The 144,179-nt window shown below is 39.1% G+C and overlaps 1 protein-coding gene across 1 annotated transcript; it reads left to right on the top strand.

The window, feature by feature from the left end:
- Window positions 1-32,386: 32,386 nt before the first annotated feature.
- CFAP45 (cilia and flagella associated protein 45) lies at window positions 32,387-110,592 on the top strand. The gene is made up of 12 exons (XM_053704797.1): window positions 32,387-32,469; window positions 59,745-59,864; window positions 60,764-60,897; window positions 79,568-79,712; window positions 93,714-93,884; window positions 94,167-94,345; window positions 104,274-104,403; window positions 104,741-104,887; window positions 105,945-106,058; window positions 107,605-107,798; window positions 107,879-108,103; window positions 110,331-110,592. The coding sequence occupies exons 1-12, from the start codon at window positions 32,467-32,469 to the stop codon at window positions 110,404-110,406; spliced, it is 1,638 nt and encodes a 545-aa protein (XP_053560772.1). The 5' UTR covers window positions 32,387-32,466; the 3' UTR covers window positions 110,407-110,592.
- The last annotated feature ends 33,587 nt before the right edge of the window (window positions 110,593-144,179 follow it).

Below are 144,179 nucleotides of genomic sequence, written 5' to 3'. Positions count from 1 at the left end.
GGCATTCTTTTAGAATGCCTAGAATTTTACAGTTTCTTCAGGATGATTTGGATAAAGGTTTGTCTACAAGTACCTTGAAGGAACACATCTCTGCTCTTTCTGCTTTATTTCATAGAAAGATTGCTAAACTTGCTGATATTCACTGTTTTTTTGAGGCTTTGGTTTCAAGCCTGATGTTAAATCAGTTTCTCCTCCTTGGAGTCTTAATTTGGTTTTGAAGGCTTTGCAGGCTCATTCTTTTGAGCCTATGCATTCTTTGGATATTAAACTACTTTCTTGGAAAGTGTTGTTTCTTCTGGCTTTCTCTTCAGCTAGAAGAGTTTCTGAATTGTCTGCTCTCTCTTGTGAGTCTCCTTTTCTGATTTTTCATCAGGATAAGGCTGTTTTGCGGACTTCGTTTAATTTTCTTCCTAAGGTTGTGAATTCTAACAACATTAGTAGGGAAATTGTTGTTCCTTCCTTGTGTCCTAATCCCAAGAATACTCTTGAAAGATCTTTACATTCTTTGGATGTTGTAAGAGCTTTGAAATATTATGTTGAAGCTACTAAAGATTTCAGGAAGATAGCTAGTCTATTTGTTGTTTTTTCTGGTCCTAGGAAAGGTCAGAAAGCCTCTGCAATTTCTTTGGCATCTTGGTTAAAGCTTTTGATTCACAAGGCTTATTTAGAGGCAGGACAGTCTCCGCCTCAGAGAATTACAGCTCATTCTACTAGATCAGTCGCCACTTCATGGGCTTTTAAGAATGAAGCTTCGGTTGATCAGATTTGCAAAGCAGCAATATGGCTGCATGCCATATCTGAACCATGAAAGTTTAATTTGGACTTTACTGTCCCTTTAAGTATTTAACAAGATACTCATACTCCTCATTCCTCTCCCTCCAGTGTTAAGAAGAGAGATAGTAAAGGAGAAGATGAAAAGGAGAGAGACAAAATGGAAAGAGAAGAACAGAAAAACAGGAAGGGCCAATTTTCACATGCTGTCATCCAGAATGGGAAGAAAGAGAAGTAATGGTATGTGTAAAAATCACTTACTTTTGAGGTAACAGAACATGAAACAGGAGATTATCGTAGTCAGAAAGTTGCGAGAATCCATCAACCACCCTATCATCCTAAGGAATAGGATATATGCAAAATAAATAAATTAAGAAACCACAGACAAATTTACATCCTTACAAGGCAATATAGTAGAGGCAAAAATGTTTAAGTGATAAAGAATTCAAGGTATTGAAAGAGGGCCATGTGGCCAATTTGCACAACTGTTCAAGGGAGGCCCAGCACAACACAAATAGAGCAATAGTCTTGTGGTAAAGACACATAGCTTTTAGGAAATATTTTAGATCTCTAACAACATCTTCAGTGTGTAAGAAGGTTCTGGTGAAGAACCAGAAGGGAGTTGGAGGATAAAGAGACCAAGCTCATCATAGCATGTTTATAATAAGTATCTCCATTTTTTTAACTGAGCACTGCAGTGTCAGAAAGATGCAATACATAGGCTCATAAAGGAAGACTTCAAACAACCTTTCACATTAGTAGGTTGGAAAGACTAAAACAAAACTCTAACAGCTTTCTAACATTTTTTTGGCAGCCATTTCTTAGGCTAACGTTTGGCTAAGTTTTTGAAAACAATTAACATTAAACTTGACCTGTTTACTGCCACAAAGGTCCTGCACTAGAGTACCTTCAATAAATGCAGGGCTTCACGCATATATATCTTAATTGACTTCCCCACTGTATTATTCTCAGGAGTTGAAATGTGTGGCTCCAACAAACACTTTATCTGTGGTTTAAACGTCTCTGAGAGGGCTAAATACAGTTAGAAGTTAGAAACGAACACTAGTGTTAATTTTATTTCCCTACTAGAATGTCCCTTTAAATGGGTGTGGATATATAAACAAAACACCTGAAAAGCTTTATGGTGTGTTGCAATAAAGGGAGTTACCTGTAACATAGCTATCTTTATTTTTTTAAGATCTAGTGGTTTAAGATTTATAATGCATCTACAAATGTGAGGTCTGTAGCAGAATACTCAATATCTATTTTCCTACAGACTAGGACTATGCCAACATTTAGCTGAGAAGCTAAGAATATAAAAGGTAAACATAATATTGTGTCAATATGTTCTCTCTCTTATAATTACATCAGACTCATTTGCTGTGAGATTGCTGACAAAGGGCCCTCACTGGTGAACACCAGGCGCTGAGGCTCTGTGCCAGTACTGAGCTTACATACATGTTAACATCATTTTTGGCTCCACAATTTTAATCCTCAACTATGTTTGGCTCAAACATAAAAATAAATATTTGACAGAGCAATGTCTGGAGTACAGACATCGTGTGCCAATAACGTTTTCATCCACTAATCAGAAATATCTGCATTCACTTATAGAATCAAGATGTTCATCTATTATATTTACCATAAAAAAATAATCACACACTATAACCTAGACTGCTTTAGTATCACTGGAACATCTTGTAAGGGACATTATGGTGAAAAATGACATGATTTAATACATTAGTATATGCAGTTTATGTATTACTGATCCTAACTTATTATAGGCAGTAGTTTTGCAAGATTGTTATACATTAGCAAGAGCACTAGATGGCAGCAGTTTTATAATAATGTTATACATTAGCAAGAGCACTAGATGGCAGCAGTTTTATAATAATGTTATACATTAGCAAGAGCACTAGATGGCAGCAGTTTTATAATAATGTTATACATTAGCAAGAGCACTAGATGGCAGCACTATTTACTCCCATGGATTGTGTTGATGCCTACTTAGGTATCTCTTCAACACAGAATACCACAGACATCCCAACTCTCCTTGAAGTTCAGGGAGTCTCCCTGATTGTAATAGCGGCTCCCTGATGCCAGCAAATGGAATGCAATCTCCCTGAAATTCCAAGTACCATGATCCAATGTAGCCTAAATCCAGAAAAGTGTTTCTTTAAGGAATGCATTTAGTTGCTGGGACCCTCAAAAAACCAAAAAGCCCCCACTGATTTTAATAAGATAAAAACACAAATACTACCTTATTTACTGCACGTATTTAAAATTTGTATTCTAAAATATTTAAGCATTCAACAAGCGCACAATCACTGGAGAAAAGTTTGTTGTACAGTATGTGGTTGTGCAATAAAGCTACTTTTTTTAATGTGACTTTAGTGGGAAGCTACTTTAATGATAAGTCTCTATCTGGTTCAAGGTGTCTAATATATAACTGGGAGGGGGGGTAGCGGGCGGCGCAGTAGCGGGTGAAGCCACCTCCCTGAAATGAGTTTTTGCAGGTTGGGATGTCTGATACCATGGGAACAAATCAAATGTGATAATGGAAACTTTTTAAAAAAAAAATTGTATGCTCTGTCTGAATCACAAAAGAAAATCTTTGGGTTTTATATCCCTTTAAAAAGTTTATCTAGAAAAAATCCCCATTGAAATCAGAAGGGAGTTTTGTAGAATCATTTGATAAACTTTTCTACAGGATTGTGATTAGCCCCTATGTGTTTAACCCCCACAAAGAGGCTAAACACTAGGTATGTGCATTCACCATTTGTTTGTATGTACGAATGACGAATCTGGCTGTGGGTAGCAGCATTTGGCTCTCTTCAGGAATAGATTTATTCATTTGTAAGTGCAACACGCAAAGATCTGAACTTGCACAGATCTTTGTATGTTGCCCTTTCAAATGAATAAATCCTGAGCCAAAAAGAGCTAAATGACTCTAGCCGTGGCCAGATTCATCATTTGTTCATACAAACAAATGACAAACGCACATACCTATTAAACACTCAGGCGATGTCCTGCTCAAGAGGCATAATCATTGCAGCTCCTGAACACAACAGGGGTGGTGAGGAGGGCAGTCGCATGTAGCCACCAATCACCTCCTTGGGAGCTGCAATAATTGTGGCTCATGAGTGGTACTTTAACTATGTTTTTAATATCTATGCAGGTGTTTAGCATATGGTTAACTACGATCAGTACATGCTCCAAATAATTACAGCAAATAATTTTTTAATAACAGAATATCCCTTTAAGTGAGGAGTAAAGGCCTTGACATGGAGCGGCGCGCAACGTGTACATGCGGCTGTGCGCGCTCAGTGTCTCCTACCTTTTCAACTCTAAACATCTCTGCTGCGTCAGGTCGCGAAGCTGAGCGCTCAGAGATGAAACATCTGAACTTCAGAAGCGATGCAACGCGAAGTGAAGCAGCTGCGTCGCCTCGCTACGCATCGCTTGCAGTGTGTCACAGCCTTTACGATCTTTTCATTGATTTGAGTTTACAAGTAAAAACACAAAGAAAGGGTGTCAATCATTTCATTTTCTCATGCAGAGATATTTTTAACATCTTTAAAAGACCAACTATGTTTATCAGAATTTTCATTTAGTGTTTGGGCGTTTTGCTAAATGACAATTATAATATTGCACAAAATGATACTAAATTGCTAGCTAAATGTTTGTTTATATAAAAAACACATTAGGCAGCTATCACCTATATGACCAAAAAATGTGAATACCTGACCATTACACCTATATGAACTTGTTGAATATCCTATTCCAAATCATAAGTATTAATATGGAGTTGGATACCACTCTTCTACAGAAGGCTTATCACAAGATTTTGGAGTGAGACTGTGGGAACTTGTTCCCATTCAGCCATAAGAGCATTTGTGAGGACAGGCATTGATGTTCAATGAGAAAGTCTGGCTCAGAGTTAGCATTCCAATTCATCCCAAAGGCAGAGTCATCAAACCATTTCTTCATGGAACTCACCTTGTGCACAGGGTCACAGTCATGCTGGAACAGGAGAGGGCCTTCCCTAAACTGTTGTGACAAAGCTGGGAGCATCCAATTGTCTAAAATGTCTTTGGATCCTGTAGTATTAAAGGGACAGTCAAGTCCAAAAAAAAAAACTTTCATTTTTCAAATAGGGCATGTAATTTTAAACAACTTTCCAATTTACTTTTATCAACAATTTTGCTTTGTTCTCTTGGTATTCTAGTTGAAAGCAAACCTAGGAAGGCACATATGATAATTTCTAAGCCCTTGAAGGCCGCCTCTATTTTATTTACTTTTCACAGTAGGGGAGAGCAAGCTCATGTAGGCCATATAGATAGCATTGTGATCACGCCCGTGGCTAGTGGCAGACACTGCACTAATTGGCTAAAATGCAACTATATGCAAAATAACTAAAAGTCATGTGATTAGGGGCGGTCAGAAGATGCTTAGATACAAGTTAGTCACAGAAGTAAAAAGTGTATTAATATAACAGTGTTGGTTTTGCAAAACTGGGGAATGGGTAATAAAGGGATTATCTATCTTTTTAAACAACAAAAATTCTGGTGTTGACTGTCCCTTTAAAATACTAGAACTAAGGGGCATGACCCCAACCCTAAAAAAGCAGCTCCAGACCATTATACCGCCTCCACCAACGTTTACAGTAGGCACTATACATTGCAGAACATAGCATTTTCCTGACATCAGCCAGTTTCTTAAACATTTTATGTTTGGCAATTTCTAATTAAAAATATTTTTTTATATATATATATATTTTCACTTATATATGATCAACATTTAGTTAAAAAAACTTTGTACAACTATCTCAAAAGATTCGGGGTATTTACTGCAGATTCTAAAACTAGTTGAATGCCAGTATGATTTTTGTTGGGACACAGTTGATGTTGTTTCTGTATACTTATCCATACCCCATGATTTGGACATCAAAGCAGTTAACTACTTTTTGGCTAGCGATACTAGTTTTGGAGATATAATAAAAATGTTTTATTCACTTATAATTATTATGCCAAAGAACTGCAAGGGGATTACGTTTTGGTGGCCACTTCAGGTTCTCTATTGTGTGAGAAACACTCTTGCCAATAATATCATCGTATATATGGGGTATATTGCTGACTAGATTTTCATCTATAAAGAAGATCCTGGGGTTAATTGTTTTTACATTTTACTCTAATCTCTTAAAGGGACATAAAAAACAAAAAAAAGTATTTCTTGATTCAGATACAGAATACAATTTTAAAACACTTTCCAATTTACTTCTATTATCAATGTTTTCTTGTTATCCTTTGTTGAAAAGCAGGATGGTAAATTCAGGAGTGTGAACGTGTCTGCAGTACTATTTGGAGGCAGTTTTGCAACAATGTTATACTTTAGCAAGAGCACTAGATGGCAGCACTATTTCCCTTTCATGTAGTGCGCCAGACATGTGCACGCTACCTATCTAGATATCTCTTCAACAAAGAATAACATGAGAACAAAGCAAATTTGATAATGGAAAATACAATTTTAAAAATGTTTCCAATTTTCTTCTATCTGAAGAATAAAAGAAAAAAATTGGGGTTACATGTCCCTTTAATGAGAACTCTTTAGGTTTGAAATATTTGGGTGAATATAACCCACATGAAGTCAATGTTTTTGATTTGACATCGTGTGGTGATTTTATTTTTATAAACATTTTAACAAAAAATGTAAAAAAATAAAATAAAAACAAGGGCATGTAATACTATTTTACATGCCAGGTCATAGCCTCAACCCCCCCCGCCAAAAAAAACCCAACAACAAATCAACTAAAACAATGTGTGAGTGATGCTATATACTGGGCCCTGTGAATAAAAGATGTAGATTTGTAGCAAAACATCCAGTTACTTGCTTAGCCCAAGTTTAGTAAAGGGACAGTTTTGCATAACCAACACGATTATATTAAAAGGATTATAAACACCAAAAATGTTATTGTTTAAAAATATAGATAATCCCTTTATTTACCATTCTCCAGTTTTGCATAACGAACACTGTTATAGAAATATACTTTTTACTTCTGTGATTACCTTGTATCTAAGCTTCTGCAGACTGCCTCCTTATCTCAGATCTTTTGACAGACTTGCATTTCAGGCAATTAGTGCTGACTCTTAAATAACTTCACGTGCATGAGCCCAATGTTATCTAATATGAAACACATAAACTAACGCCCTCTAGCTGTGAAAAACTTTTAAATGCATTCAAATTAGAGGCGGCCTTCAAGGACTTAGAAATTAGCATATAAGCCTTACCTAGTATTAGCCTTCAACTAAGAATAACAAGAGTACAAAGCAAATTTGATGATAAAAGTAAATTAGAAAGTTGTTTAAAATGACATGTCCTATATAGGGTTGCCAGGGGTCCGGTATTTGACCGGACAGTCCGGTATTTCCGGTTACTGCCCGGTAATATGATTCTAAAAATACCGGACAAGCCTATAAGAGAGTCACACTGTCTGTTTTAAATTGTTTTTTTGAACTCTGTGTTCTAAGTTACAGCCGGCTATTACCCAACCTAACCAAGGCTACTAGGCCAGCCCGTGCCCCAACCAACAGTCCGGCACCCAATATAGCCTGCTATTTGCTCAGCTGGAGCCAGAATCTGCTCCGGACTATTGTGGGCACAGGCTATATATATATATATATACACACACACACACACACACACACATATACTAACACACTTTTGTTTTGCCCATTAACACCCCCCCCCCCCCCGTTATCTGTCCGGTATTTTTGGGGCAGACACCTGGCAACCCTAGTCCTATATGAATCGTGAAAGTTTAATTTGGACTTTACTATCCCTTTAATTAGCATATGAACCTACCTAGGTTTAGCTTTCAACAGAGAATACCAAGAAAACAAAGCAAATTTGATGATAAAAGTAACTTGGAAAGTTGTTTAAAATTACATGCCCTATCTGAAACCATGAAAGTTTAATTTTGACTAGATTGTCCCTTTAAGGAGAGGAAACAGTCATCAGCTGGCTGGTTGAAAGCAAAAGGCAATTATAAATGTGTGTATAGTACTTGCAAAACATAGGAAGTTTTAGCAGTTGGTGATTTGTTTGGCAGTTTTTATATGCCAACTGCTGAAATAGCTTGGGTTGTATATGTGTTGGAATGTGAACTTTGCCACCAGCAGTACATAGGTCAAATGTCAAAAGCAGAGTCTGAACATCTTAAAGGGATAGTCTAGTCAAAATTAAACTTTCATGATTCAGATAGACCATGCAATTTTAAAGGGACAGTCTACATCACAATTTTTGTTGTTTTAAAGGATAGATAATCCCTTAAATACCCATTTCCCAGTTTTGCACAACAAACACAGTTATAATACACGTTTTACCTCTGTAATTACCTTGTATCTAAGCCTCTGCATACTGCCCCTTAATTCAGTTCTTTTGACATACTTGCATTTTGGCCAATCAGTGCTCACTCTTCGGTAAATTACGTGCATAAGCTCAATGTTATCTATATGAAACACATGAACCAACGCCCTCTAGTGGTGAAAAATTGTCAAAACGCATTTAGATTAGAGGCGGCCTTCAAGGTCTAAGAAATTAGCATATGAACCTCCTAGGTTTAGCTTTCAACTAAGAATACCAAGAGAACAAAGCAAAATTGGTGATAAAAGTAATTTTTTTGGACTTAACTGTCCCTTTAAGCAACTTACTTATTTAAGCCTATTATATTTTTTTCTTAGTTCTCTTGCTATGTTTATTTGAATGTAAGCTTAGGAGCCGGCCCATTTTTGATTCAGCACCTGGGTAGCACTTGCTGATTGGTGCCTACATTTAGACACCATTTAGAAAGCGCTACCCAGGTGCGAAAGCAAAAATGGGACGGCTCCTATGGTTACTTTCCTGCTTTTTCAAATAAAGATACGAAGAGAATGAAGACAATTGATAATATGAGTAAATTAGAAAGTTGCTTAAAATTGCATGAGCTATCTGAATCATAAGTTTAATTTTGACTAGACTATTCCTATAATGATATGGACAGTTATAAAAATAAAAAAAACATAATTTATGCTTACCTGATAAATTCCTTTCTTCTGTAGTGTGATCAGTCCACGGGTCATCATTACTTCTGGGATATTAACTGCTCCCCTACAGGAAGTGCAAGAGGATTCACCCAGCAGAGCTGCATATAGCTCCTCCCCTCTACGTCACTCCCAGTCATTCGACCAAGGACCAACGAGAAAGGAAAAGCCAAGGGTGAAGTGGTGACTGGAGTATAAATTAAAAAATATTTACCTGCCTTAAAAACAGGGCGGGCCGTGGACTGATCACACTACAGAAGAAAGGAATTTATCAGGTAAGCATAAATTATGTTTTCTTCTGTTAAGTGTGATCAGTCCACGGGTCATCATTACTTCTGGGATACCAATACCAAAGCAAAAGTACACGGATGACGGGAGGGATAGGCAGACTCTTTATACAGAAGGAACCACTGCCTGAAGAACCTTTCTCCCAAAAATAGCCTCCGATGAAGCAAAGGTGTCAAATTTGTAAAATTTGGAAAAAGTATGAAGCGAAGACCAAGTTGCAGCCTTGCAAATCTGTTCAACAGAGGCCTCATTCTTGAAGGCCCAAGTGGAAGCCACAGCTCTAGTAGAATGAGCTGTAATTCTTTCAGGGGGCTGCTGTCCAGCAGTCTCATAAGCTAAACGAATTATGCTACGAAGCCAAAAAGAAAGAGAGGTAGCGGAAGCTTTTTGACCTCTCCTCTGCCCAGAGTAAATGACAAACAGAGAAGACGTTTGTCGGAATTCCTTAGTTGCCTGCAAGTAAAATTTTAGAGCCCGGACTACATCCAGGTTGTGCAGTAGACGTTCCTTCTTTGAAGAAGGATTTGGGCATAAAGAAGGAACAACAATCTCTTGATTGATATTCCTGTTAGTAACTACCTTAGGTAAGAGCCCAGGTTTAGTACGCAGGACTACCTTATCCGAATGAAAAATCAAATAAGGAGAATCACAATGTAAGGCTGATAATTCAGAGACTCTTCGAGCCGAGGAAATAGCCATTAAAAATAGAACTTTCCAAGATAACAACTTTATATCAATGGAATGAAGGGGTTCAAACGGAACGCCCTGTAAAACATTAAGAACAAGGTTTAGACTCCATGGTGGAGCAACAGTTTTAAACACAGGCTTAATCCTGGCCAAAGCCTGACAAAAAGCCTGGACGTCAGGAACTTCTGACAGACGTTTGTGTAACAGAATGGACAGAGCTGAGATCTGTCCCTTTAATGAACTAGCAGATAAACCCTTTTCTAAACCTTCTTGTAGAAAAGACAATATCCTAGGAATCCTAACCTTACTCCAAGAGTAACCTTTGGATTCACACCAATGTAGGTATTTACGCCATATCTTATGGTAAATCTTTCTGGTAACAGGTTTCCTAGTCTGTATTAAGGTACTAATAACTGACTCAGAAAACCCACGTCTTGATAAAATTAAGCGTTCAATTTCCAAGCAGTCAACTTCAGAGAAGTTAGATTTTGATGTTTGAAGGGACCCTGTATCAGAAGGTCCTGTTTCAGAGGTAGAGACCAAGGCGGACAGGATGACATGTCCACCAGGTCTGCATACCAAGTCCTGCGTGGCCATGCAGGTGCTATTAGAATCACTGATGCTCTCTCGTTTGATTCTGGCTATCAATCGAGGAAGCAACGGGAAGGGTGGAAACACGTAAGCCATCCTGAAGTCCCAAGGTGCTGTCAGAGCATCTATCAGGACTGCTCCTGGATCCCTGGATCTGGACCCGTAACGAGGAAGCTTGGCGTTCTGTCGAGACGCCATGAGATCTATCTCTGGTTTGCCCCAACGTCGAAGTATTTGGGCAAAGACCTCCGGATGAAGTTCCCACTCCCCCGGATGAAAAGCCTGACGACTTAAGAAATCCGCCTCCCAGTTCTCCACTCCCGGGATGTGGATTGCTGACAGGTGGCAAGAGTGAGACTCTGCCCAGCGAATTATCTTTGATACTTCCATCATAGCTAGGGAGCTTCTTGTCCCTCCCTGATGGTTGATGTAAGCTACAGTCGTGATGCTGTCCGACTGAAACCTGATGAACCCCCGAGTTGTCAACTGGGGCCAAGCCAGGAGGGCATTGAGAACTGCTCTCAATTCCAGAATGTTTATTGGCAGGAGACTCTCCTCCTGACTCCATAGTCCCTGAGCCTTCAGGGAATTCCAGACGGCACCCCAACCTAGAAGGCTGGCGTCTGTTGTTACAATTGTCCAGTCTGGTCTGCTGAATGGCATCCCCCTGGACAGGTGTGGCCGAGAAAGCCACCATAGAAGAGAATTTCTGGTCTCTTGATCCAGATTCAGAGAAGGGGATAAGTCTGAGTAATCCCCATTCCACTGACCTAGCATGCACAGTTGCAGTGGTCTGAGGTGTAAGCGTGCAAAGGGTACCATGTCCATTGCCGCTACCATTAAGCCGATTACCTCCATACATTGAGCCACTGACGGGTGTTGAATGGAATGAAGAGTGCGGCAAGCACTTTGAAGTCTTGATAGCCTGTCCTCTGTCAGGTAAATCTTCATTTCTACAGAATCTATAAGAGTCCCCAGGAAGGGAACTCTCGTGAGTGGAACGAGTGAACTTTTCTTTTCGTTCACCTTCCATCCATGTGACCTTAGAAATGCCAGCACTAACTCTGTATGAGATTTGGCAGTTTGAAAGCTTGAAGCTTGTATCAGAATGTCGTCTAGGTATGGAGCTACCGAGATTCCCCACGGTCTTAGTACCGCCAGAAGAGCACCCAGAACCTTTGTGAAGATTCTTGGCGCTGTAGCCAATCCGAATGGAAGAGCCACAAACTGGTAATGCTCGTCTAGGAAGGCAAACCTTAGGTACCGGTAATGATCTTTGTGAATCGGTATGTGCAGGTAAGCATCTTTTAAATCTACAGTGGTCATGTACTGACCCTCTTGGATCATAGGTAAAATTGTCCGAATAGTCTCCATCTTGAACGATGGAACTCTTAGGAATTTGTTTAGGATCTTTAAGTCCAGGATTGGTCTGAAAGTTCCCTCTTTTTTGGGAACCACAAACAGATTTGAGTAAAACCCCTGTCCCTGTTCCGATCGTGGAACTGGATGGATTACTCCCATTAACAAGAGCTCTTGTACGCAGCGTAGAAAAGCCTCTTTCTTTGTCTGGATTGTTGACAATCTTGACAGATGAAATCTCTCTCTTGGAGGAGAGTATTTGAAGTCCAGAAGGTATCCCTGAGATATTATCTCTAGCGCCCAGGGATCCTGAACATCTCTTGCCCAAGCCTGGGCGAAGAGAGAAAGTCTGCCCCCCACTAGATCCGATCCCGGATCGGGGGCCCTCAATTCATGCTGTTTTGGGGGCAGCAGCAGGTTTCCTAGTCTGCTTGCCCTTGTTCCAGGACTGGTTAGGTTTCCAGCCTTGTCTGTAGCGAGCAACAGCTCCTTCCTGTTTTGGTGCAGAGGAAGTTGATGCTGCTCCTGCTTTGAAATTACGAAAGGAACGAAAACTAGACTGTCTAGTCTTGGCTTTGGCTTTGTCCTGAGGCAGGGCATGGCCTTTACCTCCTGTAATGTCAGCGATAATCTCTTTCAACCCGGGCCCGAATAAGGTCTGCCCTTTGAAAGGTATATTAAGCAATTTAGACTTAGAAGTAACATCAGCTGACCAGGATTTTAGCCACAGCGCCCTGCGTGCCTGAATGGCGAATCCTGAATTCTTCGCCGTAAGTTTAGTAAGATGTACTACGGCCTCCGAAATGAATGAATTAGCTAGTTTTAGGACTCTAAGCCTGTCCGTAATGTCGTCCAGAGTAGCTGAACCAATGTTCTCTTCCAGAGACTCAATCCAGAATGCCGCTGCAGCCGTGATCGGCGCAATGCATGCAAGGGGTTGCAATATAAAACCTTGTTGAACAAACATTTTCTTAAGGTAACCCTCTAACTTTTTATCCATTGGATCTGAAAAAGCACAGCTATCCTCCACCGGGATAGTGGTACGCTTAGCTAAAGTAGAAACTGCTCCCTCCACCTTAGGGACCGTTTGCCATAAGTCCCTTGTGGTGGCGTCTATTGGAAACATTTTTCTAAATATCGGAGGGGGTGAGAACGGCACACCGGGTCTATCCCACTCCTTAGTAACAATTTCAGTAAGTCTCTTAGGTATAGGAAAAACCTCAGTACTCGTCGGTACCGCAAAATATTTATCCAACCTACACATTTTCTCTGGTATTGCAACTGTGTTACAATCATTCAGAGCCGCTAACACCTCCCCTAGTAATACACGGAGGTTTTCCAGTTTAAATTTAAAATTTGAAATATCTGAATCCAGTCTGTTTGGATCAGAACCGTCACCCACAGAATGAAGTTCTCCGTCCTCATGTTCTGCCACCTGTGACGCAGTGTCTGACATGGCCCTAATATTATCAGCGCACTCTGTTCTCACCCCAGAGTGATCACGCTTACCTTTTAGTTCTGGTAATTTAGCCAAAACTTCAGTCATAACAGTAGCCATATCCTGTAATGTGATTTGTAATGGCCGCCCAGCTGTACTCGGCGCTACAATATCACGCACCTCCCTCTGAGCGGGAGATGTAGGTACTGACACGTGAGGCGAGTTAGTCGGCATAACTCTCCCCTCGTTGTTTGGTGAAATTTGTTCAATTTGTACAGATTGATTTTTATTTAAAGTAGCATCAATACAGTTAGTACATAAATTTCTATTGGGCTCCACTTTGGCATTGCAACAAATGACACAGGTATCATCTTCTGAATCAGACATGTTTAACACACTAGCAAATAAACTTGCAACTTGGAAATACAATTCAAATAGAATAATATTAAAACGTACTGTGCCTTTAAGAAGCACAGAAGATCTATGACAGTTAAAAATTAATAAATTGAAACAGTTATAGCCTCAATCCTTGTAAACAACACAACTTTAGCAAAGGTTTAATCCCATTAGCAAAGATAACAATTTCTGAAAGCAGGAAACAAATTACAGAATAAAAGTTTTTATTTCAGTCAAACTATAATTCTCACAGCTCTGCTGAGAGAAATTACCTCCCTCAAAATAAGTTTTGAAGACCCCTGAGCTCTGTAGAGATGAACCAGATCATGCAGGGAATACAATGAGTTGCTGACTGAAATATTTGATGCATAGTAAAAGCGCCCCTCCCCCACACACACAGCAGTGAGGGAGAACAGAAACTGACAGAAAAAACAGATTTAAGCAACTGCCAAGTGGAAAAATGGTGCCCAAACATTTATTCACTCAGTACCTCAGCAAATGAAAACGATTTTACATTCCAGCAAAAACGTTAAACATAATCTCTAGTTATTAAACAGCTTTATGTCTTTCTTACAGTGTAATTCTAGTGAAGTACCATTCTCCCAGAATACTGAAGTGTAAAGTATACATACATGACATTATATCGGTATGGCAGGATTTTCTCATCAATTCCATTGTCAGAAAATAAAAACTGCTACATACCTCTATGCAGATTCATCTGCCCGCTGTCCCCTGATCTGAAGTTTACCTCACTCCTCAGATGGCCGAGAACAGCAATATGATCTTAACTACTCCGGCTAAAATCATAGCAAAACTCTGGTAGATTCTTCCTCAAACTCTGCCAGAGAGGTAATAACACACTCCGGTGCGATTTTAAAATAACAAACTTTTGATTGAAGATATAAAACTAAGTATAATCACCATAGTCCTCTCACACGACCTATCTAGTTGCTGGGTGCAAGAGAATGACTGGGAGTGACGTAGAGGGGAGGAGCTATATGCAGCTCTGCTGGGTGAATCCTCTTGCACTTCCTGTAGGGGAGCAGTTAATATCCCAGAAGTAATGATGACCCGTGGACTGATCACACTTAACAGAAGAAAGATTCTTTAGTAGCCATTTTAATATGGTGTTAAAAACAATGTAAATGTCAATTGTATATGGGCATGAAGCATATATTGTAAATTTTGATCATTAAAAATATAAAGTTTATGACTTAAGATTTTTGTAAAAGATCATCAAAAAACAAACGGAATGGAAAACTGTTAAATGATGACCACAAAGATGCAATTGCAGCTTGAAACCCTGTTTAAAACAACAAAATTAATTTAAATTAGAAAAATTCTAGTATAAAATAAAAACAAACATTTTAAGAAAGCAATTGCTAAATACCATTTCTAGATGCTGTAGTTGTGATTTTTTTTTTTCTTGCATTTCCTGCGGATCTTGTTAGCTGTATTCGATTTTACATATACAGTATGTCTATTAAATAGGAATGTATTTAACTTTCTATTCAGCCCACCACTGACAGATTACTGCACTGCAGAATCTGTTGGCGCTCTACAAATAACTGATAATAATAATCTAGACCACCTATTCCTATATTCATATACATTTGCATCTGTGGACATTTTACAGTACATGTGTACCTCAGAGATATTGCGGGTTCGGTTTCAAACCACAGCATTAAAGCGAATATAGCAATAGAGTCACATTATTATTTTTTTGTTTCCCAGTGCATATAAAAGTTACATTTAGACTACAGTCGATTAAAGGGACACTGAACCCAATTTTTTTCTTTTGTAATTCAGAAAGAGCATGCAATTTTAAGCAACTTTCTAATTTACTCCTATTATCAATTTTTCTTCGTTCTCTTGCTATCATTATTTGAAAAAGAAGGCATCTAAGCTTTTTTTGGTTTCAGTACTCTGGACAGCACTTTTTTATTGGTGGATGAATTTATCCACCAATCAGCAAGGACAACCCAGGTTGTTCACCAAAAATGGGCTGGCATCTAAACTTACATTCTTGCATTTCAAATAAAGATACCAAAAGAATGAAGAAAATTTGATAATAGGAGTAAATTAGAAAGTTGCTTAAAATTTAATGCTCTATCTGAATCACATAAGAACATTTTTGGGTACAGTGTCCCTTTAAGTGTGCAATAGTATTATGTCTAAAAAAAACAATGTACATACCTTAATTCAAAAATACTTTATTGCTAAAAAATGCTAATCATCATCTGAGCCTTCAGTCTATTGGGTACTTATAGAGCGCAAACTAATCACCCGTGAGGGTCTCAAGGCGCTAAGGGAAAGGGGATAGGAGAAGGGGGGAGAGGGGATGGGCATTCAGTTGAAGAGCCAGGTATTGAGGTCCTTTCTGAACTTTGTAAGGGTGGTGGATTGTCTGAGGTGCAGCGGGAGGGTGTTCCATGTCTTTGCTGCCATGTGGGAGAAGGATCTTCCGCCCGCTGTGGATTTGCTGATGCGGGGGATGACTGCGAGTGCTTGGTCGGCCGATCGGAGTTGTCTGGCGGGGGTGTAGAAATTTACGAGGTGGTTGAGGTATTTGGGTCCGATGTTGTGTAGGGCCTTGAACGCGTGGGTAAGGAGCTTGAAGGTGATTCTCTTGTTGATGGGGAGCCAGTGAAGGTTCCTTAGGTGTTCGGTGATGGGGCACTGGAGAGGGATGTCAAGGATGAGTCTGGCTGAGGCGTTCTGGATACGTTGGAATCTCTTTTGGAGTTTGATGGTGGAGCCGGTGTAGAGTGCGTTGCCGTAGTCTAACTGGCTGCTGACGAGGGCATGGGTGACTGTTTTCTTGGTTTCGTTAGGGATCCACTTGAAGATTTTTCGTAGCAGGTGGAGAATGTGGAAGTATGTTGAGGTGATGGCATTGATTTGTCGGACCACGGAGAGTGAGGAGTCCAGGATGAAGCCTAGATTTTGTGAATGGTCGGTTGGGGTTGGAGGGTGACCAAGGGCTGTGGGCCACCAGGAATCATCCCATGTAAATTTATTGGGTCCGAGGAGGAGGACTTCGGTTTTGTCTGTGTTCAGTTTGAGCCGATTGTCCTTCATCCAAGCAGCAACTGCTGTCAGGCCTTCGTGGATGTTCTTTTTGGAGGTGGTGGGATCTCGGGTGAGTGAGATGATTAACTGGGTGTCGTTGGCGTAGGAGACGATGTTGAGGTCATGTCGTCAGACGATGGTGGCAAGAGGGGCCATGTAGATGTTGAAGAGGGTGGGGCTCAGCGAAGAGCCTTGCGGTACACCACAGTTGACTGGTGTGGGTTCGGAGGAGAAAGGCGGCAGTCTGACTTTCTGGGTCCTGTCCGTGAGGAAGGAGGTGATCCATTCCAGGGCTTTGCTGCGGATGTCGGCGTCATGTAGGTGGGTGCGGAGGGTGGTGAAAGCTGCTGAGAGGTCTAGGAGGATGAGGGCAGCGATTTCTCCTCAGTAGAGCATGGCGCGGATGTCATCTGTGGCGGCGAGGAGGGCGGTCTCAGTGCTGTGGTTGTTTCTGAATCCAGATTGGGAGTGGTCCAGGGTGTGGTTGGCCTCAATGTGGTCAATAAGTTGCAAGTTGACGGACTTCTCTATGACTTCTCTATGGCCGGTAAGGGGAGTAGAGAGATGGGGCGGTAGTTATTCGGGTCCGTGGGGTCTGCCGACGGTTTCTTCAGCAGGGGTTTCAGTTCTGCGTGCTTCCAGATATACGGGAAGGTGCCGGTTTTGATGGAGCAGTTGATAGTACGGAGGAGTTCAGGGGCGATGGAGTTGCTTGCTTTGTTGAATATGTGATGGGGCATGGGTCCGAGGGTGCGCCGGAGTGGATGGATTTCATGATTCTGAGGGTGTCATCTGTGGTGACTGGGCTCCAGATAGTCTGTGTGTGGTGAGGGAGGCGAATTCGGGAGGGGTGTCATTGGGTGTAGGGGAATGGGTGGTGGAGGTTGAGTTATGAGGCATGAATGTGTCATAGATGTCGAGGATCTTGCGGTGGAAGTGTGCAGCGAGGGTATTGCAGAGGTCCTGGGAGGGTGGAATGTTGGTTGTGTCGCTGTTAGGTTTAGAGAATTCCTTGATGACTGAGAACTCCTTCTTACTGTTTTGTGCATTAGAGTTGATTCTGTCTTGGATGGCTGTTTTTATGGCGGTTTTTATGAGGTGGTGGTGGGTGTTGATTGCTTCCTTAAAGGCAGCTTTATCCAGAAGGGTCTTGCTGGATCTCCAGGTTCTTTCCAGTCGTCTGCAGTGGCGTTTGGAGTCCTGGAGAGCCGAGGTGAACCAGCTGGCTTTGTTGGTTTGGCAGCCAGATGTTTTTTTTTGAGGGGGGCGAGGGTGTTGGAGCAGTCTGTAATCCAGCAGTGGAAGTTGCGGGCGGAGGAGTTGGCGTCTGTGGAGGTAGGTGGGGAGGATTTCGTTAGGATGCTGTGTAGTTGATCTTGGGTGATGTTCCAGTTTCTGCGGGGTGGGTGGTACTGTCGGAGGTGGGTGGTGGGTTTGTTGAAGGAGAAGTGTATGCAGTGGTGGTCAGTCCAGAGGAGTTCGGTGATGTGATTGACTGAGATGTGGTTGCCTGAGGAGAAGATCGGGTCGAGGGTGTGGATGGCTGTGTGGGTTGGGTAGTTTACGAGTTGCTTCAGTCCAATAGTTCCGAGGTTTTCCAGGAGGATTTTCAGTGAGTGAGTCATAATCTTTTTGCTGGTGGTGTGTATAAATAGGTATGTATATATGTGTTTACATTTGTATGTATGTGTATTTATGTGTTGATATGAGTTTATATGTTGGAAAAATGGCGCAGATAGACTTGCTCAATACAGGGACATCACAAACCTACAATTTGTAACAAGAGCAATATCTGCAAAGTGCAATAAAATGAGGTATGTCTGTATACTGCAAATGCGTAACATAATAGAATTATTCCAAATTGTTCTGGAATTCTTGAAAACATGTTGAAAAGGAGAGTTTTGCACTTTATCAAGTCCCTTTAGGGGTTGAATTCGATAAGGTGACATTTCCAATATCCGGTATTTTTCCTATCCGGAGGTGGATTTTTTTGTTTAAACTGCGATTGTTCTGATGTAAAAAAACGTATCTGGGAGGCAAAAGACAGCCAATAAACAATATCATGCTAAGGCACTGTGGCTGAGCTCTGTAGCAACCCAAGGGTTGCAGGTTCGATCCCTGGCGAGGTCCACTCAGCCTTTCACCCTTCTGAGGTCGATAAAATGAGCAGCGCCTTGAGACCCTTACGGGTGATTAGCCGCGCTTTACAAGTACCCAATACATAAATACAATATATATCAATAAGATTGAAATTGATCCCTATAGGTTTAAGCCAGTTTACAGTTATACACAAGCAATAGTACAATAATAAATTAGAACATTTTCATTTTAGCACTTGTATGTCCATTTAAGGAGACAACACATTAAATAGCTAAATTAATATTCACATGTCCTATTTAAATGCAGAGACTGTGGGTAGCTCTCATAGATCAGACACAGGTGAGATGACTATCCACAAAGCCAAAGTTAATTAGTTAAACTGCTCAATATAACACAGCAATCTGTGTGGGTTAGTATAACCAATTTGTGGGCAAATGGAGACCCAGGGGCTGCATGGACCCTGTAATGGGTCTCCGAAGTGGCCTTCAACCACTGCTTTGAGGCAGGAAAAAGGTGCTATGTTTATCCTCACAAACCAATAAAAAAGTGTATACCATTACCTTCTATAACTACACAAAACATCTGCACCTACTCTTCACTGCCACATTTCCAGCTAAATCCACACTTGCCCATCAGTATGATGTAAACACTTTTGCTCTAGGTTTAAAATAAGGATGAAATTATAGTCCTTTTGAGAGATACTTCTTCAGTGGTGCAAGCACCATTGGATTACAGATACAAATAGTACCACCTGCTGGACAAACAAGATATTTGCAGATAGCACAGTGAAACTTTATTCTACATTTTTAATGTTTTGGGAAAGTTAAAAGGAATATGAAGCCCATTTTTTTTTTCTTTCATGATTCAGATAAAGCATGCAATTTTAAACAACTTTCTAATTTACTTTGATTATATAATTTGTTTTGTACTCCTGGTATCCCTTGTTGAAAAGCATACCTAGGTAGGTTCAGGAGCCGATGATTGGTGGCTGCAAATATAAGCCTTATGCTATTGGCTCACCCATGTGCATTGCTGTTTCTTCAACAAAGGATACCAAGAGGATGAAGAAAATTAGATAATAGAAGTAAAGTTGTTTAAAAATTGTGTTCTGTATCTGAATAACTGGAAAAAAAAATGGGGGATCGTTTCACTTTAATTGATACTAAATGTATTTGAAGTATCTAATAATGATTATCTTGTTTATTTACAATTTACCAAACAAAACTAAAAAAAAATTTTTTTTTTTTTTTTATATATACACATATATACACAAAAATATATATACATATATTTTTCAGCTAAGCTGATCAAGCACTTTTAGAAGAAAAAAAACTTCATTTTGCATAAATACCTAACTTCTGTGAGATTTGCTTTGACTTTATGATTAGTTACTGTCATAAGGATCTGCTTTAACTTCCCTTCTGCATACTGAAAATATGGCTTCTTGGGGTTTTAAAATTCCTGATTGAAAAAAGTGTAAAAATAATAATATGAATATAATTAATTATATATCATAGTTTTTCAATAAAAAATACCAGTTAAAATGAAATGCATATTTTGTCACGTTCTAGCATCATACAAATTATGGTAAAAATGATTACTTCTGATACATCTAGCCAAAAAGATATTGGACACTTGTTTCTACCCTAACCTAAATTCTGATTTCACAGGAAAGGAGACTTAAAGTGATGGTAAAGTTTAACGCTATTCAAATGCTAGGCTAAAGCTATAGCATAAATTAACTGGACCTTAATTCAATGATTTTGACATTTAACTGTTCTAAAGCAGACCTTTACTTTATCCAGTGTTCTATTAAAATACTCCTTCCGGCCGTCCAGTTCAAAACTACTTTTTTTTTTCCTGAGGTGACATTTCCACCTCTTAACCAATAGATGTGCTAGCCATATGGCACTCAATCATTTTAATAGAATGCTGCATAAAATAAAAGGTATGCTTTAGAGCAGATGAACGTCAAAATCATGAATTAAGGTCCTGTTAATTTATGTTAGAGATTCAGCCAATGCTATGAGGTATTTGCTATTGCTATGACAATCACCTGTCAGTCGGATGGACAAAAGACTACTCATTTGAATTCTGCGCTCTTTAATATTTAGGGCGCAACACGAGGAAGTAAACTTCTTCTTAATGCTGTACTGGGTAATGCAGAAGGATTCATATACAGAGGAGGAGAAATGTAATGCACTGTGAAAATGAACAGATGGGCAGGTGTGCAGCTCTGAGATTGCAGCCCTCAGCAAAGCTTGCAGTTTCAAAGTGAGCTTTCCATGCATTATTTGTCTATGTCAGGGGACACTTGAATTGGCAATAACTTATTTATAAAAACAAAAATCATTATGGGTTTAGAAATACAAAACATAAAGCTGCATCGCATTATATTTGAGTTTAGACAAATGCTGGTAAATGATGCTCAACAGCTGTAGAATTTCAGACAAAGGTCATATTGTCTGCCAGATAACCTTAAATGAACAATTGTGCAATACGATGCAATATGAAAGGAGTTTGGGAAAGTGGCCAGACAATTTAACATTACTGAGGTTTTGGGATACAAGAGAGCAATTTACAATACTGGATGTGAACTTCACCACACACATGAATACCTTTCTTTATATTGTGGGTGTGCAAGTAGGGAAACAATACTTTAAAGCACTGATGCCTAACTTTCTAACATATGGGGCCCACAAATATTTTGGAAGCTTTAAATTTTTATTTCATGATTCATATAGAGGATACAATTTTAAACAACTTTCCAGTTTACTTCTATTATTTAATTTCCTTTATTATCTTGGTATACTTTGTTGAAGAAACAGCAATGCACATAGGTGGACCAATAATATGAGGCATATATGTGCAGCCACCAATCAGCAGCTCCTGAGCCTACCTACCTAGATATGCTTTTTAACAAAGGATACTAAGAGAATGAAATAAATAAATGTTTGAAGTAAATTGGAAAGTTGTTTAAAATTGCATGCTCGCTCTGAACCATGAAAGAAAAACTAAATTGGGTTTCATGTCCCTTTAAGGACTGCATACACATTTATGGCTATGAAAAACACAAATAAAATATTTATTTCCCAACAATGTTCACATTTTTACTAAAAACAAAAAAGTAGTTAACACAATAAAATACAGTGAATGTGTGGTTCAAAAAACAAAGACAAAGAGCGAGATTACATATGCAACGCAACTGCTGAAACCCATGTCGCCCGTAAGTTCACCTCACACATCGGATGAATCACATAAACTGCGCCAACAGATGCTATACTAGCGTAAGTAGGAGAAACTGGCAAGGTTCAGAAATCTGCACAACTACACATTTCTGGCATCGCTAGTAACTTACGCCAGTATTTTGCATGTGTAAGTTGTAAATAAAGAGTAGTTTTATGTAAATTAGAAATTCACACGTAAAAATCGAAACTGAAAGAAATCAATAAACCGACATGTAAATTTAAATACGCCATTCAAAATCTCTTTATAAACCCATGGGTAACCGCCATATTTTGCATGTGTTTTGATTGTTCTTTGAGCTACAACTCATGGCCCAGGATTGAAAAAAGTTATTTAGATCGCATTGGATTTAGGATTATTTAGACACTTACACATATTTTGACATATGGCACACATTGCATACATACATATACACATACACCACACTTTTATTTTCAAATTATTAAATTATTATTTTATACAGTGTGATAGGCTGAGTGCTTGTTTGTGATTATGTGTGACTGGACCTGCGTGGTAGTGACTGGGAGTGTGTGGTATGTGAAAAGTGTTAGGATGGCAGGGAGAGCTAGGGAAGAGGGGAGGAGGGGAGAGGAGTGGCAGGGAGAGGAGGAGAGGACAGGAGGAGTAGTGGGCCCCCAACAGGAAGTAAGTGGAGTGGGGAGAGGGAGAGCCAGAAGGGAAGATGGGAGGAGAGATGCCAGAGACCAGGAACATCAAAGAGAGGGACAGAGGGTGCACATGGGGATAAAAGGGGGGAGGAAGGGGAGTATAAGCAAGAACACACACTGCCAGGGACATCTCAGGGAGGAAGCCAAATGGCCATGGATGAGTAGAGGCTGAGATGTCAAACTTCTCTTGCAAAGAAAACGTTGCCCTAGTCCAGGCCATCATGGACAACTATGCTGACCTATTCAGTGCCAGGAAAAGGAATAATGAATGCCCAGAGGTGGAGGATGCTGTAAACAGTGTGGCTCAGCGGAGGAGGACTGTCGATAGCATAAAAAAAGAGGTGGAATGACTGCAAGAGGCTGGTCAAGGAGAAGATGTGGCAGGAAGCAGTCCACCAGAGGGGAACAGGCAGTGGCCCAGCCACAGAAATCCCACACAACACATGGCAGGAGATGGCAACACTGCAGTCAGTGGCCTTTCAGGGGCTAATGACCCAGGGGTTGCAACCAGTGCACATCATGCTTGTAACATCACTACTCATTACTGCTACATAATACAATGCCAGTCATGATGTTATTTGGAACCTGTCTCAGAGTAACACAGGCCCCAATCCACATGGAGAGTAAGCCTTAAATGGACACTATAGGCATCCAAATAGCTTAGATTAATAAAGCAGTTTGGGTGCCTAGATCAAACTAAAGTAAATTTTGTGACTATAGTTTCCCTTAAAGTACCCATTAGTTCATTATTGACATGTTCACATAACAATTTTATGAAACACATCCCTGTATACTGATCCTATTCAAATCACTGTACTAATCCCTCTCATCCTTTAGCTCCTCCCCACAACCAACTCTTGAACCACCTGTGACAAGGATAAAAAAACAGCACCCTCTGTGCATCCATCAGGGCCTTCCGCCATGCCACCACCACCAACATTCTTCAGGCAACCACAGGAACAGTGGGCTCCCAGACAGGAGCATGGTTGGCTGGCTTCAATGCAGTCCTTGGGATTCATGCCACCAACATTGCCATATGACCCGTGGCAACATTCATGGGCAGAGGAATATCCTCCCTTTGGTTTTGAGGGCGAGCCAACACATCCATAAAGGGCCAGGTATATTCCCCCCCCCCCCAAATGGAATCACAGTAATACTCAGTCACAGTACTCAGTCACAGCAATTATCCAAGGACACTGTCACAGGACGTTCCTATTGAAAAGGCTGGGTGGTCGCACACTTGTCCACAGTGGGAATATGAAGCATCTGGGCAACCACCATCGGCATCATTTGTACGAGCTTCACCATCTGCTTCCTTAGGACAAGCTCCACCATCTGCCTCCTTAGGACGAGCTCCAACATATGCAGCTTCAGCATTAGAAATTACAGCAGCAGCTTCAGCAGAAACAACTACAGCAGTAGCTTCAGCAGAAACAACTGCAGCAGAAGCTTCAGCAGAAACAACTGCAGCAGAAGCAGTAGCTATTTCACCTCCAGCAGCATAAGCAGCAGGTATTCCACCTCCAGCAGCAGCAGCTATTTCACCTCTAGCAGCAGCAGCTATTCCACCTCCAGCAGCAGCAGCTATTCCACCTCCAGCAGCAGCTGCACGCCCATCAGCATCGCCTGTTCTCCAACATCCTGGCCCTCTAACAACTGCCAGCCCTGTTGCTCAACAGTCTGTGTATGCAATGGATTTTCCTCTGGATAAAGGATAAATTATGCTCCAGAGGAGTAGCATCAGAGGAACAGAGAGGTTCTAAAGACGGAGCCTAGAGCTGCAGAGAGACAGGGTAGCATCATTAAGTGCAACTGTGCAAAATCAGTCACAGATGATGAGAATGCAAGTTGATATGCAGATATGAGAATGCAAGTTGATATGCAGATATGAGAATGCAAGTTGATATGCAGATGCAGCTGGACAATAGATTCAGAGAACTTAATCAGCTTTTGGGTGTGTTGGAACACTTTACACACCAGCAAGACACAGCCTCAAGCGTATCATCTGCTACCAGCAGAAACACCAGCATCTGCAGGAACAAGGATGACAATGTTATCCACCAAAGGCTACTCAGCTCCCCCATCCAAAAAGCCACGTAAAAAAATAAAGAATTTTCTATTTCACCACAACCATTGTCCTTTGTTATTTACCATTTGAATGTCATACACACAATACAATACTGGCGAGCATTCTTAGAGAATCTCACCAGCCCAGAACCCTTTAGAGAATCAGGCCCTTGGAGTCCATACTGCAGTTTATGCTGAGATTTGCAATGTATATTTCAGGGCTATGGTGAGTCTCAGGTTTCACTATAGAGCATTAAAGTGATGGTAAATCCTAGTGTTTTTGAAACACTAGGATTTAGAGATAGTAGTAAGACCTAAAACGTTACACTGTTAACCCTACAAGAGCTATTGTTGATACTGGTCTCACGGCCAGAACACATAGAATAGATAGAAGAAAGGAAAAAACAAAAGCACTAAGAAGTACTAAAAAGCATATAAGGTTAATACCTTCAGGAAGTTAAATTATATGATTGATTATGTTTAAATCAATAAAAATAGGCATTCATAACCAAAGTATTATTTATTAAAAATTATCAATATGTGACAACACTTAAAATATAACACCTAAAAATACCTAAAAATAATGAAGATGTCTCCTCTTAAAAGACCAGTCAACACTGTAGATTTGCATAATCAACAAATGCAAGATAACAAGACAATGCAATAGCACTTAGTCTGAACTTCAAATGAGTAGTAGATTTTTGTTCCGACAATTTTAAAAGTTATGTCTTTTTCCACTCCCCCTGTACCATGTGACAGCGATGAGCCATTCACAAATGCATACACGTACCATGTGACAGCCATCAGCCATTCACAAATGCATACACACTTATTCTTGCACATGCTCAGTAGGAGCTGGTGACTCCAAAAGTTTAAATATAAAAAGACTGTGCACATTTTGTTAATAGAAGTACATTGGAAAGTTGTTTAAAATTGCATGCTCTATCTGAATAATGAAAGTTTAATTTTGATTAAGTGTCCCTTTAACGTGTTGTAGTAATTGCCAGTCTCTTGTTAAAAGTCCTTTAATACCACCTTATTATACAAGTCGGGTATATATTCACTTTTGTAGCACCATCTGCTTGTTTATAGTAACGGTTGTAATAAATGTTACCTTTGAGTATGCGCTAGTGATATTATACCAGTCCCTCTGACGTTGGTTCTGGTCAGCTCTAGAAACCTCCACCTCCGTCTGTGTCCCGCAGCCTACGGTTATAAACCAAATCTTGGTATATGCTGCATACAGTGGAATTCACTCCTCCACGTATCCGGTTTAAATGGATTGCTTGTTAAGTCTCTTGTGTGTTTCTATACGTCACTGTGTTTAGACAGATCCCATGTATTTGGCAGTAAGATAGGGCTACCGGCTTCTTATTAATCCTATTAGTGGATGTTCTTATTTGGCAGATTCTTATTTTAAGACAGGTCTCTTATACTCTGTGCAGAGTTTGTTGGTCTAATAATCCATAGACCCCTTAGATATCGTTGACGCGTTTTACTTGTAACTAGGCTTTTTCAAGACTGATATCTTAGGGGTTGAGGTCCAATTCAAATACCCTTACTTGCACTCTGATTGGATGGGTGCTCTCCAATCACATGTTCCAGAGGCTACCTGTATTTAAGGTGGCATTGATTCTTTCATTTCATTATTTACCTTTCTTTTTGTTTAAGGTGGTATTGACAAGGTATCTTTATAATTGAATTCTTACAATTATTTTTCAAGTTGCAATGTTACCGAATGGTATTAAAACGTTCTGTGTATGTATATATATATATATATATATATATATATATATATATATATATATATATATATATATACACATACACATAGAAAACATTCACATTTATTATTCATATATAGCACAATGCCTATGTGTTTAATCAAGTTTAAAGGGCCTTAGATCTAATTCTAAATTTAGACCCCTTGGGAAAAGGGTCCCCATATTGTATATTAATTCAACTTCTTTCTTTAATAGTAGTTTTTCAAAATTACCTCCCCTCCAGTTTAACTTTCTTGATACCCCAAATAGGACAGATCCTTGGTGTTATTTTTGTGTACTCTTTTAAAAAGTGTTCATACAAATGGGTATCTTGTTCAACTCTCTCTATATTCCATAGGTGTTCCCGGATGTGGGTGCGGAGACATCAATTCTCCCAAATATTGTAATTTACATGTACATTGTAGTATGTATAGAACACCTTGATCACTGCATCTTATAGTTTCAGTTATTTTATGTTTATAATCATTACTTACTGATTGGATCTCTTTGATTTTACTACGGTGCTATGATTGCAAGTATTACAGCCATAGCATGGATAGAAGCCTAAAATATGTTTCCCTTTCAAATTTACATCTTGTTTCTTACTTATCTGAGTCAATTCGCTTGAGGCCAGAATACTCTTTATATTTCTTGCCCTTTTATATATGAAGTTCAGTTTTTCTGTTATCTCCTAAAATTGGGCCGTCTTTAATCAAGTGCCAGTGTTTCTTTACAATTTTCTCAATTGCCTTGTAATCACTATTGAAATTGGTTATTAGTGGTTCCTTCAGATTCGTATTTTCTTCTATATCTCTAACGTTTTTTTGTCTACATTTTCCATTCATCTTTTTACCATATTCCATAGCCGTTTTGATCACCCCTGGGTCACCAGTACAGTGCATTGCTGTTGACTTTAACCCATTTGCAGGAGTTAAACACATAGGTATATCTATAAACAATAGTGCAATAATAAAATACCCTAACATTTTAGAACATTTTATTTTTGCACTTCTATGGCCCTTTTACAATATGCTTTTTAAATCTATTACAGCTGCAGTGTTTTATTTTTAGCATATAAAAGGCAGGTGATACGTATAGCTACACTTGAATGAAATGAATGAAAATGATGAAGGGGCATGACCCAGAAACGCGTAGTGAGTATATTGTTTGAGTAGTCTGGCCAGACCAGTAGGTTGCGACTTGCTGTTTACTAATTTTTATCGATATATATATATATATTTATTTTGTATGCACTTGTTTTTATTATTGTGTAACATTATAACAATATGAACAGTTCCTTTGTACTGTATTGATAGTAGATATCACTATACTGCCAGCAGGCATTGGTGTATTAAGATACAATTCACTTGTAAAACATTCTCAAGTGTTTAAATTGCTACTGAAACTGTGATTGTTCACTCTGTATAGAGGTTGCAACTAATTTTTAGTGTATATGGTATTGTCTTCCACAAATATATCTAAATCTAGAAATGTCACTTTATCTTTACTTCTTTCATAGGTGAATTGCAATCCATCGTTGTTGATATTCATATCTCTAAACATTGTAATTAGACTCTCCTCACCTCCTCTCCACACAATCAACACATCATCAATATAGTGTTTGAAAAGCACGAGGTTCACGCCTAGCTCATGGGACTCTATAAATAGTTTCTCCCAAAGGCCCATGAATAGATTTGCATAGCTAGGCACAAACCTCGTGCCCATTGCTGTGCCTTTAATTTGGATGTATAGTTTATTATTAAACGCAAATACATTGTTCGTGAGGATGAATTCGACCCCCTTCAGAATGAAGTCTGTTTTTGTAACATATTTGCATCTCTATTTAAGTAGAATCTAATAGCAATCTAGTCCTTTCTTGTGTATAATGCTTGTATAGAAATCTGTGACATCACAGATCGCTAATATGTTATTTTCATCCCAATCTATATTTTCTAATGTGTTTAGTACTTGTGTGGTATCTTTAAGATATGTCGGCAAATCCTTTACATATTGTTGTAATTGGATATCTATGTACTGTGATCAATTTGCTGTGATGGAACCTATCCCAGAAATAATAGGTCTCCCTGGGGGTTGTGTTATATTTTTATAGATTTTTGGTAAAAAGCAAAAAATTGCCATTCTTGAAGGAGGAAGTTTAATTCTTTAATGTTTAATATTTTTATTATCTTTAGCGTCTGTGATCAATGTTTTAAATGTTGCTACTATCCTATTTGTAGAGTTCATTTTGAGTTCCTTATAAGTTGTATGATCACTTGGTATTCTATTTGACTCTTTGAGGTAATATTCTGTGTCCATTACCACAACCCCACCTCCCTTATCAGCTGGTATCATAATGTTTCTATTATTCTTGAGGTTATCTAATAGTGATTTCTCATTCCTGCTGATATTATAATTGATTTATGATTTGTATGATTATACTTTGCTAGATCTCTTTGTAACATTTTCTCAAAGGTCTCTATGTGGCTACCTTTATCCTGAAGGGGGTAGAAAGTGGATCTGGGTTTAAGATTAGTATGTATGATATTTGGGATTATATTTGTATTTTGTGTTGTATTACTCATCTCCCTTTCTATTGGGTGTTTCAGGAAGTACTTCTTTAATGTCAATTTTCGAATTAATTAGTTTATATGTATGTGGGTTTCAAATGTATTCATTCTTTTGGTAGGTGCAAAAGTTAAACCCAATTTGAGTACCTTTTTTTCCTCTTGTGACAATCTTATCTTACTCAAATTAAAAAGATTCCTTTCTCATCTATCTCCATCTTTTAAGTTTTTTTTTTCGTTTTCCTCCTCTATATTTCTTTTTCTATTTATCCGAGGAGTTCTTGATAGTGGGCCTATGTCTAAAAAAAAAAAAATCAGTGGATGTACCTTCAAGGGGGAATTCTGGGATTTCTTATCTTTCATTTATTATATGACCATCCTCCCTTATTTCACCCCTTAATGGTGTATATTGGTTCTTTAGGGGAACTCTCCAATCTTTTTTGCCATTCATAGCATATTCTTCATGCCTGTCTTTAGAGGTAGGTCGTCTAAACCATCCTCTTGGTTCTGTATAATGTCTCTGTTCCCCTTTAGGACCGTTATCATACCTATTAAAATTAACTCTATTTCTGTAATCCCGATTGTAACTTATTTTGTTCTTATTCTGCCAAACATTATTTCTGAATGTATTGTTTTCCCTATTAATTTAATTATCCCATCGACAATTGCCTTGATTTTATTTTTTGGGTTTACATAGTGATTTTCTTTGTGATGTGAATATTTGTTGTTTGAAAATCAGTGGCTGTGTGCATTTTTATTTTATTTTTGTTTGTATTTTTCTTAAAAGTAACTAATTTCCACGTGTTTTCTGTGTTACTAGTGTTTTCTACTTGGGAGTTCTCATGATCTATGTTTTCGTGATCTGTATCTTTTATTATAATCATTTTGGTCTCTTGCCATTTTCTTGCTTTTATTGCAAAAATCCATTCCATTTTTTTTTTTTAGTTTTAAGCAATTCTATAATTTCTGTTTGTCTAGCTTTATAAAATCTATCTTTGTGATTTTCTAATGCATTTTTAATTTAATTAATTCTTGATTCAAAAGGTAATTAGCAAGATATTACAGGCTTTCTTAATATCTATAAGACTAAAATATGCTTTTTCTAATACCGCGTACCATTGTTTGTAATTCAGTATTCAATTTGAAAGTACATTCTTTCGCCAATCTTAAACCTCTAAGGATTATTTGTAAATTGACATACCTATCTAGGTATGCTAACTCAGTCCTGTTTGAGTTCCTTAATTAATATATTTTCTAATTCATGCATCCTTTCTTTTAAATTTGTATTTTCTCCAATTACAGGCGTATTATTGTTAGCTGAAATTATTGATAAGTTTTGGTGTACTTGAAATAGTTCCATATTAGCCTTACTAAAGTGTGAGCTGCTTCTAAGACAGTGTGAGAGAAATATGTTCCAGAGAAAGTAGTAAGACTTAAAGGGACATTAAACCCAAGATTTTTATTTCATGATTCAGATAAAGCATATAATTTTATACAACATTCCCATTTACTTCTATTATCTAATTTGCTTCATTATTTAGATAGCCTTTGTTGAAGAAATAGCAATGCACATGGGTGAGCCAATCACACGAGGCATTTATATGCAGCCACCAATCAGCAGCTATTGAGCCTATTTAGATATGATTTTCAGCAAAGGATATCAAGAGAACAAAGCAAATTAGAACATATAAGTAAATTAGAAAATTGCTTAAAATTACATGCTCTTTCTAAATCATAAAAGAAAAAAATTGGGTTTCATGTCCCTTTAAAGCACTACACAGTTAACCCTGCAGGAGCTATTGTTGATACTGGTCTCACAACCAGAACATTTAAAATAGATAGAAAAAAGGAAAAAACAAAAAGCGCTAAGAAGTACTAAAAAGCATATAGGGTTAATACCTTCAGGAAGTTAAACTATATGATCGATGTTTAAATTAATAAAAATATTAAAACTAGGCATTCATAACCAAAGTATTATTTATTAAAAATTATCAATATGTGACAACACTTAAAATATAACACCTAAAAATAATGAGGACGTCTAATCTTAACGTGTTGTAGTAATTGCCAGTCTCTTGTTAAAAGTCCTTTGATACCACCCTATTATCCACCAGGGAATTAGAAGTACTGGCGAGCATTCTTAGAGAATCTCACCAGCCCAAAACCCTTTAGAGAATCAGGCCCTTGAGTCCATACTGCAGTTATGCTGAGATTCGCAATGCATATTTCAGCGCTATGGTGAGTCTCAGATTTCACTATAGAGCATTAAAGTGATGGTAAAACCTATTGTTTTTGAAACACTAGGAGTTACCAGTGCTATAAAGTGAGCATTATTTGTACACAAAACAGATTTTGTAAAAACAATTTCAAAGCTGTTTTAGAACTATAAGTACTTGCCAGTACTCAGGTATGCAAGCATATATTAGGGGATATTGTATGAAAATACTCATGTACAAGAGGTACATTATTTGATAGATACATAAATGAGTACTGGCTGAAACTACTCTTTTAGAACACTGACAGGTAAAAATACTCATGTATGCAGACGCGTATCAAGGTAGTAATGGCTGCAAATATGAAAAAATCTGTTTCTCTCATCTACTTCTCACAAACTCATATCTTACACAGCGGTTGCCCAACACATATATCACCACCACACATTTAGTTTTTCCCTGGCCAATCTAACCACCACTCCTCTAGCTTTGTCCATTTGCAACACATTATTATACTTTCTGCCACACACTCATATCCACATTTTCAATAAAAGGTGATTCTGAAACGTCCATGTGGCTCTTTTCTGAAAATCTGGAATCAGCAACTCACTTATATCTACATATATCAATTTAAATGTTTTGGCTTGTGCATTCCATTAAACCTATTTACATAGCAGGGCTACATGTTTGTTCCCGATAATAATAAAAGCCCAGGACCGTAATTTACAAAAGCTGTATGAAACATTTTAAATCAAGCCAACTTGATCAAGCAATATGTTGGCACTATTGCTAATAAATAATTCGTTTTTAACCGTTTAAAAGAATATACTTTTTCGCCTCTGAGACACAATATATTTACAATTCTTTCTAAACAACAAAATACAAAAAAGGCGACGTACATAAGATTGAGGAACAGCAACTAAACACTGTCCTCTTTTCCAACTAGCTGGGTGGGTGATACAAGCACACGCATATGCGCGTTCATACCTGCACTACAGCATTAGTAATCACGTGATTTACACGTTCTATTTCAGCGACGTATCTCTATCACGCATGTCTTAGTTCTGTTGTCATGGAGAGTTTAGCTGCTCTGCAACGCGCCGTTGCTATGACACGAAGTCAAAACGAACCTCTCAGTGGCTAGAAGTTATCAGCCGGGGCAGACATGGTGAGATGCCATTGCTTCTGTTATATAATATGTTTGCTCTGTAATATAATGTTATTGTATGGTATAAATATTTATGTATTATATATAAATAGTAATCTACTGTAGTGTAATGTAAAGCCATGCTGATGTGTATGTTGGTAGCTTAAAAAAAAATATTTTTTATTTCTGTGTATGTCATAGCTTGTTTTAAAGGTAGAAAGGTCAAAATAGAATGTTCATTGGTGCAATTTTAATTTTAAATGAAGCATGTTTGCAATATATTTACATTAGCAAAAATGTTTATAGTAAAAGTTACTATTGTTTTTCATTGGCATACAGACATATGCTGTAAGGGCCTGTGCACCAGCATTCAAATACACCTTCTCAAAGAGACAGCAGTACTTGTATAAAACAAATTAAATGAAAGTCTAGTCAAAATTAAAGGGACACTGAACCCAAATTTTTTATTTTGTGATTCAGATAGAGCATGCAATTTTAAGCAACTTTCTAATTTACTCCTATTAGTACTTTTTCTTAGTTCTCTTGGTATCTTTATTTGAAAAAGCAAAAATGTAAGCATAGGCGCCAGCCCATTTTTGGTTCAGACCTGGGTAGCACTTTCTGATTGGTGTCTAAATGTAGCCTCCATCAAGTATAGGGAAACCAGCAATATCTTCAAGCAATGCAAATGCAGACAGGAGCTCACTGCTAGCTACAAAGTACATCCAATAACCAAAGGTGTCCACAGCATAAGCTTCCAAATCTTTTCTTTATTTAGGGAAGGATTCAAAGGTACAAAAATAGTAGTAACGTTTCAGGTTATACACCAATAAAGAAAAGATTTGGAAGCTTATGCTGTGGACACGTTTGTTCATTAAATGTAGCCTCCAATCAGCAAGCGCTACCCAGGTTTTGAACCAAAAATGGGCCGGCTTCTAAGCTTACATTCAAATAAAGATATAACTCAAAGACAACAAAAAAGATTACAAGAGTTGGATTAACTATTCAATCCAACTACAATTACTGGTTCACAAATAAATGAGGGAAGGATTAAACAATATACTATGCTAACTACATCAAACTCTGTTCAAACATTCAAAAAAATGGTGGAACTGGCATTGTTTCGAAAAATATGTATAAAAGGGCATCATACCAAGGGGGTCTAAGAATTAAAATGTTCCCTGCCTTTACACTACATAATGATGAACTAGTGAAACAATAGGAAAATATCTGAAGTGAGTGCTCTTTGAAACGTATTCAAATTCTAATTAAACATGATACATTGGAACTTAATAAATTAGATGCAGAAATAAAAGAATACAATGAGCAAATCAAACAATTTGAGGACAAATTTGATTTTAATACAAAATATAAACTGTACCAACAAGAGCTTGACAAACTAGAACAAGAGCTGATTCAAACAAAGAAACAAAAATTCCAAAGAGATTTAGATGATTATCTGGTGAGGGAAGACAATAGTGGCACAGAAAGTGAGCCAGACATATCAGATAATGAATGTCCCAACATAGATAGAAATAGTGCCACATATATTTTAACACCTCAAGCAACATATAATGAACCACAAGCCACAAATTCCAATGTACCAGTACCCACAGTACAGACCAGTATGTCGTCTTTTTTAGCGTCAGGCCCAAATGCACAACCATTAATAAGCCCCAGACCACATACAAATCTAACACAGAACCTAATACATCAAACTCACAATGCTACCAGGAGAGACAAGCGCAAAAATCAGGGGCCTTTCAGACAATCTGCCAGAAAGAGGAAAATGAGTCCATTCTCCAAAATCAGAACCAACAACTAAAAATGATAAATCTGTCTCAACATACTCTAACCTCAGAGCACTATAACATTCTCTCTAAAGGTTTAACATTTTGTCCAACAAACAAATTAAACAAATTTGATCTTATCAAAGATGTATACATTTTCTGTAGAAAACTATTTTTTTTTAAATTCTATGCTGAAAAAATGACCAAATTCGGAGTGATGAAGAATCATCATCCATACATGATCTAGAAGAATTGGCAAATGAAAATCTGCCAAACACAGATCAAATCTCTAACACTAACTCAATTATGTGTTGAGAAAGTATAAAACCCAAATCAAATTTTGTACCATCTCCAACAATTTCCCCAGAAGTTCAATCATTTTGCAAAATTGTATGTAACCAGATTGAAAAACTACCATCAATCAGAGGGTAAAGCAATATTTCCCAACCAGAAATAAAAGCACTTGAGGAAATCAAAACATGGTTAGATGCAGTGATAAAACCATCTGACAAGGGCGGAAATATTGTTCTATGGCCTAAAGACAAATATTTAGCAGAAGCACTAAAACAACTGAATCATACAAAATGTTATAAACAATTAATGTTCAATCCACATGAAACATGTATCGAACAATACAACAAAATGGAACTAAAAACTTGGAAAGAATATATTATTACTAAAACAGAGAAAAATTATCTGATGAAAACCAATCCAAAGATGGCCACAATCTACTTTATACCAAAAGTACATAAAAACTTATCTGAGCTATTAGGAAGGCCCATAGTATCAGGAATTGCAAACTTAACCAGACTAGCTAGTAAATACATAGATTTGAAACTAAGAGAATACCTAACTATGTTACCTTCTTACATTCGTGACACAATGGAAGTGTTACAAGTACTACAAGATCTCAAAGTAACAGACACAACCTGGCTAGTAACTATGGATGTTGAATCACTGTATACCAGCATTCGCCATAATGATGGTTTAAAAGCAATCAGTTATTTTTTATCCACCATTACCAATAACAACCAACAACATAATGCCTTTATTCTGCAAATGCTAAAATTTGTATTAACACACAACATTTAAGGATCGATATTATCTCCGAGTCCAAGGAACAGCCATGGGGACAGCATGTGCACCCACATATGCGAATCTGTTCCTTGGATTTTGGGAATCCTTTAATGTATTTACTGGGAAAATGGATCGATATACACAGCAAATACCCTTGTGGGTCAGATATATCGATGATGTGCTCTTCCTATGGGAAGGCACAAAAACAGAATTGGAAAAATTCATACAAATACTTAATATTAATGATAAAAACATCAAACTGACTTATCAAGCAGATTTAAGTACAGTGAATTTTTTAGATCTTACCATCAGAAAAAATGAAGATGTTGCACCTATAATAGGGCATAAAATAACCACAGCGTACAAAAGACCCAGAAATCTAAAAGATCAGTTGGTTCAAAGCCACTACATTCATATCCCAAAGAAAACACCAAAAGACCCAGGAATGTATCCATGTGGTTCATGTTCAGCATGTACACATGTAACTAAAATCAAACAAATCACTGACAAAACAGGCAAAATTAATAAATTAGAACAACACTGTACATGTCGGTCGACAGGAGTGATCTATTTTTTTTTTGTTCATGCAAGAAAGTTTATGTAGCCATGACAACCCGCGAAGCCAGGGTAAGAATTTTGGAGCATGCCAATAATATACAAAATGCCACAAAGGATGTATCCAAAGGTAAAACCATCACATCAGTGGCACAACATTTTCTAAAAATTCACAAAAGTGGAATCACTGACTTGAAATATGCTGTGATACAGAAGATCTCTCTAGGCATAAGAGAAGGAAGTCTGGAAGAAGCACTTCTAAAATCAGAATGTAGATGGATATATCTATTAGACTCCATACAACCAGAAGGACTCAATGAATATAACAATTACTTTGTATACCTATAATCATATATAGCACTGCGGAATCTGTTGGCGCTCTACAAATAACCGATAATAATAATAATAATAATAATTACATCACAATTAAATATATTTCATTCTGCACATTGACCACAGCTCATTACTACTTACTTAATAATGTTTCGTTAAGGACCTCATCCCTTTCCTAGGCACTTTTCACTTAGTCTCTAAATAATTATTTATGTTAATTACTTAAAACTTTACTATGTAAGTATGCACACTTAGTAAGCAATAATACACAATATTTAATAAGGTAAATCATTTGTGACACTCCATCACTGTTTTTTTTTATACACTTCACATCCACTTCACTTTATTATTACATTTTTATTTATGTGACCTACCTCTTCAACTATATGTGCACACAACCACTCTTTTAATATAACACATTTTTAAAGGACCAGTCAACACAGTAGATTTGCATATTCAACAAATGCAAGATAACAAGACAATGCAATAGCCCTTAGTCTGAACTTCAGATGAGTAGTAGATTTTTTTTCTAACAATTTTAAAAGTTATGTCTTTTTCCACTCCCCCTGTACCATGTGACAGCCATCAGCCATTCACAAATGCATACACGTACCATGTGACAGCCATCAGCCATTCACAAATGCATACACACTTATTGTTGCACATGCTCAGTAGGAGCTGGTGACTCAAAAAGTTTAAATATAAAAAGACTGTGCACATTTAGATAAAGGAAGTAAATTGGAAAGTTGTTTAAAATAGCATGCTCTATTTGAATCATGGAAGTTTAATTTTGATTGAGTGTCCCTTTAAGTAACAAATTCACAGAAACTGACTTTTCACATAATAGTTGGAAACATTTATTCCTGCACCGTTAAAATCTACACATACTAATGTGAACTAAATTAAACTACTATCTTCTTCAAAACAGCACTGGTATCTATTGCCCTAGAAATTTATAAACAACCCACTTAACCCTAGAGAAATACTAACTTTAATATACACCATACCCCTATGATACTCTATTAAAATATGTCAGAAATGGTATACACAGTGTTCTGCGTAATCTTGCTTCTGTCTTTAAAACATCTGTCATTATTGTCATGCTACTGATGTATTTAAAACAATATATCTGTGGTATAATACAAAATACACACAACAAGTGAAAGTATGTACAATAAGAAAATATAGAACTTATTCTTTAGCAGTAACATAAAGAACTTCCTGATAAAGTAACATATATCATCGTAACCCACATGCATAAGTTTGCAAAGTAACATATTATCGCAACCAACATGCATAAGTTTGCAACATGTAACAGAGTATAGCATAAGGCTTCAAATGAAAAATGTATCCCCATTGGATGCCTAAACATGATTGGTATGCAATCTTACCAATCAGAATCAAGATAATTCCTCATGATCATCCAATCCCTCACACAAGGTGGGACTTATGAACCAGTAAATAGATTTACCAAACAGCCGGCGTGTAACCCCTCTGAGGAAGCGTGAGCGAAACACGTGTCAGGGGTCTGGCTTCAAAGAGTTCATACTCATTTTTTTTAACCGCTTTCTATCTATGATAACTGTTGATTGCCAATAGCTTGTAAATGTGTGTTATATTCTGAGATCAGACGTTGTGCTATGTTAGTGAAACAAGTCAGTTAAACGTTAATCTAGCCCCCGCTATAGAAGAGGCTTAAGCAGACAGAATCGATTACACTGAATAGCTGTGCTAAAGTTAACTGTGCAAGCAAGGACTTTATAATTACAGATAGAGTATTAGCTAGATAGCTTTAATCTCGCAATCTGACATCCAACATATTAACAGGTCCTCTTGTTACAGCATTATTTCTGAATTTATTAATAGCCGGCTACAAAAGATAATGTTTGTATCTGACTGCTTGATATTATACAAACCAAGTACAATGTTTCACATATAGATACATGATTCTCAGGGGTATTATTCATACATCTATGCTATATATTGATATCTAGAGAGTTTAATTTTAAAGTAAACTTACCCGGTTTGCGATCCTCAGTAGCAGTCTTTGTGCCAAAATAATATGAGTTTCATTCATCGTTTTTTGAGTATTTATCTTTAACTCCTTAACGACGCATGTCGTACAGGGTACGTCGCACACAACCTGGTCTTTAAAGACCAGCGACGTACCCTGTACGACATCAGGGTTTAAAGCGGCTGGAAGCGTTCCTGATCGCTTCCAGCCGCTTTCAAGGTATTGCTGTGATGCCTCGACATTGAGGCATCACTGCAATACCTTTTTTTCCAAAACCGATGCAGAGAGAGCCACTCTGTGGCCCTCTCTGCACCGGTAGAGATGGGCCCGATCGTTGGTGGGTGGGAGCAGCTGCAGGGAGGCGGGTGGGCGGCCCATCGCTACCCGGCATCCGGTTCCTGAATGTGCAATGTGCACGCCGGGTGCCGGGAGCGTGCGGGGGCCTGCAGGGAGCGAGTGTGCGCGCGCATATGTGCGCGCGATCGTGTAACAGCCACTGCCACCAATGAATTGATGAATGGGAGAGAGGGAGAGGGAGGGGGGGAAATAATTTTCAAAAGGATCTGGGAGGGGGAGAGGGTATTAGGGGGGGCAGCTACACTACAGCCACTGCCACCAATGAATTGATGAATGGGAGAGAGGGAGAGGGAGGGGGGGAAATAATTTTCAAAAGGATCTGGGAGGGGGAGAGGGAGGAGGGTATTAGGGGGGGCAGCAACACTACAGCAAAAATGTAATTCCATACAAAAAAATAAAAAAAATTTTGGAGGCAAATTGGGTACTGGCAGACAGCTGCCAGTACCCAAGATGGCAGCAAATAGGATGTGGGCAAGCATTATAGAGCTGTTTGGGGGGATCAGAGAGGTTAGGGGCTAAGGGGGGGTCCATCACAGCTAAACAGATATTTAAAAAAAAAAAAAAATCATAAAAAAAAGCCTTTTATTTTAGTACTGGCAGAGTTTCTGCCAGTACTTAAGATGGCGGGGACAATTGTGGGGTGGGAGAGGGAAGAGAGATGTTTGGGAGGGATCAGGGGGTGGGATCTCTCAGGTGGGAGGCTGATCTCTACACTAAAGCTAAAATTAACCCTGCAAGCTCCCTACAAGCTATCTAATTAACCCCTGCACTGCTGGGCATAATACACGTGTGATGCACAGCAGCATTTTGCAGCCTTCTAATTACCAAAAAACAACACAAAAGCCATAAATGTCTGCTATTTCTGAACAAAGGGGATCCCAGAGAAGCATTTACAACCATTTATGCCATAATTGCACAAGTTGTTTGTAAATAATTTCAGTGAGAAACCTAAAATTGTAAAAAATTTAACATTTTTTTTTATTTGATCGCATTTCGCGGTGACATGGTGGCATGAAATATACCAAGATGGGCCTAGATCAATACTTGGGGTTGTCTACTACACTACACTAAAGCTAAAATTAACCCTAGAAGCTCCCTACATGCTCCCTCATTAACCCCTTCACTGCTGGGCGTAATACATGTGTGGTGCGCAGTGGCATTTAGCTGCCTTCTAATTACCAAAAAGCAACGCCAAAGCCATATATATCTGCTATTTATGAACAAAGGGGATCCCAGAGAAGCGTTTACAACCATTTATGCCATAATTGCACAAGTTGTTTGCAAATAATTTCAGTGAGAAACCTAAAGTTTGTGAAAAAAATTATGAAAAAGTGAATTTTTTCTTTATTTGATCTCATTTGGCGGTGAAATGGTGACATGAAATATACCAAAATGGGCCTAGATCATTACTTTGGGATGTCTTCTAAAAAAAAATATATACATGTCAAGGGATATTCAGGGATTCCTGACTGATATCAGGGTCCCAATGTAACTAGCGCTAATTTTGAAAAAAAGTGGTTTGGAAATAACAAAGTGCTACTTGTACTTATTGCCCTATAACTTGTAAATATTGGGTATTTCTAAACTCAGGACAAAATTTAGAAACTATTTAGCATGGGTGTTTTTTGGGGGTTGTAGATGTGTAACAGATTTTGGGGGTCAAAGTTAGAAAAAGTGTGGTTTTTTCCATTTTTTCCTCATATTTTATAATTTTTTTTATAGTAAATTATAAGATATGATGAAAATAATGGTATCTTTAGAAAGTCCATTTAATGGCGAGAAAAACGGTATTTAATATGTGTGGGTACAGTAAATGAGTAAGAGGAAAATTACAGCTAAACACAAACAGCGCAGAAATGTAAAAATAGCCCTGGTCCTTAAGGGAAAGAAATTGAAAAATGGCCTTGTCCTTAAGGGGTTAAACAAAGTTATCGCCAAAAATGATTGATTTCTTATACTATCTGTATTCAACCCGTTGTATTCCCTTGTTTTTTAATTACAAACTACGTTATCCTACCTTTTCTTCTTCTTCTTCGCTTGCACAAAACTTTTCTTCTGCATAATGAGTTTAGGAGCGTGCTCCCGTTTCGCGTATGCGCATTATATTTTGCACGGACCAATAACACGTCATCTGTTTTGACTTATATGTGAAAACGGGTCACTGTTAGTAAAAATGCGGCCGCTCTATTTGGCAAATAACATAGTACTGAATGAATACATTATTGTTATTCATTGAGTACTATTTTTCAAGCGATAGTAACGCATGCACATTTTATAGCGGTATCGCCGCGAAGCGCATGCGCAGTAGACTGTGAGAAGAGGCTTTGCGCATTAGAAAGGGACTTTGTGCACAAGCACGAGAGATACGTATAGAGTGGGTCGGACCGCTCTATACGTCACATTGCTAAAATAAGTAGAGGGTGGGAGGAGTTCGCTTAGTAACGGTAAGAAAAAATATATAATAAAAAAAGTTAGCGATCGTATTGCTGTCAGTATTCTGTAAGGATGGATGAATTCTGGAGCTATTAACTTTACTTTCACTTTAAGTATTTTTAAACATGTATGATTGAATAGTTAAACCAATAAAGATAAAGTATGAATGGTTAAAAATCGTTCCTGTATTATTCAGTAAGAATTTTTCCTAAATAATTGCAGAGGTAAAGCACTCTTTTTTTTTTTTTTTTTTGTTACGGACTTTGTAACTCATTTATCTATGATTCAAATAAAGATACCAAGAGAATGAAGAAAATTATAATAGGAGTAAATTGGAAATTTTCTTAAAATTACATGCTCTTTCAGAATGATGAAAGTTTAATTTTGATTAGACTATCCCTTTAAGTATTCACAGACACAATGCACACGACAGCCAGCTCTGAACTGGTAAGCATATGTGCACATGCCACTGAAGAACAATAGTAATTTTTACTATAATCCATTTTTGCTAATAGAAATATATTGCAAAAATGCTTCTATTTAAAGGGACATTAAACCCACATTTTTTCTTTTATGATTCAGATAGAGAATACAGTTTTTAAACAACATTTCAATTTACTTCTATTGCTTCATTCTTTAGATATCCTTTGTTAAACAAAAAGCAATGCACACGGGTGAGCCAATCACACAAGGCATTTATGTGCAGCCACCAATCAGCAGCTACTGAGCCTATCTAGATATGCTTTTCAGCAAAGGATATCAAGAGAATTAAGCTGATTAGATAATAGAAGTTAATTAGAAAGTTGTATTCTCTATCTGAATCATGAAAGAAAAAAATCTGAGTTTCATGTCCCTTTAAAATTGAAATGCACCCATGCATCCTTTCTATCCCTTTAATATGGCTCTAAGCATGGATGTCATTTATAATCTCTGCACCAAATTCCTGCTGTCAGTGCACAATATTTTAATAAATGTTACATTTATATTTGTTTGTTTTTTTATGGTAGTGAGGACCTCTATTCTGGCTTTTTTAAATATACAGTTTTTCTTTATAAGCCTCCCTATGTCAGTGCAAATATTTTGAGATTTATTTGTATATCAAGATGTGTGCAATTTATATACATCTCTAAAAAATGATCTAGCAGTAAAGAGTTTTTTTTTTTTTTTTACTCAAATATTTATAATATATGATAAAACAGTGCCAAGGGGATTTGAACTCATAACCTAATTAACATAAATCTAATTCTTCCTTTAAATAGAGGTTTTAGAAATCATAGTGCATACCAATATGAGATCTGATGGATGATTATTCAAATAGAGAGAATACTTTGTAAGGTCTATAGTAGGACCTACAATGCTGCACATAAAGTTATGCCCAGGGATTTTGTAAATGTTTCTGGCTTTTATCTTTTCGTTAGGAGTCTAGGCAAAAGATGAGTTTTTTTGATCTTGGAGTAATGTGCTCACTAAATAGGTTTTTTTTTTTTTTTTTTTTTTCTTTTTCTTTTTTTTTTCTTTTATTGTAAACATAAAAACATTAAATACATAAAGATTCCATAACAATCCTTAAGTGTTCTTACTATAACAATATGTCCTTTTAACGATAGATACTAGACAACATCAACCCCTACATACACAAAAAGAAAAAAAAAAAAAAAAAAAAAAAAAAAAAGAAAGAAAAGGGAATTCCCCCCCTCCGCCCCCCTGACCCCTCTCAATCCCGATACTTTTATATACCCGGTTAAGATGGAAGGGTCCTATATTTAAATTCTTCCCAATGGAAGCGGATTCTCTGAAAGACCTCTTCTCTATTAGTTTTTAGATAAGTATATTCTTCCAATATTAATAATTCATTAATTCTAGTAAGTAAGGTTTCTTTATCCGGGATATTTGGTTTTTTCCAATTTCTGGCCAATAAGGATTTCGTTCCATTTAATACAAATGTTACAAGTTTAGCTCTTATTTTACAAATATCTTTAATGGGTTTATTTAATAGGGCCGTAAAGATATCCAATTGAAAGTCCGCTATCCCAGTAATCTGCTGGATGCATTCCGAAGTTATTCCCCATACACTTTTCACCCTAGGGCAATCCCACCATATATGTTGCATATTCCCGATCCCCCCGCATCCTCTCCAACAAAGATTGGAAGCATTTGGGTATATACTATGTAATCTAGCCGGTGTAAGGTACCATCTAGTAAGTATCTTATAATTTAGCTCCTGGATATTAGACGAGGATGACGATCTAGCTACCTTATCACAGATGGACCGCCATTCCGACTCCTCCAGCTGAGTCCCTGTCTCTACTTCCCATTTTTGCATATAACTATGTTTTATAAATTCTGCTGGAGTGTTAAGGAGTTTATAGCTAAATGAAATTGTACTTCTAATTGGGATTTCGTTATGACAGGTTTTTTCAAATAATGTTAATTCCCTAGTCAAGTTTGCTTTGTCTGGATGTCGTGTAACAAAATTCTGTAACTGTAAATATTTTAGCCAGTTTCCATAAGTACCATCTGCCATTTTCCCCAGTTCTTGTTTGGATTTAAGCTTCCCCTTATCTATAAATTGGCATAACGGTAAAGATTGGTGTAAGTTTTGTTGGCCTAAGAAGCTAGGTGTGAACCCTCCCTGAAATTCCGAATTGTTTGTAATCGGGAGTAGAGGTGAGAGAGTTGTAGAGATAGAGGGGCATTCTTTTATGATTTTACTCCAATTCATAAAAATATGCTTAATCATTGGGAACTGCATGATTTTTAAAGGTCTTCCTTCTGGTGGCAACCATATTAATTTTTTCATTGGGAGGGATGTTATTAAATTATTCTCTAATTGTACCCACGCTTTGTTCTTGCTATTTAAATGCCAATCTAGTATCCTTTGAAGTATAACTGCTCTATGATAATTCCTAACATTTGGTACCCCTAGCCCCCCCTCTTTCCTTGCTCTATACAGAATAGAGGCCTTGATTCTCGGTTTAATTTGATTCCAGATGAAAGAATTGATGATTTTCTGAAGATTAGTGCAGAAAGTATGGGGGATATTAATGGGAATGGTCTGGAAAATATATAGGATACGTGGGAGCACATTCATTTTTACTAAGTGTATTCGCCCCAGCCAAGAAATCCTTTTCTGCCTCCAAGATCCAAGCTCCGCTTGGAGTTTAGACATTAAATTCACATAGTTATCTACGAACAGCTGTTCCTTTTCTGTTGATAATTGGACCCCCAGGTACTTTAAAGACGACTCTTTCCATACAAATGAGTTACCTGATTTGCATTCATAATAATCTCTTACTGGGAGTGCATACTTAAGAGCTTCTGATTTATTTTTATTGATGAGAAAGTTTGAATGTCTCCCAAATTCCTGTAATATCTCTTCCAAGTTTTTAATGGACCTTGCCGGATCCGTTAATGTTAATAGCACATCGTCGGCGTACAACGAGATCTTATATTCTTGCTCCCCTATTTTAATACCCTTAATGTTTGTCTCTGCCCGGATTCTAGTTGCTAAAATTTCCATGGAGAGAATAAACAGCAAGGGGGACAGGGGGCATCCTTGTCTTGTGCCATTTGTAATCGTAAGAGAGTCTGAGAGCACACCATTAATTTTTACTATAGCCGAAGGAAGGGTATATAAATGAAAAATACGTTGTATGATTTTCTCCCCAAAGCCAAATTTGTTAAGTGTTGTACGCAGGAAGGACCAGTCTAGCCGGTCAAAAGCCTTCTCTGCGTCCAGCGATAGCATGACCAGGGGTATCTTATGTATTTTTGCGTATTTTATTAAGTGTAATGCTTTAATGGTGTTGTCTCTTGCCTCTCTACATGGTACAAAGCCGACCTGATCTATATTAATGATTTCTGGTAAAATTTTATTTATTCTATTTGCTATGAGTTTAGCGTAAATTTTAACATCATTATTCAATAATGATATAGGCCTGTAGCTGGCTGGTAATTTAGGATCTTTTCCTGGTTTATGCAATACCACTATCTTAGCTTCGAGCATCTCTTTTGCTAACAGAGGTTCTGTGCTTATTGAGTTAAAATAAAGTAGAAGTTTTGGTGCCAGGGTCTCATTATATGTTTTATAATAGTTTGAGCTAAATCCATCTATTCCTGGGCTTTTCCCTAGGGCAAATTTTTTAATAGTCTGCATTATCTCTTGCAGGCTAAATGGTTCATCTAACATCTTTTTTTGAGACTCTGATATAGTAGGCACCTGGATTCCATTGATATAGTTATCTTTATCTATTTGAAAGTGTCTGGATTTATTTTGTGGGCCCAAGTTATATAATTGCTGGTAATAATCTTGAAAAACCTTGGCAATATCCTGGCTCCCTGTCTTACTGTTACCTGATCCGTCTATAATATTAGAAACGTAAGTTTGAAGAACTTTTTTTTTTACGGCTCGTGCTAATAGTCTCCCGGCTTTGTTACCCCCATTGAAGAACACCTTTTTAAGTTGAAGGGCTCTTCGTTGTACGCCTTTATTCAGGAAAACATTCAAACTCTCTCGCTCTGCTTTAAGGGATTCTGATAACTGTTTGTTATATGGATCCTTCTTATGTTTATCTTCTGCCCTGGAGAGAGAGTCTAGTAAATGTGTATAATGTTCTCTAGCTTGTCTATTAATTCTGGATTTGTGTTTTATAAATTCTCCCCTAATTACCGCCTTATGTGTGACCCACCATGTACTTGGTGCAGTATCATCTATAGAATTGGTCTCAAAATAGGTTTCGATAGATTTCAAAATAGATTGTCTTATCTGTACATCTTTCAGGAGATTATCGTCCAAGCGCCATTGATATGGGATTATTGGTTTTGAAGGCCAGTTTAGTTTCAGGGAAATAAGAGAATGGTCTGACCAGGTGATGTTATGTATTTTGGCCTCTTGAGCTAAAATATAGCTGTTTTGATCCATCCAGAAATAGTCAATGCGTGAGTAAGATTTTTGTGGGGGTGAGTAAAATGTATAATCTCTAGTAGCTGGATGGAGCGTCCTCCATACATCCAGCAGAGATAGGGAGAGAAGACTTGTCTTGACTGCTTTGATAATATGTTTAGATATATTACTTTTCTTTTTAGAACAATCTTCTACAGGCTCCATTGGTACATTAAAATCCCCCCCTATAATTAAAGTACCCTTTTGAACATCCAAAATCCTATTACATACTCTCTTAAAGAATGATTTCTGTCCTCTATTTGGTGCATATATATTCACCAGTGTAACTGGTCTATTATATAATAGACCTACCAAACAGATATACCTTCCCTCTTCGTCCCTATCCATTTGAATAAGTTGAAATGGAGAATCTTTGTGGAACAAGATACAGACCCCATTTTTCTTTACTCTATTGGAACTCTGAAAAATAGTTGGATAATAGTTGTTTGTGAACTTAGGTTCTTTATTTTTATTAAAATGAGACTCTTGAACAAAGATAATATCTCCCTTTTCTTTATGAAAACTATATAGGGCCTTATTTCTTTTCTGTGCATTATTAAGGCCCTTAGCATTTTGTGATAATAGGCAAATCTTTTTTTTATCTATTTTCATACTTTATTAAGAAGGAATTTCTGAGTGATAAGTGGCCCAGAAAATGAAAGGTTGGGGCCAGGCGGCAGGGGCCAGGGAAGGGGAGAAGGAGAGCGGGAAGAGAAAAAGAAAGAGAGAAAAAAAAAAAAAAAAAAAAAAAAAAAAGGGGGGACCACAAATCCCCGCATCCACACACAATACCCCCATGCATACCTTACAAATAACACAAATTCAGGGAAAATTAAACCGACAAATTGTTTCCCCCTAAATGGCAATAATATCTTAATTTACCAAAATTACAAGCATTATTATACTAAAAAAAAAAAAAAAAAGAAAAGTTCCATACTAGGTAGAGCCTTCGTGCTCCTTTCCTTCCTTATTGAGTTAACTAAATTCCTCCATACAAAACTAACTTCCTTAATGTGTAGCTAGTTCCTCAGCCCTAGTTTATTAATTAATTTAAAAAAAAAAAAACAAACAAAAAAAAAAAAAAACCCTATTCTTTTTTCTTTATTCCCGTGTTTTAGTGAAAAAAAAAAGCAAAAATTCCCCACCCCACATTGAATAGGTGGAGGGGGGTTATACTTAATTATTTCTCAAATCTCAATCTTTTCTCAACCTTAATGTGACCTTTAATTGAAGAAAAAAAAAAAAAAAAAAAAAAAAAAAAAAAACAACTTAATGTGACCTTTCTTTGTACCGGTGATCTTGTAAAAAACAAAACAAAAAAAAAAAAAATTCCCCACCCCACAATGAATAGGTGGAGGGGGGTTATACTTAATTATTTCTCAAATCTCAGTCTTTTCTCAACCTTAATGTGACCTTTAAGTGAAGAAAAAAAAAAAAAAAAAACACAACTTAATGTGACCTTTCTTTGTGCCGGTGATCTTGTGGAAAACGAAAAAAAATTCCCATGTCTCCATCTTTCTTAAAAACTTAATGTGACCTTCAAGTGAAAAAAAAAAAAATAAAAAAAAAATTCACATATCTACATTTTTTCTCGATGTGACCTTCAAGTGTTTAAGTGTGTAAAAAAAAAAAAAAAAAAAAAAACAACCTTTACCCCACACTCTCTTACTTATATAACCATAGAGCTTTTATACTAACAGTGACTCGTAAATTTTAACCATCTCTAAGAGAGAAAAATAATAATAATACAAAAAAAAAAAAAAAAAAAATTTTTCTTTTTTTTTTTCCTTCATAAAGAAAAAGAAAAAAAGCAGTTAGGAGTAATCTCTAGTCTTAACATACTAACTATCTATATGTTTTTTTAACACCTTAAGCCAGTGCTAAGAACATAGTCTCTCATCTTGAACCAACAGTCTTTAAGTATTAGAATTTGCTAATGTCTCTAAGCAAGTATTAGAAATTGACTCCGCATCATTGTTAGTCCTTTCCTGTTGCTTTCTCCTAGTCGGGACTCTTATCCATTGATGTCCCCTTCCTTCCTGAACAGATCTAGGGTTAGACAAATAGCTCTCCTTCCTTTTCTCTTGGTTATTTGATGTTTCCAATACTGGTGTATTAATACCTAGAGTAGTACAGAAAGAATTGAGGTCCTGCAACGAATGTAAAGTTGCATGCTTTCCATCCACTGTGGCCCTTAGGCCAAAGGGAAATCCCCATCTATATGGGATTTTCAGATTGCTGAGATGCAGAGTGAGGGACTTTAACTCTTTTCTTTTTTGTAAAGTCCTGGGACTAATATCGGAAAAGATTTGGATTTGCTGGCCTTCAAACACAATGTTTGGATGTAATCTAGCTGCCTGTGTGACAGCCTCTTTATCTTTGAAATGTGCAAATTTGATTATCGTGTCTCTAGGTGGGTCTCCTTTCCTTAACCTAGGTTTTAAGGCTCTGTGGCACCGTTCCAATGTCTTATCTGTGTAAGCCTCATCCCTTGTCAGGGTATTAAGAAAACGTAAAAGGTATTTTTCAAGGTCAGCTGGTATTATATCCTCTGATATCCCCCTTATTCTTAAGTTTGACCTCCTCTGCCTGTTCTCCATATCTTCTAACTGGTTTTGTAATAATATTATGTCCTCTCCCTGTTGGTGGATCTGTTGTGCCATGCTATCTGTGTGATTCACCCAAGCTTCTCTGTCCTCTTCCAGTAGGGCCACTCTGTTCCCAATCTCCCCAATATCCTTTTTAATGATAGAAAATTCATTTTTAATGCAACGTTTCACCTGACTTATTTCTTCCAAAAGAGTTTGGATGTCTGCTTTCGATGGTAGACCCTGTAAGTCTGCTTTAGTCAGCAGGGGTGTATTGGGTTCAGGAGTGTTAATGAGTTTATTAGGTGACATATACTCTGAAGAGTGATTCAATAGGGAGGTATCTGTGGCTTTAAAAAAGGAGTCTACTTTTGGAGCTTGCGATGTATGGGATTTACCCCCTTTATCCTGTTTAGCTGTTTTCTTAGTAGTCATTGTAAACCCTTTTTTTTTTTTTTCCTTTCTCCCCTTTTTCACGCTCCTAGGGCTTGGTGTGTAAAAACAGACTCTCTTTACCTTATACTAGAGAACTTCCCAGTCTGTTGAGATAGCTCCGCTATGATTAGGTTGTTAGGCTAATACACTGAATTATGTGTAGGGCCTATAGTTCATGCATGTGCTTGCTCTTTATATCTCAAGTTGTCGTGTTAACATCCCTTTAGTACCACATTGTTACAGAATTTCAACAAAGGGGAAAAACAGACAAACGTTTACCTTTCCTTCTCCTTTCTGCTCCCGTTCTGTTTAGGAGACTGGGCCTCTGATCCTCTGTTAATCCAGTGATAGCCGTCCCTTACACAGTGCACCGGCTCACCTTTGATGATCTTTGAAACTTCTGCCAAAAAGGTATGTGACCAGCTATTCCTAGGGCCCCAAAAAAAAAACAGCCTTTCAAATGGCTCTATAGCTGGCCGTCTGCATACTTAGCCGGGTATTAGGTACAGGCGCCGTGCAACGTTAGATCCAGTGTTCTGTCTCTGCTCCGGGCAGTGTCCCTGTACTCCGCCCTTGGTAATTTCCTCTGCTGCAGTCCCTGCTTCGAATTCTGCTGCCTTTACACCTCTCCGGACTATGCCGGTTGTAATCTTTAAGGCTCCGCAGGTAAACGCCCACACCTGTCCAGGTCCGACCCGGAGCTCGATCCCTCAGAGGCCCACAGTCCGGAGCTTCAGCCCCCTCTTGTGCAATACATCTACAGGGTAAACTTTTCCAAGCACCCGCTTCCTTTCCACACTCTCCCCAGGAGCTAAGGTACCGCTCGAGGCTTCCTCTGCTGTATGTGTACGCAGTACACCTCCGCCTGCTCTTTCGGCGTCTCTCCCGGTAAGGCGTGCAGGGGGATCTCACACAGACAGCGTAGCAATTAGTGTACAAATGTCCTTTTGGCTGTGCCTTTTCACCTAGCTTTGGCTCTCCTTCAGTCCGCTTACATTATTTGGCAGTTTTAGGATATTGAAAGCTTCTTTTTTGCCATTTAGGAGGACGGTTAAGCTGGAGCTCTACAGGTGTGCGGCCATTCTCTACCTTGGCCGGCTCCGCCCCCAATGAGTTTGTCACTAAATAGGTTTTATGCAAATTATCTGCACTGGAGATTTCTCTTATTTCATTAGCTCAATGTCAACTTCCTGGGGACCTCCTTCCACACCAGATCCTGGGGACCCCTGCACAGCAGTTTGGAAACACGATTGCAGTCTCCTTCCTCATAACCAGCTCTAGCTGGAACACCCGCTGATGTCATCATGGTTGTTCATGATGACATCACAGTGTACAAGGAAATTCCTGTAGCTTTACAGCTGAGGGTGGGCTTTAAAAGAAGAAACCCCTCATTTGAAAGAGGGGAATCTAACATTTCAGATGAGAGGTCTCATTCCCCTGTAAGATACGGGGGATTGCCATAAGCTTTGGAAAGGTCTCAAATAGAGCCCCTATTCCCCCTGTTTGTGCTAGAATACCCTCCTTCATTTGAATTAATTGTCCCCCTAGTACGTTGCTGATGGCTAATAAAAAGGTGACCACCTGCCTCACTAGACAATAGGAATGTTGTGTAATTTTAAAGTGGATCTAATATTTTTATGGTTAGGTATTTTTTACCTAATTTTTTGCATAAATAGCAGGAAAAGGAAAAACACAGAGGTGCCAAAATGGCCTAGTACCACCAAACCAAGGTATAATAAAGGTCAAACAAATGTGTACTCACAAACGTGATGCACCCAATGGTGCTAATGGGGCAGGCTGGAACTTTGCAGTAGTCCAGCTCACTGTATATAAACAAGCTATAGTCCAAAGCCGGAGGGTTCCAAGAGATTCGCCACTGGCACCTATGTAGGGATATAGAGCGAAACTACCATGGCCTAGTACAGTCTGGTAAGGCAGAGTGGTGAGATGTATTTGCACTTACAAGATAGAAAGCACTTCCAGGTGCAATACAGGTGAACTGGGACTTCTCAGCCGCCCAGCAGACTGAACTCCCCTGCAAACAGGATGCACTCCAAGTTCCAAGGTATAGGATGATATAAATCCCAACAGCAGCAAGTGTATAATAAAAACAACTCTTTATTTTAAGAGCAACGCATTTCTCAGCTTCTAAAGGGCTGTTTCCTCAGGCTATTGTATTTTTATTTTATTGTATTGTATTTGTCTACTGATTTGTATTTATTAATGTTTATTGAACAATGTAGGTATAAAATCCAACATTTTGGTGTTTTTGGGAAGGTAAACTAATGTTGAAATTGAAACCATAAAATGTGTGTTAGAAATATTTATGAAATGACTCCCATGTAGCACAGAGGTGTGAAATGCTCAGCACTTAAAGGGACATTCCAGCCAAAATTGGAATCCACATGGATGCATTTCAGTTTTGACTAAAAGCATTTGTGTAATATACATGCATTAGCAAAAATGCTTCCCATAAAAGCTATAGCTGTTTCAAAGGTGTATTTAGGTATGCATTGTGCACCAGCATTTTAGACAAAGCACTTGCTCAGAGCGACTAAGGTGCTAGTACCATCTTGTAATGACTCAATTTGTTAATTGATGACATCATATAAACCCCACAGGCGCTATGAGCAGATCTAGTATTTAAAATGCTGGTGCACTGAGAATATCTAGCTGCGCTTCACATGCACGTGCAGAGAAAAATGTTAACACTAAAACAGTGATAACTTTTACTAGAAGCATTTTTGCCAATGCATGTATACAGGGAGTGCAGAATTATTAGGCAAGTTGTATTTTTGAGGATTAACTTTATTATTGAACAACAACCATGTTCTCAATGAACCCAAAAATCTCATTAATATCAAAGCTGAATAGTTTTGGAAGTAGTTTTTAGTTTGTTTTTAGTTAAAGCTATTTTAGGGGGATATCTGTGTGTGCAGGTGACTATTACTGTGCATAATTATTAGGCAACCTAACAAAAAACAAATATATACCCATTTCAATTATTTATTTTTACCAGTGAAACCAATATAACATCTCAACATTCACAAATATACATTTCTGACATTCAAAAACAAAACAAAAACAAATCAGTGACCAATATAGCCACCTTTCTTTGCAAGGACACTCAATAGCCTGCCATCCATGGATTCTGTCAGTGTTTTGATCTGTTCACCATCAACATTGTGTGCAGCAGCAACCACAGCCTCCCAGACACTGTTCAGAGAGGTGTACTGTTTTCCCTCCTTGTAAATCTCACATTTGATGATGGACCACAGGTTCTCAATGGGGTTCAGATCAGGTGAACAAGGAGGCCATGTCATTAGATTTTCTTCTTTTATACCCTTTCTTGCCAGCCACGCTGTGGAGTACTTGGACGCGTGTGATAGAGCATTGTCCTGCATGAAAATCATGTTTTTCTTGAAGGATGCAGACTTCTTCCTGTACCACTGCTTGAAGAAGGTGTCTTCCAGAAACTGTCAGTAGGACTGGGAGTTGAGCTTGACTCCATCCTCAACCCGAAAAGGCCCCACAAGCTCATCTTTGATGATACCAGCCCAAACCAGTACTCCACCTCCAACTTGCTGGCGTCTGAGTCGGACTGGAGCTCTCCGCCCTTTACCAATCCAGCCACGGGCCCATCCATCTGGCCCATCAAGACTCACTCTCATTTCATCAGTCCATAAAACCTTAGAAAAATCAGTCTTGAGATATTTCTTGGCCCAGTCTTGACGTTTCAGCTTGTGTGTCTTGTTCAGTGGTGGTCGTCTTTCAGCCTTTCTTACCTTGGCCATGTCTCTGAGTATTGCACACCTTGTGCTTTTGGGCACTCCAGTGATGTTGCAGCTCTGAAATATGGCCAAACTGGTGGCAAGTGGCATCTTGGCAGCTGCACGCTTGACTTTTCTCAGTTCATGGGCAGTTATTTTGCGCCTTGGTTTCTTCTGTTATGTGTGATCAGTCCACGGGTCATCATTACTTCTGGGATATAACTCCTCCCCAACAGGAAATGCAAGAGGATTCACCCAGCAGAGCTGCACATAGCTCCTCCCCTCTACGTCAGTCCCAGTCATTCTCTTGCACCCAACGACTAGATAGGATGTGTGAGAGGACTATGGTGATTATACTTAGTTTTTATGACTTCAATCAAAAGTTTGTTATTTTACAATAGCACCGGAGCGTGTTATTACTTCTCTGGCAGAGTTTGAGGAAGAATCTACCAGAGTTTTTTACTATGATTTTAACCGGAGTAGTTAAGATCATATTGCTGTTCTCGGCCATCTGAGGGAGGTAAAAGCTTCAGATCAGGGGACAGCGGGCAGATGACTCTGCATTGAGGTATGTAGCAGTTTTTATTTTCTGAATGGAATTGATGAGAAAATCCTGCCATACCGTTATAATGACATGTATGTATACACTTCAGTATTCTGGGGATGGTATTTCACCGGAACTACTCTGTTAAAAGTCACTAATCCTTTTAATAAGTATTTATCATGTTAAACGTTTTTGCTGGAATGTAGAATCGTTTACATTTCTGAGGTACTGAGTGAATAAATATTTGGGCATTATTTTCCACTTGGCAGTTGTTTGGTTTTAATTGTGACAGTTTCGTTTCTCTTCACTGCTGTGTGTGAGGGGGAGGGGCCGTTTTTGGCGCTCTTTGCTACGCATCAAAAAATTCCAGTCAGTTACTCTTATATTTCCTGCATGATCCGGTTCATCTCTGACAGATCTCAGGGGTCTTCAAACTTCTTTGGAGGGAGGTAGATTCTCTCAGCAGAGCTGTGAGAATTTTATATTGACTGTGAATAAAAACGTTGCTCTGTAATTTTTATGTCAAATTTAATTATTGTTATTTTTCTAATGGGAACAAACCTTTGCTAAAAGTTGTGTTGTTTTAAAGTTTGATGCTATAACTGTTTTTCAGTTCATTATTTCAACTGTCATTTAATCGTTTAGTACCTCTTTGAGGCACAGTACGTTTTTTTGCTAAAAAAGATTATAACCAAGTTGCAAGTTTATTGCTAGTGTGTTAAACATGTCTGACTCAGAGGAAGATATCTGTGTCATTTGTTCCAATGCCAAGGTGGAGCCCAATAGAAATTTATGTACTAACTGTATTGATGCTACTTTAAATAAAAGTCAATCTGTACAATTTGAACAAATTTCACCAAACAGCGAGGGGAGAGTTATGCCGACTAACTCGCCTCACGCGGCAGTACCTGCATCTCCCGCCCGGGAGGTGCGTGATATTATGGCGCCTAGTACATCTGGGCGGCCATTACAGATAACATTACAAGATATGGCTACTGTTATGACTGAAGTTTTGTCTAAATTACCAGAACTAAGAGGCAAGCGTGATCACTCTGGGGTGAGAACAGAGTGCGCTGACAATACTAGGGCCATGTCTGATACTGCGTCACAGCTTGCAGAGCATGAGGACGGAGAGCTTCATTCTGTAGGTGACGGTTCTGATCCAAACAGATTGGATTCAGATATTTCAAATTTTAAATTTAAATTGGAGAACCTCCGTGTATTACTAGGGGAGGTCTTAGCAGCTCTCAATGATTGTAACACCGTTGCAATACCAGAGAAACTGTGTAGGTTGGATAAATACTTTGCGGTACCGGCGAGTACTGACGTTTTTCCTATACCTAAGAGACTAACTGAAATTGTTACTAAGGAGTGGGATAGACCCGGTGTGCCGTTCTCACCCCCTCCAATATTTAGAAAGATGTTTCCAATAGACACCACCACTCGGGACTTATGGCAAACGGTCCCTAAGGTGGAGGGAGCAGTTTCTACTTTAGCTAAGCGTACCACTATCCCGGTGGAGGATAGCTGTGCTTTTTCAGATCCAATGGATAAAAAATTAGAGGGTTACCTTAAGAAAATGTTTGTTCAACAAGGTTTTATATTGCAACCCCTTGCATGTATCGCGCCGATTACGGCTGCGGCAGCATTTTGGATTGAGTCTCTGGAAGAGAACCTTAGTTCATCTACGCTAGACGACATTACGGACAGGCTTAGAGTCCTTAAACTAGCTAATTCATTCATTTCGGAGGCCGTAGTACATTTAACCAAACTTACGGCTAAGAACTCAGGATTCGCCATACAGGCACGTAGGGCGCTGTGGCTAAAATCCTGGTCAGCTGATGTTACTTCTAAGTCCAAATTACTTAATATACCTTTCAAGGGGCAGTCTTTATTTGGGCCCGGTTTGAAAGAAATTATCGCTGACATTACAGGAGGTAAGGGCCACGCCCTACCTCAAGACAAAGCCAAAGCTAAGGCTAGACAGTCTAATTTTCGTCCCTTTCGGAATTTCAAAACAGGAGCAGCATCAACCTCCACTGCACCAAAACAGGAGGGAGCTGTTGCTCGTTACAGGCAAGGCTGGAAGCCTAACCAGTCCTGGAACAAGAGCAAGCAGGCCAGGAAACCTGCTGCTGCCCCAAAGACAGCATGAACCGAGAGCCCCCGATCCGGGACCGGATCTAGTGGGGGGCAGACTTTCTCTCTTCGCCCAGGCCTGGGCAAGAGATGTTCAGGATCCCTGGGCGCTAGAGATCATATCTCAGGGATACCTTCTAGACTTCAAATTATCTCCCCCAAGAGGGAGATTTCATCTGTCAAGGTTGTCAACAAACCAGATAAAGAAAGAAGCGTTTCTACGCTGTGTACAAGATCTGTTATTAATGGGAGTGATCCATCCGGTTCCGCGGTCGGAACAAGGACAAGGGTTCTACTCAAACCTGTTTGTGGTTCCCAAAAAAGAGGGAACTTTCAGGCCAATCTTAGATTTAAAGATTCTAAACAAATTCCTAAGAGTTCCATCGTTCAAAATGGAAACTATTCGGACAATCTTACCCATGATCCAAAAGGGTCAGTACATGACCACAGTGGATTTAAAAGATGCTTACCTTCACATACCGATTCACAAAGATCATCACCGGTATCTAAGGTTTGCCTTCTTAGACAGGCACTACCAGTTTGTAGCTCTTCCATTCGGATTGGCTACGGCTCCAAGAATCTTCACAAAGGTTCTGGGTGCCCTTCTGGCGGTACTAAGACCGCGAGGGATTTCGGTAGCTCCGTACCTAGACGACATTCTAATACAAGCTTCAAGCTTTCAAACTGCCAAGTCTCATACAGAGTTAGTTCTGGCATTTCTAAGGTCGCATGGATGGAAAGTGAACGAAAAGAAGAGTTCTCTTTTTCCTCTCACAAGAGTTCCATTCTTGGGGACTCTTATAGATTCTGTAGAAATGAAGATTTACCTGACAGAAGACAGGTTAACAAAGCTTCAAAATGCATGCCGTGTCCTTCATTCCATTCAACACCCGTCAGTAGCTCAATGCATGGAGGTGATCGGCTTAATGGTAGCGGCAATGGACATAGTACCTTTTGCACGCCTACACCTCAGACCGCTGCAATTGTGCATGCTAAGTCAGTGGAATGGGGATTACTCAGATTTGTCCCCTACTCTGAATCTGAATCAAGAGACCAGAAATTCTCTTCTATGGTGGCTTTATCGGCCACACCTGTCCAGGGGGATGCCATTCAGCAGGCCAGACTGGACAATTGTAACAACAGACGCCAGCCTACTAGGTTGGGGCGCTGTCTGGAATTCTCTGAAGGCTCAGGGACTATGGAATCAGGAGGAGAGTCTCCTTCCAATAAACATCCTGGAATTGAGAGCAGTTCTCAATGCCCTTCTGGCTTGGCCCCAATTAACAACTCGGGGGTTCATCAGGTTTCAGTCGGACAACATCACGACTGTAGCTTACATCAACCATCAGGGAGGGACAAGAAGCTCCCTAGCAATGATGGAAGTATCAAAGATAATTCGCTGGGCAGAGTCTCACTCTTGCCACCTGTCAGCAATCCACATCCCGGGAGTGGAGAACTGGGAGGCGGATTTCTTGAGTCGCCAGACTTTTCATCCGGGGGAGTGGGAACTTCATCCGGAGGTCTTTGCCCAAATACTTCGACGTTGGGGCAAACCAGAGATAGATCTCATGGCGTCTCGCCAGAACGCCAAACTTCCTCTCTACGGGTCCAGATCCAGGGATCCGGGAGCGGTTCTGATAGATGCTTTGACAGCACCTTGGAACTTCGGGATGGCTTATGTGTTTCCACCCTTCCCGCTGCTTCCTCGATTGATTGCCAAAATCAAACAGGAGAGAGCATCAGTGATTCTAATAGCGCCTGCATGGCCACGCAGGACTTGGTATGCAGATCTAGTGGACATGTCATCCTGTCCGCCTTGGTCTCTACCTCTAAGACAGGACCTTCTGATACAGGGTCCATTCAAACATCAAAATCTAACTTCTCTGAAGCTGACTGCTTGGAAATTGAACGCTTGATTTTATCAAAACGTGGTTTTTCTGAGTCGGTTATTGATACCCTGATACAGGCTAGGAAGCCTGTTACCAGAAGGATTTACCATAAAATATGGCGTAAATACCTATACTGGTGCGAATCCAAAGGTTACTCCTGGAGTAAGGTTAGGATCGCTAGGATATTGTCCTTTCTACAAGAAGGTTTAGAAAAGGGTTTATCAGCTAGTTCATTAAAGGGACAGATTTCAGCTCTGTCCATCTTGTTACACAGGCGTCTGTCAGAAAATCCAGACGTCCAGGCCTTTTGTCAGGCTTTAGCTAGGATCAAGCCTGTGTTTAAAGCTGTTGCTCCGCCATGGAGTTTAAACTTAGTTCTTAACGTTTTACAGGGTGTTCCGTTTGAACCCCTTCATTCCATTGATATAAAATTGTTATCTTGGAAAGTTCTGTTTTTAATGGCTATTTCCTCGGCTCGAAGAGTCTCTGAGTTATCAGCCTTACATTGTGATTCTCCTTATCTGATTTTTCACTCAGACAAGGTAGTTCTGCGTACTAAACCTGGGTTCTTACCTAAGGTAGTCACTAACAGGAATATCAATCAAGAGATTGTTGTTCCATCCTTGTGTCCAAATCCTTCTTCAAAGAAGGAACGTCTTCTACACAATCTGGATGTAGTTCGTGCCCTCAAGTTCTACTTGCAGGCAACTAAAGATTTTCGCCAAACTTCTTCCCTGTTTGTCGTTTATTCTGGACAGAGGAGAGGTCAAAAAGCTTCTGCTACCTCTCTCTCTTTTTGGCTTCGTAGCATAATACGTTTAGCCTATGAGACTGCTGGACAGCAGCCTCCTGAAAGAATTACAGCTCACTCCACTAGAGCTGTGGCTTCCACTTGGGCCTTTAAGAATGAGGCCTCTGTTGAACAGATTTGCAAGGCTGCAACTTGGTCTTCGCTTCATACTTTTTCCAAATTTTCCAAATTTGACACTTTTGCTTCTTCGGAGGCTATTTTTTTTGGGAGAAAGGTTCTTCAGGCAGTGGTTCCTTCTGTATAATGAGCCTGCCTATCCCTCCCGTCATCCGTGTACTTTTGCTTTGGTATTGGTATCCCAGAAGTAATGATGACCCGTGGACTGATCACACATAACAGAAGAAAAAATATTTTATGCTTACCTGATAAATTCCTTTCTTCTGTTGTGTGATCAGTCCACGGCCCGCCCTGTTTTAAGGCAGGTAAATATCTTTTAAATTATACTCCAGTCACCACTTCACCCTTGGTTACTCCTTTCTCGTTGATTCTTGGTCGAATGACTGGGACTGACGTAGAGGGGAGGAGCTATATGCAGCTCTGCTGGGTGAATCCTCTTGCATTTCCTGTTGGGGAGGAGTTATATCCCAGAAGTAATGATGACCCGTGGACTGATCACACAACAGAAGAAAGGAATTTATCAGGTAAGCATAAATTATGTTTTTTCCACACGCTTCTTTCGACCCTGTTGACTATTTTGAATGAAACGCTTGATTGTTCGATGATCACGCTTCAGAAGCTTTGCAATTTTAAGAGTGCTGCATCCCTCTGCAAGATATCTCACTATTTTTGACTTTTCTGAGCCTGTCAAGTCCTTCTTTTGACCCATTTTGCCAAAGGAAAGGAAGTTGCCTAATAATTATGCACACCTGATATAGGGTGTTGATGTCATTAGACCACACCCCTTCTCATTACAGAGATGCACATCACCTAATATGCTTAATTGGTAGTAGGCTTTTGAGCCTATACAGCTTGGAGTAAGACATCATGCATAAAGAGGATGATGTGGTCAAAATACTAATTTGCCTAATAATTCTGCACTCCCTGTATTGCAAATATGTTTCTATTAAAATATGTAATTCAACTATGTGTATTTAAATTTTGACCGTAATGTCCCTTTAAGGAAGTTTAAAGGGACATGAATCCCAAAATTTTATTTTCATGATTCAAATAGAGCATACCAATTTAAACAACCTTCCAATTTAATTAAATTATCAGTTTGCTTCATTCTCATGGTATCCTTTATTGAAGGTGCAGCAATGCACTACTGGGAGCTAACTGAACACATCAGTAAACCAATAACAAGAGGCATATATATGCAGGAACCAATCAGCAGCTAGCTCCCAGCTCATTGAGCCTATCTAGGTATCCTTTTCAACAAAAGATATAAAAAGAACAAAGGACATTAGCTATAAGAAGTACATTTGGAAGTTCTTTAAAATTGTATGCTGTAGCTTAATCATGAAATATTTTTTTGGGGGGGTTATGTCCCTTTAATGAAGGTCAACTACTGTAGGCCAGACACATTAAGTGTACTATTATTTTGTCTTTCATAAGCCTTTTATTACAAATTAAATGTTTCTTCGTTCATTAACTGATTTTGTTTTGGAACTTTTTTACAGACAGAAAGTGTTGAAGAATCTCTTATTTCAAGCTCAAATGGTTCACATAGGTCAAAATCATGGAGATACAGAACAAAAGCCTTGAATTCACAGGTGGATGAAAGCTTGTTTGGTGTAAAGGTGAGGGGTCACTTTTAGATTAAGAATTTATCACCACACTTTTGCCATCTGTCTTCCTTAAAAGTTTAAAGGCCAGATTAAAAGTGGAGTGCAAATTAACGCTTCTGCTTGAGCGTTAATTGCGCTAGAAGTAAGCTTTTTGCACTCGTATTACAAGTTGAAAGTAAACTGTTTTCGCTCTTGCTCTAACCCGACAAGAGCAAAACAAAATTAGTTAGAAAATCACATTCATGTATTCCCCCATAGAAGTCAATGAAGGAAAAAAGTGGTGAAAAAAACCCCACCCCACCCTCACGAAAACCTAACCCAACATGAAAATATTAATATTTCACATTCCAATGTTCTTCAAATAGCAGAATATGTTCTATTTATTCATAAATATATATTTTTACATATATCTGATGGTATTTTGGTACAATGTATATCTGTATAAATAAATAATTAATATATATATCTATAAAAATATCTATTTACAAATACATAGAACATATTCTGCTATATGCATAAGATTGGAATATGAAATATTTTCAGTAAATACACAGTATAACACTTTATTAAAAATTATTATTGCGTAAATATGGTTTTACATGTTTTCATCTACTTAACTGCAAAGGGCTCCAATGCACTTCTATCTATCTGTCTATCTATCTATCTATCTATCTATCTATCTATCTATCTATCTATCTGTATATATATATATATATATATATATATATATACATATGTATTTATATTTGTGTATATATGTCTGTAAATGCATATGTTAAATAACGCTCCACTTGTAATCTGGCCCTAAATGTTTATTAAAACAGTTTGGGAATATATACAATCATATTTATTTCATATTTTGCACCTCTGTAAATCTCCTCATATGTTTTATACCTTCATTTCCCTTTAAGAAAACAACAAAAAATGAAAGCCCAATAGTGCAGAAGATTGAGAATGGCCGGCGTAAGGCAGTGTCTGCACCCACAGGAGGCCACAAGCCTGAGACCATCCAGATCATTACTAGTGACCTGATTCGAGAACTTATGTAAGTTTCATGAATTGTTCAATGATGACATTGAATATACAGGGAGTGCAGAATTATTAGGCAAGTTGTATTTTTGAGGATTAATTTTATTATTGAACAACAACCATGTTCTCAATGAACCCAAAAAACTCATTAATATCAAAGCTGAATAGTTTTGGAAGTAGTTTTTAGTTTGTTTTTAGTTATAGCTATTTTAGGGGGATATCTGTGTGTGCAGGTGACTATTACTGTGCATAATTATTAGGCAACTTAACAAAAAACAAATAAATACCCATTTCAATTATTTATTTTTACCAGTGAAACCAATATAACATCTCAACATTCACAAATATACATTTCTGACATTCAAAAACAAAACAAAAACAAATCAATGACCAATATAGCCACCTTTCTTTGCAAGGACACTCAAAAGCCTGCCATCCATGGATTCTGTCAGTGTTTTGATCTGTTCACCATCAACATTGCGTGCAGCAGCAACCACAGCCTCCCAGACACTGTTCAGAGAGGTGTACTGTTTTCCCTCCTTGTAAATCTCACATTTGATGATGGACCACAGGTTCTCAATGGGGTTCAGATCAGGTGAACAAGGAGGCCATGACATTAGATTTTCTTCTTTTATACCCTTTCTTGCCAGCCACGCTGTGGAGTACTTGGACGCGTGTGATGGAGCATTGTCCTGCATGAAAATCATGTTTTTCTTGAAGGATGCAGACTTCTTCCTGTACCACTGCTTGAAGAAGGTGTCTTCCAGAAACTGGCAGTAGGACTGGGAGTTGAGCTTGACTCCATCCTCAACCCGAAAAGGCCCCACAAGCTCATCTTTGATGATACCAGCCCAAACCAGTACTCCACCTCCACCTTGCTGGCGTCTGAGTCGGACTGGAGCTCTCTGCCCTTTACCAATCCAGCCACGGGCCCATCCATCTGGCCCATCAAGACTCACTCTCATTTCATCAGTCCATAAAACCTTAGAAAAATCAGTCTTGAGATATTTCTTGGCCCAGTCTTGACGTTTCAGCTTGTGTGTCTTGTTCAGTGGTGGTCGTCTTTCAGCCTTTCTTACCTTGGCCATGTCTCTGAGTATTGCACACCTTGTGCTTTTGGGCACTCCAGTGATGTTGCAGCTCTGAAATATGGCCAAACTGGTGGCAAGAGGCATCTTGGCAGCTGCACGCTTGACTTTTCTCATTTCATGGGCAGTTATTTTGCGCCTTGGTTTTTCCACACGCTTCTTGCGACCCTGTTGACTATTTTGAATGAAACGCTTGATTGTTCGATGATCACGCTTCAGAAGCTTTGCAATTTTAAGAGTGCTGCATCCCTCTGCAAGATATCTCACTATTTTTGACTTTTCTGAGCCTGTCAAGTCCTTCTTTTGACCCATTTTGCCAAAGGAAAGGAAGTTGCCTAATAATTATGCACACCTGATATAGGGTGTTGATGTCATTAGACCACACCCCTTCTCATTACAGAGATGCACATCACCTAATATGCTTAATTGGTAGTAGGCTTTCGAGCCTATACAGCTTGGAGTAAGACAACATGCATAAAGAGGATGATGTGGTCAAAATACTAATTTGCCTAATAATTCTGCACTCCCTGTAATGGATCAGTTCTAATCTTTGAAGTTTGCCATGCAAATTCAGCTTGGGTATTTTTGACCTTTGTAATGGTATTCTGATTCGTTAAAAAACTAAATTTATGCTTACCTGATAAATTCCTTTCTTTCATGAAGGTGAGAGTCCACGAGCCTTCACATGTGGGTTTTAAGTCCAGTCTAATAGAAGGAGGCAAAACACCCAACATAACAGAGTTTTTAATTCCTCACACTTTCCCATGATCCTTCAGACATACATATGGCCAAGAGAAAGGAGAAATTCAGAAAAGTAGGAAAGATAAAGCTGTGTAAGTGAAGTGCAAACTGTACTACTGCCAACTGTACTAAAGAGACAAGGGCAGATCTCACAGACCCTCACTATCATGAATTAAATTAATTTATCAGGTAAGCATATATTTTGTTTTCTTTCATAGAATGGTGAGAGTCCACATACTCATACCCAAGCTGGGAAGTCCACGAGACCGCCATGAAATAAGGCAGAAATAAACAAGGTAATAAAGGCACTAAACAGGCACTGCAGCCTGCAGAACGTTCCTGCAGTGTCAGGGAAGGCAAACATGTCGAAATGGTAAAGTTTGGAAAAAGTATGCAAAGATGACCAAGTAGCTGTTTGAAAAATAGGAAAGCCCAAGAGGTGGCAACTGCTTTAGTAGAATGAGCAGTAAATATATCTGGGGAGACTTCCCCACTACCAAGTATGCAAATTGCTGCAGCTTTTTGTCTATTGCAGGGACCAGAAAAATGGATAAACAAGGATGAAGAATTTCTAAATCCTTTAGTGGATTGAAGATAAAATTACAATGCCCTAACTACAGCCAAGTTATAGTGCAATCTCTCTTTTTAGCATTCTTACGAGCAATTTCCTGATTGATGTTATCAGAAGATACAACCTTAGGAAGGGAAGAGTAGTGGGTACTCAAAACCACTTTATCCTGATGACAAAAATCAGGTAAGAGAAATCACAAGAGAGAGCAGAAAGTTCTGACACCATTCTGGCAGAGAAAATGGCCAAGAGAAAGAGAACTTTCTATTACAAAAGTTAAATGTCCAGACCATGCATAGGTTCAAGTGTTTGAGCCTGAAAAACTCACAATACCAGGTTAAGGTTCAACAGCGGAGAAGCAGACCTGATAACTGGTCTTATTCTGACTAGAGCTCAAACAAGAACTTGAATGTCAGGAATTCTTTATACAAGGCCGATAAAGAAGAAATTTGGCCTTTATGGGAACTGGCTTATAAATTCTTTTCCAGACCATCCTGCAAAACTATAGAATATGAGGAATTCTAAAAGAATTGCAACAATAAATTCTTTTCCAGACCATCCTGCAAAACTATAGAATATGAGGAATTCTAAAAGAATTGCAACAATAATTATTGGACTCACACCAGGACACACCACTCCAGACTTTATGATAAATATGTCTTGTAACAGGCTTTCTAGTCTGAATCAAGGTGTTTATCACTTGATCTAAAAGACCTCTCTCAGACAAAGTTAGGCGTTTAATCACCATTCCATCAATTTGAGATCTTGATGGGAGAAGGGACCTCATGAGAGAAGGTCCTTCAGAGGGGGAAACACCAAGGCTAACTGGAGGATATTTGTATCATATGTGTACAGTATATCAAGTTCTGTGAGGCCATTTTGGAGCAATTAGAATCCCAGAGGCATTTTCATGTTTTATCTTGAATATTAATCACAAAAGGAGGAAAGATGTAAATTAGATTGAACAACCAGGGAATCATTAGTACATGTCTTAGAGTCACTTGTGGGTCTCGAGATCTTGCACAATTCTAGGATAGTTTGTGATTTAAGTGAGAGGCCATGAGATCTATGTTTTGTCTTTAACAGTACTCTAATTCCGTGATTTAATGTCATAATTTCTTAATCTCTATCCTATCCTCTTATTAGTTAGTTCTAGTATTCTATATTGATCTTCTAGATCGGATATTCAGGGCTCAGGAATCATTCTTAATAATATCTTGTGTAGCTTATTTTATTAGACTGTTATGCGTTGTCCTCCTGTAAAATTGAGAGGAACCTATCGTCCTCTATGTGATACATAATAAGTTAGTGATTCATCACTGAATATCTATGTGTTAAAGTGAATGTAAATTTTGATGATAAAGTGCCCGTTTTTAAATTTTTTATTAAAAACAGGGGCACTTTAATTCATCAAAATTTACATTTCACTCGTGTTGTACAAATACTTACCTTTTAATCTTGACAGCCGCTCCAGCTTCCCCCGGTCATCGCAAGCCTCTTCCTACGTCAGAAATGACGGATCGGTCATCCTCCAATCACGGCTTCCCCCCCGGGGGAATCAGTGTCTGATTCAACGCAGTGATTGGAGGAAGCCGGATTCCTCATTTTAGAGAAACAAAGAGATTTAAACAAAGCGCTGAGCCTAAAGTTACAACTTGCCACTCCTAACCACCTCCCTAAAAGTGGAACATAGAGAAGATTACAAAAAGGAATTACAAAGGAGGGCACTAAAAAGCTAGATGTAACAAACACATTTATTCTTGGACATCTATTTGGATACATATAAGATATAATGTACGAGGATTAAACGCAAATAAAATTCCTAATATGCAAAATGTTTACCTAAACATACAATATTATATAAGGGACGTCTCCCTATGTGTTGAAATGCAAATTGCAGAATTTACATACGCAATTTTATACAAAAAAAAGCGTAGCAAATGCAACAATTGAATAGATCAAATATAGAAAAAGATTAGTTATCCAAAAATGATTTAAAATAGATTAAGAAATATACCACCTTAAGAGAAAATATATTGAAAAAAACCCAGAATATTTTCTGTAATGAGCGTGTTCCAGGGAGATAATTATAGCTTCCAAATCAAGTGTCTGTAATTTCAGACAAAAGATGTTATCACAGATATCATCGGATTATAAGTATGGCCACAATGTATCAGATATTCCGCTGGGTAGAGATAACTTCAAAACCGAATTGACCGTAACTTCATACAGTAGATATTGTCACAAATATCATCAGAGTGTTATATGGCCACAAGGTAGCAAATATTCAACTATGTAAAGATTGTATCGTTTGCTCCTATTTTTACGTGATACAAAATAACTCAGTTGAGGAGATACATTTGTCCTTCTTGAGACAGTCTTATAATAGATCACACCAGGTCAAGGTGCTCTCCAGTTAACATCCTGACAGAAATTGGAACACTGCTCGCCTTTTGGAGACAGTTGGGGCAATATCACTCACCCCTCTTCCTCCAAGTAACGGCTTCTGTTTCTAGGTTGAAACTCACAGTTCTGGTGCGTATGCTTGCCGAAAGAGGACCCGGCAGCTATAATGTTTTCAGTCCAGTACTTGATGAGATGAAACAGCCCGCTCTTAGCATGTATTACACCCGGGTTACTAGGTACCTAGTGGAAAAAAATGCAGGACAACAGCTTAGCTTCTACGCGTTTCACCCGTGGTAGTGGGCTTTTTCAAGATAGCAGCTGTTCCTAGAAACCAAGTTTAAAAACCTACTGCTGGTATTCCATTGGTTGAATGTTATGGGTCCTAATTATTTCTTAAGGGGGAATAGTCTTTAAGGTAGTATTCTTGAATAAATGTAGCTTCTATATCCTTGGAGTTCATAAACTTACTTCGGTATTTTTCAAATCCTTCTTAAGGTGGTATAATCAAATTTCTTATGCTTAAGGTCGTATATATAAAAATATACATATTTTTTATATATACCACCATAAGCATAAGAAATTTGAAAATACTGAAGTAAGTTTATGAACTCCAATAATATAGAAGCTACATTTGTTAGAGAATACTACCTTAAAGACTATTCCACCTTAAGAAATAATTAGGACTCATAACATTCAACCAATGGAATACCAGGAGCAGGTTTTTAAACTTGGTTTCCAGGAACAGCTGCTATCTTGAAAAAGCCCACTACCACGGGTTAAACGCGTAGAAGCTAAGCTGTCCTGCATTTTTTTCCACTAGGTACCCACTAGGAAACAGCCAATAGAATGCGAGCTCAATCTGATTGGATCAGCCAATCGGATTGAACTTGAATCTGATTGGCTGATTCCATCAGCCAATCAGATTTTTCCTACCTTAATTCCGATTGGCTGATAGAATCTTATTAGCCAATCGGAATTGAGGGGACGCCATCTTGGATGACGTCCCTTAAAGGAGCCTTCATTCGTCGTAGTCCGTCGGTGAAGAAGGATGTTCCGCGTCGGCGGGAGGAAGATTCAAGACCCGGCTTGGAAGATGACATCGCCCGGATAGAAGACCTCTTCAGCGCCTCTTGGAAGATGACATCGCCCAGATGGAAGACTTCTTCAGCGCCGCCTGGATGATGACTTCATCGGATGGAAGATTTCTTCAGCGCCGCTTGGAGGATTAACTTCTTCCACTCCGGATGTCCACTTCGGTTCCATCGCTGCTCGGCCGAGTGAAGACGACTCAAGGTAGGATGATCTTCAGGGGATTTGTGTTAGGTTTTTGTAAGGGGGGTTTGGGTTAGATTAGGGGTATGTGGGTGGTGGGTTTTAATGTTGGGGGGGGTTGTATTTTTCTTTTACAGGCAAAAGAGCAGTTTTCTTTGGGGCAAGCCCCACAAATGGGGTAAGGTAATAGAGCTTTGAACTTTATTTAATTTAGAATAGGGTAGGGCATTTTTTTATTTTGGGGTAAGGTAATAGAGCTTTGAACTTTATTTAATTTAGAATAGAGTAGGGCATTTTTTTATTTTGGGGGGGTTTGTTATTTTATTAGGGGGCTTAGATTAGGTGTAAGTAGCTTAAAATGGTTGTAATATTTCTCTTGTTAAGTGTAGTCAGTCCACGGGTCATCCATTACTTATGGAATATATCTCTTACTAACAGGAAGCTGCAAGAGGATCACCCAGCAGAGCTTGCTACATAGCTCCTCCCCTCACATGTCATATTCAGTCATTCTCTTGCAGCCTAACTAGATAGGTCGCTGTGAGAGGTCTGTGGTGTTTTTTAACTTAGTTTATTTCTACAATCAAAAGTTTGTTATTTTAAATGGCACCGGAGTGTGCTGTTTATTCTCAGGCAGCATTAGAAGAAGAATCTGCCTGCGTTTTCTATGATCTTAGCAGACGTAACTAAGATCCACTGGCTGTTCTCATCTGAGGAGTGAGGTAACTTCAGAGAAGGGGAATAGCATGCAGGGCCCCCCTGCAAATGAGGTATGTGCAGTAAATTATTTTTCTGAGGAATGGAATTGACTGAGAAAATACTGCTGATACCTATGTAAAGTAAGTTCAGCCTTAAATGCAGTGATAGCGACTGGTATTAGGCTGATGAGTGTGTGTACACTGAATGTATTTTTCAATGGAATGGAATTGACTCTGAAAATACTGTTAATACTGAAATAATGTATGAGCCTTAACTGCAGTAAAAGCGACTGGTAGCAGGCTTATTAATAACAATTCATAACTTTTCAAATGTATGTTTAAAACGTTTACTGGCATGTTAATCGTTTTTTGTGAGGTACTTGGTGATAAAACTTATTGGGGCATGATTTTTACCACATGGCCATCTTTGTTTTCTGCATAGAAACAGTTTTCTGAGCTTCCCCACTGTTGTAATATGAGTGGGAGGGGCCTATTTTAGCGCTTTTTTGCGCAGTAAAAATTCAGTCACAATCTGTCTACTTCATCCTCCATGATCCAGATCGTCTCTAGAGAGCTCAGGGGTCTTCAAAATTCATTTTGAGGGAGGTAATCAGTCACAGAGACCTGTGACAGTGTGTTTTGACTGTGAGAAAAACGTTAATTATGAAATTGTTAATCCGTTTTTGGGTATTAAGGGGTTAATCATCCATTTGCTGGTGGGTGCAATCCTTTGCTAACTTAATACATTTACTGCAAAAATTGGTTGCTATAACTATTTTGGTTCATTGTTATTTCAACTGTGACAGCTTTTTGTGCTTCTTAAAGGCACAGTAGCGTTTTTTATATTGCTTGTAAATTTATTTAGAAAAGTATTTCCAAGCTTGCTAGTCTCATTGCTAGTCTGTTTAAACATGTCTGACACAGATGAATCTCTTTGTTCACTATGTTTAAAGGCCAATGTGGAGCCCAATAGAAATTTATGTACTAATTGCATTGATGGTACTTTAAATAAAAGTCAATCTTTACATGTAAAGAAATTATCACCAGACAACGAGGGGGAAGTTATGCCGACTAACTCTCCTCACGTGTCAGTACCTTCGCCTCCCGCTCAGGAGGTGCGTGATTTTGTGGCGCCAAGTACATCAGGGAGGCCCTTACAAATCACTTTGCAAGACATGGCTACTGTTATGACAGAAGTATTATCTAAATTGCCAGAATTAAGAGGCAAGCGCGATAGCTCTGGGTTAAGGACAGAGCGCGCGGATGAGGTGAGAGCCATGTCAGATACTGCGTCACAGTTTGCAGAACGTGAAGACGGAGAGCTTCATTCTGTGGGTGACGGATCTGATCCAGGGAGACTGGATTCAGAGATTTCTAATTTTAAATTTAAGCTTGAGAACCTCCGCATATTGCTAGGGGAGGTATTAGCGGCTCTGAATGATTGTAACACGGTTGCAATTCCAGAAAAATTATGTAGGTTGGATAGATACTATGCGGTACCGGTGTGTACTGACGTGTTTCCTATACCTAAAAGGCTTACAGAGATTATTAGCAAGGAGTGGGATAGACCTGGTGTGCCCTTTTCCCCTCCTCCCATATTTAGGAAAATGTTTCCTATAGACGCCACCATCCCGGTGGAGGATAGTTGTGCCTTTTCAGATCCAATGGATAAGAAATTAGAGGGTTACCTTAAGAAAATGTTTGTTCAACAAGGTTTTATCTTACAGCCCCTTGCATGCATTGCGCCTGTCACTGCTGCGGCGGCATTCTGGTTTGAGTCTCTGGAAGAGGCCATTCGCACAGCTCCATTGGATGAAATTATGAACAAGCTTAAAGCACTTAAGCTAGCTAACGCATTTGTTTCTGATGCCGTCGTACATTTAACCAAACTTACGGCTAAGAACTCCGGATTCGCCATCCAAGCGCGCAGAGCACTATGGCTTAAATCCTGGTCAGCTGACGTGACTTCTAAATCTAAATTGCTTAATATTCCTTTCAAAGGGCAGACCTTATTCGGGCCCGGCTTGAAAGAAATTATAGCTGACATTACGGGAGGTAAGGGCCATGCTCTACCTCAGGACAGGGCCAAATCAAAGGCCAAACAGTCTAATTTTCGTGCCTTTCATAACTTCAAGGCTGGAGCAGCATCAACTTCCTCCGCTCCAAAACAGGAAGGAGCTGTTGCTCGTTACAGGCAGGGCTGGAAAGTTAACCAGTCCTGGAACAAGGGCAAGCAGGCCAAGAAACCTGCTGCTGCCCCCAAGACAGCATGAAGAGAGGGCCCCCTATCCGGAAACGGATCTAGTGGGGGGCAGACTTTCTCTCTTCGCCCAGGCTTGGGCAAGAGATGTCCAGGATCCCTGGGCGTTGGAGATCATATCTCAGGGATATCTCCTGGACTTCAAAACTTCTCCTCCACGAGGGAGATTTCATCTTTCAAGGTTATCAGCAAACCAAATAAAGAAAGAGGCGTTTCTACGCTGTGTACAAGACCTTTTACTAATGGGGGTGATCCACCCAGTTCCGCGGACGGAACACGGGCAGGGATTCTATTCAAATCTATTTGTGGTTCCCAAGAAAGAGGGAACCTTCAGACCAATCTTGGACTTAAAAATCCTAAACAAATTTCTAAGAGTTCCATCATTCAAAGTGGAAACTATTCGAACCATCCTTCCCATGATCCAAGAGGGTCAGTACATGACCACAGTGGATTTAAAGGATGCCTACCTTCACATACCGATTCACAAGGATCATTATCGGTACCTAAGATTTGCTTTCCTAGACAGGCATTACCAGTTTGTAGCTCTTCCCTTCGGATTAGCTACGGCTCCAAGAATCTTTACAAAAGTTCTGGGCTCACTTCTGGCGGTACTAAGACCACGAGGCATAGCGGTGACTCCGTACCTAGACGACATTCTGATACAAGCGTCAAGTTTTCAAACTGCCAAATCTCATACAGAGATAGTTCTGGCATTTCTGAGGTCGCATGGGTGGAAGGTGAACGTGGAAAAGAGTTCTCTATTACCACTTACAAGAGTTCCCTTTCTAGGGACTCTTATAGATTCTGTAGAGATGAAAATTTACCTGACAGAGGCCAGGTTATCAAAACTTCTAAATGCTTGCCGTGTCCTTCGTTCCATTCCACACCCGTCAGTAGCTCAGTGCATGGAAGTAATCGGCTTAATGGTAGCGGCAATGGACATAGTACCATTTGCGCGCCTGCATCTCAGACCGCTGCAATTGTGCATGCTAAGTCAGTGGAACAGGGATTACTCAGATTTGTCCCCCCTACTAAGTCTGGATCAAGAGACCAGAGATTCTCTTCTATGGTGGCTCTCTCGGCCACATCTGTCCAAGGGGATGACCTTTCGCAGGCCAGATTGGACGATTGTAACAACAGACGCCAGCCTTCTAGGCTGGGGCGCAGTCTGGAACTCCCTGAAAGCTCAGGGATTATGGACTCAGGAGGAGAAACTCCTCCCAATAAATATTCTGGAATTAAGAGCAATATTCAATGCTCTCCTAGCTTGGCCTCAGTTAGCAACTCTGAGGTTCATCAGATTTCAGTCGGACAACATCACGACTGTGGCTTACATCAACCATCAAGGGGGAACCAGAAGTTCCCTAGCGATGTTGGAAGTCTCAAAGATAATTCGCTGGGCAGAGTCTCACTCTTGCCACCTGTCAGCGATTTACATCCCAGGCGTAGAGAACTGGGAGGCGGATTTTCTAAGTCGCCAGACTTTTCATCCGGGGGAGTGGGAACTTCATCCGGAGGTCTTTGCTCAACTGATTCTTCGTTGGGGCAAACCAGATCTGGATCTCATGGCGTCTCGCCAGAACGCCAAGCTTCCTTGTTACGGATCCAGGTCCAGGGACCCGGGAGCGGTGCTGATAGATGCTCTGACAGCCCCTTGGGTCTTCAACATGGCTTATGTGTTTCCACCATTCCCGATGCTTCCTCGTTTGATTGCCAAGATCAAACAGGAGAGAGCTTCGGTGATTCTGATAGCGCCTGCGTGGCCACGCAGGACCTGGTATGCAGACCTAGTGGACATGTCGTCCTGTCCACCGTGGTCTCTACCTCGGAGACAGGACCTTCTAATTCAGGGTCCTTTCAAACATCCAAATCTAATTTCTCTGAGGCTGACTGCATGGAGATTGAACGCTTGATTCTATCAAAGCGTGGCTTCTCGGAGTCGGTTATTGATACCTTAATACAGGCTAGGAAGCCTGTTACCAGAAAAATTTACCATAAGATATGGCGTAAATATTTATATTGGTGCGAATCCAAGAGTTACTCATGGAGTAAGGTTAGGATTCCTAGGATATTTTCCTTTCTACAAGAGGGTTTAGAAAAGGGCTTATCTGCTAGTTCGTTAAAGGGACAGATTTCTGCTCTGTCTATTCTTCTACACAAACGTCTGGCTGAAGTTCCAGACGTTCAGGTTTTTTGTCAGGCTTTAACTAGGATTAAGCCTGTGTTTAAGACTGTTGCTCCGCCGTGGAGCTTAAACTTAGTTCTTAATGTTCTTCAAGGCGTTCCATTTGAACCCCTTCATTCCATTGATATCAAGCTGTTATCCTGGAAGGTTTTGTTTTTGATGGCTATTTCCTCGGCTCGAAGAGTCTCTGAGTTATCTGCCTTACATTGTGATTTTTCATTCAGACAAGGTAGTTCTGCGTACTAAACCTGGGTTCTTACCTAAGGTAGTTACTAACAGGAATATCAATCAAGAGATTGTTGTTCCATCACTGTGTCCTAACCCTTCTTCAAAGAAGGAACGACTTTTGCATAATTTGGACGTAGTCCGTGCCCTGAAGTTCTATTTGCAGGCAACTAAAGATTTTCGTCAAACTTCTTCCCTGTTTGTCGTTTACTCTGGACAGAGAAGAGGTCAAAAGGCTTCGGCTACCTCTCTCTTTTTTTGGCTTCGTAGCATAATATGTTTAGCCTATGAGACTGCTGGACAGCAGCCTCCTGAAAGGATTACAGCTCATTCTACTAGAGCTGTGGCTTCCACCTGGGCCTTTAAAAATGAGGCCTCTGTTGAACAGATTTGCAAGGCTGCGACTTGGTCTTCGCTTCACACCTTTTCAAAATTTTACAAATTTGACACTTTTGCTTCTTCGGAGGCTATTTTTGGGAGAAAGGTACTTCAGGCAGTGGTTCCTTCTGTTTAATGTTCCTGCCTTGTCCCTCCCTTCATCCGTGTACTTTAGCTTTGGTATTGGTATTCCATAAGTAATGGATGACCCGTGGACTGACTACACTTAACAAGAGAAAACATAATTTATGCTTACCTGATAAATTTATTTCTCTTGTAGTGAAGTCAGTCCACGGCCCGCCCTGTCTTTAAGGCAGACCTAAATTTTAATTAAACTCCAGTCACCACTGCACCCTATGGTTTCTCCTTTCTCGTCTGCTTTGGTCGAATGACTGAATATGACATGTGAGGGGAGGAGCTATGTAGCAAGCTCTGCTGGGTGATCCTCTTGCAGCTTCCTGTTAGGAAGAGATATATTCCATAAGTAATGGATGACCCGTGGACTGACTACACTACAAGAGAAATAAATTTATCAGGTAAGCATAAATTATGTTTTTTACATTGTTTGTAACTTATTTTTTTATTTTTTGTAACTTAGCTTTTTTTATTTTTTGTACTTTAGTTAGTCTATATAATTGTATTTAATTGTAGTTATTTTAGGTAGTTTATTTAATTAATTTAATGATAGTGTAGTGTTAGGTATAATTGTAACTTAGGTTAGGATTTATTTTACAGGTAATTTTGTATTTCTTTTAGCTAGGTAGTTATTAAATAGTTAATAACTATTTAATAACTATTCTAACTAGCTAAAATAAATACAAAGTTACCTGTAAAATAAATATAAATCCTAAGATAGGTACAATGTAATTATTAATTATATTGTAGCTATCTTAGGGTTTATTTTACAGTTAAGTATTTAGTTTTAAATAGGAATAATTTATTTAAGTATAGTGTAGTGTTAGGTGTAATTGTAACTTAGGTTAGTTTTTATTTTACAGGTACATTTCTCTTTATTTTAGCTAGGTAGCTATTAAATAGTTAATAACTATTTAATAGCTATTGGACCTGGTTAAAATAAATTGAAAGTTGCCTGTAAAATAAAAATAAATCCTAACATAGCTAGAATATAATTATTATTTATATTGTAGCTATATTAGGGTTTATTTTACAGGTAAGTATTTAGTTTTAAATAGGATTAACTTAGTTAATAATAGAAATATTATTTAGATTTATTTAATTAACATTTAAGTTAGGGGGGGTGTTAGGGTTAGTGTTAGACTTAGGTTTAGGGGTTAATAATTTTATTACAGTGGCGGCGGTGTAGTGGGGGGCAGGATAGGAGTTAATAAATTTAATATAGGTTGCGGCGGGTTCAGGGAGCGGCGGTTTAGGGGTTAATATGTATAGAGTAGCTTGCGGTGGGCTCCGGGAGCGGCGGTTTAGGGGGTAATAACTTTATTTAGTTGCGGCGGTGTAGGGGGGACAGATTAGTGGTGTTTAGACTCGGGGTACATGTTAGGGTGTTAGGTGCAGACAGCTCCCATAGGAATCAATGGGATGTCTGTCAGCAGCGAACTTGTACTTTCGCTATGGTCAGACTCCCTTTGATTCCTATGGGATCCGCCGCCTCCAGGGGTGGCGGTTTGAAAACCAGGTACGCTGGGCCGTAAAAGTGCCGAGCGTACCTGCTAGTCATTTGATAACTAGCAAAAGTAGTGAGATTGTGCCGCACTTGTGTGCGGAACATCTGGAGTGACGTAAGAATCGATCTGTGTCGGACTGAGTCCGGCGGATTGAAGTTTACGTCACAAAATTCTACTTTTGCCGGTCTCGAGCCTTTGATAACTAAGGCGAATCAGCCTCGCCACAAATACGCTGCGGAATTCCAGCGTATTTGAGGTTGACGGCTTGATAACTACCCCCCAGAGTCTTCAGCTACCTTGGTACAACTTTCTTTTTAAGATGCATATTGCAACCCCACCTCAATACATGATGCAGATCTATCTTCTTTCTTGCTGAGACGAGAAGCCTTCATTCACGAACTGCATTCAATTTAAACCAGCAAATATAAAATTACAGTAACCCATTTTTTAGGTAGGTTTTCTTTTTAAAAGTGCCTAAAACTGTATGTAGTGTTAAAGGATGTATGTGACTATGTCCCCAAGCTATGTGAAACGTGTACTTCATCATGCTAATAGCCTGCGGGTGCATGGTACTTACCTGTCAGCACCTTCATTTACCATGCTGCAGACGTCTGCTTCCAGTAGATGGGCCCATCTGAGGCAGTGCAAGCACAGTGCGAAGTAACTGTAAGGAGCAGCACACTGTAGACCATAGGATTTGCGTGCATGCCCACATTTCACCTGGTGCCAGCACCTTCCTACTGGGAGAAGTCTTCCATTGCCTGGTTGACCACTCCTCTGCCCTATTTGTAGGTTCTGTGAGGAAGATAATGGGTTCCAGATTGGTTAGAGAACCACTTTCTAATGGTGTGAAGATCAGCACTTCGAGTTTTACCTTGCTGGAGGCAAAAAATTGACAGAGGGATCATGAGGTTAAAATCTCTGTTACCCTGGGTGTTTTGTGTCCTATTAGACTGGACTTTAATCCCACATGTGATGGCTTGTTGACTTTCACCATCTTTTGAAAGAAATCTGATTTAAAGGGACAGTCTACACCAGAATTTTTATTGTTTTAAAAGATAGATATTGTCTTTTTTACCCATTCCCTAGTTTTGCATAACCAACATAGTTATATTAATACACTTTTTACCTCTGTGATTATCTTGTATATAAACCTCTACAGACTGCTCCCTTATTTCAGTTCTTTTTACAGACTTGCATTTTAGCCAATCAGTGCTGACTCCCAGGTAACTCCACGTGCGTGAGCACAGTGTTATCTATATGGCTCACATGAACTAACACCCTCTAGTGGTGAAAAACTGTCAGAATGCATTCAGCTTAGAGGTGGCCTTCAAGGTCTAAGAAATTAGCACATGAACCTCCTAGGTTTAGCTTTCAACTAAGAATACCAAGAGAACAAAGCAAAATTGGTGATAAAAGTAAAGTGGAAAGTTGTTTAAAATTGTCCTATCTGAATCATGAAAGCTTATTTTGGACCAGACTGTTCCTTGAACCTGCCCAGGTTTAAATGCATTATTTCCAGAACATCTGTAAAATGTTTTACATTTTAATTTGGTTAGGACTACTTTTAGAGAGAGGCTTTTTGAAGAGTTTGTAAATGGGTTTTCACAGAGTTGTGGGGAAGCAAAAATGCATGGCAACTAATGGAATAGAAAGGTTGAAATTAAATGTGCATGAATGCATTTAAATTTTGAATAGAAACATTTTTGCAATATATTTCCATTTGCAAAAATGCTTCTAGTAAAAGTAATTACTGTTTTCCAGCAGCATATGCACATATGCTAACAGGGACTGTGCACCAGTATTCCAGCTCAGAGAGTTGGCAGTGGTGTGCATTGTGTCTGTGAAGAATTTATTTGGCTCATACAAGCCACTGCTGACTCTGATGTTTGAACACTGGTGCACGGGCCCTAACAACATAAGTGTGTAAGTCTCTGGAAAAAAGTAATATCTATCACTAGAAGCATTTTTGCTCATGGAAATATGTTTTTCAAAAATGCTTCTATTTAGACTTGAAATGCATTCATGCGCATTTCAGTTTTGACCTTTCTGTCTCTGTATTCAAAACACATAAGTCAGGTGTTATCAATATTAAAGTTTACTTTACTAATAATATACATTTATGTTGTTTAATAAATTACTCTTAAAGGGACAGTCAACACCAGAAATGTATTAAGGGATAGATTACGAGTGGAGCACTATTGCTTGCGTGCAAGCGCCATTGGGTTTTCAAGGTCTTTGAAAGTAAATGTGAACACTAGAATGATTACTGCGACTTAGAGCTCTGGTTAACTGTTACACAAGTCAAATATCTATTTTACATTACTTTATCAGATATATATACAATAAAAATTACATTATTTTCCATGTGAAGAACATAGGAATGGAAAATATGCGTATCGTGCTTCACGTGTTATTAAAATATTACATATAAAATATAAAAAAAATAATAAAAATAAATAATAAAATATATTTTCTACTAGCAGATATTTTCTATTCCTATGTGCACATAGGAAAAAATTAAATTTTTATTACTAAATATATATATATATATATATATATATATATATATATATATATATATATATATATATATATATCTGATGTTAATGCAAAATAGATTACGTATATATCTATAGCAATAGATATACATGTATAGGTGTGTAAAAATAAAAAATAAAAATTACATTGTCCTGTATGTGAAGAACATTGTAATGGGAAATATTCATAACTCCTGTCAGGTTAGCGCGCAAGGGATAGGTGTTTTCTTCTGCGTTCTCCATTAGCTACTATGGGGAGAATGCGTTAACAAGGTCACAATACTTGATTCGAGCGTGTCTGATTACGCTCTCGCACAAACCGTTTACTTTCAACTTGTGCGCAACCCGATGCATGCAAAAAGATTACTTATAGCGAAGTTTACTCTCGAGTGAAAGAGCTAAATAGCGTGCCCTTTATAATTTGGCATAAAGAGCTTTTCTTACAGATTCAAACAAACATTAGGCAAACGTAAATGTTATAGTTACTTGAATAAAATCTGCTTGTACATCTTTAGTATACAGAACCTTGCACATTACGTTCAGGCATTAACAGTGAAGTTTTAAAGTATACATGACACCAATAAATGTTAAAAGTGTTAAATATAGGCTGCGTTTACTTGATTGAACAGTCTTTTTATTTTACAGTCTTAAAATTTTAAAATTTACAGGTAAGGGATGCTGCCCAGCTGGTAGACAGGCAAATGGATTTAAAGGCATGCTGTCAATTATTTCCCCACTCTCCTCCCAGATAAATGTCTGCACAGACAAGGTTTAGGAAAACGTAATTTTATGCTTACCTGATGAATTAATATCTTTCGTGATGGTGAGAGTCCACAATCCATTGCTCCTGAGAATTACTCTTCACTTCCACTAGGAGTAGGTAAAGACTCCCAAACCCCAAGCTCTATAAAACTCTCCAACCTCACTGGAAACTGACATATAGCCAAGCAAAAGAGGTGGGAAATGAAACAAAAACAAATTTAAAAGGAGCAGGGAAAAAAAGATGCGTGCAAAAAAGAAACCAACATGAAAGATATGAATTTATCAGATAAGCATAAATTATGTTTTCTTTCATACAGGTGGGGAGAGTCCACAATCCATTACTCTTGGGAACTAATACCCAAGCTGTGGAGTCCACGAGTAATAAGAAATAAAGGGTGGGTTATAAAGAACGTCTTTTTTTTTTCACAGAAAAACTAAATCCATAACCTATAAATCCATAACCCCAAAAGAAGGAAAAAAACAGAGCAAAACATACTCCCATTTTTTTAATATTTTTTTTTAATGCAATTAAAATTTAGACAGTCAAAAACAAATTAACCAATAGGCACCCTACTACTGCAGAAAACCAGTAGGAAGCCAAAACCAGAGCTAAAACATAATAGCAGAGGATGTGGAATAGGAGTATATTGACAACCCAACAGGAAGAGGCAAAGGACAAGTCCATGCGACACCTGTGGAAGTCTTGTGACTAATTCCCAACAGGTAAAAAAAAAATATGCCACCACCCATACTCCAAATACATCCCTGCGAGTTGGGGAAAAGGGCCCCAACTCGGTTTGAGAACCCCTCTCACTGAAGAATCAAATGCACATCTTAATTATTCAGCTTCCTCCAGCAGAGGCAAAGACAAGACTGCGTTTCTAGTGAGGTGGGAGGGGTTTTATAGAGCTCTTGGAGTTTGGGAATCTTTGCCTCCTCCTAGTGGCAGGAAAGAGTAATTCCCAGGAGTAATGGATTGTGAGGTCTCATCACCTGTATGAAAGAAATTAGCTTTGTAACTCCATCCGTCATGGAAGGTTGCAGTGCTTAAAGGGACAGTCAAGTCCAAAAAAAACTTTCATGATTCAAATAGGGCATGTGATATCAAACAACTTTCCAATTTACTTTTATCACCAATTTTGCTGTGTTCTCTTGGTATTCTTAGTTGAAAGCTATAGCTTGGAGGTTCATATGCTATTTTTTTTAGACCATGAAGGCCGCCTCTAATCTAAATGCATTTTGCAGTTTTTCACCACTAGAGGGCGTTAGTTCATGTGTTTTATATAGATAACATTGAGCTCATGCACGTGAATTTACAGAGGAGTGAGCACTGATTGGCTAAAATGCAAGTCTGTCAAAAGAGCTGAAATAAGGGGGCAGTCTTCAGAGGCTTAGATACAAAGTAATTACAGAGGTAAAACATGTATTATTATAACTGTGTTGGTTATGCAAAACTGGGGAATGGGTAATTAATGGATTATCTAGCTTTTAAAACAACAACAATTCTGGTGTTGACTATCCCTTTAACATAGCACTGCATATTTTGATAAAGGACTTAGCTTAGTTTTTGCAAAAGTCACATTTTTATTCGTAAATATGTAAATGTAGCTTTTAAATATGGTACTGGCAGTGAAAGCAAAACATCAGTGTGTGTGTGTTTTTTAATTACTTTATATAGGTGGTAACAAAATCTCTACTATCACAAGGGTCACATTTTCTTTTACCATTAGAAATCAATAAGTCTAAACTAGACATTCTAATGTAAAATTAAAATGATGTACTAATTCATCAGATCATTTTATTTAGCCACTAGTGTGTGACTTCTAGTGGGGTTAAAACAGAATGTCCTTTAAATTCATTATTGGCTATATTAGCATAAACCTACTGTATTTGTAAAATTGTATCCTGTTTTCTCAATTATAGAGTGCCCGCAGAGGATCCATCTGGTAAGTCCTTAATAATGACTGCTATGGATTTCCAAAGAATAAGATCGGCAGCACGTGTCCGGACCAAAGAAGAGCGTGAGGTGGCAATGCAGGCTGTGAGAGAGGAGAAAGAAGCTGTCATTGTAAGCAATTACTTCCACTAGCTTGCTGAGTGATGCTCAGTTTGGAGGGTGCAATTGTCCTGTCCTGTAACTGGTTGCACTCACTGCTATACAGACAAAAATGATAGTCCACTCAAAAATGCAGTATAATAATAACAACAGTGTTTATTATGAACTCACTGCAATCATATAAAGCAGTAATTAACTTATAAGCAAAGTTATGATTAAACTATAAATGCATTTACTCAACTTTGGATGTCAAATAAGGCAGTAAGCCAGATACAGCATCACCACACATCAGATTTGACAGGTGTTTCTCTCTGACCTCTCTCTCTGATGTTTACAAACTTTTCCTTCGATCTAGTCCATTTCAACCTAGTCTGTAATCTAATCTGCCAACCCTAGCCATAGCAATAAAACAGTGAGTATGCAGGCATGTCTACATGTTATGTCAATCATATTTTGTAGCATTTGTTAGTCTAACTTACCAGCTTTTTCTCAAAATAAGGCATTGTCTCTCACAGACAGAGCTTCGCTCGTACTACATAAGTATGCTGAACAAGGCAGTAAGAGCGAAAACAGTGTGAAAAACATGTAACTTAACTTCTTAAAGTAATTTTCATTAAAAGCAAGTGTTGTGCTAACTGCAACGCAAGTGCGGTATTATTTTTGTTAGGCTCCGGCGAGCATTTTCAGCCTTGCTAGCCGCACTAGTCCTTTATGATATTAAATAATATTTAATAACATAAGGACTGGTGAGGCTAGTGAGACTGAAAACGCTCGCGGGAGCCTAGCAAAAACCATACCGCATTTCTTTTGCAGTTAGTGCAACACTTGTAATCTAGGCGTATTTGTGCTAAATATGTGTGTGTGTGTGTATATATATATATATATATATATATATATATATATATATATATATATATATATATATATATATATATATATATATAAAAGAACAAATTTCGAACATATAATAAAATCCTATATATATGTATGTGTGTATATATATATATATATATATATTTATATTTGTGTGTGTGTCTATATGTGTGTATATATAAGCAATGTGTATGTGTGTATATGTATGTATATGTATGTGTATATATACAGTATATATATATATATATGTCTATATGTGTGTATATATACGCAATGTGTATGTGTGTATATGTATGTCTATATATATATCTATATATATATATATATATATATATATACAGTATATACACATATATATATATATATATATATATATATATATATATATATATATATGTGTGTGTTATATGTGTGTATATATACGCAATGTGTATGTGTGTATATGTATGTATATGTATGTGTATATATACAGTGTATATATATATATATATATATATATATATATATATAGCCACACTTGGGCATCTACTTATCAAAGCGTCGGCTTTCTTGCATTCAACGGCACCAATACACTCGCCTAAGATCGCCTAACATCGCTGCCGCGGACCTGAATACGTTCTCCAAAGTTACCAAAAAAGCTGTCAAAAAGCCGCGCACCAAGTATGGTGCAATGAGTAGCGGACTGTTGTTAACTAACAGTCATCGATCTCGCTGCTCTTCAGCTTTTTTTTCAGCTTTCTTGGTACCCTGTCACTAAACACCCACACTATACTATACTGTTTTATCACTGTCAAAAAGCCGCGCACCAAGTATGGTGCGATGAGCAGCAGACTGTTGTTAACTAACAGTCATCGATCTCGCTGCTCTTCGGCTTTTTTTTCAGCTTTCTTGGTACCCTGTCACTAAACCCCCACACTATACTATACTGTTTTATCCCCTATACTGCCGCTCCAGAACCCCGCCGCACCTAAATAAAGTTATTAACTCCTAAACCGCCGCTCCCGGAGCCCACCGCCACCTACATTATACATATTAACCCCTAATCTTCCGCCCCCTATACTGCCGCCACCTACATAAAGTTATTAACCCCTATCCTGCTGCTCCCGGACCCCGCCGCAACTAAATAAAGTGTCTAACCCTTAAACCGCCTTTCCCGGAGCCCACCACCACCTACATTATATTTATTAACCCCTAATCTAACCCCCCTACACCGCCGCCACCTACATTATATTTATTAACCCCTAATCTGCCCCCCCCTACACCGCTGCCACTATATTAAATGTATTAACCCCTAAACCTAAGTCTAACACTAACCCTAACACCCCCTAAATTAAATATAATTTAAATAAATCGAAATAAATTATTCCTATTTAAAACTAAATAGTTACCTATAAAATAAACCCTAAGCTAGCTACAATATAACTAATAGTTATATTGTAGCTATTTTAGGATTTATTTTTATTTTACAGGCAACTTTGTATTTATTTTAACTAGCTACAATAGTTATTAAATGGTTATTAACTATTTAATAACTACCTAGTTAAAATAAATACAAAAGTACCTGTAAAATAAAACCTAACCTAAGTTACAATTACACCTAACACTACACTATAATTAAATAAATTAACTACAATTAAATACAGTTGAATTAAATTATCTAAAGTACTAAAACAAACAAACACTAAATTACAGAAAATAATAAAATAATTACCAGATTTTTAAACTAATTACACCTACTCTAATCCCCCTAACAAAATAAAAATCCCCCCAAACTAAATAAAAAGCCCTACCCTACACTAAATTACAAATAGCCCTTAAAAGGGCTTTTTGCGGGGCATTGCCCCAAAGTAATCAGCTCTCTTACCTGAATAGAAAAGTACAATACCCCCCCCCCCCAACATTAAAACCCACCACCCACCCAATCCCCCCTTAATAAAACCTAACCTCCAATCAGCCATTAGAATGCGAGCTCAATCCTATTGGCTGATTGGATCAGCCAATAGGATTGAACTTCAATCCTATTGGCTGATTGCATCAGCCAATAGGATTTTTCCTACCTTAATTCCGATTGGAATTGAAGGGACGCCATCGGAATTGAAGGGACGCCATCTTGGATGACATCATTTAAAGGAAACTTAATTCTACAGTTGATGTCGATGGAAGATGATGCTCTGCGTTGGATGTCTTGAAGATGGACCCACTCCGCACCGGATGGATGAAGATAGAAGATGCCGTCTGGATGAAGACTTCTGCCCGTCTGGAGGACCTCTTCTTCCCGGCTTGGATGAAGACTTCTGCCCGTCTGGAGGACCACTTCGCCCGGCTTCGTTGAGGACTTCGGCCTGGTTGGGTGAAGACGTCTCAAGGTAGGGTGATCTTCAAGGGGTTAGTGTTAGGTTTTATTAAGGGGGGATTGGGTGGGTTTTAGAGTAGGGTTGGGTGTGTGGGTGGTGGGTTTTAATGTTGGGGGGGTATTGTACTTTTTTTTTTCTTCAGGTAAAAGAGCTGATTACTTTGGGGCAAGGCCCCGCAAAAAGCCCTTTTAAGGGCTATTTGTAATTTAGTGTAGGGTAGGGCTTTTTTATTTTGGGGGGCTTTTTTATTTTGTTAGGGGGATTAGAGTAGGTGGGATTAGTTTAAAAATCTTGTAACTATTTTATTATTTTCTGTAATTTAGTGTTGTTTTTTTTTGTACTTTAGATAATTTTATTTAATTTTATTTAATTGTAGTTAATGTAGGTAATTTATTTAATTATAGTGTAGTGTTAGGTGTAATTGTAACTTAGTTTTATTTTACAGGTACTTTTGTATTTATTTTAACTAGGTAGTTATTAAATAGTTAATAACTATTGTAGCTAGTTAAAATAAATACAAAGTTGCCTGTAAAATAAAAATAAACCCTAAGCTAGATACAATGTAACTATTAGTTATATTGTAGCTATCTTAGGCCTAGATTTAGAGTTCGGCGGTAGCCGTCAAAACCAGCGTTAGAGGCTCCTAACGCTGGTTTTGGGCGCCCGCTGGTATTTGGAGTCAGTGATTAAAGGGTCTAACGCTCACTTTACAGCCGCGACTTTTCCATACCGCAGATCCCCCTACGCCATTTGCGTAGCCTATCTTTTCAATGGGATCTTCCTAACGCCGGTATTTAGAGTCGTTTCTGCAGTGAGCGTTAGAGCTCTAACGACAAAATTCCAGCCGCCTGAAAATAGCAGGAGTTAAGAGCTTTCTGGCTAACGCCGGTTTATAAAGCTCTTAACTACTGTACCCTAAAGTACACTAACACCCATAAACTACCTATGTACCCCTAAACCGAGGTCCCCCCACATCGCCGCCACTCGATTAAAATTTTTAACCCCTAATCTGCCGACCGCCACCTACGTTATACTTATGTACCCCTAATCTGCTGCCCCTAACACCGCCGACCCCTGTATTATATCTATTAACCCCTAACTTGCCCCCCACAACGTCGCCGCAAGCTACTTAAAATAATTAACCCCTAATCTTCCGACCGCAAATCGCCGCCACCTACGTTATCCCTATGTACCCCTAATCTGCTACCCCTAACATCGCCGACCCCTATGTTATATTTATTAACCCCTAATCTGCCCCCCACAACGTCGCCGACACCTACCTACACTTATTAACCCCTAATCTGCCGAGCGGACCTGAGCGCTACTATAATAAAGTTATTAACCCCTAATCCGCCTCACTAACCCTATCATAAATAGTATTAACCCCTAATCTGCCCTCCCTAACATCGCCGACACCTAACTTCAATTATTAACCCCTAATCTTCCGATCGGAGCTCACCGCTATTCTAATAAATGTATTAACCCCTAAAGCTAAGTCTAACCCTAACACTAACACCCCCCTAAGTTAAATATAATTTTTATCTAACGAAATAAATTAACTCTTATTAAATAAATAATTCCTATTTAAAGCTAAATACTTACCTGTAAAATACATCCTAATATAGCTACAATATAAATTATAATTATATTATAGCTATTTTAGGATTAATATTTATTTTACAGGCAACTTTGTAATTATTTTAACCAGGTACAATAGCTATTAAATAGTTAAGAACTATTTAATAGTTACCTAGTTAAAATAATAACAAATTTACCTGTAAAATAAATCCTAACCTAAGATATAATTAAACCTAACACTACCCTATCAATAAAATAATTAAATAAACTACCTACAATTACCTACAATTAACCTAACACTACACTATCAATAAATTAATTAAATACAATTCCTACAAATAAATACAATTAAATAAACTATCTAAAGTACAAAAAATAAAAAAGAACTAAGTTACAGAAAATAATAAAATATTTACAAACATAAGAAAAATATTACAACAATTTTAAACTAATTACACCTACTCTAAGCCCCCTAATAAAATAACAAAGCCCCCCAAAATAAAAAATTCCCTACCCTATTCTAAAATACAAATATTACAAGCTCTTTTACCTTACCAGCCCTGAACAGGGCCCTTTGCGGGGCATGCCCCAAGAATTTCAGCTCTTTTGCCTGTAAAAAAAAACATACAATACCCCCCCCCCAACATTACAACCCACCACCCACATACCCCTAATCTAACCCAAACCCCCCTTAAATAAACCTAACACTACCCCCCTGATGATCTTCCTACCTTGTCTTCACCATGCCAGGTTCACCGATCCGTCCTGGCTCCAAGATCTTCATCCAACCCAAGCGGGGGCTAGACATCCACTGAAGAAGTCCAGAAGAGGGTCCAAAGTCTTCCTCCTATCCGGCAAGAAGAGGACATCCGGACCGGCAAACATCTTCTCCAAGCGGCATCTTCTATCTTCTTCCATCCGATGACGACCGGCTCCATCTTGAAGACCTCCAGCGCGGATCCATCCTCTTCTTCCGACGACTAGACGACGAATGACGGTTCCTTTAAGGGACGTCATCCAAGATGGCGTCCCTCGAATTCCGATTGGCTGATAGGATTCTATCAGCCAATCGGAATTAAGGTAGGAATTTTCTGATTGGCTGATGGAATCAGCCAATCAGAATCAAGTTCAATCCGATTGGCTGATCCAATCAGCCAATCAGATTGAGCTCGCATTCTATTGGCTGTTCCGATCAGCCAATAGAATGCGAGCTCAATCTGATTGGCTGATTGGATCAGCCAATCGGATTGAACTTGATTCTGATTGGCTGATTCCATCAGCCAATCAGAAAATTCCTACCTTAATTCCGATTGGCTGATAGAATCCTATCAGCCAATCGGAATTCGAGGGACGCCATCTTGGATGACGTCCCTTAAAGGAACCGTCATTCGTCGTCTAGTCGTCGGAAGAAGAGGATGGATCCGCGCTGGAGGTCTTCAAGATGGAGCCGGTCGTCATCGGATGGAAGAAGATAGAAGATTCCGCTTGGAGAAGATGTTTGCCGGTCCGGATGTCCTCTTCTTGCCGGATAGGAGGAAGACTTTGGACCCTCTTCTGGACTTCTTCAGTGGATGTCTAGCCCCCGCTTGGGTTGGATGAAGATCTTGGAGCCAGGACGGATCGGTGAACCTGGCATGGTGAAGACAAGGTAGGAAGATCATCAGGGGGGTAGTGTTAGGTTTATTTAAGGGGGGTTTGGGTTAGATTAGGGGTATGTGGGTGGTGGGTTGTAATGTTGGGGGGGGGGTATTGTATGTTTTTTTTTACAGGCAAAAGAGCTGAAATTCTTGGGGCATGCCCCGCAAAGGGCCCTGTTCAGGGCTGGTAAGGTAAAAGAGCTTGTAATATTTGTATTTTAGAATAGGGTAGGGAATTTTTTATTTTGGGGGGCTTTGTTATTTTATTAGGGGGCTTAGAGTAGGTGTAATTAGTTTAAAATTGTTGTAATATTTTTCTTATGTTTGTAAATATTTTATTATTTTCTGTAACTTAGTTCTTTTTTATTTTTTGTACTTTAGATAGTTTATTTAATTTTATTTATTTGTAGCAATTGTGTTTAATTAATTTATTGATAGTGTAGTGTTAGGTTAATTGTAGGTAATTGTAGGTAGTTTATTTAATTATTTTATTGATAGGGTAGTGTTAGGTTTAATTATATCTTAGGTTAGGATTTATTTTACAGGTAAATTTGTTATTATTTTAACTAGGTAACTATTAAATAGTTCTTAACTATTTAATAGCTATTGTACCTGGTTAAAATAATTACAAAGTTGCCTGTAAAATAAATATTAATCCTAAAATAGCTATAATATAATTATAATTTATATTGTAGCTATATTAGGATTTATTTTACAGGTAAGTATTTAGCTTTAAATAGGAATCATTTATTTAATAAGAGTTAATTTATTTCGTTAGATAAAAATTATATTTAACTTAGGGGGGTGTTAGTGTTAGGGTTAGACTTAGCTTTAGGGGTTAATACATTTATTAGAATAGCGGTGAGCTCCGGTCGGCAGATTAGGGGTTAATAATTGAAGGTAGGTGTCGGCGATGTTAGGGAGGGCAGATTAGGGGTTAATACTATTTATGATAGGGTTAGTGAGGCGGATTAGGGGTTAATAACTTTATTATAGTAGCGCTCAGGTCCGCTCGGCAGATTAGGGGTTAATAAGTGTAGGCAGGTGTCGGCGACGTTGTGGGGGGCAGATTAGGGGTTAATAAATATAACATAGGGGTCGGCGATGTTAGGGCAGCAGATTAGGGGTACATAGGGATAACGTAGGTGGCGGCGGTTTACGGAGCGGCAGATTAGGGGTTAAAAGTGTAATGCAGGGGTCAGCGATAGCGGGGGCGGCAGATTAGGAGTTAATAAGTGTAAGGTTAGGGGTGTTTAGACTCGGGGTACATGTTAGGGTGTTAGGTGCAGACTTAGGAGGTGTTTCCCCATAGGAAACAATGGGGCTGCGTTAGGAGCTGAACGCTGCTTTTTTGCAGGTGTTAGGTTTTTTTTCAGCTCAAACAGCCCCATTGTTTCCTATGGGAGAATCGTGCACGAGCACGTTTTTGATGCCGGCCGCGTCCGTAAGCAACTCTGGTATCGAGAGTTGCATTTGCGGTAAAAATGCTCTACGCTCCTTTTTTGGAGCCTAACGCAGCATTTGTTTGAACTCTCGATACCAGAGTTAAATTTATGGTGCGGCCAGAAAAAAACCCGCGGAGCGTTAACAGCCCTTTTACCGCCGAACTCTAAATCTAGGCCTTAGGGTTTATTTTATAGGTAAGTATTTAGTTTTAAATAGGAATAATTTATTTTGATTTATTTAAGTTAGGGGGTGTTAGGGTTAGTGTTTAGGTTTAGGTTAGACTTAGGTTTAGGGGTTAATACATTTAATATAGTGGCGGCGGTGTAGAGGGGGCAGATTAGGGGTTAATAAATATAATGTAGGTGGCGGCTGTGTAGGGGGGCAGATTAGGGGTTAATAAATATAATGTAGGTGGCGGTGGGCTCCGGGAGCGGCGGTTTAGGGGTTAATAAGTATAATGTAGGTGACGACTGTGTGTGGGGGGTCAGATTAGGGGTGTTTAGACTCGGGGTACATGTTAAGGTGTTAGGTGTAAACATTCCCATAGGAATCAATAGGATATCGGGCAGCAGCGAACATAAGCTTTGCTGCTTTCCGACTCCCATTGATTCCTATGGCATCCACCGCCTCCAGGGCGGCGGATTGAAAACCAGGTATGCTGGGCCGGAAAAGTGCCGAGCGTACCTGCAATTTATTTGATAACTATCAAAAGTAGTCAGATAGTGCCGAACTTTCGTTCGGAACATCTGTAGTGACGTAAGCATCGATCTGTGTCGGACTGAGTCCGGCGGATCGTATGTTACGTCACTAAATTCTACTTTTGCCGGTCTGTAGGGTTTGATAACTAAGGCGAATCAGGCTCGCCACAAATACGCTGCGGAATTCCAGCGTATTTGCGGTTGATGGCTTGATAAATAGATGCCTTGATGTGAATCCGCCCTCCAGAGGCCAACTACCTGAATGCTCTGTGTAAGTATAATATCTTCGCAATAACAGCAAACAAACAGGATTTCTTCAAAGTGAGTCAAATTTATTGACGTTTCGGGGAGTAAACCTCCCCTTCCTCAGAACATAAAGTGTACAATAACACACAAGTTTAAATAAGAAAACTAATACACAGTAACCTCCTACTTCCTGTGCAAAAAAGGCGCCAAAAATACATCACATCCGGTTTCCCCCTAGTGTCACACGGAAGTAAACAAATCAAACCCTACCGGTATCAAAATTACACAATGTAAATACTTAGTGTTCAACTTTATATACTTTCAATAACATATTTTCATCTCTATAATATACAAAATTATGTGTCAATATCATTTTACATCCACACAACAATATAAAAAATCAACTTGTGTAACCATTACCACCTCCGTGATCATTCAGTGCTAATAGCGTACATCCGGAAATGGAAGTTACGTCACTTCCGGTTTCGGTTACCACGGACAAAACGTCAGTACTGATGTTCATTCATGATGCTGTTTTTTTAACATTCTCATGTGCTCCTTAATTAAACAGGTAATATACTGTTAACAATACTCTCGATTAGTGCAAACAAAAAGCATAGTGAATCACACTTAAATATTGAAACAAAATAAGCTTAAAATAGCACAAACAAGAAAGACAAATGACAGCTTGTACCTGATATATGAATACACGGACAACTGCTCTGTACCTTCATAATGGATACCAAATTCATTACTAGCGTGTCCACAACCTTGCGTATTGCACTTTATACTTTGTTATACTTACAATACCTTAATACATTCACTTAGAGCCTGTTGTTACAATTTAAGGTCAATTTACTCCATGGTGACTAACTGAATATTGTCTGATAATGTGAAACAACCTATAGCCTCCGCATGTGTCCCCTATTAGAGACTATATACCTAAAAGGAATGAATTCTCCACCGGACTATGGTGCTCTGACTTAAGATTACTGTGTGTTGTGAGACATGTTGGGTTCTGTATGTGTCCTTTGGTGACACGACACCGGTAGGTTGTGGAAGGGGGCCACAGGGTGTAGCCTCCCGCCTATTGGTGGGATGTCTGCCCTATTGTGTGGGTGTGAGCACTGCGGGTATGTCGTGGATCATGCATTGGTTCACGCCACCACCCTCTGTCTTTCTCCCCTAGACCTGCATGATGGTACTATCATTGCACCTTGGATCATTGCACAAACACCTGTTTGTTTGCTGTTATTGAGAAGATATATATATATATATATATATATATATTGTGTGTGTGTATGTGTATATATGTATATACAGTATCTCACAAATGTGAGTAAACCCCTCACATTTATGTAAATATTTTATTATATCTTTTCAGGTGACAACACTGAAAAAAGGACACTTTGCTATAATGTAAAGTAGTGAGTGTACAGCCTGTATAACAGTGTACATTTGCTGTCCCCTCAAAATAACTCAACACACAGCCATTAATGTCTAAACCGTGGGCAACAAAAGCGAGTACTCCCCTAAGTGGAAATGTCCAAACTGGGCCCAAAGTGTCAATATTTTGTGTGGCACTATTATTTTCCAGCACTACCTTAACCCTCTTGGGCATGGAGTTCACCAGAGCTTCACAGGTTGCCACTGAAGTCCTCTTCCACTTCTCCATGACGACATCACAGAGCTGGTGGGTGTTAGAGACCTCTCTGGTGGGTGGATGTTAGAGACCCAGTCTCTGAATGGATGGGATCATGCTCTGCTTCAGTATGTCACAGTACATGTTGGCATTCATGGTTCCCTCAATAAACTGTAGCTCCCCAGTGCCGACAGCACTCTTGCAGGCCCAGACCATGACACTCCCACCACCATGCTTGACTTTAGGCAAGACACACTTGTCTTTGTACTCCTCACCTGGTTGCTGCCACACACGCTTGACACCATCTGAACCAAATAAGTTTATCTTCGTCTCATCGGACCACAGGACATGGTTCTAGTAATCCATGTCATTAGTCTGCTTTTCTTCAGCAAACTGTTTGTGGGCTTTCTTGTGCATCATTCTTAGAAGAGACTTCCTTCTGGGACGACAGCCATGCAGACCAATTTGATGCAGTATGCGGCATAGGGTCTGAGCACTGACGGGCTGACCCCCACCCCTTCAACCTCTGCAACAATGCTGGCAGCACTCCTACATCTATTTCCCAAAGACAACCTCTGGATATGACGCTGAGCATGTGCAGACAACTTCTTTGGTCGACCATGGCGAGCTCTGTTCTGAGTGGAACTTGTCCTGTGAAACCGCTGTATGGTCTTGCCCACCGTGCTGCAGCTCAGTTTCAGGGTCTTGGCAATCTTATTATAGCCTAGACCATCCAAGAGAGTTTTTTGCCATAAGGTGCCATTTTGAACTTAAGTGACCAGTATGAGAGAGAGTGAGAGCAATAACACCAAACTGCTCCCCATTCACACCTGAGACCTTGTAACACTAATGAGTCGCATGATACCGGGAAGGGAAAATGGCTTATAGGGCTCAATTTGAACATTTGCACTTAGGGGTGTACTCACTTTTGTTGCCAACAGTTTAGACATTAATGGCTGTTGAGTTATTTTGAGGGGATAGCAAAGTTACACTGTTTTACAAGCTGTACACTCACTACTTTACATTGTAGCAAAGTGTCATTTCTTCAGTGTTGTCACATGAATAATATATAATAAAATATTTACAAAAATGTGAGGGGTGTACTCACTTTTGTGAGATACTGTGTGTATATATATATATATATATATATATATATATATATATATATATATATATATATATATATATATATATATATATATATATATATATATATATATAAATATATATATTTATGTGTGTGTGTGTATATATATATTTATGTGTGTGTGTGTGTATATATATATTTATGTGTGTGTGTGTGTATATATATATTTATGTGTGTGTGTGTGTATATATATATTTGTGTGTGTGTGTGTGTATGTATATATATATATATATATATATATATATATATATATATATATATATATATATGTTCTCTAATAAGCAAAATTGGTAATATAAACTGCTAATACATTGACTATTGATTCATTATTTGTGTATGGAATCATAAAAAGTTTCCCATCCCTTACAGCAATGGTTAAGGGAAACTGAATTAATCTAATAAACCACAAGAACATAACTGAATAAACAAATTGTGAATGGAACAGAAATAATAGAAAACAACTTGTTACAAACTAAAAGCTAACATGTAGCAGGGTCATGAAAACTGCAGCATGCTTAACTAAGCAGAATTTTATTACAAAACCACTGAGAAATCAGTTTTGTGTGATTTTACCTATTTTATATAATATGCTTAGATATTTTATACCAACAAATTGTTTGCATAAATTGCAAGATGGTGCATAGTGACAAAGAATAAATTTTATGTTCTGATTGTTAATTGTCAATTTTATTGAATGGTATGGATAAGTCTTAAATGTTGGTGTTTCGGGAAAGTGAACTGATTTTTAAACTGGAACCATTTAATGTGTTTTTAAATATTTATAAAAAAAATATTTCTGTGTTACTATTTACCATGTATGACATAGATATTACACAAAAATTTCCCATAGTATGGTATTTCTACAAAAAATAAAATTGCTCTTCTGAAAAAAAAAAAATGGTATAATTTGTGTGGACACCTCACATTAAAAAAGATTGAAACGTGTAAAGTGCGTATTGCTCTCCGCATTCAGCGAGGTCTTGCGGACCTGATCCGCACTATCGGATCAGGTCCGCAAGACCTTTGTTAAATAGGGGCCTTTAGGTTTTCACTGGGATTCTTTTAGGATTCCTAGGATTCTTTAGTTTCTTCAGGATGGTTTGGATAAGGGTCTGTAAGCTAGTTCTTTAAAAGGCCAGATTTCGTCTCTTTCCACAAAAAAAGCGTGCACGGTTCTGATCAGACTTTTTTTTCAAGCTCTTGTTAAACTTAGCCAGATTGTTAGGCCGGTGTGTTCCCCTTGGAATCCCAATCTGGGTTTGAGAGTTTTGCATGTTGCTCATTTTGAGAATATACATGATCTAGCTATTCAATTGCTGACATGGAAGGTTTTGTTTCTTTTGGATATTTCTGCACTTTCTTGTGAGAGTCCTTATCTTATCTTTCATCAAGATAAGGCAGTTCTCAGAACTTTTTTACCTAAGGTAGTTTATTTTCAAAACATTGACCAGGAGATTGTTGTTCCTTTGTTGAGTCCATCTCTAAAAAATTCTAAGGAACCACTTTTGCATGACTTGGATGTTATCAGGGCTTTAAAATGTTATCATCAAGCCACTAAAGGTTTTAAGCAATCTTCAACGTTATATGTTCATTATTCAGGTCAGTTGAAGGGTCACAAGGCAGTTTTCTTTTCCTCTTGGATGAATTAATTCATTCAAAAAAGCTTACTTGGAGGTGGGGAAAACTCCTACACATTGTATTACAGCTGACTCTACTATGTCTGTTTCCACTTCACAGGCTTTTAAAAATTAGGCTTCTGTAGAACAAATTTGCAAGACTGCAACTTGGTCTTCACTTTATACTTATACAAAGTTTTCCCATTTTGATGTTTTTGCGTCCTTGGAAGTTGCATTTGGCAGGAAAGTTTATCAGGCTGCAGTGTCTGCTCAATGAAGTTCCTGCTTTCCCTTATTTTTCCCACACTTTCTTGGTTTTCGTGGACTCCACAGCTTGGGTATTAGATCGCAGAAGTTACGGCTCATGGACTCACAACCTTTATGAAAGAAAACAAAATTTATGTTTACTTGATAAATTAATTTATTTTATGGTGGTGAGAGTCCACAAGTCCCTCTCCCTGTTTTTTTTTTATTGGCGACAATTCAGGCTTACATCTCATTTTCCCTGTTTTGTCCTTTCCTGTTTTCTCTTCTGCTTGACTATATATTGGACTGGGAAGTGATATGGATTAAAAGCTTTTGGTGTGTGGGAATTTTGCCTGCCTTCTAGTGAAATGGAGTTTAATCCCAAAAGTTACAGCTCGTGGATTCTCACCACCATTAGGAAAGTAATTTATTAGGTAAACATACATTTTGGTTTTCATTCCAACTGTGATCATTTTAATTATTTTTAACCTGTAACCTATGATTTTATAAATTACATCCTCTTTTTCCAGGAAGCTGTGAATGAACGTAAAAATTTTATGAAATACAAGGAAATGCACCGCAAGAAGAATGAAAAACTTAGTGATCTGGAAGAGGAAGCCCAGAAGAGGGCACAATATTTACTTGAGAAAGCTAACACACTACGCATGGAACAGGAAGATGAGATCAAGACACTAAATGAGGTTTGTGTATTCAGCATATTTACTATCAGGTGCAAACACCTACCTTATGGGGACCTTCAGCTCTACGAAAGACATGCTTTTAGTTAGGTTATGGATCAAAAATATATCGTAATTATCAGTAAAGAAAAAAATCAAAAATACTAACCCAAAATTATAAATCGTAAATGTCTAACTTTGATATATCTTATTGGTTAGGAAATCAGGGTCTAAGATTCATATGCCAGTATTTATATTTAAATGACATTGTCCACTATGCTCAGCTAAGCTTGTTCCTGTCAACAGATGATTCTGCATGCAAAGTGCCATGCCATCAGGGACGCTCAAATCTTAGAGAAGAAGGTGATATCAAGTGAGATTGAAGAAGAAATAAAGAGGTTGGACCAGATGATGGAAGTAGAGCGTCAGAAAGCAATAAAGATGCAAGAGGAGACTGAAGAGAAGAGGAAGCAAGAACAGATTCGGTAGTCTAATGACCCTGCTTAGAAGTTTAACCCCTTTGCTACCCTGAATTTTGATAGAAAAACCTGCCTAAAGTACCACTCCGTTTACACAGAAATAGAGCCTTTGTTGTTTTGGTTTACCTACGAAAACTATATATTTTTGGGGGGGCATAAAAATAACTTTCAATGGATGACAGCTTTATATATATATATATATATATATATATATGGGAGAGAGAGAGAGAGAGAGATTATCACATTCTACAGAAACCTTTAGTTTTCTAAATGTAAAAAACCCTCAAAATGTGTTCATTGGCATCCTCTGATTCAGACCAATCGTGTATATTATTTATGTCTAAAATGATGCAATGGGGTAACATTTGGTATAGCAGAACTGGCCAAATTCTCAAAATTGACTTCCAAAATTATATATATATATTTATTTAAACTATATTTGTCAAAAGGGAGCCTGGTCTTATATTTTAAAGATCAGTTAAGCAAGGGATTTTAGCACTCAAGACATGGTTTGCAAAAATATATTTGCTATACTAGAGTATCACCTGGAGTTATAAAGGACCCACCCAGAGAAATTATTCGCCAAGACACCAGGTATTGCAGCAATGAATACTTTGTTTATTAATGACAAAACGAGAGAACAAAACCTCCTGCTTCTTTAAATGCAGTTTAGAAAACAAAAAGAATACTGTCTAGATCTAAAACGGGATCCCTTTAAAATGCTATGATGATAATGAATAATAGTAACCTATCTCTAAACACTGCAGTCAAACAATTAGAAAAAGATACAATATACATTTCTTCTGTTAAGTGTGATCAGTCCACGGGTCATCATTACTTCTGGGATATTACTCCTCCCCAACAGGAAGTGCAAGAGGATTCACCCAGCAGAGCTGCATATAGCTCCTCCCCTCTACGTCACTCCCAGTCATTCTCTTGCACCCAACGACTAGATAGGATGTGTGAGAGGACTATGGTGATTATACTTAGTTTTATATCTTCAATCAAAAGTTTGTTATTTTAAAATAGCACCGGAGTGTGTTATTACCTCTCTGGCAGAGTTTGAAGAAGAATCTACCAGAGTTTTGCTATGATTTTAGCCGGAGTAGTTAAGATCATATTGCTGTTCTCGGCCATCTGAGGAGTGAGGTAAACTTCAGATCAGGGGACAGCGGGCAGATGAATCTGCATAGAGGTATGTAGCAGTTTTTATTTTCTGACAATGGAATTGATGAGAAAATCCTGCCATACCGATATAATGTCATGTATGTATACTTTACACTTCAGTATTCTGGGGAATGGTACTTCACTAGAATTACACTGTAAGAAATACATAAAGCTGTTTAATAACTAGAGATTATGTTTAACGTTTTTGCTGGAATGTAAAATCGTTTTCATTTGCTGAGGTACTGTGTGAATAAATGTTTGGGCACTATTTTTCCACTTGGCAGTTGCTTAATCTGTTTTTCTGACAGTTTCTGTTCTCCCTCACTGCTGTGTGTGAGGGGGAGGGGCCGTTTTTTGGCGCTTTTACTATGCATCAAATATTTCAGTCAGCAACTCATTGTATTCCCTGCATGATCCGGTTCATCTCTACAGAGCTCAGGGGTCTTCAAAACTTATTTTGAGGGAGGTAGTTTCTCTCAGCAGAGCTGTGAGAATTATAGTTTGACTGAGATAAAAAACGTTTATTCTGTAATTTGTTTCCTGCTTTCAGAATTTGTTATCTTTGCTAATGGGATTAAACCTTTGCTAAAGTTGTGTTGTTTACAAGGATTGAGGCTATAACTGTTTCAATTTATTAATTTTCAACTGTCATAGATCTTCTGTGCTTCTTAAAGGCACAGTACGTTTTAATATTATTCTAATTGAATTGTATTTCCAAGTTGCAAGTTTATTTGCTAGTGTGTTAAACATGTCTGATTCAGAGGATGATACCTGTGTCATTTGTTGCAATGCCAAAGTGGAGCCCAATAGAAATTTATGTACTAACTGTATTGATGCTACTTTAAATAAAAGTCAATCTGTACAAATTGAACAAATTTCACCAAACAACGAGGGGAGAGTTATGCCGACTAACTCGCCTCACGTGTCAGTACCTACATCTCCCGCTCAGAGGGAGGTGCGTGATATTGTAGCGCCGAGTACATCTGGGCGGCCATTACAAATCACATTACAGGATATGGCTACTGTTATGACTGAGGTTTTGGCTAAATTACCAGAACTAAGAGGTAAGCGTGATCACTCTGGGGTGAGAACAGAGTGCGCTGATAATATTAGGGCCATGTCAGACACTGCGTCACAGATGGCAGAACATGAGGACGGAGAACTTCATTCTGTGGGTGACGGTTCTGATCCAAACAGACTGGATTCAGATATTTTAAATTTAAACTGGAAAACCTCCGTGTATTACTAGGGGAGGTGTTAGCGGCTCTGAATGATTGTAACACAGTTGCAATACCAGAGAAAATGTGTAGGTTGGATAAATATTTTGCGGTACCGACGAGTACTGAGGTTTTTCCTATACCTAAGAGACTTACTGAAATTGTTACTAAGGAGTGGGATAGACCCGGTGTGCCGTTCTCACCCCCTCCGATATTTAGAAAAATGTTTCCAATAGACGCCACCACAAGGGACTTATGGCAAACGGTCCCTAAGGTGGAGGGAGCAGTTTCTACCTTAGCTAAGCGTACCACTATCCCGGTGGAGGATACCTGTGCTTTTTCAGATCCAATGGATAAAAAGTTAGAGGGTTACCTTAAGAAAATGTTTGTTCAACAAGGTTTTATATTGCAACCCCTTGCATGCATTGCGCCGATCACGGCTGCAGCGGCATTCTGGATTGAGTCTCTGGAAGAGAACATTGGTTCAGCTACTCTGGACGACATTACGGACAGGCTTAGAGTCCTTAAACTATCTAATTCATTCATTACATCTTACTAAACTTACGGCAAAGAATTCAGGATTCGCCATTCAGGCACGCAGGGCGCTGTGGCTAAAATCCTGGTCAGCTGATGTTACTTCTAAGTCTAAATTGCTTAATATACCTTTCAAAGGGCAGACCTTATTCGGGCCCGGGTTGAAAGAGATTATCGCTGACATTACAGGAGGTAAAGGCCATGCCCTGCCTCAGGACAAAGCCAAAGCCAAGACTAGACAGTCTAATTTTCGTTCCTTTCGTAATTTCAAAGCAGGAGCAGCATCAACTTCCTCTGCACCAAAACAGGAAGGAGCTGTTGCTCGCTACAGACAAGGCTGGAAACCTAACCAGTCCTGGAACAAGGGCAAGCAGACTAGGAAACCTGCTGCTGCCCCTAAAACAGCATGAATTGAGGGCCCCCGATCCGGGATCGGATCTAGTGGGGGGCAGACTTTCTCTCTTCGCCCAGGCTTGGGCAAGAGATGTTCAGGATCCCTGGGCGCTAGAGATAATATCTCAGGGATACCTTCTGGACTTCAAATACTCTCCTCCAAGAGAGAGATTTCATCTGTCAAGATTGTCAACAATCCAGACAAAGAAAGAGGCGTTTCTACGCTGCGTACAAGAGCTCTTGTTAATGGGAGTAATCCATCCAGTTCCACGATCGGAACAGGGACAGGGGTTTTACTCAAATCTGTTTGTGGTTCCCAAAAAAGAGGGAACTTTCAGACCAATCCTGGACTTAAAGATCCTAAACAAATTCCTAAGAGTTCCATCGTTCAAGATGGAGACTATTCGGACAATTTTACCTATGATCCAAGAGGGTCAATACATGACCACTGTAGATTTAAAAGATGCTTACCTTCACATACCGATTCACAAAGATCATTATCGGTACCTAAGGTTTGCCTTCCTAGACAGGCATTACCAGTTTGTGGCTCTTCCATTCGGATTGGCTACAGCTCCAAGAATCTTCACAAAGGTTCTGGGTGCTCTTCTGGCGGTACTAAGACCGCGGGGAATCTCGGTAGCTCCATACATAGACGACATTCTGATACAAGCTTCAAGCTTTCAAACTGCCAAGTCTCATACAGAGTTAGTGCTGGCATTTCTAAGGTCACATGGATGGAAGGTGAACGAAAAGAAAAGTTCACTCGTTCCACTCACAAGAGTTCCCTTCCTGGGGACTCTTATAGATTCTGTAGAAATGAAGATTTACCTGACAGAGGACAGGCTAACAAGACTTCAAAGTGCTTGCCGCACCCTTCATTCCATTCAACACCCGTCAGTGGCTCAATGCATGGAGGTAATCGGCTTAATGGTAGCGGCAATGGACATAGTACCCTTTGCACGCTTACACCTCAGACCACTGCAACTGTGCATGCTAAGTCAGTGGAATGGGGATTACTCAGACTTATCCCCTTCTCTGAATCTGGATCAAGAGACCAGAAATTCTCTTCTATGGTGGCTTTCTCGGCCACATCTGTCCAGGGGGATGCCATTCAGCAGACCAGACTGGACAATTGTAACAACAGACGCCAGCCTTCTAGGTTGGGGTGCCGTCTGGAATTCTCTGAAGGCTCAGGGACAATGGAGTCAGGAGGAGAGTCTCCTGCCAATAAACATTCTGGAATTGAGAGCAGTTCTCAATGCCCTCCTGGCTTGGCCCCAGTTGACAACTCGGGGGTTCATCAGGTTTCAGTCGGACAACATCACGACTGTAGCTTACATCAACCATCAGGGAGGGACAAGAAGCTCCCTAGCTATGATGGAAGTATCAAAGATAATTTGCTGGGCAGAGTCTCACTCTTGCCACCTGTCAGCAATCCACATCCCGGGAGTGGAGAACTGGGAGGCGGATTTCTTAAGTCGTCAGACTTTTCATCCGGGGGAGTGGGAACTTCATCCGGAGGTCTTTGCCCAAATACTTCGACGTTGGGGCAAACCAGAGATAGATCTCATGGCGTCTCGACAGAACGCCAAGCTTCCTCGTTACGGGTCCAGATCCAGGGATCCAGGAGCAGTCCTGATAGATGCTCTGACAGCACCTTGGGACTTCAGGATGGCTTACGTGTTTCCACCCTTCCCGTTGCTGCCTCGATTGATTGCCAGAATCAAACAAGAGAGAGCATCAGTGATTCTAATAGCACCTGCGTGGCCACGCAGGACTTGGTATGCAGACCTGGTGGACATGTCATCCTGTCCACCTTGGTCTCTACCTCTGAAACAGGACCTTCTGATACAGGGTCCCTTCAAACATCAAAATCTAATTTCTCTGAAGCTGACTGCTTGGAAATTGAACGCTTGATTTTATCAAGACGTGGATTTTCTGAGTCAGTTATTGATACCTTAATACAGGCTAGGAAACCTGTTACCAGAAAGATTTACCATAAGATATGGCGTAAATACCTATATTGGTGTGAATCCAAAGGTTACTCTTGGAGTAAGGTTAGGATTCCTAGGATATTGTCTTTTCTACAAGAAGATTTAGAAAAGGGTTTATCTGCTAGTTCATTAAAGGGACAGATCTCAGCTCTGTCCATTCTGTTACACAAACGTCTGTCAGAAGTTCCTGACGTCCAGGCTTTTTGTCAGGCTTTGGCCAGAATTAAGCCTGTGTTTAAAACTGTTGCTCCACCATGGAGTTTAAACCTTGTTCTTAATGTTTTACAGGGCGTTCCGTTTGAACCCCTTCATTCCATTGATATAAAGTTGTTATCTTGGAAAGTTCTATTTTTAATGGCTATTTCCTCGGCTCGAAGAGTCTCTGAATTATCAGCCTTACATTGTGATTCTCCTTATTTGATTTTTCATTCGGATAAGGTAGTCCTGCGTACTAAACCTGGGTTCTTACCTAAGGTAGTTACTAACAGGAATATCAATCAAGAGATTGTTGTTCCTTCTTTATGCCCAAATCCTTCTTCAAAGAAGGAACGTCTACTGCACAACCTGGATGTAGTCCGTGCTCTAAAATTTTACTTACAGGCAACTAAGGAATTTCGACAAACGTCTTCTCTGTTTGTCATTTACTCTGGGCAGAGGAGAGGTCAAAAAGCTTCCGCTACCTCTCTTTCTTTTTGGCTTCGTAGCATAATTCGTTTAGCTTATGAGACTGCTGGACAGCAGCCTCCTGAAAGAATTACAGCTCATTCTACTAGAGCTGTGGCTTCCACTTGGGCCTTCAAGAATGAGGCCTCTGTTGAACAGATTTGCAAGGCTGCAACTTGGTCTTCGCTTCATACTTTTTCCAAATTTTACAAATTTGACACTTTTGCTTCATCGGAGGCTATTTTTGGGAGAAAGGTTCTTCAGGCAGTGGTTCCTTCTGTATAAAGAGCCTGCCTATCCCTCCCGTCATCCGTGTACTTTTGCTTTGGTATTGGTATCCCAGAAGTAATGATGACCCGTGGACTGATCACACTTAACAGAAGAAAACATAATTTATGCTTACCTGATAAATTCCTTTCTTCTGTAGTGTGATCAGTCCACGGCCCGCCCTGTTTTTAAGGCAGGTAAATATTTTTTAATTTATACTCCAGTCACCACTTCACCCTTGGCTTTTCCTTTCTCGTTGGTCCTTGGTCGAATGACTGGGAGTGACGTAGAGGGGAGGAGCTATATGCAGCTCTGCTGGGTGAATCCTCTTGCACTTCCTGTTGGGGAGGAGTAATATCCCAGAAGTAATGATGACCCGTGGACTGATCACACTACAGAAGAAAGGAATTTATCAGGTAAGCATAAATTATGTTTTTCACATTATTTGAATAAATAATACATTCTACTAAGAACATATATACTATTAGTGAACTAGTGCTATTAGATTATTTCATAGAATTAAAACAGGGAATACAACAACATACGAGGTAAGAACGTCCTCTATTATAGTAAGTGTAAAGTAATTGTGATTCCTTATATTGTTGCTCTCTTTAGGTGATATTATGCTCATATTTATTCAGCTCCATGAAAAAGAGCAAAGAGGCACAAACAAGCCTGATTGAAATGTTCTTGATAAAAAAGCAAAAAGGGGAGAGAGTCTCTTGAAAAGATAAACAAAGATGCTGTATTGCAAGCAATTTTATCACTTATGCTTACCACCGCTAGCTCACATTCATTCCTCTGAGCCTTCTGGCTAATGGTAGCATTTGTAAATTGATGCAAAGGTATAAAACAAACGATCCTCTAAAATATGTACAAGACTCTGCTGTGCATTTTCAGCTGATGCCTTTCAATATGGCTCACCTGCCCTTTAATGAAAACTTTTCATTTTCTGTTTCAGCTGATGCCTTTTAGTTGCAAACTTTCATTCACTGATCCTTTGCACCTATTGCCAGTCCCTGCTTGGTGCTTTTGGTGCTTTTAATACACAAATTCAGCGGTCAGGTACACATCAAAAGATCATTTCATAAAATCATTTCAGAATGCAGCCTGCAGTCAACACGTGTTTCGCCCATCATGCACTGCGGTACTTTCTGGGCCTCATCAGGACTAATTGTTAGCTGCCAGGTTCACCTATTTATTAGCTGTATTAACCCTTTATTCCTTTTAACCAATTAGTATCTCAGTTAATACCATGGAATAACATTTTCTATATTCATTTCATAAAAAAGAAAAACATAGTGGATAACAACAGTTATACATTTATAATATACTGATTACTACCTGCTGTCTTAGCAAGTGCCCTGGCGATGTCTGCACCTCTTTCGCATTTATTTTTATCTTTAGGATCACAATGATGTTTAATCTAAAACTATACTTTTTTGAAAGCTAAATAAGGATAAATATTTTCTTTGAAAGGGACATAGTATTCATGCTTGTTCAAATCTCTACTATTATCAAGAAATACAAGACAAGCTTTATACTATAAGTTTGAAATATAGAAAAAATAGTTCCATTCAAAAACATTTTTCAAAGCTAGAAAGAGACTATGGCATATTCAATTTAGAAAGGGAGCATTTTCAATTTTCTCATTCATTCCATAAGGACTCATATTTTTCAAAACAAAGATCCATTTTGATTCCTTTTGCAAAAGACATTTGTCATTATCTCCTCCTCTACCATGTTCTATACCTGTAAATTTTAAAGAGCTTGGATTACTATTATGATATTCCAAAAGATGTTTTGCAACACTTCTGTCCCTTTCATATAAAATATCGTCATGATGCCCTTGTATTCTATCTTTAAGAAATATGTTAGTTTTCCCTATATAGAAACAGGGGCATGAACATTAAAGGAGATAAACAACTCCTACTGTATTGCAGTTTATAAATGTACGAATCCAAAACTCTTTACTTTGGCCTGTACTGAACTTTTTATTTTTATTCGTATATTGGCAATATACACAATGTCCACAAGGGTAGCTTCCTTTTACCCGTTGGTGTACACCTAGCCAATTTCTGGCTGTTTGTGACCTAACAAAATTACATTGGGCTAACTTGAAATTTCCTAGCAGTTAAAGGGGGGATTTCCCCTACTTTATTTTTTATCCCTTCATCAAGCGTCAATAAATGCATTTTTTTAATAAAAGTTCTTTAATTATATTCCACTGACAATTATAGGTAGTTGTAAATCTTATTTTTGCTGTTACTATTTTAGTTGTTTAGATGAATACAATAGAGCGTCTCTATCCTGTTTTCTTACTTTGTTTAAAGTATGTTTTATTAGCTTTTTTGAGTATCCTCTTTTTAAAAAAATCTCTCACTCATAAGTTTGGCATGAAACGCTACTCCCTGAGGAGCAGTTTCTCTTCAAACGGAGGAACTGTCCCTAGGGAATTCCTCTTTTTAAAGAAACATTCTAGATTACTACTATCCAGTGTTTCTTTTAGTTCAGCTTCCCATTGCTCATCAAAAAGAGTAAATGCCATTATTAGTGTCTTAACAAAGTGAGAAAAATAGAGACCACCAAATGCTAATTTCCCAGACAGTGGGCCCTCACAAAATCCAGAGTGATATAACTAGAAATTATACACATATCCCTTTAAAGGAATATGTGTATTTATATACCAATTCGGCACTTAAACTCTATCCCAATATATGAATGGAGGCTATGGGAATCCTCCCTTGCTCCTTAAAAAATGAAAAACTAATATAAGTAAAGGGTGAGTATTCTTACTAAATGCACCTACATTTTCTTACCAAAAATATTAGGGATATTAGAACAATAAACGTGCCAAAGTACCTCCAAAAGAAAAAACAGCAGTTAAGCTCAGTTTTATTCTTTATTAAAGAATCGGGTATGGTGCAGACCCTCAAATTAAAATTTAAACTATATTTGTCAAAAGGGAGCCTGGTCTTATATTTTAAATCCCAGTTAAGGAAGGGATTTCAGTATATATATATATACCCCAAGGACCGCCAAATGCCATCATTAAAAAACAATTGTTAACTTTTTCACAAACTTTGGGTTTCAAATTAAAATTATTTACACACAATTACTGCAGTCATAATACAAATTATTATAAAAGTTTCTCTAGGATCCCCTTTGCTCAGCAATGGATGGCTTTACCATAGATTTTTGGAAATGAGAAGGCTGCTAATTGCAACAGTGCACCGCACCACTGAAATTCATAGCAATGAAGGGGTTAATCGGGTGTTAAGTGTAAAATGCATTGTAGTGCACCTGATATTTACCACCTCCCTGATCCTTCCCATACAGCTCTCTTCCCTCCCACTAGCCACCAGCATCTCCCACCATCTTAGGTGTGGGAGCACAGTGCATTGCCTTTCTATAGCAGTACTATGTGCTGGAATTTCATTGGAGAAGAATTGTTTATTAAGCTTGGTTGCCACATAGATACGCAGCAGCCAGATGAGAATGACACTAACCATGCTGATGGAGGAAGTGGTAATGGAGCTCGGGACATTGCTGGACCACTGCTCTTCTTTGACATTTATTGGGTGTCAGGGTGACCTCTGTATTATAAATCTTATGCAACCCTTTATGGTTTAAAAGTCCTGAATATTTATTTTTATTTTTGTTTGAATGCTTGCTTATCTCCTTTGTTATCTTTTACAGAGGAAAGTTTCAAATTATCCAGCAGATAGAGGAAAATGAGGAGTCCAGGATTTTACGAGAGGAACAAAGGGATCAGGAGGCTCGACAGATGCTAGATTACTTAGACGATCTTCAGATTCAAGACTACAAGGTGTAATATACGATTATGAACTAATCTAACAATGGAAAGATGCAAACATAACAAAAAACATAGCTTTTGACTACTATTGTGTGATCCACATAAGTGTAGTTTACCCGTGACATTGGTATCCTTCATAAATATTAGGAAATATCATATTTTTCTCCCTTCTATGTTATACAAATTTAGATTTTTGCCTTTCCCTTCCTTCTTTTTATATATAATTTAGTAGCTTTAGTAGAAGATGTTCTGGAGATCTGTTCATTACAATATTTTACTGCTGTTAGTATCTCTTCAGTAAAAGATGAAACTTTCAGCTTCTAATTTCTCTGTTCTGTCTCATTTCCAGGAGATGGAGAAAAAAAGAAAAGAGCAACTAGAAATTCAAGCTGAGGTCAAACGCATCAATGCTGAAAATGAAAAGAGAAAAAAAGAGGAGAAGGAGCGCGAGAAAATGATGGACCTGCGTGTCCTGGAGTATACTAAACAGAAACTGGTTGGTGGCCCTTTAAAAAAGGATTGGAATATGATGGAATTACATTAAAAATACGAAGGGGCAACTTTTATATAGTAAATAAAATGCTTATAATATGTTCCTCTGCTGTGTAGATGGCAATATTCAGCTTATCATTAATAATATACCGTAATAGCTAAGGCCTGAAACTTATGAATAATAATGTGCGCATCTTTAAATCTCATAAAATGTAAGCAGGGGATGAATTTGAAAAGAAAAAGCATTTATTGTATATTGTTATAAAAATTAGCAAACATGTTCTAGTGTGACTTTAGAAGTCAGTTAAAGTGATGGTAAATCCGAGCATAATAAACTGTAGTTTCAGTTTTCACTTATTTAGAAAAGGGTGCTAAACTGACCCTGTCTGTGCCACGGCAGCTCACTAAAGTCAGAGCCCCCAGCCACCCACGGTGCAGCGCTCTTCTGTCAATGAGGTGACATTTCTTCATCTAAACCAACAGCCGTGCGTGTCATATGACTGTTCTATATGCTAGCATGGCATTGGTTTAGAGGTGTAAACGTGACCTTATTGAAGAAGAGCGCTGTGCTGTTGGTGGCCGGAGGCTCTGACTTTAACGAGCTGCTACTGCATAGACAGGGTGAGTTTAGCACCCTTTTTTAATAAGTGATAACTGAAACTACAGTTAATTTTTAGTCATGGTAAATCCTAGCATTTTACACATAGAGCTGTTTTTTATTTTTATTTTATTTCCAAAGCTTAAGATACATACATACCTAGATGTCAACTATATTTAGTGTTTATATTTATTATAAATTATTCTAAATATTGTTTTTACAAAATAGCTTTACTTTTATGATACTGGAGTGAAGCATTAGCAAAAGAGATTTGCCAGCCCCATGTGCCCCTGTCACTATCCAGTAAGTGTGTTGGAAGGAAGAGGAGTAATCAGCATCTAATTAGACACAAATCAATGAGACTTTTATATACCAACAGATTCTAAATTGCTATACAGGCGCTAATATTTTGGCTATTATACATTATATATTCCTATAACTGAACGTTTTGGGGTTCTCATAGGCCAGAGAAGCTGAATTTGAGGCAGAACAGTTAAAAATCAAGAAAGAAAAGGAGAAAGAAGTTGCCCGTCTCCGAGCCTTACAAGAAAGAGCCACCGACTATCGTGCAGAGCAGGTAAGCAGCCTGAGGACACTTCTATGCAACCTCAATACTTGCTTTAGTTTTATACCATACATTTTGTAAAATCACATCTTCCCAATTTTCTTAGCATAAAACAGTATACAGGAGCTTAAAATGGTTTATTTGTCACAAAAAATCACCTACCATGTTCACAATTTTTCATACAGCTAGAAAACATATACTGTACCTGTAACAAAGAATCTTAAATGAAAATAATGATGGTGAGCATTACAATAGCAAAGCTGAAGACAAACCCATTTTTTATTAATTATATTCATTTTTCAGTCTGTCTCTGGGGTCACTGTAAATGTGACATCCACATAGGAAAAAACATGTCATCATATATCTTATATTTTTATCTTAAAGGAACATTATAGTGCAAAATATGCATATACTTTTTGCACTAGAGACACTTTATGTGATTAAGCACGAAGTATGTGATTACATTAAGGGCAAGTTCTATGACGAGGCGAAAGCCCCGATTGTTTGCAGACTTACTCATTTGAGCCAACAACTGAACCGCTGCTTCATACACTCTCTCCACCAATCTGGAGTTGGCAGATGAAAATCACCCCGGATTCATTTGACCAGGGTGATTGACAAGCCTTACTCTCATACAGTTGGTTGCATGAGGGTAGGGGGGAGGCATTACACTAGTGTTCCCTTGTGCAATGATAAATATGGGTAACATATCCGCCCCACAATTTGCGATTAAGTGCGGACAGGTTCACAACTTGTGAATCCTTTCCCCTCGCAAATTGATAATCTTCCCCTAAGTTCACTTAGAACCGCAAGCATGGAACACAACTGGTGATTGGCAGGGTCACACAACTTCTGCTGCTGATTGGCTCACCAGCTGTTTTCTGCTTGGGACCAGCAGTTCTCTGTGGCTCCCGAGTGGGACTTTAACTACATGTTTAACCCTTTTGATTTAAATTATGAATAGTGTTGTGTGTCTCTAAAATGTATGTTTCCAGCACACATAACACACAATAGCATAATTGATACTTAAATGCTGTTTTTGTTTTCCTTAAAACTTTATAAAATCTAAAAAAAAAAATGTTTATATGCTGCAGCACAAATATTTATAAGCTTTGTATTGTCTTTCTCCAACTCTGTAGGTTAGTTTTCTCCTTTTCAAAACTTACCGTGCACAAAATACCAAGGAATTGGATGTGATAAAATAAACCTGTTATCTGATATTTTGAGGCCCTGGAGATTATGATCTACAGAAGTTTTCTTAACATAAAATCCCTTTTTTTTTAAAAAAAAAGAGTTTGTGATAAATATGCATAATAAAACAAATAACTTTTCTGCAGATTTGCACAAATGTTTTTGAAGATATTTTGTACAGTTTTTGTATTAAAAATGAAAAATGTTAATTTAAGAGTTTTAAGTTTTTAATTTATTCCATTCTTAAAATTATTCATGATGCAGGATCTGATATTTCAACTTGAATTTGAGAATTAAACAGGCAAACGCCAAAGGGCAGGGAATCCACTAATGCTTTTTCTCTTGTCTGACTGTCCTTATCTATCAGGATGCTCTAAGAGCAAAAAGAAACCAGGAAGCCATGGAAAGATCCTGGCGCCAAAAAGAAAAGGAAAGTGCATTTAAACAAGCAGAGACAAATGCCATGCTGAAGCATACACGATTTGAGCAGATTGCTCAGAAAGAGCACTTCCTGGCCGTGCAGGCAGAAAGGGATCGGGCAGAGTTTGAAAGAGTGTTAAGGTGGGAAATATACAGAACAGGGTTGTTTTATAGATAGATAATCATCATAAAGCTAAAGTCTTTGCATTTCCCATTAATAGAGTGCAAAAAGATCTCATTGAAAAGCAACGTACCGAGCAGGAAGAAAAGGCATCTCTTTTGATGAAGCACCAAGCAGAGCTGCGGCGCCAAGTGCGGGAGAATGAGCAAAAACAGGTCATAAAACGCATTGAGTTCTTTGAAGAAGGCAAGAAACTGGCTGAGGAAGCCCGTCAGCGCAGGGTACGTCTGGATGAACTGAAGCAGAAGAAGCTGGACGAGCTGAAGTGAGTGTATTAGTTATTAAAAGCAAAAGAAACTCAGATTTAAACAGAAAAAAAGTGCAAGAAACTCAGATTGAAACAGAAAAAAGTGCATTTTGACCATGATTAATGTGAATGCAGGACATGTGTAGTATAGAGCATATTTAATTGGTATTGATCCACTTATTATAAGGTCATAATAAATGACAAATTCTCTGACCAGTATCTAAATACAACATAAATAGCACAGTCATTTGGATAAAATATGCTTAGTACAACTTATTCACTAGTCGTTTTCAGGTAAATAATATTTTAATGGCTAGCATTTTAATGTTGTTCCTTGTCTTGAGAGTCCAGGTAACAAAACAATTTACTTTATTTAAAACCTAAACTACAACTACTCTGTATGTAGCTAGAGGTGAGAATATTCTTTGTTATTTAAAAGTAACAAAAAGTTATTAGTTCTTACATTCTTATTTGAGTTGGGTTTGCTGGAGGTTGATGAGAAGTAGCCAGAAAGAGAGTAGCAGGCTATGTATAATTTTAAAGTGCTGATAAATAAAGAAACTAGTGCTTATAATTTGCACTCTTGCCTCTAAACATTTTAAATTGCTGTATTACAAAAATGATGGCTAAAAATAAATGTAGCCACCCACACTGATAAAGAAACTGCAAACAGATATTAGTGCAATAATGTTACCATTTAATGTGCAAGGATCAAAATAAAATAACAAAAAATATATAATTTTAAAGTGCCTTATTTTAGGAATGTTTATTAAATCCTCAGTAAAGAACAGCAAACTGTTCAGGCAAGGCCAAAAGCAAGAGTAGGCAGGTTAGAAAGGTCAAAGGACAGTAGACAGATTTGAGGCTCTGTCAATGAGGGATAGATGGATGTAAACTTTTAGACAAGATCTAAGCCAGTGACAAGCAGTAGAAATCCAGGAGAGGTCTAATGCAGACTTGTATGCTATGTAGTCATATATAGGCTGGGGTACCCAGAGATATTGAATTATAGCTAATTGCTCAAAACTGACTTTGATTATGATCCTTGTGTCCATATAAAGGTTATCCAGGTACTGTACTGTTGGGGTTATTTGTATCTCCCCAGGAATATACCAGTATATGTGGTGCAAGCAGGTATACAAGTGGTTTGATATAAGTAGGTATGACCAGCAGGTAAGGTACTGTCTAGTTAACCAGCAGATCAGATCTAGAAAGGTCAGGATTAGATGAGCAGAGCGCACCTGTAACAGCAAAACAGCTTGGTGTCCATTGGAAAGCAGCATGTAGTGATAAGTATGTAGTCATTGGGCAGAACTTTTGTACTTCCAAATAATTCAGACCCCAGATCTAACAACTATACAGTCTGGAAAACATACAATAGTGATTGTGTATGTTGAAGCCAATAAGAGTACAATGGAGCATCCATTAATGAATAATAGAAAGGCAGGGTTTCCTCAGGACCCACTAACAGCATGGATATTTAGGATTACCTTTTGTGAACAGATTAGATAACAACAGATGATGGTTTTGTTTGTGCCAGACTCCTTGAACATCAGAACTGATATTAGCAACTGGAAGTGGGAAACCCGTTTGTAAGATATTAATTTAGTTTGATTTAGGGTCGGGCAGTAATAAGGAGCACATATATGAGCCAAGGCCCCCTGGGTCAATAATACTGGCTTTTTGGGTAGCCCTTCTCCATACGTGCATCATAATTTGCATACTTAGGTATATCTTGTAACTAAGAATGGTCCTTTCCAACAATGCAAACTAAAGTCAAAATTAGGCAGCCATATCCACACTGATTGCAATAGATAGTAACACAAAACTATCAAGGGTTATCTATCTGGTTTAATCTCTCTTTATAAGAAATGGAGTTAAACCTGGAGTTTCCCGCAAGCCACACATAGATGCCCCTTGCAAACATTAGAATACAATTAGCTGATGTGTGACATGGAGGTGCTTTTCTTTTTTTTAAATCTCGCAAGTTACCTATCTGACGAGGGGACCATTCAGAAGTAGCTCACAGATCACATGAGCATTTCACCCACTGTGTGGCAGAGTATAAAACATGTCTGTCTTTAATAGGTTATTTTCTGTTCTTCATCATTATAATAGAAATATAACTATGAGAGCATAATGTTAGACATTGCTATTCTGTAAAGTATTGAATCAAAATAGAAAATTACAGATAGGGTATTTTTTGTTTTAACCTAGTCTTTCTTCTCTTTTCTTTCTGGTACAGAATGGCCGGTCTGCCAGATAAATACTGCTCAATGGTGTCTCGAAAAGCTAATCAGCTGACAGCTGTTGAGCACTAAACACACTGATCCATCACAGAAGGCATCGGATTGAAGACCAGCCCGTCTATGTGAACACCGCTCTTGTTGATTTAATATTTTACGTTTAAATGTAAACTTTGCTTAATCCAGCTGAAGTTTTAAATTGGTAAAATAACATACAGCCAATGGCATTTTTACCTAATAAAATACAAATATTTAATGACCTATTGGTATTGCGTTTATTTTTAGCAATCGAGTTTTAGACAAGTTGTGTAGACAGAAATGATCAGAAGTAATGAAAAGAGAAGGCTAGATCATGGGCAGAGCAAAGGGGGCAGGTAGGAGAATATTTTTGTAAAATGACAGAGCTATAAAAGGGTGCAATGTTGGTGATGGATTTATCTATATAAAAGTATAAAAGCCTCTTTTAATTTGTAAGCCATTAGAGAGATTGTTTTCTCTTTTATATCTTGGCTTCTGTGTTCTATACAATAAGCCAGTTATAGGGTACCTATGCCATCTTTGAGCAGTAGAGGGTGCTATGAACATGATGCAGAACAGCAACCAAGCAGACCTGTTCTAACAATATAAAAGTATTAATATGACAGCCTGGTTCTCATTTTTGTTTCTGTTTTCTGCTTTATTATGCACAGCACAGGAGAAAAACATATGTAAGTATTGGTAAATAGCTGTAAGCAAACAAGTAATGGAATGCAAGTTAAAGGCAATTGTAACAAAGGAATATAAAACAAATATTGGCTGTGTGACAAATAATACAGGTACTATTGTTTTGCATATTGAGAAGCTGGCCCTCATTTTAATTAACCTTATATTCTGCAGATCCCCCCACTAATATTAATTCCCATTAAACCCCAAGCATGACCTCTCCTACCTGCATTAACCCTTTACCACCAATCTTTAGACATCCCCCTACAAAGACCCCAATACAACCCCCTTACCATCCAAGGTGCCCCTTCAGATTCAGAAGTAATTTACTGAAGCTCTTCTTTAAAGAAAGGATGGTTGATTCAACTATTAAAGCTTACACTTGTCTGCTGTCAATTTGTTTTTTAAAATGGCTCAGAGCAAGCACCAGTCATACAGAGGAAGATACCCACCTTCTGACTTTATTCTCAGTTATGTGATGCCAACTTTAGCCTCTTCTGGCGGCTGCAAAAAGTATACATCATAATCCTTTTTCTCACAGTAGTCTAGTGAATTATACAGTAGAGTCTGAAGAATGACATTGCTAGAACAAGGATTTAAAATACTCCTATATTGTATAATAACTGAAAAGATAAAATAAAGAGATTAAGAGAGCGCTTAGAAGCATAAGATATCTAAAATGTAAATTTAATTATATAAACCATTTAGGTAAACAGTACAACATGGGACGTCTCCCTAAAAACACATTTATACCCCAAAAAATATTGAGTGCACAATGTTACTAAAAACAGATATATGCAATTTTCAGCATCCTAATCTTAACATACTGATATCGCATATGTAAATGCTACCAATTATAGGTGGGTGGGGGAAAAAGATTGTGTTAGATACAGTTTCTCACAAAAGTGAGTACACCCCTCACATTTTTGTAAATATTTTATTATCTCTTTTCATGTGACAACACTGAAGAAATGACACTTTGCTACAATGTAAAGTAGTGAGTGTACAGCCTGTATAACAGTGTAAATTTGCTGTCTCCTCAAAATAACTCAACACACAGCCATTAATGTCTAAACCATTGGCAACAAAAGTGAGTATACCCCTAAGTGGAAATGTCCAAATTGGGCCTAATTAGCCATTTTCCCTCCCCGGTGTCATGTGACTCGTTAGTGTTACAAGGTCTCAGGTATGAATGGGGAGCAGGTGTGTTAAATTTGGTGTTATCGCTCTCACACTCTCTCATACTAGTCACTGGAAGTTCAACATGGCACCTCATGGCAAAGATCTCTCTGAGGATCTGAAAAAAAGAATTGTTGCTCTACATAAAGATGGCCTAGACTATAAAAAGATTGCCAAGACCCTGAAACTGAGCTGCAGCACGGTGGGCAAGACCATTTAGTATTTTCACAGGACAGGTTGCACTCAGAACAGGCCTCGTCATGGTCGACCAAAGAAGTTGAGAGCACGTGCTCAGCGTCATATCCAGAGGTTGACTTCGGGAGTGCTGCCAGCATTGCTGCAGAGGTTAAAGGGGTGGGGGGTCAGCCTGTCAGTGCTCAGACCATATGCTGCACACTGCATCAAATTGGTCTGCATGGCTCTCATCCCAGAAGGAAGCCTCTTCTAAAGATGATGCACAAGAAAGCCCACAAACAGTTTGCTGAAGACAAGCAGACTAAGGACATGGATTACTGGAACCATGTCCTGTGGTCCGATGAGACCAAGATAAACTTATTTAGTTCAGATGGTGTCAAGCATGTGTGGCGGCAACCAGGTGAGGAGTACAAAGACAAGTGTGTCTTGCCTACAGTCAAGCATGGTGCTGGGAGTGTCATGGCCTTGGCCTGCATGAGTTCTGCCGGCACTGGGGAGCTACAGTTCATTGAGGGAACCATGAATGCCAACATCTACTGTGACATACTGAAGCAGAACATGATCCCCTCCCTTGGGAGACTGGGCTGCAGGGCAGTATTCCAACATGATAACGACCCCAAATACACCTCCAAGACAACTACTACCTTGCTAAAGAGGACAGAGGGTAAAGGTGATGGACTGGCCAAGCATGTCTTCAGACCCAAACCCTATTGAGCATCTGTGGGGCATCCTCAAGCGGAAGGTGGGGGAGCGCAAGGTCTCTATCATCCACCAGCTCTGTGATGTCGTCATGGAGGAGTGGAAGAAGACTGTGAAGCTCTGGTGAACTCCATGCCCAAGAGGGTTAAGGCAGTGCTGGAAAATATTCACACTTTGGACATTTCCACTCACTTTGTTGCCAATGGTTTAGACATTAATGGCTGTGTGTTTAGTTATTTTGGGGGGGGCAGCAAATTTACACTGTTATGCAGGCTGTACACTCACTACTTTACATTGTAGCAAAGTGTAATTTCTTCAGTGTTGTCACGTGAAAAGATATAATAGAATATTTACAAAAATGTGAGGGGTGTACTCACTTTTGTGAGATATTGTATGTTCAATATTTATATATATATTCTTTCCATCAAAGATTATCTTGTCTTCAAATTTACAGATGATAATTACTCCAAATGCGGACCTTTCCAGTAGAGATTTAACAAAGTGTATTCACAATTAGTAATAGTACCTTAGGGTCGTTAACTCTGTTAAAGGGACACTAAACCCAAATTATTTCTTTCATAATTCATATGGAGCATGGAATTTTAAGCAACTTTCTAATTTACTCCTATTATCAATTTTTCTTCGTTCCCTTGCTATCTTTATTTGAAAAAGAAGGCATCTAAGCTAAGGAGTAGGTTCAGGAAACTGGACAGCACTTGTTTAATGGTGGCTGACATTTAGCCACCAATCGTCAAGATTTATTCACTCTGCTTTAAGTGCTTTATGCACGCAGAGAAAAGACAAATCTCCACTTGTGCAAAAAAAGGGATAAAAGTCCAATAACCCGGGTTATAAATGAAATGAACTGTAGATTAGACTTCTGACTGTCCGCCACAAATTTTTCACAGTAACACGCTGCCTTAGCTTTTCAACGCGTTTCACCCTATAATGGGCTTTTTCAAGAAAAGACTGGGCAGGTGTGTGTCCTTTTTAAAGGAATTTAATTCCTTCCTCATTGGTTACAACGTAATTGCTTACAATAAAGTTAAAAAATTTTGATCAATGTCATCTTCCTCTGTTTACAATCAAAATTAAGGTGGTAGCTCAAATTTCATTACATCAGTACAGAACATATAACTATAAAACATCTAACATCTTTCAAGTTTGACAGTTATAGCTTTGAATCATCTAGCATACTTTGGTGGGAACATATTAAGCCAAAAATAAAAATAAAACATTATGCTTAATACATGCAGGGATGCATATTATTCAAACGGAAAAGGGGTCTAATTCCAAATTGAAACCCTTAATATATAGTGTATCAAACTTATAAACCTGCTCAGTTTATCATTATCCCCCTCTCCAATTTGCTGGTATTTTGTGTATGCCCCAATATTGCAAATCACTCACTCTCCCTTTGTGTACATCTTTAAAATGCTTATACAGGTGCGTGTTGTCAACCCCATTTTCTATACTGCACAAATGTTCCTTGATTCTGTCTCTCAGGTTTCTCTTTGTTTCTCCTAGATAAAACAGGTTGCAAGTGCATTGTAATATGTATATTGTGTTCTTATGGGTACATCTAATTATGTCTTTAATGATATATTCTTCATTTATATTTGAAATCATTATACTTTTTTTCTTTGTGCTGTGCTTACATGCTCGACATGTATAGCATGGATAGAACCCAGATATTCTATTCCCTTGTAGGTCTTTGTCTGTATATGTGTTCCCTTTCTTATTTTTCAGGTCACTTGGTGCTAAGATAGACTTGAGATTTCTTGCTTTTTTAAATACAAATTTTGGATTGGGCATTAGTTTGTCACCTATTACAGGATCTGCTTTCAACAAATGCTAGTGTTTATTCACTATTTCTTTCCTATGGCATCCACAACGTCATTCCAATTACTAGTGGGATATTCAACTCCTGGCCAACAGGAGGAGACAAGAGCACCCCAGCAAAGTGTAACTTCCCTTACCCATAATACCCAGTCATTCTCTTTGCCGTTGTCAATAGAGGATGTGCGTAGCTGGTGTCTGAATACTTTTCCATGGAAGCAAGGATTAGGGGCTATGCTGTGTCCATGTCAATCTCTTTAGTAAGAGTAATGGTGGCTATTAGCAGTTAGAAAGCGTCAATGTTGTCTTTGCTTTTTTTTCTAACATTATTGCTACCCTTTGATAGAAAGCCAGGGTTGGTTACTCTGTTCTTTCTTTTTCTACAGGTCCCTGTTAGATGTGGGTGTATCTGACATGCCTAAGAAATTGTTCCTGCCCTGCAGCTGAAGCTCCGCGGGTAAGTGCTTATTCCCTTCTAGGTGAGAAGGTTTGAGCACTTTGGGGGTTAATCCTCCTCTCTTTTATAGATGGAGCCTAAGATATTTACAAATCTCTTGAATCTTGGGATTTAATGGGCAGTAAGTACATGGTCTGCTGGAAAGTAGGAGTTTTCCACTGTTGTGTGGATTTCTCATTTCTATGGGAGATAAGGTATTGGTTGGGCATTCCTTATCTACTTTGAGCAGCTTATCCCCTTTTTGAAATTATGTGGGATTTAAATAGGACTCCCCGGTGTATCCCTCTCAGCACCGGAGCTCCTTTTTCATGTGTATGGGTAGTGTTTTATGCACTGTGACAGGCCACACTGCCACGCTTCTCTTAATAGCCATGGGGCATATCATTTTTTATTTGTCTGCCTAATGTGAGGGACATTCCTATGTTCCTTATTGGCGCTCCATTTTCTAGAAACATAGGGACAGTTTACAGTCGGAAGCTGTCTCATCATATAGGGCCCGTGTTAAGTCCCAATATGGCCACTAGTATTAGTCTGGCACAGTGGGCAGTATATTTCATGTGAGACTGCTCTAGTCATACCGGACTCGTTAGTCGCCAGACGCCTATCTGTCCTGCAGCGGTATTCGAGATAAGACGTTTTTCCCGCCGCAGGACAGTTTAGTTTTGTTTCTGTGATGGCGTCTCCGGCTGCGGTCTTATAGGATATACACTGCATCAAGGGACAAGAATGTTTTTTTGCCTATACCATGTCAGGATATTTTGGCAGGATCACTATTTGGCCTTTAGCTCATACCGGCTTTCTATATTGGCGCATTCCGCCATGAGTGGGAGCATTGTCAATTATGCGGTGGTGTGTTTTGTCGTTAGTGATCCAAGCTACTAAAGATTTTCGGCAATCTTCGTCCCTGTTTGTTTTTTTCTCTGGAAAGCATAAGGGTCAGAAGGCCACTTCTACTACTCTTTCCCTCTGGTTAAGATTTATAATTCGTTTTGCTTATTAGACTGCTGGACAGCAGCCTCCTGAGAGAATTACGTCTCACTTCACTAGGGCTGTCTCCTCATCTTGGGCTTTCAACAATAAAGCTTCTGTGGAACAGATTTGCAAGGCGGCAACATGGTCCTCTGCATACTTTTTTCAAATTCTACAAATTTGATACTTCTACCCATTTGATCCCTACAAAAGTTATCCTGTATACTGACTATGTTTAAAGCGCTGCGGAATCTGTTGGCGCTCTACAAATACATGATAATAATAATAATAATAATTACTTTTGCCTCGGCTGAGGCCTCTTTTGGGAGAAAGGTTCTTCAAGCGGTGGTGCCTTCTGTTTAGGTCCTCCTGCCTTGTTCTCCCTCCCTGTTCATTCCGTGTCATTTAGCTTGGGTATTGGTTCCCACTAGTAATTGGAATGGCGCTGTGGACTCTCCATTCCATAGGAAAGAAAACAAAATTTATGCTTACCTGATAAATTTCTTTCTTTCCGGGCATGGAGAGTCCATGACCCCACCTTCTTTTTAAATTGTAATTCGGCAGTTTTTTGAGTAAACCTCAGGCACCTCTATACCCTTGTGTTTCTTCTTTTTCCATTTTACCTTCGGCTGAATGACTGGGGATTATGGGTAAGGGAAGTTACACTTAACAGCTTTGCTGGGGTGCTCTTTGCCTCCTCCTGCTGGCCAGGAGTTGAATATCCCACTAGTAATTGGAATGACGTTGTGGACTCTCCATGCCCGGAAAGAAAGACATTTATCAGGTAAGCTTTTTTTTTTTCAGGTATGTTTTTTCTTATCCCGTGATCGGCATTATAGTTTCTTATAAATTGAACTTTTAACATTTTAGGTTCATCTTTTAGTTCTTGCTTATATTCTAGTAATGTATTTGTTTCTGTATTTTTGGCCTTATTAACTGCTTTGTTTATGTGCTCCTCTCTGTATCCCCTCATATTAAATGTATCCACCAAGGATGCTACCTGCCCCTCAAAATCTTCCAGACCTGAACAGTTCTTCCTAATACGTAGGCACTGACCAATTGGAATATTCTCCTTCCACCTATTAAGGTGGCAGCTGTCCGTAGTTTTTAGAGTCAAAGGTCTTAAAATTAGTTTTTTGTCTCTCTCTTTTTCCTCTAAAACCATAATTTCCAAATCTAGAAATATTGTGAGTTCCTTACTAAAGTTATATGTGAATACCAAACCTTTGGAGTTATTATTCATATTTTCAAACATTTCTATTAGTCCTGAGTATGAGGTTTGCACCATAGCTATTATCTTGAAAAAAGTTTTCTTCCCAGTCACCCATAAACAGGTTGGCATAGCTAAGTGCAAACCTCGTACCCATTGCTGTTCCCTCGATCTGGAGAAAGTATTTTCCATCAAACGAGAAGTAATTGCTTTCTAATATGAAACCTATGCTAGTTATAATAAACTCTCTTTGTTCCTTTTTTAGTTCCTTTTCTTTTTTGAGGTAGTTATCGACTGCTTTTATTCCCAGTTTATGATTTATTACAGTGTTTAACAAAGTCACGTCACACATAGCCAGTATCATATTTTCTTCCCATTTAACCTTTTCTAAAATGTTTAGAACTTGAGTTGAGTCTCTTTGGTATGAATTTAGTTTTTTACGTACTTTTGTAAATATTGATCCACATACTGAGATAAATTTGCAGAGAGGAAGCCTATACCAGAAATAATCGGCCTTCCTGGGGGTTGACCAAATCTTTGTGAATTTTTGGCAGAAAATAAAAGATAGGAATACGTGGGAACTTGGGTGTTAAAAAAATAAATTCCTTCTCATTAAGGACTCCTAGTTTCTTACCATCTCTCAGAATATTGTTTAGTAAGTTTTGGTGTCATTCAATAATCTATACGCTTCCTTTAAATAATTATCAGTTTCCATGATAACTATACTCCCTCCCTTATCAGCTTACCTTTGCATTTTTTTTGTAAATCATTTATAATATTCCTTTCTTTTTTATTTAGATTTTGTTTCACATATTTAGAGGGATTGCTCTTTTTTATGTCTTTCAGAACTACAACAAGAGAGGGGGCGCCCTATAGAGGGTAATTAGTAATAAGATATAATTGTGCGATCTTATGGAGACATGATAGATAAGAATCAACCTCATAAGAGAAAGAAGGAGTAAATACTAAATAGTAAATAGGTGACTATACCTCAGTTTACAATACCTCAAAATGGTTTGTAGATAGATATATATAGATATATTAAGCTATTGGTTGATACCACCAAAATACATATGCAATGTAATAATATAGTAGGATGATATGTGATAGAGTATATAAGATGGTAAATCATACAATAAAAATCATATACGTATGTAAATAAAAATAACGAAATAGTAATTGAGTGGAAGTCTCAAAAGTTAGTAAGTCTCTGAGAGAAATATTTGAGGCAGCTATCTGTGGAGATCCAGGCCAGGATCCAAGGCAGCAATCTACAAAGACAAGAGAAGACAGAAGCGCCACATGGCCCAATATTGTTTGGTCCAAAAACAACTTGATATATATAAGGGAATGAACTCACATTTGTGAAAGCACCTCAATTAGTGCTATGGAGACAGTCTGGGATCTATTACAGTCACCCAGAAGACCAACTGCCGGTATTGATGTAGTGTCTGTATCAGGATGACAAAAAGGAAACACAGGTGCCTATATGGCCTAGTATTGTCTTAACACAGGTGAATCATTGCAATGGAAAAGAAAGGTACTCACAATAGTTGTAGCATCTCCTTCGATGCTATAGAGGCAGGATGGGATCAATGTGGTCACCCACCAGACTTAATCATAGGCCAGCTGGACACAGATGGAACTCCGGATACACCAATGGTCAGGATAGACCCAGGATACACCAGTGGTCAGGAATGACCCAAGGATATTTCCCTCTCAGCCAGAGGAGTGAATATAACAATAAAGATGGTAGCAAGTGTTCAGATTAAAATCTTGTTTTATTAAAATAATAAAAACAAGGCAACGCGTTTCTCAGCTCTAAGCTGTTTCATCAGGCTTCCAGAACTAACATTTTTAAAGGTTTCTAAGTTGCTTCCCTTTGCATAAGTGGGATAGAACCTGGATTTGGGCTTGAGGTCGGTATGTTCAAATTTTGACCCTTGTGTTTCTTTATCTCCTGCTGGGATTGTCATTTGTCTCTCCAAAGGCTGATTCATAAAAAAACTTTTTAAAGTTTAGTTTCTTACAATTTTTTTCACATGCATGTGGATTTCGAATGTATTCATTCTTGCAGTTGGTGCAAGAATGAATACATTCAAAACCCACATGCATGTGAAAAAAATTGTAAGAAACTAAACTTTGAAAAGTTATTTTATGAATCTCTCCAGTTATTTCTTTGATATCTTTGTATGGGCACATATTTATTGTTATAGCTAGCATTATAGTTAGTTCTTTCAAAACTTTAATTTCTCATTCTGCCAACATTTCTATGGCTACCTTGCCTCCCCTTCTTTTTTTGTACTTCCACACAGGAATTTTGTCTTGTGGTCTGTTTATATTTGGGGGATGTAATAGTGTGCCATTGAAGGGTTTATTTCAGAAGGACAGGACATAGTTTTAAGTGAATCAAAATTTATTTTATTTGTAATTTTCCACATAACAGTGACCTAAACAATGCAATAAATAAAGACAATATTTAGAAACTTTTAACATAATGTAACAAGTACAATACTTAACAGTGTCAGGCAGTTTTCTTACCAGGTAGCTTATAGCTCTCAGACACATGTCCTGCAGGTTCACTATCTCTCCCCTGTCGGTGGTAACCTGAGAGTAAGGCTGCTGGCTTGAGTAGTTTTAACTAATTATCAAACACCTGTATCCTATTAGGACTTCAGGCTCTGCACTGCTTACAGACCCTCCCAGCATCTAGTCTATAGAAAGGATACTCTTAAACCCTTTCAGAGTCATTCAGGCAAAACGGTTTGTAAACTCCATTACATACATTCACCCTCAGAGTGTAGCCATGGGTACACTCGGCGTAGGAAACTCTTTGAGTCTCCTTGGAAAGGAAATCCGGATTCACATGCAACTTTCCAAGACGATGCATCACTTTCAATGTGAAAGGTTATAAGGTATGATACCACAGAGTAATACGAGGATTGGTTTCTTTCATGGCATGGAGCCACTTAGGCGGAGCATGATCACTAATAAGCATAAATGGTCTACCCAACAAATAGTATCTAAGTGACTGGACAGCCCACTTCCCTGCCAAACATTATTTTCTTCTTAAAAGGGAAGAGTCCACAGCTTCATTCATTACTTTTGGGAAATACAGAACCTGGCCACCAGGAGGAGGCAAAGACACCCCAGCCAAAGGCTTAAATACCTCCCTCACTTCCCTCATCCCCCAGTCATTCTTTGCCTTAAGTTACAGGAGGTTGGCACAGAGAAGTGTCAGAAGTTTGAGATAGTCTCTCATGGAGGGTAGTACTCTTCGCAATGGGACTGGAGTTTTAAGTAATCCTGTCAGCCTCTCAGTGAGAGCATGGATGAAAGTTAGAGTCCGGATATGCAGGGAGAGTTTTCCTGCAAACCCATCCCGACTCATATTAACAGCTCCTTGGTAATCAGCGTTGACGAGTTTCACTGCCTACCTTTCTTCACTCAAGTCCATGTCAGAAGCGAGGCTACTATCTGTCACACTTGAAGGGCCGTGTTCCTGTTCCACGGCGTAGATTCCAGTAAGATTGTTTCATTTTATTTCAATATGTGAATGTAATGGTAACAAAACAAGTTAGGGTCCCAGTGGGACTCCTTTTATCTTAATAAAGAATCATGGGTTAATATCTCCTGAGGGGGTTATTGAACAGGGGGGACTTTTAATCATGTATGTTGTATGGTTCTATCTGCAAATGTGTAGCTATACTTAGGCTCACGACCTTTACGGAACATAACAACCTTCTTTTAATGACGCAATCTTTCCAGATTGCGCACCCTTTTAGTGACTGGCACGGTGCACCTCGTGACGGGTGCGTTTACTTTGTCTCACTTCCGTATGCTTACTGTGTGCAACCGAGAGAGTCTTGCTCGTGGATTGTCTGGATCACAGGAGGTGGTGAATGCCCCAGCCGTTGGGGGTGTTAAAGGGTGCCAGTTAGTTTTTTGTCATGTTTGTAATCCCAAGATTATGGAGGATTCTGATATGCGGGACACGGATTCCTCCGATACGGAGGATGTGTCTTGTGATGAATATGAAATGGCCCGGGTAATCAATGTCCATCAGTTATGTTCCGATTGCCGTTCTAGAGTACTCTCTTCTCCTGAAGCAGGGAGCTTCGAGTGCGTTGAGCCATCCGCCTCCGAGGTTTCCATGACCCATGAAGCGAGTGTTTCAGTTCATTTCCCGGCTATGCAAGCAGGTGTCCCGATGGCCTTTACTCCTTCTCCGGAGGGTGGCTTGTTTCCTCCAGAGGTTACGGCATGGTTCCGCATGGCCATTTCTATGGCGCTGAATCATTTATATCTCCCTAGTGAAGTATTTCTAAGATACTGTCCGTGTTCCGTTAACCAGGGACAGGTGAGAGTGGGATCGCACGATTCAGTTCGGCCTTCTGGGGAAGCGTTGGCCCCTGAGGCTTCAGGGGCCCCTATCTCGGAGCCAGGGTCTTCAGCTGATCTGGCAAGGGATGATTTTGCCTTCCATTATAGGCTGGCTCGCCTTCGTGTTCTTTTAAGACATATTTTGGCAATGTTGGAGGATCCCAGTCCTAGCGGGCAGAGGGATCCGAGGCCTTAGAAGCTGGATGGCAAAATGGATATGACGTTTGGGGATGGATCTTTTGCTTTATGTTTTGCAGTTCAAATTCTGAGCTTGGGTGAATGGGGCTTTTAATCGTCTGGTTCCGTTGTCGTCCTCATTCACCTTGGGCATTCACCCGATGGGTGCTGCCTTCATTTTATTTTTTGATCCGGATGGATGTGTTTAATTAGTTTTTTCTTAAGCTCATGTCTGTTAGAATTTCGGTTTTATGAACGTTGTTCTCTGGAACCGATACTTGCGGGGCACTTTCTTGGAAGTTGCTCACTTGTTGAAAAAATAGAATTATGTTTTTCTAGTTCATTTATCAATCCTTCGGGACAAATTTTCTTGGACCTTGGGCAGTTTTAGAGTGTCCTTATACCAGGCAGGTACTGGTCGGATACTTTTTTCGGCTGTTACCAGGGTTCATGTCACCCTTGTAGTGCTGATTAATCCTGCTGGATTTTGAATGTCTCTTGGCCTATTCTATGGACTCCTGGTTCGTATCCTACCGAAGTATGAGGCCTGTTGTTTAAATACAACCCCTCTGAGGGTTATGAGTGCCAATCTAGGTTGGTTGTTCAGGCTTCTCACCTGGGATACGGATCTGTTTTTGCAGACATCATCATGGTTCTTCAGGTCCCCGGGGACTCAGAACTGTTATTCCATTCTTGGAGTGGGAGATGTGTGTGACCTATGTGGTCTGGTGTGCCGAGTGATAAATAATTAGCATTTTTACTCAAGGTTCTTCCGGACGCTGACTCTTTAGCCTATTAAGCATTTTATTGCAGTGGCGGAGTTTCCTTCCATACCCCCTTGGGTGGATCATATAGTCGGGATGCACGGGCATATTCTTTCTCTGCTCAGAGTTGTGTTACTCTATGAGTTAGTGTGCAGGGGTTCCCTGCCTTCTGTGGGGAGCTGCAAAGCTCCAGCTGTTGCCTGCTTAAAGAAGATTTTGGAAGATAGATGCTTCAAGGATCTCTGGCTGTTGTCTCTTCCATTACCCTTGGTCTGACCATGGTCTCGACGTTTGGGTGTATTTCCATCCTCGTTGCAACTCTAGTCTTGGGGCTTGTCAGTGAAGGGGAGAGCCGCCCTTCTGGGGTCAGGTAGTTGACCATTTCTCCTCGATGCTTCGTGGGTGGTGCCTTAAGTTTGGATGGCGAGCAAGGTACAGGGTTCTCATTCGCCTTCGGGTGTTGGTTGCTCCCTTGTGTGTAGCACATATTAACGCTTGCCTACAAGATTTCTGTGCGATCCAAGTACCCTGGGTGCTGAATCTTAGACCGTTAAGGAAGTCCTTTGTGACTCTTGGGTTTGAGGCTATTTCTAGATCGCCAAGTCTATGGACCTTAGAGGTGCGTTCCTCCTTGTAGGAGGCAGCTTAGGGTTCTTCTGGAAGTTGGATCTTTGTCTGATTAATTTTTCGAGGACCCTGACCCAGGTCTGTTTCTCTCCTTGGATGGGTGTGGACCATTCAATCTCACTCTAGATGTTTGTGGTCCCGCGGGCCTCTCTCCATAGAGGCTGGGGCTCTGTGAGAGATGCCTCATTTTGTGGCTTAGGCTTTAGGTCCTTTTGATGGTTCCCTACTGTTCTTCGGGTGCATTTACGCTGTTCCTGTAGACTCCAGGTATCCTCATCTGGTTTGGCGATATGGCAGAGGGGTCTCACCTCTATGGTAGGGTAGGTTTCCGTAGTTAATTTCCCTTCTCTTCTAGAGCGGGGGTAGGGTTCTCCAGGTTCGGAGTTACCTTAGTATTTGGAGCGACCTGTTGGTCTTGCCGGGTAAGGGTCTTTTCCCTTCTGGCATTCCAGAATCCTGGAAAAGAAATTGTGATGTAGTGACTGATTCCTCCGTTCCTGCAGCGGGAGGATGAGGGTTTGATCCCTATGGGGCTCCTGCTATGTGTTGGATTCTGATATATGGATGCTGAGGGTCTGAGGGCCTTTTTCTCTTGGGAAGTGTTCCTTGTTTTTAGAGAAGACAGCTGTGTAGGGGGTTTCGTACCCGAGCACAATGTCTATCCTGACTCATGGTAGCATACCGTTTGTTGTAACGGCCAGCAGTCTAACTGGGGGCTTTGTTCCTACGTTGACCCTTCCTTTCTCTTCTGGAAGTCTGAGATTCTTGTCTTTGGTCTTGACTAGCCTTTGGGCTGGGACCATTATCCTAGAGGGAAGATTGGGGGTCAGTTACTCTATGCAGGGTAGACTGTTTTCCCTAGAGTCGGTTCTCTCCTTTGTGGGAGGTCTTGGATGTCCTCCTCTTTTCCCCTGGTGTTTGGTGCTGGTAGGGGGTGCTCCTTGGTGCCTGATATTCAGAGGGCTGTGAGCCCTTGGACGGTTTGCAGTTGAACCCAACTACAGCTATTGCACTTTGTGGGTGTAACCAGCTACGGCTAATTGCACTTTGACTGTGTGTTAGCAAGCTTTGAAATGCCTTCGGTGTTTGGGTTTAGCAACGGTGAGTCAGCTTTCTACCTGGAAGCTGGCCATTGGGAGTTCCTGTTCAGATGATGGGTGTTCTTTTTAGAGAACTCTTTACTAGCTGCTGGGATAGTTATCCTATTTCTGCTGTCTCTGCTGTCTAGCTTGCAGATCTAGATCTGATATGAGGCATTGGGGAACTCAAGGTTTTCCTGGAATACCTTTGGGTATGGTTCAGGGTCAGGGATATGAGGGTGTTCCTCAAGTCCTTTTTGGGACATGTTTCCCTGTTTATGCATCTTTTTTCTTCGGTCCTTGTGTTTCTAGGGAGTTCATCTCCCTGGGCGTTGCTATTGTACGCAACCATGGGTTGTTCTATGTTCTGCAGAGTGGAATGATCCTTTGGATTTTTCTTGAGAATCTGTTCCCCTTTTTGGGGGCAGATAGAGGTCCTTGTCTTGGCTGGGTACCTTCATGGGAGTCGTGATCTGTGGGGCTGACTCCTCAGAGTTTGTTTGGGCTTGACGAACTCTGGGACTGAGTGGTTTAGTTCGGCTTTGCCGGTGGTGTAACTAATGTGCAGTTAACTGAGCTTCGGGTTTTCACCTGTGTCATCTATACTTTTTAGGGTGCCGAGTAATCAGGCTGTGGTGCCTTTTTGGGGGCAGATAGCAATCCTTGTCTTGGCTGGGTACCTTCATGGGAGTCGTGGGGCTGATTCTTTGGAGTTTGTTTGGGCTTGAGGGACTCTGGGACTGAATGGTCTAGTTCGGCTTTGCCGGCGGTGTAACTAATGTGCAGTTAACTGGGCTTTGGGTTTTCACCCGTGTCGTCTATACTTTTTAGGGTGTCGAGTAATCAGGCTGTGGTGCCTTTCGAAGGGGCCGCCTTTTGTACCCACCCGTTGTTTGCATTCAGTGTCCTCTAGCTTGGGTATTCTTTTCCCAAAAGTAATGAATGCAGCTGTGGACTCTTCCCTTTTAAGAAGAAAAACATAAATTATGCTTACCTGATAATTTCATTTTCTTCTGAAGGGAAGAGTCCACAGCTCCCGCCCGTGTTTTTATCTATGAGGCGGCTGTAATTGTTTGTTCTTCTGGCCCATTTTTTTCACCCTGATATTTCTCCTACTGTTCCTTGTTCCCTCGGCAGGGAATGAGGGAAGTGGGGGAGGTATTTAAGCCTTTGGCTGGGGTGTCTTTGCCTCCTCCTGGTGGCCAGGTTCTGTATTTCCCTAAAGTAATGAATGCAGCTGTGGACTCTTCCCTTCAGAAGAAAATGAAATTATCAGGAAAGCATAATTTATGTTTTTTTCAATAACAGATTAGGATGTCTCTCTAGGCAGTAACCTACTCAAATACAAAATGGGATGTTCACCATCTTCAAAATCCTGTAATAACACTGCCCCCAAACCCACATTAGAAGCATCCGTCTGTAACAGAAAAGGATTTGTGAAGTCTGGACAGTGTATAAAAGGCTGGCTACATAAAAACATTTTAAGTTTCTGAAAGGCCTGTTCACATAAGTCTGTCCAGCGAACCTTCTCTGGAGCAGTTTTCTTGGTAAGGTCAGTTAAAGGTGCCGCTATTGTTGCAAAGTGGAGAATAAACTTTCTGTAATACCCTGCAAGCCCCAGGAATGCTCTCACATGTTTTTAAGTTTTAGGAGTTAGACTATTCATTAGTGCTTCTATCTTATTCACTAAGGCCTAGATTTGGAGTTTTGCGGTAGCCGTGAAAACCAGCGTTAGAGGCTCCTAACACTGGTTTTAGGCTACCGCCGGTATTTGGAGTCAGTCAGGAAAGGGTCTAACGCTCACTTTCCAGCCGCGACTTTTCCATACCGCAGATCCCCTTACGTCAATTGCGTATCCTATCTTTTCAATGGGATCTTCCTAACTCCGGTATTTAGAGTCGTGTCTGGAGTGAGCGTTAGAAATCTAACGACCAAACTCCAGCCGCAGAAAAAAGTCAGTAGTTAAGAGCTTTTTGGGCTAACCCGGGTTCATAAAGCTCTTAACTACTGTGCTCTACAGTACACTAACACCCATAAACTACCTATGTACCCCTAAACCGAGGTCCCCCCACATTGCCGCCACTCTATTAAATTTTTTTAACCCCTAATCTGCCGACCGCCACCTACATTATAGCTATGTACCCCTAATCTGCTGCCCCTAACACCGCCGACCCCTATATTATATTTATTAACCCCTAATCTGCCCCCCACAACATCGCCGCCAGCTACCTACAATAATTAACCCCTAATCTGCCGACTGCAAAGAGCCGCCACCTACATTATAGCTATGTACCCCTAATCTTCTGCCCCTAACACCGCCGACCCCTATATTATATTTATTAACCCCTAATCTGCCCCCCTCAACGTCGCCTCCACCTCCCTACACTTATTAACCCCTAATCTGCCGAGCGGATCTCACCGCTACTATAATAAAGTTCTTAACCCCTAATCCGCCTCACTCCCGCCTCAATAACCCTATAATAAATAGTATTAACCCCTAATCTGCCCTCCCTAACATCGTCGACACCTAACTTCAATTATTAACCCCTAATCTGCCGACCGAATCTCGCCGCTATTCTAATAAATGTATTAACCCCTAAAGCTAAGTCTAACCCTAACACTAACACCCCCCTAACTTAAATATAATTTAAATCTAACGAAATAAATTAACTCTTATTAAATAACATTCCTATTTAAAGCTAAATACTTACCTGTAAAATAAACCCTAATATAGCTACAATATAACGAATAATTACATTGTAGCTATTTTAGGATTAATATTTATTTTACAGGCAACTTTGTAATTATTTTAACCAGGTACAATAGCTATTAAATAGTTATCAACTATTTAATAGCTACCTAGTTAAAATAATCACAAAATCACCTGTAAAATAAATCCTAACCTAAGTTACAATTAAACCTAACACTACACTATCAATAAATTAATTAAATAAAATACCTACAATTACCTACAATTAAACCTAACACTACACTATCAATAAATTAATTAAATACAATATCTACAAATAAATACAATTAAATAAACTAACTAAAGTACAAAAAATAAAAAAGAACTAAGTTACAAAAAATAAAAAAATATTTACAAACATAAGAAAAATCTTACAACAATTTTAAACTAATTACACCTACTCTAAGCCCCCTAATAAAATAACAAAGACCCCCAAAATAAAAAAATGCCCTACCCTATTCTAAATTAAAAAAGCTCAAAGCTCTTTTACCTTACCAGCCCTGAACAGGGCCCTTTGCGGGGCATGCCCCAAAGAATTCAGCTCTTTTGCCTGTAAAAAAAACACATACAATACCCCCCCCCAACATTACAACCCACCACCCACATAACCCTAATCTAACCCAAACCCCCCTTAAATAAACCTAACACTAAGCCCCTGAAGATCTTCCTACCTTGTCTTCACCTCACCGGGTATCACACCGATCCGTCCTGGCTCCGATATCTTCATCCAACCCAAGAGGGGGCTAGACATCCATCATCCGACGGCTGAAGAAGTCCAGAAGAGGCTCCAAAGTCTTCATCCTATCCGGGAAGAAGAGTAGATCCGGACCGGCAACCATCTTCTTCCAAGCGGCATCTTCTATCTTCATCCGATGAGGACCGGCTCCATCTTGAAGACCTCCACCGCGGACCCATCTTCTTCCGACGACGACTTCCCGACGAATGACGGTTCCTTTAAGGGACGTCATCCAAGATGGCGTCCCTCGAATTCCGATTGGCTGATAGGATTCTATCAGCCAATCGGAATTATGGTAGGAAAATTCTGATTGGCTGATGGAATTAGCCAATCAGAATCAAGTTCAATCCGATTGGCCGATCCGATCAGCCAATCAGATTGAGCTCGCATTCTATTGGCTGATCGGAACAGCCAATAGAATGCGAGCTCAATCTGATTGGCTGATCGGATCAGCCAATCGGATTGAACTTGATTCTGATTGGCTGATTCCATCAGCCAATCAGAATTTTCCTACCTTAATTCCGATTGGCTGATAGAATCCTATCAGCCAATCGGAATTCGAGGGACGCCATCTTGGATGACGTCCCTTAAAGGAGCCTTCATTCGTCGGTAGTCCGTCGGGCCAGCAGGATGTTCCGCGTCGGAGGTCTGCAAGATGGATCCGGAAGAAAGAAGATTGAAGATGCCGTTGATAGAAGACTTCAGCCGGATCATGGACCTCTTCAGCTCCCGCTTGGATGATGAATTCAGCCGAATCATGGACATCTTCAGCTCCCGCTTGGATGATGACTTCAGCCGGATCATGGACCTCTTCAGCTCCCGCTTGGATGATGACTTCAGCCGGATCATGGACATCTTCAGCCCCCCACTTGGGCTTGGATCAGGACATCGGAGGAGCTCTTCTGGACCGATCGGTGAACCTGGTATGGTGAAGATAAGGTAGGAAGATCTTCAGGGGCTTAGTGTTAGCTTTATTTAAGGGGGGTTTGGGTTAGATTAGGGGTATGTGGGTGGTGGGTTGTAATGTTGGGGGGGGTATTGTATGTGTTTTTTTACAGGCAAAAGAGCTGAATTTCTTGGGGCATGCCCCGCAAAGGGCCCTGTTCAGGGCTGGTAAGGTAAAAGAGCTTTGAACTTTAGTAATTTAGAATAGGGTAGGGCATTTTTTTATTTTGGGGGTCTTTGTTATTTTATTAGGGGGCTTAGAGTAGGTGTAATTAGTTTAAAATTGTTGTAATTTTTTCTAATGTTTGTAAATATTTTTTTATTTTTTGTAACTTAGTTCTTTTTTATTTTTTGTACTTTAGTTAGTTTATTTAATTTTAGTTATTTGTAGGAATTGTATTTAATTTATTTATTGATAGTGTAGTGTTAGGTTTAATTGTAGATAATTGTAGGTATTTTATTTAATTAATTTAATGATAGTATAGTGTTAGGTTTAATTGTAACTTAGGTTAGGATTTATTTTACAGGTAATTTTGTTATTATTTTAACTAGGTAACTATTAAATAGTTCTTAACTATTTAATAGCTATTGTACCTGGTTAAAATAATTACAAAGTTGCCTGTAAAATAAATATTAATCCTAAAATAGCTACAATGTAATTATTCGTTATATTGTAGCTATATTAGGGTTTATTTTACAGGTAAGTATTTAGCTTTAAATAGGAATAAGTTATTTAATAAGAGTTAATGAATTTCGTTAGATTTAAATTATATTTAACTTAGGGGGGTGTTAGTGTTAGGGTTAGACTTAGCTTTAGGGGTTAATACATTTATTAGAATAGCGGTAAGCTCCAGTCGGCAGATTAGGGGTTAATGTTTGAAGTTAGGTGTCGGCGATGTTAGGGAGGGCAGATTAGGGGTTAATACTATTTATTATAGGGTTAGTGAGGCGGATTAGGGGTTAATAACTTTATTATGATAGCGGTGCTGTCCGCTCGGCAGATTAGGGGTTAATAAGTGTAGGTAGCTGGCGGCGACGTTGTGGGGGGCAGATTAGGGGTTAATAAATATAATATAGGGGTCGGCGATGTTAGGGCAGCAGATTAGGGGTACATAGGGATAATGTAAGTAGCGGCGGTTTACGGAGCGGCAGATTAGGGGTTAATAATAATATGCAGGGGTCAGCGATAGTGGGGGCGGCAGATTAGGGGTTAATAAGTGTAAGGTTAGGGGTGTTTAGACTCGGGGTACATGTTAGGGTGTTAGGTGCAGACGTAGGAAGTGTTTCCCCATAGACAACAATGGGGCTGCGTTAGGAGCTGAACGCGGCTTTTTTGCAGGTGTTAGTTTTTTTTTCAGCTCAAACAGCCCCATTGTTTTCTATGGGGGAATCGTGCACGAGCACGTTTTTGAGGCTGGCCGTGTCCGTAAGCAACTCTGGTATCGAGAGTTGCAGTGGCGTTAAATATGCCTGTACGCTCCCTTTTTGGAGCCTAACGCAGCCATTCTGTGGACTCTCAATACCAGAGTTATTTTAAAGGTGCGGCCAGAAAAAAGCCAGCGTTAGCTACGCAGGTCGTTACCGACAAAACTCTAAATCTAGCCGTAAGGGTTTTACCTGACCTCCACCCAACTTATATCCTAAATATTTAGTTTCTGCATTCCGAAATGAGCACTTTGATGGATTTGCAGTTAAAGGGACACTGAACCCAATTTTTTTATTTTGTGATACAGATAGAGCATGCAATTTTAAGCAACTTTCAAATTTACTCCTATTATCAATTTTTCTTCGTTCTCTTGCTATCTTTATTTGAAAAAGGAGGCATCTAAGCTTTTTTTTCGTTCAGAGTCTAGACATCACTTTTTTATTGGTGGATGAATTTATCCACCAATCAGCAAGTACAACCCAGGTTGTTCACCAAAAATTAGCCGGCATCTAAACTTACATTCTTGCATTTCAAATAGAGATACCAAGAGAATGAAGAAAATTTGATAATAGGAGTAAATTAGAAAGTTGCTTAAAATTTCATGCTCTATCTGAATCACGAAAGAAAAAATTTGCGTTCAGTGTCCCTTTAAGCCAGCCCTCCTTAATGACACAACACTGTCTTAAGTTTTTCCAAATGATCGTCCCAGTCCTCAGTATAGACAACTACATCATCTAGGTAAGCTGCTGTATTAGGAAGTGGAAAAGACTAAATGGAGTAGAGAAAGCTGTTTTTTCCTTGGACTCTGGAGTAAGTGGTATCTGCCAATAGCCTTTGGTCAAATCAAGGGTGCTTAAGTACTTAGCCTTGCCCAATCGTTCCAACAGATCTTCTATTCTAGGCATTGGATATGTATCAAATGTAGAGATCATATTGACCTTTCTAAAATCAATACAAAACCAAGCAGATCCATCAGGTTTAGGAACCAACACAATGGGGCTACACCATGCACTTTGGGACTCCTCTATTACCCCTAGCTTAATCATCTGTTCCACTTCTAACTCTATCACTTCCTTCATTGCTTCTGGCAAACGATAAGGTCTCTGTTTAACCTTCATCCCTGGTTGCATCTCAATATGGTGGACAATAAGATCAGTTTTTCCAGGAAATTGGGAAAACATATCACCAAATTCAGCCAACATATTAAGCAATTAATTCCTCTGTTCTTTGGAAAGGTTCTCTCCAATTGGTATCTGGCTAATTTCCTCAAGATTAATCACTTGAGGGCCTAATGTTACGTCTGTGTGATCAGCAAAAATCAGTAAACTTTCCTGAGCTCTCCAGGGCTTAAGCAAGTTAACATGGTAAATTTGTTTCTCCTTTCTTTTCCCTGGCCGATAGATTTCATAGTTCACAGCTCCTACTTTCTGTAACACTTCATAGGGCCCTTGCCACTTGGCTAAGAGTTTTTTTTTTTTTTTTTTAATTCTAACTCTTTTTATTAATTTTTCATACAAATATATAATTATAGCAAGTTTATATTCAATTAAACATTATTAAATATATTTGTATTATATTATAACAATCCATATTTATAAATAAAAAAAAGAAAAAGAAGAGAAAAAAAAGGTGGGGGGGGAGATAATTTCTTATTAATGGCTTTGCTCCCACAAGACTGTAACCTCCAATATAAAATCCCTTTTGCCTGAGAAGCTATAATGATTTTTTTCAAGATTAAGTACATACTGCACTTCATTGACCCACTGGTTTTATGTTGGTATTTGTAGTTTCTTCCATAGGTGGGGAATAAGATGTTTAGCACAATTTAACATATTTTGGAGTACTTTTTTCCGGAGTTTACATTTTATGTTTGGATAGAGATTGGTAAGTACTAATTCAGGGTTTAATACAATAGTCATACCCAGGGTAGAGTTTATATCATTATTTATCAATTCCCAGAATCTTTTTAATGCAGGGCAAGAATACCAGATATGCACCATAGATCTTATTTCACTGCAACCCCTCCAACACCTGGCCAAGGCTCCTGGATAGATTTGTCTTAATTTTTTTTTTTTTTTTAAATAATTTTTATTGAAGACAAAGTATTAAACATACATTTCACAGCATTTCAAAACAAAATGAAAAGGTAAATATTTGTTACAATAGTAAAATGCAGTATAATAAAGATTGTATATTTAGTCCTCTTTTTCTTTTTATGCTTCAGTATAATCTATAAAACATATCTGAAACTCAGTAGTAATGTTCACAGGGTAATTGTAGAAATAAATGTAATAACTAACTGATATTGTCAACATTAATCAATCTCGTTAAGAACAAATGCAAAAGCCATATCATACTTGTACAGTTAATATGCAACAATGTTGGTCTAGTTGGCTTGAGAGTATGCCTGTATCTAACACTTGTGTCCTTCAAAATTAAGATTATATAAAGGTTTATTAAATGCTCAGGTGGTGCTGTGTTTTGGCAGACGATTTCTCATCTAGGTAAGGTTTCTGCTCTATTTAATTTGTTCCCTATATTGTGTCCATTCCAGCAACATGTATTCATGGATATCTATTGTCCCCTTCTGCATGTGGTGATACCTCTCTAGCTGTATCAGGGTATCTACTTGTTTTTTCCACTCTGTTATGTTTGGAACAGTCTTTGTTTTCCATTTTTGTGGTATGAGTAGTTTTGCGCTGTTAAGCATGACCAACAGTAAGGCTCTTACCGCCTTGTTCTCAATTCTAGGGAGGGAGAGATAAAGGAGTATTTTAGGATCGTTTGGGATTGTCTTCCCCACTGCTCTGGAGATGTGTGTGAGGATCTCTATCCAATAGGAGTCCAGGTTAGGGCAACTCCACCAAATATGTGTCGGTGTGCCCTCCTCCCCGCAGCCTCTCCAGCACTTCCCATTCACTGTTTTATATAAATGTTGTAACCTGCTGGGTGTAAGATACCACCTCGAAAGAAACTTATAACTAGACTCCTGTATCCTAGATTTGTCTTAATTTTTGAGGGGTGAGATACCACCTGAACAATATTTTATAATTTAGCTCCAATATATTTGGAGCAATAGAGGATTTAGAAGCAGGGATAGGCATGAACCAAGTCTGTGGCAGACATTTTCCAAGGTACAGACCTTAGTGAAGGACACAAAGGTACATTTCAATTTAAAAACATCAAAAAACGCTCTCTTTACTGAGAGGGTAGAGGATGTATGGTGGCAGGAAAAATGCTGCCCTGTACTATTCTTTATTACAGACACCCATTAACTAGTCAGAGCAGTTTTTTTACAATCCTTCCCTCACTGGATATACCCCACTGCAGCACACCAATGATCCATACAGCATGAGCAGCACTTTTCATGTACTGCCCATCAGCACGCAGAAATAAAATATGTATCTGTGGTGAAGCAGGACTGAATTCCACCAGCAGAACAGAATTGTTACCAGCTCTCCTAGATCTATTCCCTGCAGAGAGCCTGTTTTAACCCTTCACTCTCCCCTGGGTGGTCTCAGCATGCAGACCCCTTGGCATTCACTGGGAGTCCCAGTACAAACAGAACAGCAGGCTCTTTAAACTGGCTGCTCTGACTCCCATTATTCTCAGATGGTATCATGTGTCCCAGCAGCAGGAGCCTCCAGGATTCTATTTAAACGGGGGTCCCAGACTCCACCAATCCTAGGGGCCCCCTAGGAATGGGGGAGTCTGGGAACCCTGTTTAAATAGAATCCTGGAGGCTCCTGCTGCTGGGACACATTATACTGTCTGAGAATAATTAGAGTAAGAGCAGCCAGATTAAAGAGGCTGCTGGGGGGCTCTGCAACTCCTGACCAAGCACACCCACCTTGATGTTACTCACATGATCATCATGGTTGGTTACTTACTTGGTTAGGTAAGGTTTGTCAGAGTAGGCAGCGGTCTGCTACTTCTACACACAGACACCAGCACCAGGCTGCCGCACAGATCAAGGAATTGGTACGGGTGATGATGCACGGGTGGTTAACACAGGCTGCACTGCAGACAGCTTGCTTCTTCCCTCTCTCACTCACTTTCCCACTACTGAGCTGTGTCATGCGGGTGACCCCAGCCCTGCAAAACATAGTGCCACATACGTTAAGGAGGAGTCAGGTCCAGCATTCATCTGTCCTACTCCTCCCTCCCCGCCACAAAACGGGCGGCGGACACTGCAAGGGCCAGTCACGGACACCAGTGCCTATCCCTGTTTAGAAGTTGATTGGAACATAGTTTTCCACTGTGTATCTGTTATTTGTTTCTGTAATTCTAATTCCCAGCATTTAGTGTATGTTGGTTGTCTATCAGATAAAGTTTCTTGTAACATTTTATATATGAAGGATATATGTGATTTAGATATTTCAGAACATATATTTAAAGTTTCAAATTTTGTTAAGGGCCTAAGAAGCAGTTCTTTCTGGGAGCAGGTCATGATATATAAACCATTGTTGAAACGAAAGACCCATCTCATTTTTGAGAGTGTTCTGTGATTTGAGGTTACCTTCTTCTGTTAGAAGATATATAGGTATGTTCAGATTTTCCTCTTTAAGATTTGCCACAGTTAATATTTGATTCTGTATAAGAATGTAGTTATTCATCAGGGGGGCTAAAGGTGATATAGTATTAGATATATTTGGGATTTTTTTACTATTTTATCCTATGTATTTAGTGTATTTTTAGTGAATTTATGTTGATATAGATACTTTGGCCTTTTTGGCCTTTTAGCCAGCATACGTCACTCAAATGTTGTTGTTGTTTAGCTAAATATGTTTCTATTTGTACCCATAATTTTGATGAGTTGTTATGATAATTAATAAGAGTTGGGACCCCCTTTCCCTTTATCTAGATATAACGTGTGTTTTGATATTCTTGGTTTCTTATATGCCCATATGAAGGAGTTTATCATTCTTTGCTGGCTATTAAGAAAATTATCTATCAATGATAAAGGGAGGTTTTGAAATAGATATAGATATTTTGGAATGATCATAATTTTAACTGTACTAATACGACCTAACAACGAAAGTTGATTTTGTCTATGCCATTTTTTCAACAGTTTCCAATTTTAGGTTTGTAGCAGTATATATTTATTATCAAAAAGCATTTTTGGGTCTTCGTGTATAATAAGGCCTAGATATTTAATTCTATCTGTCACTAGGAATTCAGTGGTGAGTTTTATGTAGTTTATTTCTTCTTCTGTAAGATTAATCGGAATAAGAGCAGATTTTTCCATATTAATTGAAAAATTTGATATATTTCTATATTGTATTAATAATTATTTAAGTACTGGGATAGAGGTGTATGGTGTTTGCAGGGTTAATATTATGTCATCTGCGAATAATAGACATTTTTGTTCTATTTTGGCGTATTTTTTTATTTTTTTTTTAAATATTTTTTATTGAGGACATAATAGTAAATATACATTACAAAGAATATCAGAACATAAATGTTACATTAGATCTTTGCATCATAGCTGAAATGTGGAGTTCAGTCCTCTGTTTCTCATTATTTTCCTATGTAAATTTAACATAAACCTGAGATACAACAATAATGTTAACAATGTGTTTGTATAAGTTATTGTTAACCTGTGTCTCAAATATTAGTCAACATCATTGAAATTAATAACAAATGTCATAATAAGCATGTTCTCTTAACATACATCAATACCAACGTAAGGCGACTTATGAGTGTACGGAGGGAAATTTCCTGTGTCTCTTGATACTGTGGTTATAGAGTAATGTAGTAATAACTAGTATGATATTATGTTTTGGCAGATGTTTTTCTCCTCTCAGGTTGGTTTCTGTATTATGGAATTCTAGTTTTGCACTGTGCCCACTCCTGTAACATAAGTTCATAAGTGTCCACGGACCCCCTTTGCATGTGGTGGTACATCTCTAGCTGTATCAAGGTATCTACTTGTTTTTTCCACTCTGTTACATTAGGGGCATCCCTTGATTTCCATTTCTGGGGTATTAGTAGTTTTGCGCTATTGAGCATGATAAACAGCAAGGCTTTTAGGGCCTTGTTCTCAATTTTGGGGAGTGAGTGATAAAGGAGTGTTTTAGGGTCGTTTGGGATTGTTTTCCCTACCGCTCTAGTGGTGTGTGTTAGGATTTCTACCCAGTAGGTGTCCAGTTTAGGGCAGTCCCACCAAATGTGTACTATCGTGCCCTCTCCTCCGCATCACCTCCAGCATTTCCCATTTGCCGTTTTGTATATGTGCTGTAGCCTGCTAGGTGTGAGGTACCACCTTGAAAGAAACTTGTAGCTAGATTCCTGGACTCTGGCAGAGATTGAAGCTTTTTTAGTGTCTTCAAATGCAGTCCACCACTCCTGGGGGGTGATGTCAATGTTTAGTTCCTTCTCCCACGCTTTTGTATATGTGGGTAGTGTATATTTGTCTGGTTGTAGAAGTGTCTTATATAAGATGGATATAGCGTGTCTAGTGGGAGCGTTTCGTGCGCATAGTGTCTCGAACACTGTCAGTTTTCTAGTGAAGTGTCCTTTGTGGTGGTGTGCGTTTAGGAAATGAGTCAATTGAGCATGAGAGTACCAGTTTATGCATCTGTCATCAAGTGATTCCTGTATTTCTGTCAGTAGTCTGAGCTTGTTGCCTGAAAGGAGGGAAAGGAGTGCCCTCTCCCTGATAGGCGTCCCCCGCGCCCTGCATGGGTTTTTAAGATTCCATGGTAATTCCGGATTGTTGCAGAAAGGCGGCAGAGGGGAATGGGCGGATGATATGCCTGTCGAAGTATTGAGTAATTTGTCCCAGCTGATATAAAATTCAGTCAATAGTGGATATAGTGTTGCTGCTTTATGTCTATGTTTCACGTGTAGCAAAGCTGACATGCCTGCATTGTCAGTTTCCATAATGTCGCAATCTAGTTGCACCCACTGTTTCTGTGTGTTGTTTTGGCACCACTCCAGTAGCCTTTGCAGAGTAATAGCCTGTTTATATATGGCTAGGTTGGGCACCCCGAGTCACCCTCTATCCCTAGGAAGATAAAGTGTGTGTTTGGCTATTCTAGGTTTAATCTCTTTCAAAATGTAGTTTTCTATATGTGCCTGAAGTCTGTCTAGGTAGCCTAGGGGGAGGGGTATGAGGGTAGTCTGCAATACATACAGGATTCTGGGGAGGATATTCATTTTTATGACATTAATCCGGCCTAGCCAGGATTTCGTTTTGTTTTTCCAGCTGGAGAGATCTGCTACAATAGCATTCTCAAGGGTTTTGTAATTAATTTGGAATATTACCTGGGGGTCTGGAGACAGGTAGATTCCCAGATATTTCATTTTAACTTGTTGTCTCCTCAGGGGATAGTTATGTAGCAGCCTATTTAAGTCTCCTGGCTCATAAGTGATATTTAATATTTCAGATTTGTTAAGATTCAAGTGAAAGTTAGATACACTTCCATACTCCTCAATTATGTTTAGTGCCCCTGGTAATGCAGTCTCAATGTTGGTAAGGGTAAGCATGACATTGTCAGCGTATAGGGCTACTTTATGTTCTGTGTAGCCTATTTTAAGTCACGTGACTTATGCATTCTTCCGTAAACAGGACAGGTGATAGAGGGCATCCCTGGCGCCTCCCATTGGGTATTATAAATTTGTCCGACAAGAGGTTGTTTACCTTGACCTGGGCTGTGGGCGTTCCATATAATGCAAAAATTTGGCGTATAAAAGTGTCGCTAAACCTCATATGACTAAGAGTCGCTCTGAGAAACTGCCAATGGACCCTGTCAAAAGCTTTTTCTGCATTCATAGATACGAGGACCATTGGCAGCTCCCGTTGTTGGGCATGTGCGATTAGCTGCAGGATTTTCAAGGTGTTATCTTTAGCTTCTTTTCCCGGCACGAAGCCTACCTGATCTGAGCGTATTAGTTTCGGTAAAAAATTGTTGATTCTTGTGGCCAGGATCTTTGCATAGATCTTTATGTCAGAGTTGAGAAGCAAGATAGGACGGAAATTTTCAGGTCTATCTGGCGTTTTACCTGGCTTAGGGAGCACTGTGATATGCGCTGCAAGCATTTGGTCTGAGAAGCCTCCTTTTTTTAATAATGAATTAAAAAGTAAAGTGAGTGGGGTAAGAACATGGTGTAAATATGTTTTATAATATTTTATCCCCAAACCATCTGGGCCTAGGCTTTTCCCATTTGGCATGTCCCTGATCGCCCGCTTAACCTCCTCCGTGGTGATTGGGAAATCTAGGGATTCAGATTCCTCTGGTTCGAGTGTGGGGATGTGTATGTCGGTGAGGATTTTTTTTATGTCTGATTGTTTACTCTTGTTTTCTATGTTATACAGTTTCTCATAATACTTCCTCAGAGTCTCCGCAATATATTTGCTGTCTTTGTAGGTGTGCCCATTAGCATCCATAATGTGATATATGTGCGAGCCTAACTGCCTACACCTAAGAGCTTGCGCCAGGGAGGTGCCCACCTTATCGTTGATGTCAAAATATTTTTGCTTTAATAGTATAGACTTTTGTTGGTACTTTTGGAGGAGGTGATTGTGAAGATCGTTTCTTGCCTGGGTTAGTGACTCAGTTATTGTGCTCGAGGACGGGTTCTTTTTATGCTGCTTTTCCCAGTACCTAATCTGGGCGAGGGTGGAATTAAGAAATTGCCTATTTGACCTGCGATCTCTAGCTTTGTGTTTTATGAATTTCCCCCTAATGACGGACTTGTGTACTTCCCATAATGTTATGTTAGAAGTGTCTGTCGCTGTGTTTTCTCTAAAATAGTGTCCCAATGCAGTGCCTATTTCCATCTTGATTAGGGGGTGGTCAAGTGTCTGCTCGTCTAGTTTCCACAGGTACGGAAGGTCAGGAATGTGAGGCCAGTCAAGATTGCACTGCACTGGAGCGTGGTCCGACCATGTGAGTGGGAGGATTTTAGAGTCATTAGTCCTCGACAGTCCAATTTGGTCAGTCATAAGATAGTCAATCATGGTATACACCTGGTGTGGGTGCGAGTAAAAAGTGTAATCCCTGACACCTGGATTAGCGGCTCTCCATATGTCATGCAGTTTTAACAATCTAAACTGTATATTTGCTGCTTTGATTACTCTGGTTGGTGTGCTGGATCTGCCACTGGATGTATCTCTTGCGGGATCTAAGGGTAAATTCAGGTCTTCCCCGAGTACTAGTGTACCTTTGGCGTGTTCTAACACTTTGGCCTAGATTTAGAGTTCGGCGTTAGCCGTGAAAACCAGCGTTAGAGGCTCCTAACGCTGGTTTTAGGCTACCGCCGGTATTTGGAGTCACTCAAAATAGGCTCTAACGCTCACTTTTCAGCCGCGACTTTTCCATACCGCAGATCCCCTTACGTCAATTGCGTATCCTATCTTTTCAATGGGATCTTCCTAACGCCGGTATTTAGAGTCGTTTCTGAAGTGAGCGTTAGAGCTCTAACGACAAAACTCCAGCCGCCGAAAAAAAGCAGGAGTTAAGAGCTTTCTGGGCTAACGCCGGTTCATAAAGCTCTTAACTACTGTACCCTAAAGTACACTAACACCCATAAACTACCTATGTACCCCTAAACTGAGGTCCCCCCACATCGCCGCAACTCGATTAAATTTTTTTAACCCCTAATCTGCCGACCGCCACCTACGTTATACTTATGTACCCCTAATCTGCTGCCCCTAACACCGCCGACCCCTGTATTATATTTATTAACCCCTAACCTGCCCCCCTCAACGTCGCCGCCAGCTACTTACAATAATTAACCCCTAATCTGCCGACCGCAAAGCGCCGCCACCTACGTTATCCTTATGTACCCCTAATCTGCTGCCCCTAACACCGCCGACCCCTATATTATATTTATTAACCCCTAATCTGCCCCCCTCAACGTCGCCGACACCTGCCTACACTTATTAACCCCTAATCTGCCGAGCGGACCTGAGCGCTACTATAATAAAGTTATTAACCCCTAATCCGCCTCACTAACCCTATCATAAATAGTATTAACCCCTAATCTGCCCTCCCTAACATCGCCGACACCTAACTTCAATTATTAACCCCTAATCTGACGACCGGAGCTCATCGCTACTATAATAAATGGATTAACCCCTAAAGCTAAGTCTAACCCTAACCCTAACACCCCTCTAAGTTAAATATAATTTACATCTAACAAAATTGATTATCTCTTATTAAATAAATTATTCCTATTTAAAGATAAATACTTACCTGTAAAATAAATCCTAATATAGCTACAATATAAATTATAATTATATTGTAGCTATTTTAGGATTAATATTTATTTTACAGGCAACTTTGTAATTATTTTAACCAGGTACAATAGCTATTAAATAGTTAAGAACTATTTAATAGTTACCTAGTTAAAATAATAACAAAATTACCTGTAAAATAAGTCCTAACCTAAGTTATAATTAAACCTAACACTACCCTATCAATAAATTAATTAAATAAAATACCTACAATTACCTACAATAAAACCTAACACTACACTATCAATAAATAAATTAAATTCAATTTCTACAAATAACTACAATTACATAAACTAACTAAAGTACAAAAAATAAAAAAGAACTAAGTTACAAAAAATAAAAAAATATTTGCAAACATAAGAAAAATATTACAACAATTTTAAACTAATTACACCTACTCTAAGCCCCCTAATAAAATAACAAAGACCCCCAAAATAAAAAAAATGCCCTACCCTATTCTAAATTAATAAATTTAAAAGCTCTTTTACCTTACCAGCCCTGAACAGAGCCCTTTGCGGGGCATGCCCCAAGAAAATCAGCTCTTTTGCCTGTAAAAAGAACATACAATACCCCCCCCCAACATTACAACCCACCACCCACATACCCCTAATCTAACCCAAACCCCCCTTAAATAAACCTAACACTAAGCCCCTGAAGATCTTCCTACCTTGTCTTCACCTCAACAGGTATCACCGATCCGTCCTGGCATCCGGTGCTGAAGAGGTCCAGAAGAGGCTCCAAAGTCTTCCTCCTATGCTGCAAAAAGAGGACATCCGGACCGGCAAACATCTTCATCCAAGCGGCATCTTCGATCTTCTTCCATCCGGTGCGGAGCGGGTCCATGTTGAAGCAGCCGACGCGGATCCATCCTCTTCTTCCGGCGTCTCCCGACGAATGAACCGTCATTCGTCGGGAGACGCCGGAAGAAGAGGATGGATCCGCGTCGGCTGCTTCAACATGGACCCGCTCCGCACCGGATGGAAGAAGATCGAAGATGCCGCTTGGATGAAGATGTTTGCCGGTCCGGATGTCCTCTTCTTGCCGGATAGGAGGAAGACTTTGGAGCCTCTTCTGGACCTCTTCAGCACCGGATGCCAGGACGGATCGGTGATACCTGTTGAGGTGAAGACAAGGTAGGAAGATCTTCAGGGGCTTAGTGTTAGGTTTATTTAAGGGGGGTTTGGGTTAGATTAGGGGTATGTGGGTGGTGGGTTGTAATGTTGGGGGGGGGTATTGTATGTTTTTTTTTACAGGCAAAAGAGCTGATTTTCTTGGGGCATGCCCCGCAAAGGGCCCTGTTCAGGGCTGGTAAGGTAAAAGAGCTTTTAAATTTATTAATTTAGAATAGGGTAGGGCATTTTTTTATTTTGGGGGTCTTTGTTATTTTATTACGGGGCTTAGAGTAGGTGTAATTAGTTTAAAATTGTTGTAATATTTTTCTTATGTTTGTAAATATTTTTTTATTTTTTGTAACTTAGTTCTTTTTTATTTTTTGTACTTTAGTTAGTTTATGTAATTGTAGTTATTTGTAGAAATTGAATTTAATTTATTTATTGATAGTGTAGTGTTAGGTTTTATTGTAGGTAATTGTAGGTATTTTATTTAATTAATTTATTGATAGGGTAGTGTTAGGTTTAATTATATCTTAGGTTAGGACTTATTTTACAGGTAATTTTGTTATTATTTTAACTAGGTAACTATTAAATAGTTCTTAACTATTTAATAGCTATTGTACCTGGTTAAAATAATTACAAAGTTGCCTGTAAAATAAATATTAATCCTAAAATAGCTACAATGTAATTATAATTTATATTGTAGCTATATTAGGATGTATTTTACAGGTAAGTATTTAGCTTTAAATAGGAATAATTTATTTAATAAGAGTTAATTAATTTCGTTAGATGTAAATTATATTTAAGTTAGGGGGGTGTTAGTGTTAGGGTTAGACTTAGCTTTAGGGGTTAATCCATTTATTATAGTAGCGGTGAGCTCCGGTCGTCAGATTAGGGGTTAATAATTGAAGTTAGGTGTCGGCGATGTTAGGGAGGGCAGATTAGGGGTTAATACTATTTATGATAGGGTTAGTGAGGCGGATTAGGGGTTAATAACTTTATTATAGTAGCGGTGCGGTCCGCTCGGCAGATTAGGGGTTAATAAGTGTAGGCAGGTGGAGGCGACGTTGTGGGGGGCAGGTTAGGGGTTAATAAATATAATACAGGGGTCGGCGGTGTTAGGGGCAGCAGATTAGGGGTACATAGGGATAATGTAAGTTGCGGCGGTTTACGGAGCGGAAGATTAGGGGTTAATAATATAATGCAGGGGTCAGCGATAGCGGGGGCGGCAGATTAGGGGTTAATAAGTGTAAGGTTAGGGGTGTTTAGACTCGGGGTACATGTTAGAGTGTTAGGTGCAGACGTAGGAAGTGTTTCCCCATAGGAAACAATGGGGCTGCGTTAGGAGCTGAACGCTGCTTTTTTGCAGGTGTTAGGTTTTTTTTCAGCTCAAACAGCCCCATTGTTTCCTATGGGAGAATCGTGCACGAGCACATTTTTGAGGCTGGCCGCGTCCGTAAGCAACTCTGGTATCGAGAGTTGCATTTGCGGTAAAAATGCTCTACGCTCCTTTTTTGGAGCCTAACGCAGCATTTTTTTGGACTCTCGATACCAGAGTTAATTTTATGGTGCGGCCAGAAAAAAGCCTGCGTAGCGTTAACAGCCCATCTACCGCCAAACTCCAAATCTAGGCCTTTGTAACCTCGTTGTTTGAGCAGTAGATGTTGTTCCTGATTCAGAAGGTATACGCTTACTAATGTGACCAGTTGGCCGAACAGAAGACTATTATGTACCTCCCGCCTGCGTCTTTCTCTACATGTGTGGGTTGGAATGCGACTGTATTTCTAAGAAATATACCTACTCCGCCTTTTTTTGAGTCCCCCGAGGCCAAGAAGGAGGTCTTATATCTGTTACTAATAGACTTAGGTTCTCGTCCCCTTTTGAAATGGGTCTCTTGGACAAAGATAATATCACCAGAATCCTTATATAGTTGATTAAAAGCTATAGACCGTTTTGCGGGGCTATTCAGGCCTTTGGCATTGATAGTGATCAGTGAGAGTGATCGGCTTTGCATTTTGATAGATCTACTTATCTTAGAGGGTATAAAGGTGCTTTTAAATCGTCTTTAGGGTACAGGAAGTAATGAGATCAAAGAGGGAGCCTTTTGTGTAAGTGAGAGTTGTTAGGTTACAGTATATTGAGACTGGGGGTGTGTAAGGTATCTCTTTGTGATTCCTCAAGTGGATAATGTGTATATGCAAAAACCTTATAAAAAAGCAGAAAATCAGATAACAACAATTCTTATCTTGCAATAGATTAACAGTTAGTACCTCCTAGGGTTCTCAACCTGCTAGTACAATATATTGGGCACAGTAATATAAAGCAAATATTGCTGTAACAATGAGGGAAGTATCCCA

This window comes from Bombina bombina, chromosome 1 (genome assembly GCF_027579735.1).
Source record: "Bombina bombina isolate aBomBom1 chromosome 1, aBomBom1.pri, whole genome shotgun sequence".
NCBI classification, from domain to species: Eukaryota; Metazoa; Chordata; class Amphibia; order Anura; family Bombinatoridae; genus Bombina; species Bombina bombina.
The sequence above is the reverse complement of the archived record's forward strand: the minus strand, read 5'-3'. Positions and strand labels throughout refer to the sequence as shown.

Coding starts and splice junctions, on each gene's coding strand:
- CFAP45 (XM_053704797.1), top strand. Junction 79,713..93,713: donor AGGAGAAAGAAGCTGTCATT/GTAAGCAATTAC, acceptor CTCTTTTTCCAG/GAAGCTGTGAATGAACGTAA. Junction 107,799..107,878: donor GAGTTTGAAAGAGTGTTAAG/GTGGGAAATATA, acceptor TCCCATTAATAG/AGTGCAAAAAGATCTCATTG.